Raw genomic sequence first — 121,896 nt, forward strand, 5'->3', positions numbered from 1 at the left:
GACCTCAGACACTTAACACTTACTAGCTGTGTGACCCTGGGCAAGTCATTTAACCCCAACTGCCTCCCCCCACCAAAAAAAAAAAGAGCTACATAATCTGACAAGCTGATGAATCTCTTTGGGCCTTAGTTTCCTCATTTCTAAAATGGGGGGATTGAAATAGATGGCTTTTAAGGTACCTTCCAGTCAGAGATCCAGAGCTGAAGGTATTGGTGTGAGATAATTAAAAAGCACATAAGACGGGGGCAGCTAGGTGGCACAGTGGATAGAGCACCGGCTCTGGATTCAGGAGGACCTGAGTTCAAATCCGACCTCAGACACTTAACACTTACTAGCTGTGTGACCCTGGGCAAGTCACTTAACCCCAATTGCCTCACCCAAAACAAACAAACAAACAAAAAAAAAAAAACCAAAACAAAAAAAAGCACATAGTACCAGGAAAAGTAGTTCTGCATTTTTAAACCAAGGGCATTGAATTAGTGTCTGAAGTCCCTGTATAGCTATGGTCCCATAAATAGGCCAGCATTGACACGAATTATAAAGAATTAACAAGGTGAGAAGAAAACAAAAAATTCGATTTAGCCGAATAAAAGCAATGTTAATTGCAATGTTTACATGAACTATTTACTTTGTGTATATAGGTATACACATTATTGCTTAATGTCAGTTTGTTGTAATTTTATTGAGTTTTAAAAGTAAATTCCATACATGGTATGGTTGATTTTCATAGCTGATTATGTAACATAACCATCTACTCAAAATCCTTTTTAAAAATAGTAGAATTTTAAGGGGCAGCTAGGTGGCACAGTGGATAGAGCACCGGCCCTGGATTCAGGAGGACCTGAGTTCAAACCCAGCCTCAGACACTTGACACTTACTAACTGTGTGACCCTGGGCAAGTCACTTAACCCTAACTGCCTCACTAAAAAAAAAAAAAAGTAGAATTTTAGTTCTAGCTCTACCACTATTACCTTGGATAAGTCATATACCTTTTCAGGACCTCAGTTTCTTCATCAAGATCTGTATCTTCCAAAGCTATTAATTTCCACATCTCTAAAATGAGAGGATCATGGGACTTGGGACCAAAAAGACCATCTTTAGTTTAACCATCTCATTTTGCAAATGAGGAAACTGAGGGTTGGTCTAGATGATCTCTATAAAAATCTTCTATTTTCCTTGAGCTATGCCAAGAAGCCTGGCTATATTGTATGGGAAAGTGCTATTTCTTGTTCCAAAATCAAACATGCTTGACAAGCCTTAATTTCCTGAGAAGCCTCTTGCTACAACTAAAGATCCCTACCAACTCTAGGATTCTAAGAAATACAGAAGTAATCACAAAACAGAAACTCTTGGAGTCAGAGTCCACTGCCCAGTCATGTTGGGTAGGCAAACACTTAAAAACATGCAAGATCACTAAACCTTTCTGAAACCTGGAAAAAATGTGGTAAGGATTAGGTAGTAGGTGGCCTCTAGTCTGTCACTGCAGAGATTAGAGAATTGTTTGTGGATTGTTGGATTGGGACAAATGAGAAAGGTGCTGTCTCCCCCCCTACCCCTACCCCCGCCTTCACCAATTCTATCAAATCTGATAGGGGGCAGCTAGGTGGCGCAGTGGATAGAGCACCGGCCCTGGATTCAGGAGTACCTGAGTTCAAATCCGGCTTCAGACACTTAATACTTACTAGCTGTGTGACCCTGGGCAAGTCACTTAACCCCAATTGCCTCACTAAAAAAAAAAAAAAAAAAATCTGATAGGCCCCTGTGAGTATGCCCCAGCTGGTGCAGTCTATGTGGAGATCCTAGGTGAGCTGGCACGAGGGAAGCCAGACAGATTCTTCTCCCTCCCCCATTCAGTCAAATCAACCCAGGAGAATATTTCTCTCCCTTTCCAAAGCTCCAAATAACATGTTATAGGGTAATAAGTTAGAACTAGAGGTTTAGAGGAAATACAAAAGATCCACGGTCACACAGGTCCTAGAGATACAGACAGCAGAGTTGGCATTTGAACTCAAGGTCAGTAGAGGCTTTTCATTCCCTCTCCCCCCTGTAATGACGATGTGAGAAGCCCAGGGAATGCCCCTATAGTGTGGCCTCCACCCTTCTTTGCTGATAGATTCTTCCTCACAAGGGAAACCTTTTTACAGATGAATGTCCCCAAGAATGTTAACTGCTCACTTATGGGATTTTTAGTGACCAGCTCTGGCCAAAAACGCTGGGTTCCAAATCTCCCCTTCTCTTTGAACCAGGGAAGAGAAATGCTATCATCCTAGGCTTTTATGTAGTGGAAAAAGCCTGAGTCCCCTACCAGACATTCATTCCTTTACTCAGGAGTTCCTTACCTGAACCATAGCCTGGCCTCTGAGTAAGAAACAGAATTGTTCAGATCAAGTTCAAAATGGTCTTGCTGTTGACTTCGCCCGTTCTCTCAATGGTTATATAGTCTCTTGGGGTCTGAATTCCTTTCTTCATTCTGCTCCCCTTTTATACCTACCGCCTAGTATTGTGGGGTCTGGTTTCTGTACTGTTACTAACAGGGTTTTTAACCTGACGCCATGGTAGCATGTGTCTGGGTTTCAAATTCTGTATGGTCCAATTAATCCTTTAGGGAGTTAAGGGAAAGTTCCCTACCTAGGTTTCCACTGCCTATTATCTTTCACATTAATTTCCACCTGCCTGTATTGATTGATTATACTGCCTAACAATGACTACACTGTCCACTCCCTCCTCAATTTCAAACTTGCCCCACTGGACACCAGCTATATGACTGCTTCCTACTCTCTGGAATTCCTGGTCTCTGCTTCAAACCCACTTATTGGACACCTACTATCAACACGGAAATCAATGCTTTCCTACTTCACTGACTCAATGGCAGTGCCCCAGGCCTATACTGAACACTAACCTTCAATAACCCCACCAGCTTGTTCTGACCGGTCACCTGAAATCCTAATTACTCCTTGTTCTCCCCTCTTACTTCTCTACAAATGCAGATATTGATAGCCAGAGCCACACCTTAGTTGAAGTCTCAGCATTAGCAATGTTTTCCTGAGTCATCTTCACTTCAGGAAAGAACTGGGCATATTTTTTTTTCTTAAAACTAGAATGTCTTTCATACAATCCTAACGTTAGGCAGGATAGCTAATAAGTTTGATGTCAGAATCAGGATCCAAAAAATGTTGTGATAAGCTGGAATGATGGACTGAAGGATGAAACTTGAGACTGAAATCCAATTGCACAACTATACCATAAGAAAGGCAGCTTTCACATACTGTTTAACTCAGGCCATGTTATTGGGTTAGTAAATTTTATATGAATATTCTTTAATTCACACTGTTCTCTAACCTGGACTGGCCGTGCTCTGAGTTGGTGAGAGTTAAGCTATCTGGTAATTTGCTATCTGGTTTCCAAATGGCCTAAAAGAGTTAAGTGCACCAAAGTACTGTGGTCTATTGATTTTAACAGGATGGCTTCATATGAATCATTTCAAGCTGCTCTTCTATGTTCACTGAGGGAATTAAAACAATGGATTTAAATTAATGCAAGTGAAATTTCAGTTTAACATCATAATACCAAGAGTGTTCACTGTTGTTGCTTACAAAGTTTATAACAATAATATTTTTTAAAGAAACAGTCAAGGGTAAAACACGCTTTTGCTACTAAGGAAGTTGCAGGTCTTAGTTACAAAAGTTATCCAAGAAGAGGTCAGTGATTTAAAAAATGGTTGAGGCATTCACCCACCTGAAGGTAAGACCTATGTGTCACTTCCCATCACTCACACACTGAAGTTATTTGGATTAGGGTTCCCAGGAATTAACTTCATCACTGGAAGAGCTCTCAAAGACGTTGAACTAGCTCCTGTAAGACCACAAATTTAGGACAACTGGCTACTCTAAAAGCCATCTGAGTGATTCACAACAGGCAGCCCTAAACTCAGTATTACTGTGCAGGGTTTTTCTGTTATTTGCTAATACCGGGCACATATACTGGTCTATCTTCTCTCTCAACTTGACATTTTCCCTACCCTGTGCTTTGGATCTATAAATCTTGCATCATAAATGCCCCTTTCTTTCTGCTTTCCAAGTGATGATACAGTCAAGTATCAAAAGCAGAAATATATTAATAAAGATACTGGCAAACATGGGCAAAAGAAAAAAAATAAGAGGCCCTTCAGCAAAACAGCCATTATCTGTAAGAGTTGGATTAGATTTGGGTTCCTTTTAGATCTAAATTTATTGTTATTCAACTAAAACATTACTTTTTAGAATGCTCTTCCCTGGAAAACTGACATCTCAGTTGGTTACATGAAATATAAAACAATTTTCAGTGGAGTGGATAAAAGTTTGTTATTGATTTTTACTCAAGTACTGCTTTCCTACCACCTTTTAAGACCTTCTTGGGTGTGAAATCAACTCCTATTTACACCAAATACTGTTCCTCTCATTGCCTTGTTTACACTGTTTTTATTTCATTTTGTGCTGCTGAATAAACAGAAGAACCAGAACACTGATTTTTGCAGGTGCAGGTGCAGGCACCTCCCTAGGGCAGGTGTTCTAAACCTGGATAGGTGAATGTGAGCACTATAGATGGCCTGGGTTAACCAGTTAAGCCCAGAGTTCAGAATTTTTGCAAATATCTCCACATCTTTTGTGTCTTACACAGAAAGGAAATATCAATGAAAGAAAAAACGTGAGGAATGTTCACAGGAGAAAGTGCTAAGTGACAACTTACTGAACAATGCAGGTGTTTAATGGTGATGGTGGTGGTGGTGGTGAGAGCTCTTTTCATTTTATTATTATTTTCTTTTTTTAAAAACAATTAAGTGGTGTAGCCTTTACACTCCACAAGAAAAAAAAAAGGCAAGAAGTGCTTAAGAAAGATTCCCCCCAACAACCTGAACATAGCAATTCAATGTAACAGAAAAATCAAGACAAGGTTTGATTTCAAAATTTCAATAAAAATGCAAAAGGTGTAATGCAACAGCTGTTCCAACTTCCAAATCTAAATAGGCACTGTTTAAAAAAAGGGAAAAAGAAACAAACATTTCCATTTTCTCCAGAACACACACCCCAGCAATAAATGATCTGAAATATAACCAACTAGTAGTCAATCAGTGGAACAGAAGCTTCTAACCCGAATTATATGGCCCCTCCAACTCCTGCCTTACTTTGCAATTTGGGATGGCAGGTGGGAGGGCAGGACAGAAGGGTAGAGGAAGAAATCAAAACAAGACTCCCAAAGCTGCTGCTATTTGGACTAGAAAAGAAGAATTTTACAAATGTTCAAGAAAGCCCAAGGCAAGTTAACACAATTTGTTCACTCTAACGTCTACTGAAAATAAAACATTGAGACCTGCATTTTACTACATAAAACTGCACTTGTGAACAGAATAACCTTTCAGAATTGTATTAGGATTCACCAGAAATTATGGATGCAATTTAAAACTTCATCCAGGAAAAGACGTTCAGTTCAGATTGAGTTATAGTCAAACTTTTAGATACTGTACATCTAGCCTAATTGGATTGGTGTCTGGAACGACTGAGTTGCCTTGGACAGCTGTAAACTAAACAATAGTATGTAACTCCATAGGAAGCTTAAGGATTGAAGAAATGTACAGCCTGTTAAATCTCCCCCGCTTCACGCTCTTCAGAGCTCCTCCTGTCTTCTGAACGGCCATTAGCACTCTCATAGGAACGTTTCTTATCTTTTCTCTCTCTGTCTCGAGGTGACCGCTCTCTGGAACTCCTATCTTTGTCACGTGATGCTAGGTCTTGGTCTCTTAATGACCTCTCTTTATCTCCAGAAGACCTTTCTTTTGAGGATCTGAAAAACATTATTTGAAAACCCAAAATTGACATGATAAAATAGAGGCAATCCAGGATCACAAACGAAAGAATAAAGATTTGTACAAAGCAATTAGTATGAGAATGAACATAGAGGGAAAATAGTAAAAACAGTTTATCAGAACAGAATTCTGCTGCAGATAATGTAACACAGGATGATATAAGGATGACCCAGAAAAACAAATCTACAAATATAAATAAGGTTTGAGTTAAACATCAAATTTAGGTTGAACAATCCAACACCATATTAGTTTCACAATGCCATATAATTTTACCAACTAAGAAACAAAAGGAAATTTTAATTCTAGTTTTTGTACCAAACCTGTTGTATGGTATGCAGATACATGCCTGAGGGAAAGCTTGAGCATGCTATAGCTAAAAACTCCACCAAAGAATGTCACTAAATTAAAATAAACAATAAGTTGGGTCAATTCCAAAGAAGCAGATTGTTGACCTAGAAAATAAGGTACCAGGTCCAGTGAGACAGCCTTTGGAGATAGAAAAGAAGCTGGTTACTTGAGAGAGAGAGAGAGAGAGAGAGAGAGAGAGAGAGAGAGAGAGAGAGAGAGTGAGAGTGTGTGTGTGTGTGTGTGTGTGTGTGTGTGTGTGTGTGTGTAAATAGTAAGAAGAAAACTATTTTATTCTCTCGGACTTAGCTAGATGAATAATAATCCTAACAAGAACACAGATAAGATATACATGTTTTCAGAATCTGAGTTCAAAGGCACCTGAAAGGCCACCTATCTTCCTCAAATGATGTATGAATCGGGGCAACTAGGTGGCACAGTGGATAAAGCACCACCAGCCCTGGATTCAGGAAGACCTGAATTCAAATCTGACCTAAATTCTCACTATTCCTCAACATGAGCCCTATATACAAAACAAATGGTTGCCATATATACAAAACAAAATCACAGCTCAATGTATCATAGTATCCAAGAACTTGAAATAGCTCTAAGAAGGGGCAGCTAGGTGGCACAGTAGACAGAGCACTGGCCCTGGAGTCAGGAGTACCTGAGTTCAAATCTGGCCTCAGACACTTAACACTTATTGGCTGTGTGACCCTGGGGAAGTCGCTTAACCCCAATTGCCTCACTTAAAAAAAAAAAAGAAAGAAAGAAAGAAAGAAAGAAAAGAAAAGAAAAAAGAAATAGCTCTAAGAGATGTCAGAAGTTTGACAAATAGAGTGACCAGTCATGACTTCAGGAGACTTCAATGCTACTGTACGCCTCTACCTCTCAGCAGAATGGAGGTCAGGAGAGAGCCAGCCAGATAGGTCCTATGTGCTGATTCATGTTATCTGAGTATGGGTTAATTAGGACAGAGAAAGGTTGGGAGAGAGGTGAGACAGTCGTGGATGACAGTGATTTTTTTAAAGCATCAATTTAACCCCACCCCGGAAAAAAAAAACCCATGAAAAATCTTTATTTAATCAGGCAAATCTACCTGTAGAAATGCTATGCCCATTTTTATTTGCTTTTCCTCATGAAATTTCACCCACCCCCAAGAAAACCTTCTCTGTACTTATTTATGGCAATCTTAGGAGATCTTCCTCAAGTACTTTGCAGTGATTTCTTTCTCTTAAAGGGGAGAAAGAGACCGACAGACTTAAATCTTGTGTGGTTCTCATAATTATACATTTCACATGTTAGTCTTATTCCCTTAAATATATGTTAATTCTTTGAAGAGAATTACATTTGAATTATATTACATTTCCTATTTCTTATATATCTGTAATACCTATACGTTCAACAATTATGGGATTGACTGTACCTGTGAGCAAATAAAACAAATGGGTAGATTATGTGTAGTTCTAAGAAATGAAGTAGATTGAACCTTTTTTTGTATCATAGACCCTTTTGGTAATCTACTTAAGCCCATGGATCTCTTTTCAAAATATTTTTAAATGCATGGAAGAAAATAAAACACGTAGGATTATAAAGGAAACCAATTATATCAAAATAGAGTTATCACAATCCTTTAAAGAACAAGTTCACAGACGCCATGCTAAAAGCTTCTCCCTTAAAGCATTTTCCCTGCTCTTCAGAGTTTTCTTGCATTCCTAAGGTCCTAATTCTATCCTGTCAAGTCTATCCCTAAAAATTCAACAAGTTCCTGTCACACATTTCTTCAGTACTTCAAGAACCTGTTATTTTATCAATCTAGAAGATGACCATCTTGCTACAAGTGAAAGATTTACCAACTTCCAGTCAAACAGGCAAACCTCTCCTTAGAAAACTAATGTACAAGGAATGCATCACTAGGCCCATATTCAAAGCAGCCTCTCTTCAGTTTAGTAGGATTGCAAGAGCTTGTGCTCTACTAGCATAACCTTCAAGAATTCAAAGGTCAACTCAATGTCACCATGAAGCACCTAGAGAATTTTGGTTGAGGTTGTTTTTAAACTTTACTGTTCTTAAAAGAAGGGGAAGGGAGGGAGGAGATTCAGTTTATATCATCACAATATACTTTTGACTAAAACCAAGAACTTACACCATTTAAAAATTCTTTCTTTTTATTATAAACTGGGAGGGGTGTTTTCTTTTTTCTCTCAAATTACAAAAAATTTTGTATTCTTTTTAGCTGTCCAGCCCAATGACTAAGTAACTGTTATGAGATGAAGCAAAGTTGGAGAGAATATGGCTACCAGGCAGATGACTTTTTTTAGTTTTGTTCAAAAGATTTTTTTTTTTACCCTCATATCAACTGCTTGGTTTCTATGACCTTTTGAAGGTATAATCACTAAATCCGTATTTTTTGTTCAAATTCTTGAACTATTCCTGCTCATATATTCTGTTGTCTTCATGGCATCTTAAATAGACTGATATACTGAAATTCAAGATCCTTTTATCATCAACCGTACCACCATGCTCGATTCCCAGGCTCAAAAGTTTCAACTTCTGCTCTCCCCCCATCCTACCCTCTGCCCCCCCTTCACTCTCAATAGCTAATCCATACTTACTCCTTTCCTCTGTAGAGCTACAGCCTAATCTAGGTCCTCGTCCAAAACAGCAGCTTCCTCATTACTAACACTCCAATCCGTCCTAGTTATAGCTTTAAAAAACCCTTCTAATGTTCTGCTGTATTCAAGAATATGCGCACGCACGCACGCACACACACAGACCAAATGATGTGTGGTACGTTTGCATGTATGTATGCAATGATGAATAGATGACGGATGCCGAGTCCTTAATAGCTTCTATTAGACCAATTTCAAAATCCTCAGTCTGGCCCACAACCATTTCCCCTTGTTTTATCATTTTCAAACCTTAGCACACAAACTGAATAAGCCGCTCCAATGAGGACTCACTCAGCTCACCCCCTGTTCCTTTCTGCTAATTCCTTTCTCTCATCACTTTCAAACATGGTCTCAAAAATCATTTCCTACAAGGATGAATTTTCCTGATGAACTCAAACCATCTAATCACTCTCTTGTTATGTTGGGTAAAGCACATGCACAGTGCAAGGGCCATTAACAATTTGCACCTACTGATATGGCATGATATATTCCTCCTGTGGTGCTATCCTCCTGGAGTACAAGGATTATCTTTTCTCTTCTGCATCCCTTGCAATGTTTTATACACAGTAAGATCATACCAACAATGGAAAGGTTATTACTCTAAAAAGAATTTGCAGCTATATATTCACTTACAAGTAACATTTCATCCAGAAAATAACAGCAAATAATTGCCTTCTGTTTATATCAGGTGTGATTTTAATCCAAATGATTTGTTTTATGATTTAAAGAAAAAAGCATGTGGCTGTATTAGAAATGTATTCTGAAATCTCCACTACTGACTAAACTAAACTAATAAAGCTCTTGCTCACACCAAGTGTAGGGCAGTGCAGTGAGCCGGTGTTTCGGGGTCAGACTAATACCTTCTTTTGGACCGCTCTCGGCTCCGGTCTCTGGAGCTATGCCGGCTTCTCTGGTGGCTGCGGCTTCGGCTTCGGCTGCTGGAGCGTGACCTGTGACGATGGCGTTTCTCACGGGACTTGGATCTAGTTCTTCTCTTTCGTTCTCGTGAAGTAGAACGAGATCGATGTCTACGATGCTCTCGGGACCTGGATCTGTAAATAAACAGAGATTTGGAGTATTGTTATAAAACCTTGTTATTGTTTCAGTAAACATATTCGTGGTTATAGACTAATAACATCAGGTGGAATCCAAGTTTAATTTTCTATTTTTTTTCTTTAAGGACTATGACTTTTAAACTTTTCCCTCTGTATTGTTGAGCACGTGCTAAGAGAACTGGCAGAAGAAATTGGGTTAAGTAAGTAGGAGATAGGGGAAGTTAGGTGGCGCAGTGGATAGAGCACTGACCCTGGAGTCAGGAGGACCTGAGTTCAAATCTGCCCTCAGACACTTGACACTTACTAGCTGTGTAACCCTGGGCAAGTCACTTAACCCCAACTGCCTCACCGCCCCCCAAAAGTAAGTAGTAGACAGAAGAATACTAGGGAACAGAGTGAATATAGGACTTGGAGTTGATAAAACCTTAATTCATATCCTGCCTCAGACACTTACTATTCGTATGACTCCCCCTGGGCAAGTCACTTAAGCTCTCTTAGTCTCAGTTTCCTCATCTGTAAAATGGGAATAATAACACACTTCACAGAGTTATAGTGAGGATTAAATGAAATTAATATATGTAAAGTGCTTGGCAAACCTTAAAGTATGATATAATATTTTATCTATATCTATCATTATCATTATTAATCTAAAAGGCAGAGATAAAGTAAAACAGATTCACAGAATCTCATAATTAGAATGACATTGGGGGAAGCTAGGTATAGCAGTGGATAAAGCACTGGCTCTGCATTCAAGAGGACCTGAGTTCAAATCCAGTCTCAGACACTTGACACTTACTAGCTGTGTGACCCTGGGCAAGTCACTTAACCCTCACTGCACCGCCCAAAAAAATGACATCAATGACCATCTAATCCAATCCATACCTAAAAAATCTTTTCCATCGCATACCAAACTCAGTCACCCAGCTTTTCCCTGAAGACCTCCAGTGAGGGAGAACTCAATCTATGTTAAGGCAGCCCCTTCCACTCTAAATAGTCTTTCCTTATATCAAGTCTAAACTTGGTTCTTTGCAACTTCTGTCCACTACTTCCAAGTCTGCCCTCTGGAGCCAATTAAAACAAGCCTAACTCTTCTTCCATGTGACAGCCCACTTGAAGACAGTTATAATATGTGGCTGCCAAATTCCCACCCCCATCCTTCTAGGCTTCTTTTTATAGGCTAAGCATCCCTCCTTCCTTCAACTCTCAGTGACATAAGCTCAAGGTCTTCTACCACTCTGGCTGCCCTTATATGAACACTCTCCAGCTTTATTTATCTACGTGTTCCTCAAAATATGGCACCCAGAACTATATACAACACTTCAGATATTGTCAGACCATGGAAGAGTACAGCAGGTCTATCACCTTCCTAGTTTTAGACACTATTCCTTTTTGTTAATGCAGCCTAAGAGTGCCATGGCACTCTAATGGCTCATATTAAACTTGCAGTCCACTAAAATCTCCAGATTTCTTTCAGACAATTTTCTAGCCACACATCTTCTGAGAAGCTAAGCTCTCTGAGAAGAGGAATTGCTTCAGTCTTTACATTTTTATCCCTAGTGCCTAGTATAGCAAATGGAACACAGCAAGTGCTTAATACTTATTGACTGTGGGACCCCAACTTTCTGAAGACAAGGGAGGGACTTAATATTTATCCCTATTAAATTTCATCTTACTAAGTTCAGTCAAACATTCTTGACTGTCAGGATCCTTTTGAATCCTATCAACCAATGTTTTATATGTCTTAGCTTTGTGTCACTTACAAATTTTATATGTCTCTAAGTCATTTGACAATATGTTAAACAGAACGAGGACAAGCATGGAGCTCTCTAAAATTAATCATTTACATTCTAATAGATATAGACAATTCAATGTAAAATCCAAAAGAATTTCAACTATGAATTTCAAAAGAGAAATTATTTGTACATTATTAATCTATCCTTGAAGTGTCAAAAATGCTCTAAGAATAGAAAACTGATAAAAGTAAAGATCCATCTCTTAGAGAAGTTAAATGATGCATAACAATCATCATATAAAGGCCAAAAGAACACAGAAACTACCTTATCTGACAAATACTTTTATCTCCTTGCAAATGAAGAGATATGAAAGACAAAGATGATACAAGATCATGTGCAATATTTTATAGATAGATGGAAAATTATAAAAAATTACCAGGACATCTAGGTGGCACAGTGGATAAAGCACTGGCCCTGGATTCAGGAGGACTTGAGTACAAATCCAGCCTCAGACACTTGACACTTACTAGCTGTGTGACTCTGGGCAAGTCACTTAACCCCCACTGCCCCGCAAAAAACAAAAACTAAAACAAAAAATTATCACCTCACAAAAGAGTGAAAAATAGGCAAGAGAAATGAAGTGCAAGTTAAGTCAGGTCCACTTTCCAGCATTTATAGATGAAAGTGAAAAAAAGAGATATGCAAATACATACATGTATTAGACATACAGAATTTTAAAGGTTAACAGGAAATTGAACTTTTTTCCCTCCTATTCTGAATTTAACAAACATCAAATAAATGCATTACTAGTAAACTGGAAAAAAAAGATTATAATATGAATCTGTGAATATTGTGAATAGGAAGAATGAATTTGAAGCTATAAAAAAAGGGGGAAGGGGGCAGCTAGGCAGCACAGTGGAAAAAACACTGGCCCTGGATTCAGGAGGACCTGAGTTCAAATCCAGCCTCAGACACTTGACACTAGCTGTGTGACCCTGGGCAAGTCACTTAACCCTAACTGCCTCACCCCCCCCCAAACGGGGGGGGGGGGGATTCTAAAGAAATAGAAAATAGCTGGTCTTGATATGAGGCTTTAAGATTTACAAAGCATTTCAACACCACCTGATTTGATCCTTACAACTTTGTAAGATTAAGTATTACTGTCATCTCTATTTTGCAGTGAAGGTTTAGAGCAGTTAGGTGGCCTGCCTGTAGACATACAAGTCACAGGTGCACCTTATAATTCTGGGTCTTGTCAGACTCCAAGTCCAGCACTCTTTCTACTATATCACAGATGGTATTAGGACCCCCCAAAAGTGACAGTATCAATTAATTCTTGATAAAAAATATAGGAAAGGAACAGGCAGGCTGTATTTATTGTAATTTTTTAAAAAAAAGACATGGTAAGCAAACACAGCTTTAAAAAGGTTCTTTCCATATCCCATACATGTTAAAATAATCCAGAATATCTTGACTGATGCAATCACAAATATCACTTTGTCTGATAATCTTATAACCACCATATTAAGTATAGTATAAAATAGAAACAGATTTGTCAACTGTTCACCACCATCATAAAAGATGTTCTGCACAAAGTCCAACTGAAAAAGATCAAATGAGATCTTTGCCCTTAATAAAAGCTCATTTCCTTCCTTCCCTGAAAAAGGCTGTCCTTACATAAAGAGGTCCTTTAAGTGCTCCTATTTGCAGAAAACACTGTTCTGATTACACTCAATCTTAGAATAACTAAAGAGACTCTCAATAAAATCCACAGCTACTCTAAAGAGACTGGTATGACAATTCACACAAGAAAAACCTAATCAGAATGCCTAGATTATGGCATGGAATTATATGGAAAATCTCCTGAATTAGTCCATTACTACATCTCTTGGTAGGCACACCAGAGAAATAAAGAACAAATGGGTACTTAACAAATGCTTATTGATTGACTGAAGATGACTTGGGTTATGGGTCTGGGAAAGACCATAGGGAAACAGGTAGGGGTAGGGGCTTTAACTTTCTTGCCTATCAGCTATGGAATGAAACAAAAGTACCTACAGGAACGAAATGATGATTCCCCGCTGAGAGTTAACAACAGTACTGTAGGGGCAGCTAGGTGGCGCAGTGGATAGTACACTGGCCCTGGATTCAGGAGGACCTGAGTTCAAATCCGGCCTCAGACACTTAGCACTTACTAGCTGTGTGACCCTGGGCAAGCCATTTAACTTCGATTGCCTCACCAAAAAAAAACAAAAACAAAAAACAGTAATGTATTCAATAAAACCACAAAATTTTGGAGTTGGAAAAGATCTTATAAGTTCCTAGTACAGCAGGTACTTAACAAATGCTTGCTGAATTGAACTGAATTAAGTGGAAGAGGGCAGCCTGTATCACATCTGAGAAAATGCCCAGTTCCTTTGATGAACCCAAACTGCTCCATATCACAAAAAACCCCACATTTTGCCAACATCAACGGTTTCCTGTTGTATGATCCAGAAGGCAAAGGAAAAGTATGTGGTAGTTGTGAACAGGATGCAAAATATAAGCAATGAGGTGTAATGATTGGAATGACACCACCTGCTGGAGGAAAGCTCTGCCATGAGGAGAAGGCGTCTGAGGGCAAGGCCATGCACCTTTTCTTTGGCGTCAGGAAGAGACGTGAGGGTGTGGGAGGAAGAGGGGGCAAGGCTGGTGTTCTTGCTCTCTTTCCTCAGGACACTGGTAGAGAGTGGAGCTAGAATGGAGCTAGAAATGCACTCTCCTTTTAATAGATAGAGGAATCTAGGCCTTTCTCTTTCTCTTCACCAAATTCTTATTCTCCTTAATAAATGCTTATAAGTCTAAACTCTTGGGGCAGCTAGATGGCGCGGTGGATAGAGCACCGGCCCTGGAGTCAGAAGTGCCTGAGTTCAAATCCGGCCTCAGACACTTAACACATTAGCTGTGTGACCCCGGGCAAGTCACTTAACCCCAATTGCCTCACTTAAAAAAAAAAAAAAGTCTAAACTCTTGCTAAAGCTTATCTTTTATTGATGACCGGGGCAGCTAGGTAGCGCAGTAGATAAAGCACCAGCCCTGGATTCAGGAGTACCTGAGTTCAAATCTGACCTCAGACACTTGACACTTACTAGCTGTGTGACCCTGGGCAAGTCACTTAACCCCTATTGCCCCCCCCACACACATACACAAAAATTATTGGCGACCACTCATTAGATATTTTAGAATTTTATCCCCTTACAGAGGAACTACAAAAGAGGAAATAGAGTAAATGATGCTATCTAGAAACTGTATGACAGAAAGAGAAGATAAGCTGGTCACATGGTAAGAGTAAAGGATGACAGGGAGATGGCTAGAGTGTTCCACTGTGAGGAATCCAAGGTTAGGAGAAAGTGAGGCAGACCTCCTGCACTGCTGGCTCAAAGGATGGACCTGTTGTGAATTTTCTGGACATGGGTATACAGGCATGGATGGGCTTCTATCTGCATCATAGGAGGGAACTTGCAAATCAATGATTCTCACATGTCCACAGTAGTAGGTTCTCTGACAATGAACTGTGGATCCCCACCAACCCAGAATAATTTATATAGAAGAAAATAGTATAACACATGCTGCACTTAAACAGACTTCAACATCATTAGCAATGATGACTGAGTACAAGAAGTGGTGAAAAACCACCAAGGATGTGCACGACTACAAAATCAAGGAGATTTGGGTTTTGTCATGTAGCAGGAATAAAAGGTAACAGCTTCCATTTACTCTACCAGTAGGGGATGAGGTAGCAGATGGTGCTAAATTCAAAGCTTTTGGACCTCCTATGAACATTGTCTTAACACTGTTGATATTCTGATGGAGGAAGTGAATTGTAAGAATGTTGACATTTATGTTACATGAATAAAACCAAATAACATAAAGAATTCGAAAGTAAATGGAATGAGGGTTCAAAGGCTCTCACTGTGGACACAAATAAGGGAGCTGACAGAACTAGTTCTATTATGTATTCAAACACAATGAACAACATTTCATGGGACACTTGGCTTTCTCACACTTCAGTGCTCATAAGGAACATAAACAAAATGTCAACCATGAATCTGAACTGCGGAAAATGAATCACAGATTCACAAACTCTCAGAGTTGGAAGAGAATCTAATCCAACCTGAACCTGAACCCCTCTACAACATACCCAACAAGTAGACACCCAGCCTCTATATGAAGACTTCCAATGAGGAGAGAAACCCATTACCTCCGGAGGCAGCCTGAAAGTAGAAAGAATACCATTTTTGGACAGCTCTAATTGTTAAGCAATTTTTAAAAAATAAAGTTTAAATCTCCCTCTTTCCAACTTCCCACCTGTTTCTGAATCTGTCTTCTTGGAACAAACAGAATAAATCTAATCCCACCTCCACACAAGAATCCTTTACATACTCTTATACAGCCGTCAGACACCTTTGGGTTTTCTCTTCATTGAGCTAAACAACTCTAAGTCTTTCAATTCTCACATGACATAAATTTGACATGCTTCACCAACCTGGCTATCCTAATTCATATGTCATTCAGCTTATCCACGGGATGCTCAGAAGTGAACACAACACTAAGGCAAAGTGCAAAGGGTTTTAGTCTTTCTTATGCCTAGAAAATATGCCTCTCATAAAGCAGGCAAGGACTGCATTAATCTTATAGGCTGCTACATCATATCATTAACCTATATTACGCTTTAAGTCGCTAAAAACCACTAGATCTATTTCAAACAAATAATGTCTAATATCATGCCTCATATCATTCTGTAATTATGAAGCTGTTATCTTGAATTCAAGTATAAAACTTTACATTTATTTCAAATGAATTTCATCTTCTTAGATTCAGTTCAATGCTCTAGCCCATCAAGATCAGTTTGGATTCTAATACTGTCAATCACTGCTTTAGTTATCATTCACAGCTAGGGGTCATCTGTAAATTTGACAAGTATGACCAAGTCATTGATAAAAATGTTAACACATCTCTGAAACATTCCATTGAAAACTTCTAGCCAAGATGATATTATACTACTCTGAGTCTAACCATATAACCAGTTCTGAATTCATCTAATTATATAATTGTCTAGCCACCATCTCTACATCTTTTCTGCAAGAATAGTATGAGACATTTTATCATATGATTTGTTAAACATCTAGGTAAGTTCTTATAATAATAATGATAAGAACTAGCATTTATGAGCACCTTAAAGTCTGCAAAGCCCTTTACAAATATTAAATAATTTGATTCTCACAACAACGGTAATAAGACAGATGCTATTATTATTCGCATTTTACAGATGGGGAAACTGAGTCCGAGAGGTTCAGTAACTTGTTCAGGTTGTGTTTGAAACAGGATTTGAACTCAGGTCTTCCTGATTCCAAGTTCAGCTCTCTATCCACTATTATCACCTACAGGCTTAGCATTCTCCTCTTTAACCAATTAAGTAATAATGCTCATCAAAAAATAAAATATTATTAGTCTAATATAAATTAGGTAAATGACTTTTTCTAGATGTGCATTAACCATCTGTTTAAAAAAAGTGATCTGTTCCAAAAATTTTCCTAGAAACTTAAGACAGGCTCACTGACTTATTAACATACAGACTCTATTCGCTTCCTCTTTATTTGAAAATTGTACATTTTGCACTTTTCCAGTCCTGTGGTGTCTCTCCTTTCCTTCATGATTTTTCAAATATCACTGACAATAGCTCAAAAATCTCAACCACCAAGTTCTTAAGTACTCATCTGGACCAGGTACCCTGATTTCACCAAAGACACTATGTGAGCCTTTACCATATTCTTATTTATCTTGAACATCAACCCAAGGCTAGCCACTATTGTTATGTCATTTCTACTGTAAAGACATCCATTCTCCTTGGCAGAAAAAAGAGAAGCAAAATCAGAACCAAGCAGCTACTCTATCCACTTCCTCCTGTTAAATCACCACCACCTCTCTGATGACAAAGATGAACAAGTTGCATACTGGGGAGCCCAGTGAAAAATGAACTGCAAAATGTGTCTTAGTAGCAAGAGATTTGTACCTGAGAGAGAAAGAAGCCTTACATCTAGGCTACAAAAGTGTTTTTCAGTAAAAGAGCTAGAGAACAAGGACACTTTTCCTCTCTCATCAAAAAGGGAAGAAAATTAGAAGGGTCGAGGAAGTACACTACCAGCCATGCCCAAAGAACTGGTTGTTTTACCCAGACATCTTTCTCACAGGGAAAATTTCTACAGGGAAGGGAGAAGAAGAGTCATTTGGCTGCTGACAGCAAAGTAAAAAAGGAAGCATCAAAAAACAAAGAATAAGGGCAGCTAGGTGGCGCAGTAGATAAAGCACCAGCCTTGGATTCAGGATGACCTAAGTTCAAATCTGGCCTCAGACCCTTGACACTTACTAGCTGTGTGACCCTGGGCAAGTCACTTGACCTTCATTGCCCCGCTAAAAAAATTAAAAAAAAAAAAAAAAGAAGAAGAAGAAGAGATTGAGTTAGGAAGCAGTAGATATGAAGAGCACCAAATAACATCATAAATAACAGGAAATTTGATATAAATTAAAGAACATCAATTACACATCAGAGAAATACATGACCAAAAAAGCAGGTGGGCCAAAGGGCACATACCTGTGATATTATGATAGATGCAGCATAAAGGATTAGAATACAGAGACGGGGCAGCTAGGTGGCGCAGTGGATAGAGCACCGGCCCTGGATTCAGGAGGACTTGAGTTCAAATCTGGCCTCAGACACTTAACAATTACTAGCTGTGTGACCCTGGGCAAGTCACTTAACCCCAATTGCCTCATCAAAGAAAGAAAGAAAGGAAGGAAGGAAGGAAGGAAGGAAGGAAGGAAGGAAGGAAGGAAGGAAGGAAGGAAGGAAGGAAGGAAGGAAGGAAGGAAGGAAGGAAGGAAGGAAGGAAGGAAGGAAGGAAGGAAGGAAGGAAGGAAGGAAGGAAGGAAGGAAGGAAGGAAGGAAGGAAGGAAGGAAGGAAGGAAGGAAGGAAGGAAGGAAGGAAGGAAGGAAGGAAGGAAGGAAGGAAGGAAGGAAGGAAGGAAGGAAGGAAGGAAGGAAGGAAGGAAGGAAGGAAGGAAGGAAGGAAGGAAGGAAGGAAGGAAGGAAGGAAGGAAGGAAGGAAGGAAGGAAGGAAGGAAGGAAGGAAGGAAGGAAGGAAGGAAGGAAGGAAGGAAGGAAGGAAGGAAGGAAGGAAGGAAGGAAGGAAGGAAGGAAGGAAGGAAGGAAGGAAGGAAGGAAAGAAAGAAAGAAAGAAAGAAAGAAAGAAAGAAAGAAAGAAAGAAAGAAAGAAAGAAAGAAAGAAAGAAAGAAAGAAAGAAAGAAAGAAAGAAAGAAAGAAAGAAAGAAAGAAAGAAAAAAGAACACACAGAGAGACCAAGAGGATCTTTAGCACATAGGTGGTCTTCATGTGTAGGACTAATGATAAGTCAAGGCCCAGAAAAATTCAAGATTCAAGTACATATTACACAAATGGTACAAGTGTACATAATTTCAACATTGAAATTGAAAAAGCAGCAGAGAATATGAATCAAGGTAAGGATTTTCTCCTTTGAATAAAAAGCTCTGTAACATTACAGTACTGTCAGGCAAATCAATTAAACAAGTATTTACAGAGTACCTTCTTTGTGATAGATATAATGGAAGATATAAAGATTTAAGAGAAAATACAACACAAATAACCAAAGAATAATTAGGTGTAACATGATGTAATGACTAACTATAAACAAAAGGTAGCAGGGGAAATATCAATGCAATTTCAGTGGTATGTGAGAAAATTTTCACTCTCCCCATTTTCTTCTGAGAGGTTTTAGAAATGTTGGAAGAAATAACAAAACACATATGTGTGGCATTATTTTCTTTAAAACTTGAAAGCAATAGAAACCATCTAATTATAGCAAAATGAGCAAGATATTAAGTTTTCTAGACTCAAGTTTTCTATTGTCAGAGAATGCATTTATTTATTTTTTTTTTTTAGTGAGGCAATTGCAGTTAAGTGACTTGCCCAGGGACACCCTCCCGATTCCAGGGCCAGTGCTCTATCCACTGCGCCACCTAGCTGCCCCAAATGCATTTATTTTTAAGAAAGAATCTGATGAGGGGCAACTAGGTGGCACAGTGGATAGAGCACCGGCCCTGGATTCAGGAGGACCCGAGTTCAAATCCGGCCTCAGACACTTAACACATACTAGCTGTGTGACCCTGGGCAAGTCACTTAACCCCAATTGCCTCACCAAAAACAAAAACAAAAAAAACAAAGAAAAAATTTTTTAAAAAAGAAAGAAAGAATCTGATAGGAAAAACCAACCTCAAATGCAAATTTTGCCACATGGAAATCTGACTCTTCTCAGGTACCTGAGCTAGGTAACCAAGGATCAAGCTAGGATCAATTTTTGCATCAGATGATGCATTTTAATTGTTTAAAAGTTCAAGATTTTTAAAAAGAGAAAAAGTTTACTTGTTTAAGTTAAACTTCTCTACTCCTTTACATCTTAGGCTATTTCCTAATTTGGTAAAGTTTCAAGAAGACCAATTTTTCCAATTACTGTACAAGATAGAGGAATCCAAAGCAGGCAAGGATCAAGGGTAAGACGTTAAGTCATTCAATGGCCTTACCATCATGATTCAAAAAGAATTAATTTCAATTCAATGAGCATTTATTAAATGGCTACTACATGAAAGGAATAAGGTTTGCAGAATCCTAGGCTGGGAACCAAATATTTTTTTAAATTGTTTATTGGGGCAGTTAGATGGCGCAGTAGATAAAGCACTGGACCTGGATTCAGGAGGACCTGAGTTCAAATCCGGCCTCAGACACTTGACACTTACTAGCTGTGTGACCCTGGGCAAGTCACTTAACCCTCATTGCCCAGCCCCCCCCCAAGAAAAATTGTTTATTTTAAAATATTTGCAGTATTATTTTTCAAAATCAATCAAGTCCTAAGTGTATAGCAGTAGCAAATATATTTCTGCAATGACCTAAGATTTTTAGCAATTCCTAAATTATTTTCATCTTTCTTCTGTACTGATAATTCAATACAGTCTCAAAAATTACAAAGAATGTCTGACAAAAGTGCACTATTTTATTCAAACTTAGTGAGTCATCAAGCAAATGACTTTAAAATCTTCATGGAGTTCTACAGTAGAACTCAAGATACCCATATCAAATATTCTTTAAACTTCTAGATTTTAAGATACTCAACTTGTCTCTTGAAGAGCCTAAATTTTTAATTAGGTTCTCAAAAACTCATTAATCTAACTGAATGAACAAATGAATGAATGAAGCATTTGTAAAGTACTTACTATGAACAAAGTAACTAAGCTCTAGCTCTGGAGCCAGTTACTAAGGGGTGGAGATACAAACAGAAAAATAAGACAATCCCAGCTTCCAGGAGCTCACATTCTAATGGGGGAAACCACACTTACAGAAAAGCTTCAGCTGTGTTCAATAGAAATGTTCCATGGTATTTAGGGTACAGTAGCAAAGCAGATAATCTGCTTTAATGTTATTTCTGCTGATGGAAATAACATGCCTTATGCCTCATCTCATCAGTTTCAGCACTTGACAATGCAAGGAACTTTGATGGCAATATTTTTATTTTTCCACCTGCACTGAATTTTCACTGTTGCTATCTTATTTTTCTTCTGGTCTTCACAAGAATTTTATGGTTGTTTAGAGCTGTAAGAATGCTTCACAACAGAGAAGGGACGGGGGCGGCTAGGTGGCGCAGTAGATAAAGCACCAGCCCTGGATTCAGGAGTTCCTGAGTTCAAATCTGGCCTCGGACACGTGACACTTACTAGCTGTGTGACCTTGGACAAGTTACTTAACCCCCATTGCCCCGCAAAAAACAACAACAACAACAACAGAGAAGGGACCTTGAAGAATGGATAAAACTGAAATATGAAGGAGAAAGGGAATTCTAGATGAGGAACTCTATAGGAATGAATGTTATATATTAAGTAGGACATGTTTCCTGTCATTTTCTAAGACAAAATGAATAGACCCAGAAAACAGATTTGAAAAGGGTCTCTCTTTTAAGAACGATATAAAAACACACCAAAACAACTAGAGCTTTTATACTGGACTAATGAAAAAAAGGTCATATTGTGAAATACTAATATAAGTGCAACTATTACTTCTATGACTCCAACTGTTACTGGTTAGTTAGCAGTGATATGGTGCTTTACAACTTGCTAAATGTTTTTATAAATATTTCATTTAACCCTCACAACAATCCTGGAGGGAAGTGCTGTTACTATCATACTCAGTTTACAGATGAGGAAATGGAGGCTAACAGACTTGCCTAGAGATCACAGCTAATAAGTGTCTGAGAGTAGATTTAAACTCAGGTCTTCTTTACTCCAGAGCCAGCTCTCTATCCACTAGATTAAGACATTTGAAAATTTTAAATCTATGAATCTGTGCATAGTTTTATACACAGACTACATGTTAAATTTAACTTTCACAGTGTATTCACCTTTTCTATTTTGTAGACGTTGGAAAAGGGGGTGGTTTCGATCTGAAAACAATGAAGCGAGATAGAAAAGAATAGCACACATATGTCTTAGCAGTTCTCATTTATTCAAATCTTGTTAAGTGCAATGACAGACTTGGAAAACAACACCCCTGAAAGACTTCCTTTAATAACAAGCCTTCCAAAAATTCTTAGCTCCTTCTTTTTCTCTCCTTTACTTTCTTACCCATTCAGAACAAATGCAATTTACTTATTCCAAGATAAATCCTCACTTCAGAAATAGCATTTCCAAACCTACCATAAGACAGACAGCTCTACCATGTCCAAAGCTATCACTCTCCCCATTTTATAGCACATTTTGACTCTGTTCCCTTTCATACAAGGCTCCAATTCCAAAGTCTGATCGCTGCTTTGGCCAAGAGAATATTTTGCTGCCACTGTCACTCACACTTCCACCATTCCTGAGATATTCTCTGCTAGTCTTAAACATTAATACTTAGAATACCTACTTCTACAGCCCCTAAGAAATACATGTTATAGAACAATTCCTTTCCACCCAATACACTGACTGCAAAGCTGTTTTTTGTGCACATAGCCAAGGTACAAAGGATAGTTAATATGGAATACTGAAGAATGATGCATGTATCCATGAAGCAGCAAATAATGGTGAACTATCAAAGCAAAGGGAGAGCTAAAGGGCAAAGGGAGAAGAAAAAAAATCAAATGAAGTGATTCTCCCAACTCTCCTATTTAAGTGTTTCTTCATCTGAAAATGAGCAAGCTGAAGTAGATGATCTGTACGTTTTCTTCTGATTCTAACTGTATAATCCTCTCTCTATTCCTCCTAAACTAAAAATCTCTTATCTATCGATAATCTAGCAAGATATTTACAATCTGAGAAGCTATATGGAGAAATAATGCGCTGTTAAACAGAGATTTTATATGCCCCTGTCCCCATTAAATTCAATTCAAGCATTAAAGTGAATACTATGTGTAGGGCCAGGTGCAAAGGATACAAAGGTGAAAAGAATTCTAGAGTTTACCCTTGAAGGGCTTATAATTTAGATAAAGCAATAAGAAATGTATACAAGTGACAAAATGGTTAAGATTACAGGGATCAAATGAGATGGCAAGAGTGATTCCAAGATGCAGGAATCACTCTTACCTGAGATTTTTTAAAAAACGATAGATGAGTTGGGTTTTGAAGGAAGACAAGGGTTTTAACAAGCAGAGATAACTACACAGATTTTATATAGTGCTTTAAATATATAGGAATCATGTAAAATAATACTGGGAAGGTGGCCAGTGTTATTGTAAAGATTTAGTAAAGGCATTATATTTCAGGATAAAGACTTTATATTTTATTTGGTAAGCAAGAGAAAGCCAATTGGAGTTGGGGGGCACGGGGGTTGAGTAGGAAAGGAACAAAACGCCTGATGACACAATAGTAAGACCACAGATAAAGTCAGAAAGAATAAACATTTTGGAGCATTTAGAGCTGTTCTGTGACTTCCTCCAACTGTACAAATTGGACAGAGGTTGCAGAGAAGCTAAATGGCAGTGATTATTAGTATTGGAATTAGTATAGTATGTCAAAGAGGCAAGAGATTCAAGAACAGACGAGCGATAACGAAATAGCTATCTAAGACTGTAAAAAGCCGGAAGTGAAGTCAAGACAAGGTTTTGAACTGCCAAACAGGGAGGGATTATGGAATTAGAGGTCTGTGATGACAGCAAAGAAGATTCAAAAGAGAGGGAGGGGCATGATAAAAGTGGAAGGGTGGGAGGCTAGGGTCAAAAGAAGAAAATCTCAGGGTTAATACTTTTGGAAATTGAATTCCTAAAAGATAATGAGGCTAAGTTAATAACACCTTAAAACTATCTTAAATGGGTGAGAAACTCAAGAGAAAAAGGTGTTAGAAGGTATAGTAATGTGAATAATCTCTTATGATAAAGATAAAGGGCAGAAATTACCAAAACCCAAGGGCCAACATTACCAAATAAGGTGGGAGAGTGTTTTAAAAATCAGTAGATGGGAAGGTAATAGATTATCAATGACTGGGTGAATTCAAAAGGCATTTGATTTCCTGAGTGAAGATGGCAGACCGAGATCTTAGAAGTTACAGTTGAGATTGAGATGTTGACTATTCATCCTAATTCTGTGTTTAAGCATGGTCTATAAAAATTACTTTTTAAAAAAACGAGAAATCACAATTAATCCTAACCAGCTATATAGTACACCTACCTTTTAGGATTCTTGCTATGCGATCGGGACCTGGAGGAAGAAGAAATAAGGTGTTTTTAGGCTAAAGATCATAATGACATTTATAATGATTTTAACAATTAATTTTTTCCCTTTCTAGATAGAAAAGTGACTCTAAGGACACATTTTGATGACAATCCAGCAGCCTCCCATCTGGGAACCTACTCAACAACTCAATATTAACTCCTCTCTTAGATTGAAATGGGAAACAATGGGACACAAAAATAAACACTTCCCTCCTCCCCTCTCCACATTCTCTCCATGAATATTTCTCAGACTAAAAGAAACCCCAGCCTTCTGACCTTTAACTTTTAGAAACACACAATGGAATTTCTATTACTAGCTCTATCACCCAGGGATATAAATATTCATCCTGAAGTGAAAGGCCATGAGAACCCCTAGAGATCTAACTATCTTAAGATTGACTCACTAAGGTATTCTTCCTTCAAACTCCACTGGTAGATAGGAATACAAGAGAGGAATCCAATCTATTTCCCATCTCTTCCTTTGAATTCTAGTGAATTTGAGTTAAATAATCTACTTTAACAGCATGCTTATAAAATGAGAGTCTCAAATTTAAGTCCAAAAAAGCCACACACAATTTTTTAAAAATTCTATCATATCAGGACAAATTTATTGGCCCTTATAAAAAGTATAGGGCTGGAAGCAGCCAGTGTCTGAAAAAAAGACAGAAGCTCACTTTGCTCATTATTTCTTCATCTCAAAAGAGTTTAAATTTTTAAGGAGCTAAATGACCAATTAATTATATACTTGCATAAAAGAGTGATTTACTAAGCACAACATATGCCAGTAAAATACCCTCTAGTGGACCTATAGAAACTATATTTCTTTTTTTTAAAGTGAAGCAATTGGGATTAAGTGACTTGCCCAGGGTCACACAGCTAGTAAGTGTTAAGTGTCTGAGGCCAGATTTGAACTCAGGTACTCCTGACTCCAGGGCCGGTGCTCTATCCACTGCCCCACCTAGCTGCCCCAAAACTATATTTCTTAATACATTCATAATCTAATTTTTTTTTTTAAAGATTGAGTATTACTATATTTTACCAATAATGGAAGTACAGGGACAACTCACAGGCCCAGTCTCTATCCTGACTGGCAACGAATGGGAACTTTGACCTGCTCCATTTCTGACCTGGGCTGCTTCCCTCCTCTTGAGGCAACCTGTGGCTTCCAATTCCCACATTAACATTTCCCATATTAAAGTTGAGCTTAGCGTACAGTAGAACTCCCAAGCTCAAAAGATATACCAGACTCAGACTCCCAAGTAGTTGGCATTAGGCATTCAGTACCACATACAACGAACTCACACACCTTACAGAAACAGAACAGTCGATCTTAATAATAACCATATTAAAATATTTAGCCTTTCATGCAGGTTCTATACCTTCTCAACTTCTCCCTTTCTTCTCTCTCTCTTTCTTCTCTGCGCTTCAGGCGTTCCTGATTTCTTTTCTCTTGCTTCTCAGCTACAACTCTCTAGAAAAATAAATACTGATTTAAGCAATAATTGCAAACCAATTTTAATATGATGCATTTTTTCCAAGATAAATTTTCTTTCTTTTTGTTTTTATTTCACCACTTCTTATTATAGCCCTTCTTCCACCACCTCCCAGAACTATCTCTTATAAGAATCAAAGCTAAGATTCAGCAACACTAACCAATGTATTGAAAAGGTTTTACATCATATATAGTACAAGAATTTATTCTTAACTTGTTCCACTGACTTGTGTATTTTATCTTTCATTTCCAATGTGAGGAAAATCCTGCAAAAACAAATTCTAATACTATCTAAACAATTTACATTAAAATATTTGGTTCTAAAGAATATTATTTTACATTTTTTGGATGTGACCAATGTGAGAATTTATAATGCTTGACTGGGAATGTTACAAGAGTTTTGTTTCTTTCATTTTTCTCTTTGTTTTTTGGAAGAGGTAGAAGGAGATGGAAGGGAGAAAAAATAAATGCTTGATGAATGAAACAAAAGAATATTATTTTAAATAAATTACATTACAATAGCTAAAATTTATATATTATTTTAAAGCTTGCAAAATGCTTTACAAATGTCATCGAATTTTATCCTCACAGTAACCCTGGGTGGTGATGCTATAATTCCTATTTAACGGATAGAGGAAATGAGGCTGACAAAAGCTAAGGGATTTGGGGGGCAGCTAGGTGGTGCAGTGGATAAAGCACCGGCCCTGGATTCAGGAGTACCCAAGTTCAGATCTGGCCTCAGACACTTGATACTTACTAGCCGTGTGACCCTGGGCCAGACACTTAACCCTCATTGCCCAGCAAAAAAAACACAAAACAAAACAAAACAAAAACAAACAAAAGTTAAGGGATTTGCCTGGGGTTATATAGCTAGTTAGTATCTGAGGTAGGATTTGAACTCAGTTCCTAACTCCAACTCTATTCACTATACCACCTAACTACCTCTCTCTATATCATCTACTGAAAATTAGAAATCTTTTTCACACAATCAGAATTACAGGAGTCATCAGAGGCCACCCATTCTAAGCTCCCATTCAATGGAGGAGTGCCTTCTATAATTCAAGTGCTCACTATGTATATGGCCAATGTTAGGCACTGGGCATACAAGGATAGATCTAACACAGACCCCACTCTCAAGGAGTTTACAATCTAACAGTAAGGAAAATACATCAAAGCAATTAACTACAAAACCAAGTAGAATTGTGGTTCAAGGACAGTGCTATGAGGATCATCAACCTTATCAAAATGAAAACTTCCTTCTAAAAAAACTAGTTTTCCTGACTTTCTTCAAGTCCCAGTTAAAACCCTACATTATAAACAAAGTCTTTACTGATTTAATTCTAGTGCCTTTCCTCTGTTGATAATCTTTAATTTATCCTGTATATAATTTGTTTGCACCAAGGTTTTTTCATTTGGTCTTCCATATTAAATTGTGAACTCCTTAAAAGCAGAGACTGTCTTCTGCCTTTCTTTGTATCCCCAGCTTAACACAGCTCCTAGTACATAGTGGGCACTTAATAGATGTTTACTGACTGACATTCTATTAATTCAGAGACATTAGAAGAATAAAGAAAAACTGGACATAAAGGTCGTTATAGCCAAAGTACCTTTAACTCTTCAAGTTTCTCTCTTATTTCAATAAATCCCAGGTGTAGTTTCCCCCCAAAATGATCAGCTAGTCGCCTGTCATTGTCATGAAGACCCAAATAAGCAGAGCATACTTCACAGACTCGAAGTTTCTGTTGTTGGAAGCTGGAGGCTGGCATGGAATTCCGGTAGACTTCCTGAATGATGGAATAAAATGAGCAGTTATGTAAATATCAACAGGAAAAAAGAAATTAATAAATTAAATGTAACATTTTTCCAGATACCTTAGGAATTAACCATGTCACCCCCATTATTGTCCATCAAAATTACTTTCACAAAAAACACAAAAATTATTTTAGTCCTGAAAGCATGTTGCCTCTTTACAATATGTACCTTCTTAATTTTGAGGAATCTAAAAATATCTCATATCTTTTTCCACTTCCATGAAATAGTATTGTTAATAGGGACAAGGGAATAATAGTACTTTATATTTATATTCAAGAGAAATGAAGATAATAAAGTTTAATGGACTTGCTTAATGAAAATCTGGGTAATGTTAAGTTTTCATGGTGGTTTGGGGGTGGGGGAGTCAAAGTATTACCTTTGGAACTTGTATTTATGCACAAAAATGAGAAGAGCAAAAATCTTTAATATCTCCTCTAGCTTTGGGAGTTCAATCAAAAACTTTAGGTGCAGCTTAGAAAATCAGTTGCCAACAATACCTTAGAGAATATGCATAGTTTTGGGGGGAGGGGACATGACCTCTAAAGTCTATTCCTAATCTAAGATTCTATGATTATAATTAGATTGGGGTTCCTAACATGGGATCTGTGACCTAGTTGTTTTTTTAAAAATAACATTTCCCCCCTCAATTACATGTAAAAATCAATTTTTAACATTTGAAAAAAAGGTTCTGAGTTCCAAATTTTATCCTTCCTTTTTTCCCCTCCCCTGAAACAGGTAAGAAATCTGATATAGGTTACATATGTGTAATCATGTAAAACATATTTCCATATTAGTCAAACTAAAGAGAGGAAGAAAGCAAGAAAGGGGAAGGGGAAGGGGAAAGGGAAGGAAGAAAACAAGCTTCAACCTGTATTCAGACACCATCAGTTCTTTCTCTGGAGGTGGATAACATTTTTCATCATCAGTCCTTTGGGATTGTCTTGGATCATTGTACTGCTGAGAATAGCTAAGTCATTCATACTTATTCATTATCCGACACTGCTGTTACCGTGTACAAAGTTTTCCTGGTTATTATTCACTTCACTCTGCATGTGGATTAGTGTTTTTTTTTTAATTTTCCTAACTATATGCTAATAAAGTTTATTTCCCTTGAAATCCTATGTATTTTACTTTATGCATTTAAAAACATTATTCTGATAAGGGGTCTAGGGACTTCACTGGACTGCCAAAGGGTCTGTGACACAAAAATGAAGTAATCCTAGACTGGATGACCTCTAAGGTCCCTTTTAAGCTCCAAAAACTAAATTAGCATTCTACTTACAGACAGTGTATGTCAGAAGTTCTCAATATATCAGCAATATTATAAAGACAAGTAACTTAGCCTTAGGAACAACAACACAATGACCAAACGATTCCAGAGGACTCAAAGATGAAATATGCAACTCATGTCATACTAACTCACAGAGAGCTGAGAGACTCAGAGTACAGACCAAGATATTAATATTTTTGGGCAGGGGAGCAGGAGGCAGGGGGAGAACATGGCCAATGTAGGCATTCATTTTACTTGAATATACATGTAACAGTGGTTTTTTTTTTTCCTGCTTTCTCAATGTGGGGGTAGAGAATGGAAGGAAGAGAAAGAAAATGTGAATATGAAAACAAAATGTAATTTTTTAAAATTTCAAGGTCATTATGATCAATCATTATACTATGCTTTGTGCTGTGCTATAAATATTACGGGGCACTGTGACAAAACTTTCAGTGACATAGACATACCACAGATCACGATTTAAATCACTTCACTTAATTTTTCTTATCATTTGACCGATAGTTTTAAGCTCCTTTTGGTCTGTGACTTTTTACTCCCACCGCATTGCCTAGTGTTTGGCACAAAGTAGCTGCTGAATAAATGCTTGTTGACTGACTGACAAAAGGAGAGTTCATATTGCTTAAGCACATGTCTCTTAGGCAAGTACAATTGGGCAACCTTTGTATAAAACATTATTTAACAAAGATTCAAACAGCCTTCTCTTACACTGCTTCCTCACCTTCAAAAAGAAAGATGTTTTAACCTTTCTGATCATTGTCCTTTGACTCCTGAGCAATAGTCATAACTTTATGATTTCAAAATCATAAGCCTTGTGGGCTCCAGCTCATTTTCTCACTGGAATTAATTTCCTGCCTTACTAAGTAGGGAGTGTTACTGTTACATTTCATATGTCCCATTAACACTATCCTCTTTCAAAGGAAATGATTGCCATCTTGTGTGATTTTAGGCCATTAACGACACTAAAGTATGACTGTGTTTTCACCATGTTCCCAACAATCTGCATAGTTGCAACAGGGAAACGAAATAAGACTGTCATGTTCCCAGTGCTATCCTTCTTTCTGGTTTGGGATTATAGTCACTCACAGAAATAAATCATGCACAAAAACCTAGTTAACAAATAACAGCCTTGAGTGTCAAAGAGCCTAACTACCGGGTGTAACATTGTTGCCAGAAAAATATGCTTAACAATTCCAATGGGAGAAGCCAGCAAAGTAGTTCTCTTTTGGAGAAGTCCTAGGAAGAAGAGCAAGGACTCCTTAAATTAAATGGTACTTAGAGTAGCTAAGATGAGTAGGGAACAATCAGGGACAGCGACAGGGACAGGAATGAAGGTAACTTAATAGATGGTTTGGGGGAGATGTAGGGATGAAAACTGTAGATAAGTATTCTTTGTTGCTAACAACTAAACAGAATAGTTGGTATAACAGCTTAAAGACATATTGTATCCCTAAAGTTCCTTTGTAAATTAGTTATCTGAAATTCTGAATTGATCTCTCCCCATAGAAATAACTGTTTATTGAAATAAATTCGTGCAATAATTCCTGACATATAACTCCCTTACACATGAACAGGAGCAACTAACAAGAACTTTCTTCTATTTTCTCATCACAGCCCAGATCCCACTAGCCAACAACAATGGGCACAGTATAAGGGAACAGGGAAATCCTTGCCATTAGGTTGAATGAAAAAGGAGTTACAGTAATGATAGTTTGACTATATTAACATTTTTACCTAAATTCAGCATTTTATACACTGCTACTACAACAAAATGCATCAAGTTTTATTTATGTATTTAAAAGGCATTTAACCTACTTTATAAGTCAGGGATTATTCAGCCATTTCTCAGTCACTGTGGAGCTATATTTTGTATCCAGGTTTTTAATATCAATGGTATTCTGAATATTTTTGTCCATGTGGGTCCCACTTGGGAATATAATCCCCGTAGTGAAATACCAGAGACAAAGGGTATAAACAATGCAGTAGTTTCTTATCTAATTCCAAACTGTGTTCCAAAATGGTTCACAACTCTACTACCAGTGAGGCAATGTAACTATCTTCCCATGACCCTTGAAACATGAAACTATTCCCTTAACATCTTATTTTTTTCTTTTTCTTTTTCTTTTTGGTGGAGCAATACGGGTTAAGTGACTTGCCCTGGGTCACACAGCTAGTGTCAGGTGTCTGATGTCGGATTTGAACTCAGGTCCTCCCGAATCCAGGGCTGGTACTTTATCACTATGCCACCTAGCTGCTCCCAACATCTTTACTAATTTAATAAATGTAATGCAATACATCAGACTTGTTTAAAGTACCATCTCCATCATTACTTGTGATTTTGAACAGTTTTTCAAAAAGGTGTCAACTATTTCTTTTAAACATACTTCATGTCTTTTGACATTTAGGTAAAAGTTCTTACTCTTATAAAGCTATGTCAATTCCCATTAGATTTTGGATGTCTGTCTTTTTATCAAGGATTTATATGCAAAGATTTTTTTCCTCACCCAATACATTTTCTTCTAATTTCAGCTAAAAAAATTGTGATATATCAATGTAATGGAATGTTACTGAGGCCATAAGAAGTGAAAGCAGATCCAAAAGAAGAAATACAATGACTTCAATAATGTAAATAACACATACTACCAGGTAATAAAACTTAAATCAAACACAACAATGTTGGTGCCAAAACTATCAAAATCTGAGGATACATTCTTCCTGTTAACAAAGAATAAACCACAAAAATATAGTGATAATGTATGGCATAAATGAACTTTGCAGGGGAGACAGGGCTGCTGTTTGTGTGGTTGGCAGGAAATATTTGTGGTATTTTTAAAAAGTATCAATATAAAACTAAGTTTTTGGTTTTTTTTTAATTGTAATCGGGGGCAGCTAGATAGAGCACCGGCCCTGGAGTCAGGAGTACCCGAGTTCAAATCCAGCCTCAGACACTTAACACTTACTAGCTGTGTGACCCTGGGCAAGTCACTTAACCCCAATTGCCTCACTTAAAAAAAAATTGTAATCATGGGGCAGCTAGGTGGTGGAGTGGATAAAGCACCAGTCCTGGATTCAGGAGGACTTGAGTTCATATCCAGCCTCAGACACTTGACAGTTAACTAGCTGTGTAAGCTTGGGCGAGTCACTTAACCCTCTCTGCACCGCCCCCCCCCCCAAAAGAGTTAAAGGAAGAATGTCTGAGTCAGTATTTATAGACAGATATAAAGCATTTAACAAGAAACATAAATACTTACATGAGTACTTCAAAAAAACCACCCCTTCATCATCGAACAATGTTTTAAGTTACCTCTGCCTCTCTTTTCTTTGCTCGGGCTTTCTCCACTTCATCCATTACTTTCTGAGACTCCTCCACATTTCCTTCAGCTCCCAGTTGTTCCACTTTGGCTAGTAATTTACCAATTTCCTCATTTAATTCATGGACACGTTCTGCCTAGTAAGAAACAGAAAAGATAATGAATAAAATTATGCATAAGTAAAGTTAAAAGTTACAAATTTCAAGCCTATTCTTTTAAAATCCTCAACATTATTCAAGCTGTCTAAACTTAAGGCATACTTTATTTTATGGTGCTTTGCAGAAATTGCATTTTTTACAAATTGAAAGTTTGTGGCAACCCTGGTCTAGCAAGTTTATTGGCATCATTTTTTTCAACAAATGTATTCACATTGTATCTGTGTCACATTTTGATAATTTTCACAATATTTCAAACGTTCCCATTATTATCATACCTGTTACAGTGATCTCACCAGTGATCTTTGATATTACTATTGTAATTGTTTTGGGGCAACATGAACCATGCCCATATGAAACAGTGAACTTAAATCAATAAATACTGTGTGTTCTGACTGCTCCACCAACCTAGCCATTCCCTATTCTCTCTACCTCTCCTAAGGCCTCTCTATTCCCTGAGACACAACACTTGCAATTAGGACAATTAATAACCCAATAATGACTGCTATGTGTTCAAGTAAAAAGAAGAGTCAATGTAGAAAACTTCTTTGTTGTCTTATTTTTAAGAGATTGCCAGTCACACACACACACACACACACACACACACACACACACACACACACACACACACACACACACACACTCCTCCCCCCTGCAACCTTCACCAACCACCACCACCCTTATCAGTCAGCAGCCAAAAACACTGAGGTAAGACCTTCCACCAGCCAAAAGATTATGACACTGAAGGTTCAGGTGAGTTTGTATTTTTCAGTAATAAAGGATTTTTTCATCAAAATATATACATTTTTAAAGACATAACACCATTGTGCACTTAATAGATTATAGTATGAACATAACTTTTATATGCACTGAGAAAGCAAATAATTTGTATAACTTCTTTTATTGTGATAGTCACTTTATTGTGGTACTCTGGAACCAAACCTGTCATATCTGTTCAAGATATGACTATATACTGGTGTTGTCAGACATGGCAAATATGTTGATCTTTTTTCCCCCTTAACTTTTCTTATGTGGTTCAAGGGAGGGCAGTGTGGTAAAAATTATTTGTGGTAAAGATTAATATCTCAGTTTTAGCTGAATCATTTGGGAGGTGCCACACCTGGTCCACCCCAAGGTTACATATGCTACTGAGGTCAGAAGGAGAACTCTACATAGGCAGCTTTTGAAGGACCTCCCCTTTTGGGGGGGCAGGCTGCTTCTGGAATGCTAGACGTCTTCCAGAACTCAGTCTTTTCTTCTTGGCCCTTGCACTGGTGGCGTGTTCTCTCTCTGTCCGGAGACTCCCCTTGCGGTGGCATATTAGCTGTTCTTGCGGCACGAGCAACTGTAGACTTTCAGGTTCAGTAAGCTAATTACAGAAAACCCTAAACTCCTTTGAACTAGCTTAATTGCAAATGGTCAGAGGATTAAATAGGTTAGGTTTAGAGTTAAGAGCATTTATCTGTATTTCTATCTTCCTATTTCCTTATCTTTGATTTTTATTAGTTTCGCCTTGGTTGTTTAATTAATTCCCAAGTAATAAAATATGATCCTTTTGTGAACTAAGACTTAAGGGCTCCTTTCTTATTGGCCTGGGAGAAATATCTAAAAAGGGCAGTTCAAAGCAGAGGGAGAACCTAAAAGGTCCCTCATATTTCCGGGACCCCAATATTAAGGCGAGTCACACAAATAACGCTCTATATATCAAATGTTGGCCCTCATAGCAGGCAGAGAGGAAGGTCGTGTGCTGTGATGAGGAAATTTTTTAAAAATCTATGAAAAGGCCAGTTAAATTTCACTATGGTAAATAATATAAATTTTAAAGATCTCTAAACGTATCACAAAGAAAATGGTATAGCTTAGAAAGAACAAAGTTAGCACAGTAATTTATAATAATAAGCCAGCAAACTATTTCAAGTTGGACCTTGAAGGGCTACATTTTAATAGGTTCATCATGGTAAAGGGTATCTGTAGAATTCTGCTTAGCAGGTTCAGATACTCAATTTTGACAATTCGTCCAGGGATAAAGTTTGGGGAAAAGAGTTACAAAAACCATGATAAAATTATGCTAATTTACAAACCATAAAGTTAATTTTTAAACTTATGATAGAGCATGTAACTTTTCAATGATCAAAATATTTGAATTTATGGGCAGCTAGGTGGCGCAGTGGATAAAGCACTGGCCCTGAATTCAGGAGGACCTGAGAGTTCAAATCTTTACTAGTTGTGTGACCCTGGGCAAGTCACTTAACCCTCATTGTCCCACCCCAAAAAATAATTAATTAAATTTGGGTTTACTATCCAGGGAAGCATCTTTTCAAAACCAAGGTATTTCAGCAAATACATTCATAAGATAGTTGCTTGACACTTGACACTTACTAGCTGTGTGACCTTGGGCAAGTCACTTAACCCTTACTGCCCAACCAAAAAAACAAAAAACAAACAAGAATTAATTGTGATTTGAGGTTTCTATGACCCCATCTTTTGCTAAAATTAGAAGCCCCAGTGTGTGCCCTGGCCAGCTAAGGCACCGATCCCTCTGCATCAGCACAGTGCTCCATCCACTTGCTGCGGCCACTGCCATGACACTGCAGCTCACATCATCACCACGCACCAACGCCTACATGGGCCTGGCCAAATTACCATGACTAGAAACCTGTGAGGGCAGTCAGGTAACCTTCAGTGTCTGAAAGATGGGGAGCCTGGCAGTTCTACAGCCGCCTGTTAATTCTGTCAATCAGGGCTGCCAGCCAATTAGCTTGGGGCTGTGTATGGACAGCCCGGTTTCCTGTTGGGAGGGGGGTTTTCTGGGAAGGAGAAGGGAAGAGAGATGGGATGCAGCTGTTTGCTCTTTTGGAAATGCTGAGTCCATGGCTGTGGTGTGATTGCAGGTAGTATAATTTTCCTTCTCCTATTCCATTTTTCTTTGTCCCTAGTTTTATTAACGTTACTTGTGTTTTAAATTTGTTCCCATCAATAAACCCTGTTTTGTTTTTTCTGAAAGAGGCTGTTAATCTCCTTTCTTACCCCCATATTACAGCGAGCTGCCCAATTAATTCCCTCATATTAAATTTGGCCCTTACAGTGGAAAGAATTCAGCATGCTATGCAGAATACTGGAATGCAGGACAAAAGATACTGGTACGAATGCTAGTCACTGTGGCACTTTTCTATTTTAAAGATACCCTTGTAAAAGCAACTGGGAACAAAACTTTGAAGCAGGTTGTCCTCCAAAAAGAAAACTGGATCTGATAGTGCCAGAAGAAAAAGTACAAAGCATAAAATTCATTAAGACATCTCAGTGGCTAGCTATTCCAGACCATACTGAAGAGCTAACCATGATTAAAGAACCTTCTCTTATCCCCTTTCCCCTACTACTTTCCTGCAAGGGAAGACAGATTTCTATATGCAATTGAGTGTGTATGCTATTCCATCTTTGAGCCAATTCTGAAGAGAGGAAGGTTCACTCATTCCCCTTCACATGCCCCCATCTGTCTCTCTACTATAAAAGGTTTTTCTTGTTTCTTTTACTTTAGATAATTTACCCCCATCCCATCTCTCCCTTTCCCTTTCTCCCAATACATTCTTTTCTCATGCTTTAATTTTAATTCAACTCACACCTGTGCCCTCTATCTATATATACTCCTTCCAACTGCCCTAATATTGAGAAAGTTCTTAGGAACTATCGTCTTCCTGTGTAGGAAAGTAAACAGATTATATCTTTATTATTTCCATGTCCTGTTTACCTTGTTATACTTCTCTTGAGTCTTGTATTTGAAAGTCAAATTTTCAGTTCAGCTCTAGTCTTTTCATCAAGAATGCCTAAAGTCCTCTCTTTCACTGAATGCCTAATTCCCCTCCTGAAGGATTATAGTCAGTTTTGCCAGGTAGGTGATTCCTGATTGTTATCCCATTTCCGTTGTGCTACCCCACCATACCATATTCCAAGCCCTCCAATCCTTTAATGTAGAAGCCACTAAATCTTGTGGTATCCTTGCCCTGGCTCTACAATAGCTGAATTGTTTCTTTCTGGCTGCTTGCAATATTTTTTTCCTTAACCTGGGAGCTCTAGAATTTGGCTATAATATTACATGAAGTTTTCATTTTGGGATGTCTTTTGGGAGGTGATAGGTAGATTCTTTCAATTTCTATTTTATACCTGGTTCTAGAATATATGGGCAGTTTTCCTTGATAATTTCTTGTAAGATGATGACTAGATTCTTTTTTTGATTATGGTTTTCAGGTAGTCCAATAATTTTTAAATGATCTCTCCAATTTTTTTCATTCTTTTGGTTTTGTTTTATTGTTCTTGTTTTATCAGTCATTAGCTTCCATTTGCTCAATTCTAATTTTTTTAAGGTAAACTATTGAATAATTTTTAAAATTCTTTTTTAATAATAAACATTTTTATTCAAAGTTTTAAGTTCCAAATCTTATCCTTCCTTTCCCCCCTCCCCTCTCTCCTTCCTGAGGCAGTAAGCAGATATAGGTTATACATGTACAATTATGTAAAACATTACCATGTTAGTCATTTTGTATAAGAAAACTTGAATATAAAAATGAAAGAAAGTGGAAAATAGCATGCTTCAGTCTGTGTTCAATCAATATCAGTTCTTTCTTTGAAGGTAGATAGTATGCTTCATCATTAATCCTTTGGGATTATCTTGAATCATTGTATTACTGAGAATAGTTAAGTCATTCACAATTCTTCATCAAACAGTATTGCTGTCACTGTGCACAATGTTGTCCTGGTTCTGCTCACCTCACTATACATCAGTTCATACAAGTCTTTCCAAGCCTTTCTGAAATGATCCTGCTTATCATTTCTTGCAGCAAAATAATATTCCATCATCATCATATACCATTCCCCAATTGATGGGCATTCCTTTTAATTTCCAATTTTTAGCTACCACAAAATGAGCTGCTATGAATATTTTTTGTACAAATAGGTCTTTTTCCCTTTTGGGGGGGGGGGAGCGGGGAGGGAGAATGTCTTTGGTATATAAACCTAGCAATGTCAATTCTAATTTTTAAGCTATTCTTCAGTGAGTTTTTCTACCTCCTTTTACATTTGGCCAATTCTACTTTTTAAGGAATTTTTTTTTCTTTAGTGAATTAGTGAATTTTTGTGCTTCTTTTTCGATTTGGCCAATTCTGTTTTTCAAGACATTCTTCTCCTCATTGGCTTTTTGTACCTCTTTTACCATCTATCCTAGTCTGTTTTTTAAAGTGTTATTTTCTTTAGTATTTTCTGTGTCTCCTTTTACCAAACTGTTCACTCTTTTCTTTTTTTTTTGCATCACTCTTTCCTTTTCCTCTACTTCTCTTACTCAATTTTCAAAATCCTTTTAGAGCCTTTCCATGGCCTGAGACTACTTCATATTTTTCTTGGAGGCTTTGGATGTAGATTTGACACTGTTATCTTCTGAGAGTATGTTTCAGTCTTCCTTGTCACCATAGTAGCTTTCTATGGTCATTTTTTTTTTTTTTTTGCTGTTGTTTGGTCATTTTCCCAGCTTATTTCTTGACTTTTAACTCATTGTTAAAGTAGAGCTCTATTTCCAGAGAGGAAGGTTCATTCTTTCAAGTTTAAGGGGTTTTGTGCACCTATTTTCTGAGATACTTCTAGGGATCTGTAAAGTTTCAGTTCTTTCCAGGTGTCATGACCTAAGGAGAGGGGTGTTTACTACTTCTGGCCTGTGCTTTGGTCTGTGAGTGACCACAATCATTCTTCTCTGGCCTGGAACTGTGCTCCACTGTGGCTACAAGCCCTGGTTATGCTAGCACTCCTCCTCGTCCTGGGATGCCACCCAGGGCTGAGACCCAGATCTGAGTATGGGCAAAGCAACAAAGTCCTACCTCGGTGCTACCCCAGGATTACCCCTGTAATCCCACTTTAACCAGATGGCTGAGAGTTCTGGAAGCAGCTCCTACCACTGCTGATTCAGTGGCTCCCAATGGCAACTCCTGATTTGCTAGGGCTCAGTCTATTGATGGTACAACCTGAGGTGGATTGCACTCCACTCATTCCCATGCCACAGACCTTTCCCTGCAGACCTTCTAAGATGTTTTTGGCTGAAAAATTATTTCACCCCACCTTTTCATTGGTTCTGCTGCTCCAGGAATTGTTTTACAGCATTATTTAAAGGTACTTGGAAGGGTTCTGTGGAGAGCTCAGGTGAGTCACTGTCTTTTCTCTGCTATCTTGGCTCTGCCTGCCATGATTAAAGAACCAACTTTTGACAGGCAGTTGAATGAGAAGCAGATATTCAAAATTTTGTCAGCTTTTAATCAATACTCCATCCAGAATTTGGGGGACCTAGGTGGTACAGCAGATAGAGCACTGGGCTTGGAATCAGGAAGCTCATCTTCATGAGTTCAAATCTAGACTCAGAGGGGCAGCTAGGTGGCGCAGTGGATAAAGCACCCGCCCTGGATTCAGGAGGACCTGAGTTCAAATCCGGCCTCAGACACTTGACACTTACTAGCTGTGTGACCCTGGGCAAGTCACTTAACCCCAATTGCTCACTAAAAAAAAACAAAAAAAAGATCTCTCCCTCCCTCCGTCTCTCTCCTAAATCCCATGAGTTTCTATTGGGATTATCCAGTCTTGGGAGATCTCTGGAGGGAAAAAACCTATTCCCATTACCAACAACTCAAGACTGGGATCATAACTATTCTTTTATGCATACCACCATGCTTCTAGTCACCAAGATTTAAATGCTATGGTCATTTCTGATTCTTCAATAAATACCTCACCTCTTCAATTGCCAAGCCTTATCAATTCTGCTTCCATAATATCTTTAATCTCTATAACTTATTCTCCACTCACATGGATACAACCCATATCACTTTTTGCCTGAACTACTTTATACCCTCTTCATTTTAAAAAACTATTCTTCAGATACAACATTCCATGTCCTATCTCCGAACACACACTGCCTCCTCACATCTGGTCTGTAAAATCCTACCTCTTTTCAAAGCTAAGTTCAAATGGCACCTCCAACCTTTGGACCTTTCCTGATTCCTCCAGCTGCTAGTACCCACCCCTAATGAATTTGTATTTTCCCTTTTACACTCTGTATCTACTAATATGAGTATATGTTATTTCTCCAAACAGAACGTAAGTTCTTTTATTAGATGTGCAACTGTAGTCAAGTCAGAAAACTGCCTCAGTTTTCCTATCTGAAATGGGGATAACAGCACCTATCTCACAAGACTATTGTGAAAATAAAATGGCATAATACATGCAAAGTACTTTTAGGACTTTTGTGTTCCGTGTAAATATCAAGCTATTTACTCTCTAAACTTCTACTTTAGGAAATCTCATCACATCAAGCCATCCTTTTCCCCAAAGTGATTGCCAATTCGGTTAGAATTTTCTTATCACCTGCAAAATGGGTAACTTTCTTTAAGGATTTTCATAGTTGTCTACTTGATATACAGATCAATACCCATACTCTAAGTCTCTGTCTAAGACATATTTAATTCAACAAATATCGACAAAGGACCTAAAAGGTACAAAGCATTGTTCTAGTTGCTGAGAAAACAATACCCCCCCAAAAAAAAGTCCCTTAACCTCAAGGCAGTTATTATAATTTAATAGGGAGGATGTGGATGAAATATGTATACAAATGAATATGATACCAGATAGAATGTAATACGGGTAAAGCACATGACAAAGTGATATAAGAAAATTTAAGTAGAGATTACTTTTGGATGAAGAAATCATATAAGGCTTCATTAAAAGATAGGCGGGGGGCAGCTAGGTGGCGCAGTGGATAGAGCACCGGCCCTGGAGTCAGGAGGACCTGAGTTCAAATCCGGCATCACACACTTAACACTTACTAGCTGTGTGACCCTGGGTCACTTAACCCCAATTGCCTCACTAAAAAAACAAAAACAAAAACAAAAAAAAAAAGATAGCTGGGCCTCAAAGGAAACGGCAGATATGTAAGGGGAATCAGAGGCATAGAGAATCATGTGCATACAAATATGGAGTTAAAAAGAATAGGGTAACAACAAAAGACAACCAAAGAGTAGCCTAGTAGAACTGGAGCTATACAATATGTGAAAAGAACATGTGGAAGTGAGCTGTGTAAAATGAAACTGGAAATGCAGCATGGAGCCAGACCATGCAGAGTCTTAAATTCTAGGCTAGGAATTTATATTTCATACTTTAAGTGATGTCAGGAAAAAATACAGTAACTTGGTTAGATGTAATCCTCCATTCTGAGAAAATTAATTAGGGTAAAGGATTAATTGGAAACAAGAATCTTCAGGAAGAACACAGGATTATGCCTTCATAGTTTATAGTGTAATACATAATACATCATAAAGATTTTATTCAGAGAAGCTCCTTAAGACTTGGTAAATAAAATTCTCACCACCAAAGTCTACTTGGCACTATCAAATGGTTCAACATCAGACACAAATAAGGGTTTTTTTTGGTGAGGCAATTGGGGTTAAGTGACTTGCCCAGGGTCACACAGCCAGTAAGTGTTAAGTGTCTGAGGCCAGATTTGAACTCAGGTACTCCTGACTCCAGGGCCGGTGCTCTATCCACTGCACCATCTAGCTGCCCCACAAATAAGGTTTTTATTAATGAAAGATGCATTAAGAAGATGCATTACTATCTGTTTTATTGTTTTATCCTAAGGAAGGAACAATGGACATTTCTATCTAAATTACAGCCAAAACTTTATATATTTGTTGCTTTCTCTTACGAGGATGTGATCTCCTTGAAATCAAAGACTATCTTTCCTTCAGAATTTGTATCCCTAACCCATAACACAGTGCTTTTTCATGTATTTATGCATTCAAAACATTCTTCCCAACCTAAAAAGACCTTTCCTTCCTAAAATAACATTAACATCTCCCTAAGAACTCTGAAATTTTTTTTTAAGTGAGGCAATTGGGGTTAAGTGACTTGCCCAGGGTCACACAGTTAGTAAGTGTTAAGTGTCTGAGGCTGGATTTGAACTCAGGTACTCCTGATTCCAGGGCCAGTGCTCTATCCACTGCACCACCTAGCTGCCCCTAGAACTCTGAATTTTTAACTCATGTTCAGCACATCTCATGAAACTGGCCAACCAGGCCCTTCACTCACAGACACCCTCTATCTCCTAATGGTTATTTCATTGGATTTGAACATACAGTTATAATGAAAGACAAAAAAACTAAATTTGTCTGCTACGAATTTAAAACTTTTGAAATTCTTACTTTAGCTGCCACTTCGGCACTAATCTCTTCCTGAGTTTCTGCTAATCTTTTCTTGGCCACTTCTGTTCTCCGGTCACAGTCTGCAATGAATGACTGCAGATGATCCATTGCCTAAGACATAAATGAATATGCAATTATTCCAAGCAAGAACAAATATTCTCGAGAAAGAACACTTCAATCACACTTTACACAAACACCCCTCCACCAAAAAAATCATAGTTTAAAACAAACAATTCAAAAAAACAAGTATTAATTAAGAAGCCAAATTATCTAAGCACATGCAAAGTATTACAATAATCACTAAAAAAGATAATATTTTTTAACAGAATGGCATCAGATATATTATCACTAAATTCTATACTGGAAATAATAAAAGTAATTTAAAAACATAAAAGATACTCTATTTTACATTTGATAACTGGATTTCCTACTTACAATGTGCCTAAAATGCAATTAATCTGAAATACGAGCATTTAATCTGAAGCATATTTTTTTTTATTTTTTTTTTTATTTTTATTTTTTTTTAGTGAGGCAGTTGGGGTTGAGTGACTTGCCCAGGGTCACACAGCTAGTAAGTGTTAAGTGTCTGAAGCCGGATTTGAACTCAGGTACTCCTGACTCCAGGGCCGGTGCTCTATCCACTGCGCCACCTAGCTGCCCCCTGAAGCATATTTTTTAAAATAATATTTGAGGTTTCCAAACTAGTTATTTACTTAAAAAAAAAAAACTACTGAAAACAGCAGAAGAAAGATTAAAAAATTATAGCATAAATAAAATCATTTGAAGGGTTTTTTCTTGAAGTTAGAAAGGATGAGTCATTTGAAATTGTTTTAATTATACTACAGTATAAACTTATTATAACACTGTTTTTTATAATACTGATTCAGGAAGTATATCAAGTATACCACCAAGAAGACAGACTAAGAGAATGATTCCTTAGTATAAAGATTAAGTTAATCGGGTCATGTTTAAGTAGTGGTATCTCAGGATACTAAGGTCCAATTAACTACTATAATGCAAAACACAAGAACAAGTATCTCCAATTTAGAAAATGGTTGTTACTATTAATTTCTAAATTATCAGAAGTAGATAGGGGACTAAATATGGGAATGAGGGGAGAAGAGGTCAGGTAGCAAGGATTTGTGTTATGGGAAGGATAAAGAAGAAAAGGAAATTCTAAGTGGTAAGACAAATAGAAAGGAAATTTTATAAATATCTATTTAGGTAGCCATTTAACATACAAGGTACTTAAATAAAATAAATTGGGAGACCAAATTTGAAATCTTTGGGCTAAATTTTAAAAGTTATGATATACCCCCTTCTTTTTAATTTTTTTTCTACCTAGCATCAAAAATGTATAAAATTTCTATAAATCAGATTTTCAAACTAAGAAAATTCTTGAGGGGGCAGCTAGGTGGCACAATGATAAAGCACTGGCCTTGGATTCAGGAGGACCTGAGTTCAAATCCGACCTCAGATATTTGACATTTACTAGCTGTGTGACCCTGGGCAAGTCACTTAACACTCATTGCCCTGCCCCCCCCCAAACAAACAAACAAAAACAACAAGGAGAAGAGAAAAAAAAAGAAAGAAAATTCTTGGACCTCCAGAAAAGAAAAAAATAAAGTAAATCTCCTTACCCTGAAACCAAATAAAAACTTACCACCACAGTGATGATAAGCATGATAAAACTCATACAAACTGATGCATTTGTCTTTTTCTAACTCCACAAACAGGAAAATTATAATATAGTAGATCATGTTTTCCAATTTGCTACATAAAAGCTTTGAATAATTATTATAAATTCCAGTGTTAATCCTTAGAAATTCCATCTTCAAAATCTCATAATTGGAAGATTATTTGTCACTTCCATTAGTTTTCATAATAATAGAAATATGCATATCTGCATATATACACACACACACACACAAATATTAAAGCGGAATTTAGGTTAACTGGAATCATTAGTTATTGTAACGATTGGAATGACGCCACCTGCTGGATACTTACTGTAGAAGAGTTCTGCCCATGAAGGGAAGGTCTTTGAGGGCAAGACCAGGAGTCAGGAAGTGACGCGGGCTAGTGGGAGGAAAAAGAGCCAGACTGAGCGCCAGTCTCTTCCTTCCTCCTCCCACTAGCCCGGTCACTTCCTGACTCCTGGAATTTTAGCCCTTAACATTATGTTTATGCTTTAATCTTTAGCTGCTGATAATTTAACATTTAAACTAAAGGTCCTTCAGTCATTAACATCTGTTTAGTAAGAGATAATCCACATGAATTTCTTTTTTTTTTTTTGGCGGGGTAATGGGGGTTAAGTGACTTGCCCAGGGTCACACAGCTAGTAAGTGTCAAGTGTCTGAGGTTGGATTTGAATTCAGGTCCTCCTGAATCCAGGGCAGGTGCTTTATCCATTGTGCCACCTAGCTACCCCCTACATGAATTTCACAAGAATGTATAAATCACACTAAAATGTCCTTGAAATAGCTATGGGTGGGGCAGCTAGATGGCACAGTGGTAAAGCACCGGGCATGGATTCAGGAGGAACTGAGTTCAAATCCAACCTCAGACACTTGACACTTACTAGCTGTGTGACCCTGGGCAAGTCACTTAACCCCCATTGCCCCACCAAAAAAAAAAAAAAAAAAAAAGCTATGGGTTACAGTCCTGAGAAAGGTAAAAGGATTTACTTTAAGTCAGGGTTTCTTAATCTGGGATTGATGGATAGATTTTGGGGAATGGTGGGGCAGGGGAACAGGGGGAAGAATACATGAACTTAGATGGGAAAAAACTAACTTTATTATTATTATTTTTTTTTTTGGTTTGTGGGGCAATGAGGGTTAAGTGACTTGCCCAGGGTCACACAGCTAGTGTTAAGTGTCTGAGGCTGGATTTGAACTCAGGTCCTCCTGAATCCAAGGCCAGTTCTTTATCCACTGCGCCACCTAGCTGCCCCCTAACTTTATTTTAATATAATTAATTTCCGGAGTAATCCTATATATTCAATTTCACGAATTTAAAAAACATTTTGGGGGCAGCTAGGTGGCGCAGTGGATAAAGCACCTGCCCTGGATTCAGGAGGACCTGAGTTCAAATCCGACCTCAGACACTTGACACTTACTAGCTGTGTGACCTTGAGCCAGTCACTTAAACCTCATTGCCATGCCCAAAACAAAACAAAACAAAAAAAACCAAAAACATAAAAAACATTTTGAGAAGGGATCCATATACTTCACCAGACTATCAAAGGTGTCCATGAAACAAAAAAGGTTAAAACAAACACTTTCTTTAATCTAACAAATTATTACAGAAGTAATTCTAAATAACGTGATACCAGTTATTGACCTAAATACAAACATTGGCCCAAATGCAAAATATATAAATCCACTGTAAAAGAAAAGCACCAATAAGAAAAAGCAAATTACGTACATCAAGCTCAAAGAAAAAGTCTTGTTCTTTGGATGCGATTTCATAATCCGCTCTTAAAGCCAGGTCATGGACCTTCAGACATTCTCCAAGATCCATCCTCTGAAAAAAAAAATATTAAATAAGTAATGGTAAAAGCTACAAAAATAAAATGTATTTTAATCCCTATCAAGCACAATCCCTGCACAAATGTATCCATTCAACATTATTTTGTCATACTGAAATACTTTAAAAGCCTTCTTAAAACTGACTTTATATTATGAAAGCCTAAAGTGGAAGTCTACTGCTTTAGAAAAAGCAAAATTACAGCAAATGTTATCACAGTATGCCAAACAATTCTGAAAGCCCCAAGAACCTGCTTCAGAATATCATGCCAAGCTATTTCCACTAATATTTATAAGCATATGTATTTCCTAATAACAATATGTAGGAAGGTAGTAGTAGTAATAATAAATGAGAAGATTGATAGAAATTTTGGTTGCTTGGTTATGGTTTCCTGTTTAGACATCAAACTTGCACAGATTTTTAAAAATTAGGCAATATGTATAGAAATAAATGGTGAAAAGAAACACAACCATGGGATAATTGAACTTAAATTTTGGTGGCACCAAAAATGAGTAGTCTGCATAAACACTTGACATTAACTTCTATAGAATATTCTATTTCCTAATCCTAACTAAATAAACACTGACTGTTAATTAAACACCTTCTTTCTACTTCAATAATTACCTTTCCATCCTTCTTTCTTTCCCCCAATTCCAATAAGAAATTTAAAAGTATAAACCCTAACATTTTAAAAGAATAGCTTTTCAAAGAGTTCCTCTGCATTTGTGAGAACAACTAAGTTTATGCTTGTTTCTATGTGATAAATAGTATTAGTCCATGCATGTGTAGGAATTTATCATTTGATTAATCTGATAAAAGAACTAAATTCCTTGAATAAGTATCTCTTTCAGCTTCTGGGCACTTCTATGAAAAGCTGCCACAGAGGGAAAAATAATAGTACCACGGAAGGATTTCAGGATTTTGTCTGCCTTAAGGGTCTTTGAAACATGCAAAAGAACTTAGGAGGAAATTGGAATAAATACTTCTCTTAATTATAATGGGAAGTTTAAATTATTTATTAAACAAACTGAAAAGGTTACGATAGTGGAAAGAATGTACAATCAGAAGACCTGGGTTCCAGTGATTTCCTCTTTTTTTTGTGAGGCAATTGGAGTTAAGTGACTTGCCCAGAGTCACACAGCTAGTAAGTACTAAGTGTCTGAGGCTAGATTTGAACTCAGGTCCTCCTGAATCCAGTACTGGTGCTCTATCCACTGCACCACCTAGCTGCCCCAGTTCCAATGATTTCTCTTCCACTTAGGGAGTGTGTAACTTTGTTCAAGTCTCTTAATGTCCTTAAACTTCAGTTACCTCATCTGTAAAATAAGAAGGCTAGACTAGGAAATGTCTACTAAAGTCCCTCAGAGGTCTAAATCCATGATTTTATTTGTTTGCTTACATATAAATTTTAAAATTTATAAAAAAACAAAAAACAAAAAAAACATAAAGCAGATTAGGGAACACCTGGAGCAAATATAACAAATGAAGATGAAACTAAGGCCAGGTAATTTAGGATGAATACAAAATGGTAGCAGCATCTTTTAAGAACTGTTAGGAATGCTGAAGTTGAAGAAAAACTAAAGTTGTGGATCAATGTTCAAAAGATAAACAGGATATTAGTGTCTTACACTGTGGCCTGTGGCTCTTCAAGGCGCTGATCCCTGGTCGTCTGAGACTGGTGGAAGACGACTACTACTACTACTACTACTACTACTACTACTACTACTACTACTACTACTACTACTACTACTACTACTACTACTACTACTACTACTAGTATCTTGCTTTGCTGGGAACACGCAGGAGGAATGATAAACAAGGAGAGGCCCACACCTGCTATACACACAGAGCAGATTAAACAACTCAATTCTTATTTTGCTTCTATTTTTATTTCTATCAAGAAGCATGAGATCTCTGGTGGGAAAAGAACAGAAAACTTGTTAAAGAGAAGTGAAACTTGAAATAAATAAGGGTATGATAACTGCACATCTAGTTTCTCTAATTCAAATCACTAAGACTAGATGTACTAAAACCCCAGAGTACTAAAAAAAAAAAAAAAACTCATTGAGGGAATCTAAAGAACTGGAACTAACCCTTGAAATAATTTGATTCAAATTTTAAGAAAACTAAGAATAGGGGGCAGCTAGGTGGCGCAGTGGATAGAGCACCGCCCTGGATTCAGGAGGACCTGAGTTCAAATCCAGCCTCAGACCCGTGACACTTACTAGCTATGTGACCCTGGGCAAGTCACTTAACCCCAAATGCCTTACCAAAAAAAAAAGAAGAAGAAGAAGAAGGAGAAAATGACGAAGAATAAACTAATTATAACTAATCACTCAAAAGGGTTCAACTTCAATAATATAAGTTAAAAACAACTTTGAAGTATTATTTTGCAATCAAACTGCAAAAAATTATTAAGACTGATAAAACTCAAGGCTGGCAGGATTTTAAAGAAACAGGTATTGTAATACAAAGCTGGTAGAATTGCAAATTGGTGATATCTTTTTGGAGGACAACTTAGCAGAGTTACAAAAAATAATCATATCCCTTGTACCTTCAATAAATCCAATATTTACCATCATCAAAAAGGGGAAAAAAACTCTTCAAAGATATTAACAGCAGTGTTATTTCAGGAAAAACTGGAACATAAATGTTCAACAATTGGTTTATCAGTGTAACCGAAGCAGCAAAATAGATAAGACGAAAAAAACTATGGATACGTGTGAAATAATATGAAGTGGAGAACCACCAGAAGAATATCACCAACAACTATATGTAAGGAAAATTTAAACACAAGTATATAAGTGAAGACAAAACCAGAAAAATGGAAGGGGATGATATAAGGGAAATAACTAATAAATTGTTTTCAACATTTAATGTGTTGAAATGAATATTATGAAATGTAAATAGTTGCAAGCATGTTAAATTGGTTATATAGAGGTTTAAAGTTAAGCTAATAATAACAATATTGAATTAAAAACAGTAAAACCTATGCTATACCACTTGTTTTTGCCACCTCTGGTATAAATATTTTCTACACAGTAAATATTCAATATAAAAACAAAACCTGAAAATTATTTGAAAAGCTGTATATAACTGCTGAATGGGCCAGGCTCTTATATTACAATTACAAATAACTTGGGAGCAATTCTAACAAAAAGTTACTTTTCCTTTTAGATGGCAGCAAAAGAAAGCAAATTCAAAATATAACAAGTAGTTTACTGTATATTTAATTCCTTCTACTAGTTTTTTTCTTGCTTAAAAAATTGACTTTTCAATTCATACATATTTCTAGTTCTAGGTCTAAAAAACTGTTACATAAGAATTAAAATACCTTAAAACAAATAACCATAAAATTTTTTTAACTTATTCTTTGTAATTATTAAAGTCAACTCTAAAGTTCTTCTTCCCTTCATTCTGTTAATTCAAATATTTTACTACCTTCCACACCAGACTTTCCTCACTAATTGTACTTAGTTCTTATCACTCCTTTAAAATATTTTACACTTAAAGATATTGCTTCCGGTTGTTTTTATCATTTTAATGCATGAATGTAGCACCCCCAAATGGACTCTTTGAGGGAAACTTTTATTTATTTATTTAGAGCCTCCTGCACAGCACCTAGTAGAGTTTTCTGCACAAAGTAGGTGTACAACAAATGCTTCTTGAGTTAATGAATTTAGGCTAATAGCACAGAAATACAAGCAATGATTATCCCAGACCACAGATAATCCATATACTATGCAAATGATAAGTCACAATAAGCAAATAAGATTACTACAAAAAAATAACAACAAACATTTATTAACCACTTACAGTGTGTAGAGAACTGTGCTAGGCCCTGGAGAGATAAAGTTTAGATAAGAAAGTTTAGATAAAACAGGAATTACAGTAAATCAGTTGACAAGTACTACATCACTATATTAGTCCCTCTTCACATTTATGAGGATAAGGGAATAAATTGCTAAGAACAGAAGAGTAAAAAGCAAAGGAAATTAATCAGTGTGACAGGATAAACAGGATACATCCTTCAGAAATAGCAATAATAAAGCAAAACATAAGAACTGCCAAATTTTATAGGAATATAGATTGATATGCAATCATATTAAGTGCCAACTACTGAGAACAGTTTTGTGGTTTTAGGCTATGCAGGATCCATGATGAAGTACAAGAGACAGCCCTGCACTGCAGGTGTTTACCCTTTCACTGAGGTCATGAGTAACATAATACAAATAAAGGATCTGATGTCAGTTCTGATTCTAGCTCTACCAATCAGTAGCTGTATAATTCACACTTCTATAGCTGGTTTACAAAATGCTTTACATATATTATTTCATTTGATCCTCACATAGTTTTTTATAAGGCAAGTACTATAGAACTATTACTCCCATTTTACAGACAAGGAAATAGGCTGTGATAGTCACACAGCTAGTAGCATATGTGAGTTCTTTTCCTGATTCCAAAGTCAGCATTCTCTTCATGCAAGTAATTGTAACCTCTGAACTTCAACTTTCTTAGCTATAGGATGGGGGAAATAGCAATATTTTTTGCTTACTATGATGAGTCTTCTTAATTAAGAATTAATTAATTAAAGAGCTTTGGATTTGAAAGGGACCACAGAGGTCATCTAGCAATATCTGACAAGAGCTCCTTCTACAACATACTAAATAAGTTGGTCTTCTGAGTAAGAGGGAATGTCTTGGGTTAGCCCATTCTGCTTCTAGATAACTCTGTTAAGGTGTTTTTCCTTTCAGGAAGCTTAAGTCACCCATCCTCCCAAGTTTTGCCCTCTAGTACCACCCACCCACATGATAACCTTTCAAATACTTGAAGACAATTACACTCCCCACCTCTCTGTGCTCGCCCCCCACCCCATCCCCTCCTAGCTTCCTCCAGCCTAAATATTCCCAGTTCCTTCAACAGCTTGTTTCCCTCAGTCTAGCAGCAATCACCACGCTGGGTGGCCGCCTCTAGCCACTGCCCAGCTTACCAGTTTCCTTTCTAAAGTATGGTTCCTTGAACTGGATACAATACTCTTCAATCCGACACTCTAACCCTGAATACTACACCTCTTTTAAATCAGCTAAGCCTGCATTTGCTTTCTTAACTGATGAATCACACTTTTGACTAGAGATAAAATTATTTCAACAATATTCTGAAAATAGCAAAGAACTATATTAAGTAATCAACAATAAAACAGTAACCAGGGGCAGCTAGGTGGCACAGTGGATAGAGCACCGGCCCTGGAGTCAGGAGTACCTGAGTTCAAATCCGACCTCAGACACTTAATACTTACTAGCTGTGTGACCCTGGGCAAGTCACTTAACCCCAATTGCCTCACTAAAAAAAAAAAAAAAAAACCAGTAACCAAAGGCAATGCATGATGAAATGCAAAACTGGGGGGCACCATCTTTAAATGTTTACATAAAAACCACTGGAGAAAATAGTATGGGCTGGAGTTATCTCAGAAGGCTTTATAGAAGAGATGAGACTTGAATCAATCTTGAAGGATGTCAACAATCTGGACAGGTAGAGGTAAAGGGAAAAGGTTATCTCAAGTAGAAAGAAGAACAGGAATAAAAGTCTAGTGGGAAAGTTGAACATGGCATATTGCGAAGATAAGTGAGGAGCCTAACTAAATCAAAGGTCTCCTATTCTGCAAATATTTTATGAAGAGTAAATAAAAGAGTACTAGCTTTGTAGAAAGATCCTGGAAAACAGGCATGTAAGAATAGACTATAAAGCACACCAAAACTTTTTTGAACACAGGAATGACATGATGGTAATAATTTTATATGGTTAATATAGCAATATCATACAAAATAAAAGGGGAGTGGGGTCGGGTGGAAGGGTACACAAAAGCAGGTAAACCAATCACGATTCTATTGCAATAATGCTGGAAGTAATAGCAAGGAACTGGGCTGGGATGGTGATAGTAGGAACAGCAAGAATAACATGAAAGTTGAGTTATAAGGCAGTATGATAACATGAAAGTTGATAAAGCAACAGGACACAATGGAAAGAGCACTGGCTCTTGAATCAAAAAACCTGGGTACAAATCCCATACCTAACATATACCACCTATGTGATATTGGATAAGTCACTTAACCTGTCTGGATCTCAAGTTTTGTAAAATGTAAAGGGCTGGACTGGATGGCCTGAGGGTCCTTTTATCTCCAGATCTATGATACTATGAACCTGTTGAAAGGGAATAACAGATTAGAGCTAATTATTAAATCATAAATTTAAAACTAAAAGGGATCTCTAGTCCAAACCCCTCATTTTACTTATGAGGAAACTGAGGCCCAGAGTAGTTAAGTGACTTTCCCAAGGTCATTCATACATTTAGCTGGCAAAATAACATATCAATGTTGGCCTGGCTGTGGGAAGACAGATATTATACAATTAACTGACCAGCTGATTTGATGGTTTTCCAAGGCAAAATGGAATAATACAATAGAAGTCACAAGAACATTAAGATTTCTGATCCAATGATACTATTATCAGGTTTAAAATGTATGGAGGCTATTGACAAGAAAAAGCCTATCTGTACAAAAACATTTGTAGCAGCATTATCTGTAAGAGCAAAACACTGGAAATAAACTGTGTCAAGCAACTGGGGAATGATTAAACTTTAACATATTAATGTAATATTACTGTAATACAAATATGAAATTACTATAAAGAAAATGAAATATGGAAAGATGAAATGACACCAAAAAAAAGGAGAGCAGAGGAAAACAATATGAATTACAATTATATAAATGAAGCCAACTACAAAAAAGATTAAATACAATGGGCAACACTGGTGCTATTTTGTAAAATTTCAAAAGTACACAGCCTTCTTTTTTTGATTTATTTTTTTTTTAGTGAGGCAATTGGGGTTAAGTGACTTGCCCAGGGTCACACAGCTAGTAAGTGTTAAGTGTCTGAGGCTGGATTTGAACTCAGGTACTCCTGACTCTAGGGCCGGTGCTCTATCCGCTGCGCCACCTAGCTGCCCTACAGCCTTAATAAACAAGAATATTACTGCATATACAATTATTCATAATAATTTGCTTCTGTATCTGTTTTGAGGGATTTACTTTGAGGGTAGAAGGTTATTCAAACTTTAAAAAAAAAATAATAGTATTCTTATTGTTGTATTTCATCTATTTCAGTGCCTAAACACATCAACAGAAATCAAAATGAAACATATAAATAACGAAACAACAAAATTCATCCTGTTTCCTCAAAGTATGCACATGTATACAAAATTAATTAAGCCCATTAATGAATGGATCTGATCTCTAATGACAACTATAAGCACTGACCTAGACCAAGACTGCAGACCACATTGTTTCTGGATTATTCAAAATCCTTTGCGGGGCAGCTAGATGGCGGAATGGATAGAGCACCTGCCCTGGAGTCAGGAGTACCTGAGTTCAAATCCGGCCCCAGACACTTAACACTTACTAGCTGTGTGACCCTGGGCAAGTCACTTAACCCCAATTGCCTCACTTAAAAAAAAAAAAAGGGAAAAAAAAATCCTTTGCAAGGAGAATTAACTAAACCTGAAATTGTTGACAGAAATAAAATCAGCTATTTTTAGTCCAGACTAAATCACATGGAAAATATTCAGTGATAGATGACCATTTCAGAAAGGCATAATCATACATAATCAGTTATTACATACAGGTTCACAGATAACCTAAAAATTACATATGGCAAAACCAATCTATTCAAAATATTATTTTCCTTTTTTAGTAAATTTATTGTCACAAAAGCAGTCATAATTTTTAAAAAGCAGTTTAAGGGAATTTATTAGTAATGTTTGCTTGTGTAGCTGCCTAGGTGAAGCAAGAATTATGGTTCATTACTAATTCAATCCCTAAAATTATATTCAAGAATTATAATTTAATTTATTTATTCAGTTTTTACAGTAAACTTAAAATCATTTGAATGGATAACTTACTAAGTCAGTGCATGGCTAATTTTCAAGTGTGAGTGGTTATGGCAAGTCTTTAGTTACCAATCATGTTCCTAGGCCACCTCTCAGAAATGGAGGTTCAAATTATTATACATTAATTTTTATATTAGGTTTAAGAGAAATTTAATCTAAGATAAATCTGCTGCCTTGGGAAAAAAATCACAATCTATTTAATAAAAAAATAAAATAAAGAATAAAAAAAACAGTCTATTTAAAAGTCAAATTCAGTAAAAAGTTGTCTTATCTAGCACTTAAAAGTAAACACCTGGGGGGCAGCTAGATGGCGCAGTGGATAAAACACCTGCCCTGGATTCAGGAGTTCCTGAGTTCAAATCCAGCCTCAGACACTTGACACTTACTAGCTGTGTGACCTTGGGCAAGTCACTTAACCCCCATTGCCCCGCCAAAAAAAAAAAAGTAAGCACCTCCTTTTGCCAAAAGACAATAACCTTCGATCTAATAACTAAGATCAGTGCCAAAACAACTTGAAAGAAGTACTGATATGCTCTGAAAATCTAATGCTAAATGTTGTCATTTCTATATATTTAATTGCTATCAGTTTTAACAGGCACATAAAAGAGAGCACTTTATTAATCACTAGCTCTCTAGGCTGTAAAAATTTAGCAGCTCTGCTATTATTACAAATTACTTATACTTAAAACTCAAATCTTATTTTTGAATTTCATAAAAGCTTTGTTTTTCCAAGTAATCTTTTTCTGAATGGCTGAGAATATTTTCAAATATTGGGATGTCATGTTGGAACATAAAGAGGCATTTTTTTTTCTGTTGAGAGTCTTCTCATCTCATTTACCACTTCTCTTGCTCTCCCTTCTGCATTTTTATCATACATGGAACAGGCAACCTGCGACTTATATAATTCAAATTTGGTTGACAACATCCAAAGCATCCTAAATTGGATATATGTCTTCATGGGGGAATTGTGGCAGAAGATAATCAATGTGCTGACTGTGGCCCAATTCTTTCCAGACTGCTTGCTTGATCTGATGCTTTTTGATCATGACCTTCGCAGCAGAATGGTACAATGGGAAAAAAAAACCCCAATCCTTTAGCTCCAGTCATCTCCTTCATTGACTGTGTGACCCTGGATGAGTTACCTAGCCTTCTGGGGCAGCCACCCCATCATCAGCAGAACAAAGGGCCAGAGAACAGTCTCTAAGGCCTTTCCAGCTCTAAATGTAGCATCTTGAGAGTACCAGGCTGTTTTTGTGGTTTGGAGAAACTTGACATCCTTGAGCCAATATCCTGAAGGTACTTCAGCTGATTATGAAGCTGTAGTAGCTCAAGCAACCAGAAGGTGAGGGATATGTGGATTTTTCCTTTTTATGGTTGTAGAAAGCCTTTAATACTGTACTTCTTGGCCTAATGGGCCTTTAGTTTGGTTTCTGGGGTGGGAGGGAGGCAGGGAATCCCTTTTAATTTCGATGTCCCTTTTCCTTATACTTTGTCCTATACAGACATCTTTATCATCTTCATCTTCTTTTTTTGCAGGCCAATGAGGGTTAAGTGACTTGCCCAGGGACACACAGCTAGTCAGTATCAAGTGTTTGAGACCAGATTGGAACTCAGGTCCTCCTGAATCCAGGGCAGGTGCTTTATACACTGCCAACTAGCTGCCCCTTCTTTATCTTCTAAATTCAGGTGAGAACAAGATAAGGTAAGGAGCAGACTAGGTCTTAGGAGAGAGAACAATGAAGCTATTAAAAGGAAAACTATCTGGAAAATTTAAATTGGTTTAGTTAAAACAAACTTTTAGAACAGTCAACACCTTCTAATTTCCACCACAAAGCAGATAAACCTTTACTCTGGATCATTAGTGCAACTGTTCACTTTCTTCAAAGAGAGAAACCTAAGAATATTTTATCAAGAAAAAGAGCTAGAATTTAAAAAGGGGGGGGCCTGAACTAAATGGTCTCTAAGTATAAATGGGTGTATAACTAAAATGGACAGTTCAAAAACACATATTTTAGGAGCTTAAAAATCTCAAGTTTCATACTCTTAATATCCTAACAAAATCTGTACAATATGAGGTCCTCTATTAACTATCATTTTATGTATGTATATATTTTTTACCCACACTGATCATATCTGTAACAGTTTTCTTCATGTATCCACAAGCAAGTTGTGAGCCAAAGTCTTGGCAGAATAGGGGGAGACCCCACAGGTTTGTGCTTTGGTTGTATCTGAAAGGGAATGTGATCTAATCTGGTTGTTTGGAGACGAAGGAGAAAACAATCATTTTATAACTGGGCAAGAAAGCTAGAAAACCTAAAAGTGCCTCCAAAACAGGACTTTAAACTGTGCCTTAAATATAATTAGTATAAAGTATTGTGAACTCTCTGGGCATGAGTCACACTCAATTTAAATATAAAAATAAAAGGCAAAGTCAAATAAAAATGAGATTTTTCAAAATATTATTCATCAGCATATATTTATTAGCACAAGTAAATATTAATTCTATAAGATTATGTGAAGTTTAAGAGTAGAAGAGTAAACTCTACTATGCTGAATTCCACAGGACAAGATAATAATTTGCTTAAAACAGAATTTAAGTAATATACTGCTAACATTTACACTGTAAATCTATATGAGTTTGAGATGCGATGAAATTTAACTTTTCTAATGTGAATAAGCAAGTGGAAAAAGAAGTACTTTGTACTTGATAAGGAAAATGAGAAGTATCACATACTTCACTATACTTTCCACCTTAAATTCAGGATCCTTTTGTGTTGTTTTATTCAGTGCTTTGGGAATTTAAATGGTTTGTTCTGTTAAGGATGATTTGTTTGTTGTGTTAGAGCCATTTTGTAGTGAGAGAGAAGCCAACCAAAGGCCCACAAGACCAAGAAATAAAGTGTTAAAGGTTGTCTACAACCATAAAAAGTAAAAATCCAAATATTCCTCACCTTCTGGTTACTCAGACTACAGTCTACACAAAGTGCTATTATAAGAAATATGAGGGAAAAGAAATAATGTTCAACTGTGAATAAGGAGGAACTAAGGAAATATGCCATATGAAAGGTGGCACCTATTCTGAACCTGGAAAGAAGGCTTTCAACACCTGATACAGGGGAGATTCTTAGGCAAAAGAAAACAGCCTTCAAGAATATATGAAAGCCGGGGCAGCTAGGTGGCACAGTGGATAAAGCACTGGCCCTGGAGTCAGGAGGACCTGAGTTCAAATCCAGCCTCAGACACTTACTAGCTGTGTGACCCTGGGCAAGTCACTTAACCCCAATTGCCTCACCAAAAAGAAAATAAGAAAAAGAAGAATACATGAAAGCAGAATAAGATTGGAAAACAGAAAGTAGGTCAATTTGACCAGAACCTACAGTATATGAAAAGTAACAACGAAATAAAGCTGTAAATCTAAGTTGGAGTAGACTGTGCAGGGCTTTAAATCTCAAGCAAAGATGTTTGTATGCAGGGGGAAGCTACTGAAGGTTTCTGATCAGGGGAGTAACATCCTATAACATATGCATTATGAGACTATTTTGGAAGAATAGATTAAAGAGGGAAAACAGTGGGGGCAAGAAGTTCAGTTAGAGGAATCATCATAATCCTGACATCATTTGGCAGCACAAATGGACAGAAAGACAGAGATGTGACAGAGTAGTTCCTATGTAGCTCCTTTTTTTGTGTGGCAAAGAATTGAAAATTGAGGTCATGCCCACCAACTGGGGAATGGCTGAACAAGTTGTGGCTTATGACTGTGATGGTATACTATTGTGATATAAGAAATGACTACAAGTATGGTTTCAGAAAAACCTGGGAAGACTTACATGAACTGATGTAATGGTAATATTGTAATGATGACCAAATGTGAAAGACTTAGCTGCTCAGAGCAATACAATAATCCCTAACAATTAGTTCCAAAAGACTCATGATGAAAAATGCTACCTACAGCTGGGGCAGCTAGGTGGCGCAGTGGATAGAGCACTGGCCCTGTAGTTAGGAGTACCTGAGTTCAAATCCGGCCTCAGGCACTTGACACTTACTAGCTGTGTGACCCTGGGCAAGTCACTTAACCCCAATTGCCTCACTTTAAAAAAAAAATGCTACCTACCTTCAGAGAAAGAGCTGATGAAATCTGAGTGTAAAGTGAAGCATACTTTTTTTTACTTCTATATATGTTCCTTGATTTTATTGCAATATGGCCAACATAGACATAAAAGTAAATAAATAAATGTTTGGAAAGAGTGGCTCCTATGCTGAATTAGAAGAGGTGGCAGGTTACAGGTATGCAACCAGACATATTCAAACACAGCCAATGTTTCATTTTTATTTCACTGTACTGATTTGTTATAAGAAATAGAGCCAAGGAGAGAAAGAATTAAGAAGTGATACTGATATTTTTGAAAGAACATCTGCTACATGACAGGAAGACAACAGAACTGTAAAAACATTAGTTACAGTTCAGTTCTCCCAACATTCAAGATGAACAGCTCACACCACTCTCCTTTTGTTACAGATGATAAAACTCCACAAATCCTGATCAGCAAAAACATTTGTCAAAGTACCCACAGCATAGTTACTATGTTTGGGGCATCCCTGACACAAGTGCTGAATGAGGGTTCTGAAGATAATACTTCTTAGTCATGTCATTGTAGGCAAATCATCTAACTGCTTAAAAGGTATCATGATGCCTTCCCCTCCTATCTACAGATTATTGTGAGGATTAATAATTTATGTTAAAGCCATCTGTAAATTGCTAAATAAATATTAGGTTAAAACCATCATATTAATCTAGAGATTCTTCCATGAATAAGGTGAACATTCTCCTTATTTGGTCTATAGTAACTAGGCAAAAAACTCTAAGATAACCTCTTAAGTAAGTTCAATATGAACCTTTTTTTGGCATAATCTTATTTAATATTATTTTTCTATTTAAAAAGTCAAATTCATTTATAGCAGCTTTTTGTATTTTCTGAACATTACTAGTACAAATATTTAAAGCTCATGATTTTTATTGATGTCAAAAAGGGATCATTCTATGTGAAAAATTTGGTAACCATCATCCCAAATGGCATTTAATGATTTCCCCCCCACAAAACCAGTCCTTTTTGACATTTTCAATCCCACCACTGAATTTCCCCAGGGTTAAAACTTTGGAGTGATTTTTGTCCCATTTTTGGAATCAATATATAATAGATTGTCTGAGATGTAACTTGTAATTTTTCTTAAAAATACACTTAATTACTAAGCTGAGAACACTTGATTCTACTTATTTTGTCATTGACTAGATCTGTTACCTTGGAGTTTGAGTTTTAAATCTCTCTGGGTCAAAAGATCTGAACATTTGTATAACATTTATACGATATTTCCACACTGATTTCTAAAACCACCGTGCCAATTCACATTAATCAATTATTTGTAAACCTGTCTTTCCACTGCCAGGTCAATGGTCAACTTTAGGATCTCTCACCACCTAATTGTATGACCATGAGCAATCCACCAAACCTCTTTGGGTGTCATTTTCTTCATTTGTAAAAATGAGGATGTTGGACTAGATGATCTCTCAAATCTCTTCCACCTTAATCACTACAACTTGTAATAAACATGGGCTGAATACTGTAACGATTGGAATGACGCCACCTGCTAGAGACTTACTATAGAAAAGCTCCGCCATAAGGAGAAGACCTCTGAGGGCAAGCCATGCCATCAAGGTCCTTAGCGTGAGGAAGTGATGTTTGCTTGTGGGTACTGTCTATCAAGGCTACCAGCCAATCAACTTGAGGAGCCTCCCATTTCTGGGAGGAGGACACAAAGTAGGAAGTGGACACTGGCGGAGGGGTTCTCTCTTTTTTGGTTCCTGACCTTGCCATGGTGGGTCGGATGATAGGGTCTCTTAGAAATAGTTAGATTTTTACCTTTCTCTCTGATCCTAATGCTCTTTAATAAATACTTAAATACTCTTGCTAAAGCTAATAATTTATTGGTGACCACTCATTAGATTTTATTTGTTTGGTTTGGGGTTTTTTTGGGCGGGGGGGGGGGGGGTTGTAGGCAATGGGGGTTAAGTGACTTGCCCAGGGTCACACAGCTAGTAAGTGTCAAGTGTCTGAGGCCGGATTTGAACTCAGGTACTCCTGAATCCAGGGCCGGCGCTTTAACCACTGCGCCATCTAGCTGCCCCCACTCATTAGATGTTAGATAGTATAGCTAGAATTTTAGCCCCCTTACAATACTTAATCTCATAAACCCTAATCATCATGAAATGTTCATAGGGAAAGTAAACTAGAACTTGAGTCAGGAGACCTGTGTTTTTCTCTCAGATCCACCACTCACTAACTCCAAGATCTTGAATAAATATCTATAAGCCTCAATTTTATAAATTGCTGAATAGGGATAATGTCTCCCTTGATCATCCTACAAGGTAATGGTGAGGATTAAATGAGAACATGTATGTAAAAATGCTTTGTAAACTGTAAAGTATTATGGAAAGTGAGGTAATTTATTATGGCATTACTATGTCTCGGTACAATCAACCAAGTCTTAATTATACAAAATATTGTGTAAGAATTGGCATGGATCTCTACAAAATCAAGAATTAAAAACAAGAAAGTAATTTAGCCATTTTTCATTAAAATTTAAATTGTTTATGTTTATACAACTGTAAATGAAAAGGCTTTGTAAAAGATTCTGAAGAAAGAAGAAAATATTTATTAAAGTTCTAAATGTAAAATGGTGAACTGATTATGTATCTTACAAAAAATACTGATAGGACTTCAAACTGCACAGTATTATTTTTAAAACACATTATAATGTAAGAAATATAAGCTTTCTTTTTAAAAAATATAATTGTTTGTCCTCCATCACAGGAAAATTAGAAGTCTGTCCTAGAGGACATTGTTTTTCCATGACTTTCCTTTAATCTTTTTAAAGTGGGAGCTGACCACTGGGACAGCTTAAAGCCTAGATTGAACAAAAAAGATAATAAATCTCTTCTTCATGGTTACTTAAAAAAATTTCAAACTTATGTGAGCTAAAAGTCATGCAGAGTTCAACATCCTACACCATCGAATATAGTATGTTGATGCTGTCTTTTTGCATAATGTCAAGAAAAGGATAGCAAGTCTGAGTAGTCATCTCAACAACTGCCATAACATCTAAATGTCAGAAGTTCCCTACCTCTTTTAAAAGGTGTATTTTTTATTTTTATTTGGGGGGCGGAGCGGGGGACAACACACAGGGCAATGAGGGTTAAGTGACTTGCCCAGGGTCACACAGCTAGTAAGTGTCACATGTCTGGGGCCAGATTTGAACTCAGGTCCTCCTGAATCCAGAGCCAGTGCTTTATCCACTGCACCACCTAGCTGCTCCCCCACACCTTTTTTAAAAGGGTTCAAATATCATTTGGTCTACCACAAATAATTAAAATAGTAGGCACTTAATAAAGATTTATTGAACAATTAATTGGAACCATCCAAAATCACACAAGTGTTATAAGGCACTAAGCAAAAGTAAATTATTGGGAATCATCCATATTAATTTCAATTAAAGAAACAGAAGCTACATAAATTTAGGTGTACGTTCATCTGTTTTCCTCACTGTGCCATTGTGATTTAACCACCCAACTGTGTTATTTTTAAATTAAACATATACTTTTGATTATAAAATTCTAACAAAATTAGAATGCTAAGGAAACCACTTTAAAGTGACATTTACATTTCTGAATTAAAATGCAATGCCTATATAACATTTTAATAATTATCTGTCTCCCAAATAAATTTCTTTGAATGGGAGAGAAAAATAACTATAAATTATAAATTTGAATGTAGTAGAAATCTATTTCAATAGGGTTCATATCACAAATTTAGAAACATCATGTATCATAGTTATATACACTTATCTATGTAAAGTAAAAGAGTGACAGAAAGACAGTCTATAACAAGTATTAATCCTGCTCTTCTCTAACATCATTATAAAAAGGTTATAAACAGACACATTGTGCCTATTACTATATCTGAAGATTCAATTTCCATAAAGTGGTCTGTTTTTATTATCATTAAATAATCAAGCTCTATTAGAGTAAAGAAATACATACAGTTCCAGAGAGAACGTCATGAGGGCAGCAGTTGAGAAGGTGACTCTTGCATACTCTGTCATCACTGAATTTGATTCGCTGTCTGGTAGTGTCTCCTGTAATATAGGAAAGCGACAACTAGGGTTAAACAACTAGAAAACATTTATTTTCTGATAACCCTACTTTTGCTAGCCTTTTATGTATATCTATACATATAAATAGGTAAAGACTAACCCTTCATAAGTTGATTTACATAATGTCCTGTGCCAAAAATTATTTTAAGTATGCAAATTATAATGGACAACATGCAGTTCCAATATAAATTAATGAATATATAATTCAGAAAGTCAAAGTTTGAAAAGCAATGCATTATAATCAATAGGGTACATGTCACAGAATCAGAATTTAGAGCTGGAAGGGACCTTAGAGATCTCATTTTGCAGATGAGGTAACTGAGGCCCAAAAAAAGGTTAAATGACTTGCCCAAGGTCACACAGTGAGTGGCAAAGCCACTAGAGTAGCTTTTATTTACTGGTGTTAAAGGTCTTCTCAACACTAAACACTGATTTTTAAAATCTTTTACATTAAATTGCAAAACATAAAAAAGAATCTTGCAAACATTGCATACACACTGCGAATCCCCACTGAACCCCAGTCGCCATTTCTTCCACTATTTTGTTCCAGTTGCAGTGTCTCCCTTTTGCTGCTGGGGGGAGGGGGGGTTAGAGAGGGTAGAATAATGTGTTTAAGAGTGTACAAACCTGGAAGAAGTACTTACACACCAGTCAAACAAAGGTACATCGCCTAAATTCAACATCATTTTAAAAGCCTCCAAAGGCCCCATACCAATGAGTTTATGTACTCCTGTGCTTTACAATGCCAAGCTGGAAACATTTAAATTCATTCTGTCTTCTTGTTGACAAGCTGCACTTCCTACAGCAGCAGAAGCATCACCTGCTTACCAAATATGGATGTCCAATTATAAATTTAATAATCCATCTAAGAATCAGGTGGGCAACTTTAGTTTTAATAATATAAAGTGCAGATGTTACAGTCATCGATTCAAACAAACTTATCTCCTTGAAAAAAGAAAAAAAAACCATAATGGAATTTTCAGTACTACATTCCATTTTTGGAAATGAGGTCATTCCTAAGGCAGTTTTCTCTGAAAATACAGTGATAAGCCCTGAGAAAATTATTTAAACCTTAAATTTTAATAATCTGGATAAGTATCACTGATAAGTGAAAACCTACTGGTGAATTACTGAAGCAAGAGCAACTGTTGGTGCCAAACCATCCAAACTCAGTTTGCCATTCTTCCCTTCCCCTAAAGCTTTTAAAGTATTTTAAAGAAGGTGGATAAATTTTATGATCATTAACATAAATACCTATCCACTTCACATAAAGCCCGGACCATTCTAATAATGTTCATCTACAAAATGATTCAATGATCCCAATTATTGTAATTTCACATCTAAATAAGAAAATAAGATTCTTTAATTCATTGCCTTGACCCCCATTATATAATCTAAGTTTGAAGGTAACAACTGTTTATTTGAAGGCAACTAAACATTTGTCATTTAAGATGGGCTAGATTTTGTTCAAATTGTTTTAAACTTCATTAACCAAATTTTCAACAAAATATTTATTTGCAAACAGTTTACATCAATATCAAGACCAGTAATTCACAGGCTAAAGTGATGGCTTCAGAGCAGTTCAACAATAGGTTTTCTAGAGGCTAGTCTCTGGTTTTAATAGTTATTTTAATACCCACAATTTGGATTTATCCCTTTAGTGTTCACGCCTGCTACTACAATAATGGTTATTTTGGGGGGGTCCTTTTTTTTTTCTCCTTTTAAACACAACTGGTTTGTTCCACATTCATTAACACATCTGAAAAGTTAGTGATAACTCACGGCTCGGCGATTGCGGGGCCTTTCTGACACTCCCTTGCAGATTGAAGTAGGCAGGCATAGATACATTGAACCTTTATAAATAAAACAAGGGGCCAGATTGTTCAGTTTGTATAGAATAAATAGACTCTGCCAGCAATTTCAACACAGCATCTAGAAGTACATGTTGACTGTAAAGATTGTCGTATATGAAAACAAAAGTGAACAAAATCAAGTTTTTAAAAGATATTGTGGTTTAACCCCCTAAAGCCCCAGATAAGAACACTGCTAACCAAAGAGAGGAGTCCCATGTTTGAAGCCCAGAACGTCTTGCTCTTTAGGCAAACTTGGATGAAAAATCACATGTATGATTACTTCACCAGACCCTCCATGATATAAAGCCTATAAGCTTAAGTTGGAATGGCACTACAATTCACAATGGAAAGCCACATCTGTCATCGGGCATTTTACAGCTGAGCAAAGAAACAAATTAGTATTCCGAATCTACACTCAAAGTTAAGATGAAGTATTGATGCTTTCGGAAGAAAACAATGCTTCTATTACAGATTATCTTCAAGATTATTTTAGATTGTAAAAAAGCAAATTTCTTTCAGTGCTTTTTGTTAAACCTAAGGCTTGTAGGGGTATTTACAGGCCAGAGTTCATGAATCAGGATTCCTGCTAAAAAGAAAAACACTTAAATATGCTGATGCTTGTAGTATCAACATTAACTTTTATTTACTTGTAGGTATAGCTTTGGGCTTAAAAATCTATAAAATTCCAATTATGAATTTAAGCTATCATATCCAAATGAGTATTTTTTTTAAATCTACTGCCATAAAAATAATAAAAAATATTTTAAAGGTTACTTCTTGTCTAGCACTACACATATATGAGCATCCCATAAATCCTAATTGCTAGGATAACTGGAGCTAACACACTGAATTTTAGATATTAACCTCTATTCTCTAAAAATACAAACAAATTTATAAAGCAACAAAATAAAACTAGTAGTAGTATGAGATAAGACAAAGTGTATTAAGACTAGCAATGTACATTTTAAGGTTTCTTAAGAAATTTTAAATTTTACTTATTACAAAACTAAATTTAGCTATACTACCATGAAATGCAGAATTTGAGAATTTATTTATTATGGGTTTATGCACTGAAAGTAGAGTTCTGCTCAAACCAACAAGGTGCTTTAAAAAGAATAAAAAATGTTTGTAGTAGATTCAGTTTCAATCAAGCTATCTGGCCCAAACCATGTTTTCCAAAGAGCTAAATAAAATAGCCCCCATTTTTTTTTTAAAAAAAAACAGGGAAGAAAAATACTACATTTAGATTACAGATAAACATTTGTGCCCCCAAGGCAATGTTTGAAAATTGTGCCTTTACTCTTACCCTTCTGGAGGGAAGCTTTGAGCCTAAACTCAAACATGTCACTTGTTATAACAACATAAGTACCACAGAGTCAAATTTACCAGCATTAAAAATGTATTTATTTTTTAAAAATAATTATGCTTCCCTTTTGGCACAACTATTCTACCTAAACTCACCTCTACAAGCATATGCCTAGTCAGATGCCTTCTCCCACTTTACTTTTCATTTAGGCTATGTTCCTACCTAGGGGTCTGCAGTTTCCTGAATTGGTACTCCATCCCCCCTCCTCCTTGTCATTTACTGGCCCCAGGCCAGGAATGAACTCTCTTCTCTCCTAGAATCCTTAGCTTCCTTCAAAGCCCAGTTCAGGTGCTACACCTACTATGGGAACCTTTCCCACCCTCTCCCTCCTCAATATCTTCGCTTATCTGGGGGGTGCATGCTTAATTCTTCAAATAGAAAAAAAAAATTTTCTTTGAGGGCAGGAATTTTTTTCTTTTTTTTTTATATCCCCAGAACTTAGCATTACTGCCTTACATAGAGGATGTTTAATAAATAAGCTGTGGGGCAGCTAGGTGGTGCAGTGGATAGATCACCGGCCCTGGATTCAAGAGGTCCTGAGTTCAATTCTGGCCTCAGACACTTAACACTTACTAGCTGTGTGACCTTGAGCAAGTCACCTAACCCCAATTGCCTCACCAAAAAGAAAAGGTGTTGTTGATCCTGGTTCCATTGCCACCAACAGGAAACAACAACAGCAACCTAACTTGGAAGTCAGAGGTAATGGGAATAGCGTTTCCTTTGATAAAAGGACTGTTTTTGGACAAAGGTCCATAAGCTAAGTAAAAAAAATTATTTTTAATGCTAATGTTGTGTTCAAATTGTCGTTAAGAAAGCCAACTATGTATGTGCTAGGGTCTAGGGCACACAAAGAACATATATGGTACAGAACAGACTCCATCTACAAGTTTACAGCCTAGCTGGGAAAGCAAGACAAATAAATAAATAAGAATGCAAGGAAGCATAGAGTAAATTCTAACAGAAAGGTACAGGCTACAAGATTTATGAGAAATGACAGATCACCAAAGATCAGACAGTTCAGGAAAGGCTGATTCATGCTTTGAAAAAAAGGATTAAAGGCAAGAAGAAAAGGAAGGCAGGAATGTCAATATATGCAGGGAATAAGTAGATTAGTTAGTTTGAAGCAGAGAGCTCACTTAGAAGAGTTGTGGGAGACAAGGTAGGAGAAACAGTGCTCATAGTGGAAGGCAATTAAAAATTCAAAGAAAAAAGGTATATTTATTATACAGGGCACATCTACACACTATTTTACATCATATATAAACAAATATCTGTTTTGATCTAAAATTTTCCAGCAGTTTAATGGTGTGTAGATCCTGCCTAAAATGAAGATATTAGAAAATTTCAGGGAAAAAAATAAATCAAATTATTTCAGAAAAACAAAAACAAAACCAAAAACCTATAGTCCGTACTCCAGGAAAACAACTCTCCCACCTTGTCACCATGAGAGAACTATGGCTCTTGGAAACAGCACAAAGTTTAGCATGATGTCACTCCAGTACTTGTCAACTCTTGAAGCAATCCAACAGAACTTGTGTTGGTATTCATGTAACAATACCACTTGGAGGAGGTAATTCTATATATAGGCAGAACTCCAATGAAAAGTAAAGTTCAATCCTAACTAGATCCTGAATTTAGGCTCATAGGTTCAGAAATTTAAATCTGCAAGAAAAGACCTTTGATATACAATTCAACCTCTTCATTTTACAGGGGGGAAACGTTATGTGATTCTATTTATAGACACAGGGGTAAATGCATAACATAACCAGAATTTGAACTCCGGGTACTCTGGTTGGAAATTTAGCACAAGGGGCAGCTAGGCGACACAACGGATAAAGCACCAGCCCCGGATTCAGGAGGGTCTGAGTTCAAATCCGTCCTTAGACACTTGACACTAGCTGTGTGACCCTGGGCAAGTCACTTAACCCCAATTGCTTCACCCAAAAAAAAAAAATTCAGCACAGTTCCATGTAATATTCAGGTTTCTCCAATACAGGATAGCCACATTACAAGCTTTTCTGGGACTGGGGACCCATCCTTTCTTTTCCCTTTCCTCTTCCCAGGGTCTGCTTTACCTAGGGGTTAGGGAATTAGGCCAAAGTAGGATTTACTGACTGAATCTGTATTATCACCTATCCTGAGGTCTGCATTTTAAAAAACACCTTTGCCATACCACCTGAAATTCTTCTAACTAGAGATTAACAAGGAAAGATAACCCAGCTCCAGCTACCCTAAAACATGAGCTCTTATTTTTGTCTATATAGCCTACATAGGAATATGGAGAGCAGACTAGAACCATACAGCTCAACTAGTCTAACCTACTAATTTAGCAAACTGAGAGAGACAGGTGAATACATACATCCTCCCTTTACCTCCTAGATGTCTGACCCCATTGCCTTTCTCTATCCCAACTGTTAAACTTGAGCTGGCTCTGTGGTAATAAGAACAGAAACCTGAGCAGAGAGAGCTCTAGAACAGGATACAATGCACTCACACAGCTTAGTGGAAAATACTGTTCTTCCCTTTTGTTCCCAACCCACTCCTCAGTGATAACAGTGAAGGAAAAACAGGGAGATGAGTTCTGCTTCTTTATTTTAAATGTTTGTCTCAACTACCTCTCTGATTTCCACATATACCAATTTAGAGTCAAAGGCTTAATTGCTTCAATACATTTTCCATCGGGGCAGCTAGGTGGCCCTGGAGTCAGGAGTACCTGAGTTCAAATCTGTCCTCAGATTAGCTGTGTGACCCTGGGCAAGTCACTTAACCCTAATTGCCTCACAAAAAAAAAAAAATACATTTTCCATCACCTAAAGGCTATAAAACTTTTAGGGATGATTCTGGCACAGTCCTGGCCTAGAAGTCACAGAATGGAATAGGCAAGGTCCTTTCTGGGCAGGCATCTCAAAGAGACAGGCAGCATTAAATTCACTCCTCTTGTTAAAAAATGACAGGAATCTGGCTTAGAAAGCAGGAAAAAGTGAGCTTATCTAACCACTTTCATATACAAAAAACAACTGTGGAGAACTTCCCCCTTACTAGTCATCCTTTCAACAAGCAACTGGCTATGACCTAAGAGGTCCCCATTAAAATCTCTGATCAGTTTCCACAGCTGTAATTGAGTAACTAGACTGGAAAAGACTTTGAAAGACATGTAGTACAACCTTTTGTTTTTAGGCAGAACTACAACCAACCAGAGATGATTTATTAGAAGTATAACAGCTACATTAACCATCTGCCCTCCCCTGATTTCTATACTCCACATTCCTAACTATTCTTCAATCCTTCTCCAACTCTAGCCTACCTAAAACAAAATTCAAATGATTTATTTACATATCCTACTTTTTCCCCACCCACCCTAATTTCTTCAAAACCCTGTCATTTTTTTTTTTTTAATTTTAGACTGGTGATTTCACTGGTGCGGGAATTCTCTAGCAAAAGCACAAAAATGTTCTGCAACTTATATTCCAGAGAGCTGCTTGGGGCATTAGAAGACTTGCTCAAGTTCATATAAGCCAGTTGGTGTCAAAGGCTGACCTGCCACTATTGACCTGAATACTCAAAAGTTACAACTCAGAATTAACCCCACCCAACTCCAAATCACTCCACTGCTACAAATGTCTGTTTGTCCTTGTTCATAGTGGCTTATTCTTAACTTCTAATTAGGAAGTGATTATTTACTTTCAAAAGAAGCCTATTATGGAATATTTTTTTTCAAAGTGCTGCTTCTGCTGTGTGAACTGCAAAAACATTAGCTTCAAATATTATTTATCAGTTTTTTACCAGACTATTTCATTTAGTCTCGTTTTTAGGAACACATTACAGAAAGTGATATGTGTTTTTATGTATATATGTTTGTTACCTATGAAGGAAGAATGTGTATGTGTATATACCCACATATTAGAACTAGTTAAAAATAGCAGGTAAAGAATCATAAATCATAGAGGATTGGTTCACTTTTTGAAAGATTCAAAGGATCATAAATTAAGATTAGAAGGGCTCTAGGAGAGTATCTAAACCAATTCCCTCATTTCAAAGACGAAGAAACTGAGTCACTGCCCAGTAGTGCAAATGATTTGCCCCTCCCAGCCAAAAAGGTAGTTAACAGAGGCAGGATTTGAACTCAGGTTTTCTCACTCCAAATCCAGAACTCATAGCAGGTCAACTGTTTTTCCTTCAAACAGGAGTACAAAATATCAGACAGTTAATGTTATCCTTTCACATTCAGTATATTCAGAGTCATAGAAACTGTATTTCTATTTGGAGTCTAAACATTTAGCACAGTATCTGTCACATAAACAGGTTGGTTAATACTTCTTGATTAATAAATCATAAACATATACTATCACCTTATGCTATTTCTATCACAACTGTAGTAACTAACAACTCCAGTGATCACAAGGAAAAGGTCCTTGGAACTCTTATTGGAATGAAATTCAAAATGAAAAAAGTTTAGCAAGTAAAATAACCCCAAGTTACCTTGTCCTTTTCAATATATCCATTAAAGGGAGGAGGAGCCAATAGCAGAGCCACAGGGATAGCAAAATTAATAAAGCTGTTACCTTATAATGGTTCAATACATCCTACATCCATTAACCCTACACAAACAAAAGTCCATGGGCACTGGTAGGGGAGGATGCCAGTAGAAGACGTCTGGGGACTACAGATAAGTCCTTTTGTGGTACTAAAAATTGCAAGTACTATTTTGAAAGATATAATTTCTTTTATGATGTACTTTCTCCAGGAAAGGCAGGCTGGTTCTTACAAATTTTTAGCCTTGAATAATTCTGGTGTTTATTTGCACAGAATTATAGGTTCCAAAATAATAGAAGTGTCCTTCCTTTATGAAATCTTAATCCATCCTTCAAGGTTTACTTCCAATGCCACTCTTTCTCCTTGAAGGTTTTGCCAATGATTGGAACTAGTATTGATCTCTACCTCTTAGAACACTTTAGAACCTTCCCTTTCACTTATATATTCTATTTTCAATTATACTGTGTCAAGAGACATGTCATTCCTACCAGAAATTAAATTCCTTTGTCACTGATCACTGCTATCTCAACTCCCAAGATAAGTACTCTGAACTTGGTAGATGACTAAAACTTTTGTTGAACAGAGGTAGACTAGATTTCAGAGATAATCTAGTCAACTATAAAATAAACACAAACCTCAAATTAAGCAACATGGTGTAATAAAAAGATAATTGGATTTACAGTTGGAAGAGTTGGGTTGGAATCCTGGTTCTACCACCTACTCCTTGAGATGACAAAGGGAATGATTTGAACTAGGTACAGGTAATTTCTATGGTCCCTTCCAGATCTAAATCATGTTATCCTTTAAAAAAAACCCTACATAGGGAGCGGCTAGGTGGTGCAGTGGATAAAGCACTGGCCCTGGATTCAGCAGTACCAAATCCAAGTTCAAATCCAGCCTCAGACACTTGATACTTACTAGCTGTGTGACCGTGGGCAAGTCACTTAACCCCCATTGCCCCGCAAAAAAACCAAACAAACAAACAAACAACAACAACAAAAAAAACCCTGTATACAAGCAGAAATGAAAAGAGATGGGCAAAACTGGAGACAGAGTGATTGTTGACAAGAAAACAGCACTTTCATTGATTAGTGATGACTATGAAGGCCAGCATTTACAGGTCAAAGTCAAGACAGAAAAAACAGTAAAGGGAGACAAGAAGAAAAATAACAATGAAAAATGAGAAGAGTAGCAGCACAGTGCCTGGCACAGAGTATGGGCTAAATACTTTTTGACTGAGAAGAGAGGGGAAAGGATATTAGAAAACACTTTAAAATAGAACAGTAGACCATCCTAATCTTTGAGGCAACAAGGTGGTGCAGGGGCAGCTAGGTGGCGTAGTGGATAGAGCACCGGCCCTGGATTCAGGAGGACCTGAGTTCAAATCTGGCCTCAGACACTTAACACTTACTAGCTGTGTGACTCTGGGCAAGTCACTTAACCCCAATTGCCTCACCAAAAAAAAAAAAAAAAGGAATGTAAAAAACAAGGTGGTGCAGTGGGCTGAGTGTCAGACTTGGAGTGAGGAAGACCTGAGATGATCAAATTCTACCTCAGACATTTACTGGCTGTGTGACCCTGGGCAAGTCATCTGACCCGTCTATTTCCTCTTCTGTAATGTGGAGATAATAATACCTTCCAGGATAATTATGAGGATCAAATTAGATAATATGTACAAAGTGCTCTGCAAACTTTAAGATGATATATATATATGTATAGATATATATAGAGATATATATATAGGGGGCAGTTAGGTGGCGCAGTGGATAAAGCACTGGCCCTGGACTCAGGAGTACCTGAGTTCAAATCCAGCCTCAGACACTTGACACTAGCTGGGTGACCCTTGGCAAGTCACTTAACCCCCACTGCTCCGCAAAAAAAATATTTTATATATTATAAATATATATATTTATATTTTTTATATATGTATTTATATATATATATAAATAAAATGCTAATTCCTATTATTTATTACTAAAGCACTGTTTATACCACAGTCAAAATAGTTTTGGGGTTGTTGTGGGGGTTTTATATATTATGCTTCTTTCTCCAATTAAGACTAAGCAGCATGGGAACAAGACCCATGTCTTATCCTTTCCCTGTACACTTCCCTCACCTCCACTCCCCTCCCCCACTACTATAGTAGGAAACACATGTTAAATAATAGGGGAAAACTGTCCTCCAGGTCAATAACCACAGAAGGCATCACTGAGGCTAGAGGAACATCTAAAACAGCGCAGACCAGCATGGTACAATGGAAAAGGCACTGGCTTTTCTTACTGAACAATTCACTTCAGCTCCCTAGATTTCAATTTCCTCATCTCCAAGATTAGGCAGATGGATCAGATGATTATTTAAGGTCTCTTCCAGTTCCAAATCCATTATTTTACGACTGGAGAAATGTCTAGGACATACTCGATGCAAGGGCAATAGATTCCAACTGCCTTTGAAGGCAAGGGCATCATTGTATTTAGATAGGACCATGGTGAAAAGGCATACATGCACCAAATTGTTTATAACATTAGCTTGTGGGGGCATTAACAGTAAGAAGGCAGAAAGATTAAAAAAAACACATAATAATCCATAATGTCGAGTTTTCAAGTTTCAGGCATGTTTCCTTGGGACAAACAATCTGTGCCATATTATGCCACAGCCAAAGTTTAACTTCTACCTTTCAGGTCCCCCTCACTATTCATGTACAATTCTTTCTCTAAGTACTCTTTGAGTCAAAGCTCTTAATTGTAACAATTGGAATGACGCCACCTGCTGGAGACTCACTGTAGAAAAGCTCCACCATGAGGAGAAGGCCTCTGAGGGCAAGCCATGCCATCAAGGTCCTTAGCGTGAGGAAGTGATGTTTGCTTGTGGGTACTGTCTATCAAGGCTACCAGCCAATCAACTTGAGGAGCCTCCCATTTCTGGGAGGAGGACACGAAGTAGGAAGCGGACACTGGCGGAGGGGTTCTCTCTTTTTTGGTTCCTGACCTTGCCATGGTGGGTCGGATGATAGGGTCTCTTAGAAATAGTTAGATTTTTACCTTTCTCTCTGATCCTAATGTTCTTTAATAAATACTTAAACACTTAAATACTCTTGCTAAAGCTTATAATTTATTGGTGACCACTCATTAGATTTTAGATAGTATAGCTAGAATTTTACCCTTTACATAATACTTAGGGACCTTCTCACAACCATAACCATTGACTTTTAGGGGTTTAGATTCTTCCAAAGCTAAAAGCTGTACAGAATCTACCCATCGCCAACTCACAAGAATGAGCCAAGAAGAACACCATGGATAGAAGACAATGAAGGACAAAATACACATGGTGCTCTTATGAAATTTGGTCTTCTTAAGAAATCTTAAAGCTATACACACATATCAATTATTCAGTTAGGCTTAAAGGCTGCCATATATGCTACATTAAAGGGTTTGTAAATTTCTTCAGTTGCAGAAATACATATCCTCCATGATTAAGGATGGTATTCTTATATAGTCCAGTGCTACAGCTGAATAGAAAAGCTATCAAACAAAGTCAAGCAGAATTAGTGATTCTACAACACGGCTTCCTAACTCCAGTAAAAGGTATATGATTGGGGCAGCTAGGTAGCACAGCGGAAAGAGCACCAGCCCTAGAGTCAGGAGGACCTGAGTTCAAATCCAGCCTCAGATGCTTAACACTTACTAGCTGTGTGACCCTGGGAAGGTCACTTAACTCCAATTGCCTCACCAAAAAAAAAGGGTTATGATTGAAGCACAAGAAAGTTGTGCAAACTTGAAAATTAAATAATATTTCATTCATACTAAGACATTAAAGTACAGCAAATGAAATCATTTCCAGATTTGAGGGAGAGGGGGTTAGGGGGCAGTTAAGCACCACTCAACACTACTCATAACTGAAATCAACATTCAGTATCAGTTGTTTCTAGCAAAAATATACAGTGACTATTATAGTGGCTTTGGCTCAATGCTAAATGAGAAGTAAAATTATTTTTTGAGCAAAATCAGTTAAATAAGTCATCTGTACTTTCCGACAAATGGTTTTAGTTTAGTTTTTTTTTTTTTTTTTGCTTTCAGTCAATCTATTTTGGTTGCTTTTAAGATTGTTTTTATTTCTTCCACATTAGACATGTTATTCATTATTTCTTCCCAATCTTATTAAGCATCTTAATTCTAACTTCATTTTTTCCTGTAATCTTTTTTGTTTGTTTGTTTGTTTTTTTGGTGAGGCAACTGGGGTTAAGTGACTTGCCCAGGGTCACACAGCTGGTAAGTGTTAAGTGTGTGAGGTCGGATTTGAACTCAGGTACTCCTGAATCCAGGGCCGATGCTTTATCCACTGAGCCACCTAGCTGCCCTTCCTGGAATCTTTTATCTCTCATCTCCATGGATTTCCCCTGGCTATTCCTCAGGCCTAGAATGAAGTTCCTCTACCTCATAGAGTCCCTCATTCATGAAATAGTTCAATTCCCCATTAGATAAATGAACAAAGGGGCAGCTAGGTGGCGCAGTGGATGGAGCACCGGTCCTGGAGTCAGGAGGACCTGAGTTTAAATCCAGCCTCAGATACTTAACACTTACTAGCTGTGTGACCCTGGGCAAGTCACTTAACCCCAAATGCCTCACTAAAAACAAAGATAAATGAACAAAGCATATGAGCAAATAGTTCTCACATGAAAAAAAAATAATACTGCAAGTCATTAATAAAAACAGAAACAAAAATTTAAACAACTCTTAAGGCTTCACTTCGTGTACATCAGAATGACAAAGAAACTAAAAGAGAAAAATTTTTGCAGGAGTTTGGGATGGCTGGCAAACTACTAAACTGCTAACTGAGCTGGGAATCATTCAATCATTTTGGAAAACGATTTGGAAGTATACCCCAGACACTAAAAACTACATACCCTGTGACTTGCCAAAATACTATACATAGGTATCCCCAATGAGGTCATGGACAGAGGGAAAGGACATATATGTACAAAAATATTTATAGAAGCAATTTTTGTTGTTGCAAAGAACTAGAAACAAAATAGATGCTTATTAATTGGAGAACAGCCAAATAAATTGTGGTATATAAATGTAATGGTTTTGTACCACAAGAAATAATGAATATAGATTCAAGAAACATGGAAAGACTAGACAAACTGATATGAATGAAAAAAAGAGAACTAAGAAAATAATTTATACAATAATGTGAAGGGAAACACTGAAAGACTAAAGCAGTAACCAATCATGACTATAAAAGACTGATGCTGAAACATAACTCCCATTTCTTGGCAGAGATGAGGGACTAGGATCTGACATGAATTCTTAGAGATGGCCAACATGTTGATTTCTTTTGCCTGACTATGCATATTTTTTTGGGTGGGGCAATGAGGGTTAAGTGACTTTCCCAGGGTCACACAGCTAATAAGTGTCAAGTGTCTGAGGTAGGAGCTGAACTCAGGACCTCCTAAATCCAGGACAGGTGTTTTATCCACACTTCACCATGTAGCTGCCCCCAACTATGCATATTTCTTCTTGCAAAGGAGGGCTGAGGTGGTGAGTTGAGTTGAGACATTTTTTTAAATGCCCAGAAGAAAAAATACAGAAGGGAACACAGAGTAATATTGTTATGACTTCATTAGGCTTTACACACACATACACACACACACACATACATATACATATATAAACTGCATAACTTTTCTTATAATCCTCTTTCCAATCCTATGCATTTTGAAATGTTTGTTGGTTAAGTTTATAACAACAAAAAGATGAAGTTCAAGCACCACCTTCTACAGAAGGCATTTCCTGATACCCCTAACTGCTGGTGTCTCCTTTAACTATTTCAACTACTTTGTATTTATTCCGCATAAATTTAAGTATGTACATGTTGTTTCCCCCAATATAAAGTCCTTGACAATAAGTATTATTTCTTTTTGAGGGTTTCTATCTCCAGCAAACAGCACTATGTCAGGACACAGCAAGGACTTCATAAATGTTTCATTTCTTCTAGTTCCTATTTTTTTGGTCTTGTGATCTTCTTGCTAGTACCAATTCTTACTCATTATTTTCTTTTTTTTGCAGGGCAATGAGGATTAAGTGACTTGCCCAGGGTCACACAGCTAGTAAGTATCAAGTGTCTACGGACAGTTTTGAACTCAGGTCCTCCTGAATCCAGGGCCGGTGCTTTATCCACTGTGCCACCTAGCTGCCCTCTTACTCATTTTAAAAAATATTCAACCATTTGAGAAAGTATTTGGGTATGTGTTATATGATTTCTTATTCCATCTCTTTAAGTGTATTCAATGATTCAACTGCTACACAAAATTTGTTTTAGTTTACTGTAATTGGCACTCTGCTTTGCCCACGGTTATTTTCCTGTGTGGCTTTTAGCCATATTTATTCTCTTTGGTAGTTACATTTTTTTTTTTTGGAAAGGGAGTGAGCCAGTGTGTTAAGGAGCTTGGCTTTCTTCTATCTCCTCATTCCCAGATACTCTCAAAAAGCCTAGGCCAGTCTGGTCAAGTTATAGTCTTTCCAAGTGAAACATAAAAACAGCAAATTAAGCTCTGTCACTTTTGTACCTTTTATAGAAAACTCATTTTTTGGTCCAATTATTACACTGATGATAAAAATAGTTTGCTATGTATAAAACTTAACCCTACTAGGTATTGTTATATCAAGTATCCCTAAAGTATTACCCATTAAAAAACTAAGGGGCAGCTAGGTGGTGCAGTGGATAGAGCACTGGCCCTGAATTCAGGAGGACCCGAGTTCAAATCCAGCCTCAGACACTTAACACTTACTAGCTGTGACCCTGGGCAAATCACTTAACCCCAATTGCCTCACAAAAAAAAAAACAACCTGCCAGTTATCTCAATTGATAATCCATGTTTCCTTTCCCATTTTTGTAGCTTACCATTCAACAAAAAGGACATGTTTTAACTTGAATTTGCAAGCAACACTGTTGCATTTGACCTAAATTTTATTGCCTTTTAGCATTCTCTTTACTTACACCATTGTAGTCACTGTACATGTTTTTTCCCCCATTTTTGCAAGTTCATATAATTCTTCCTGTGTTTCTCTGAATTCCTCATATTTGTCTTCCTTAGAGAACAATAATACTCCATTTGTCCCCAGGTTTAAGTAGACTAAAAATAGAATGACTTAATCTTGCCTCTGCTACTGTTGTAGGTTCCTCGGCAACAGTCATCAACTTTGTCCCCACTCCAGCCAGGTACTTCTAACTACTCAGCCTGAGTTGACCACGGTGGGATTTGTTCCTGTCTCTACAGGAACTAAATAAAATTCCTGAAAACTTAAGCATTTTCTGCTCTAAATCTCTAATGATTAGAGAGATGCAAATTAAAACAACTCTGAGGTACCACCTGACACCTATCAGATTGGCTAAAATGACAAAAAAAGGAAGATAATAAATGTTGGAGAGGCTGTGGGAAAATTGGAACACTAATGCATTGTTGGTGGAGCTGTGAACTGATCCAACCATTCTGGAGAGCAATTTGGAATTATGCCCAAAGGGCCATAAAGCTGTGCATACCCTTTGACCCAGCAATTCCACTTTTAGGTCTTTTGCCCAAAGAAATCATGGAAGGGGGAAAGGGACCCACATGTACAAAAATATTTATAGCTGCTCTTTACGTGGTAGCAAGGAATTGGAAGTTGAGGGGGTGCCCATCAATTGGGGAATGGCTGGACAAGTTGTGGTATATGAATACAAAGGAATACTATTGTGCTATAAGAAATGATGAGCAGGAAGAGTTCAGAGAAACCTGGAGGGTCTTACGTGAGAGGAGCAGAACCAGAAGAACATTGTACACAGTATCATCAACATTGAGTGTTGACCTACTGTGATGGACTATATTCTTCTCACCAATGCAATGGTACAGAAGAGTTCCAGGGAACTCATGATAGAAGAGGATCTCCAAATCCAAGAAAAAAAAAAGAAAGAAAGAACTGTGGAGTATAGATGCTGATTGAACCATATTATTTCTTTTGTTTTGGGTGCTGGGTTTTTTTTCTATTTTGAGGTTTTGCATCACTGCTCTGATTTTTTCTCTTGTAACAGGATTAATGCAGAAATAGGATTAATGTTATTATGTGTATATATATGTGTGTGTATATATCTATATCTATATCTATATGTATAGAGATATATAGACATAACCTATATCAGATTACCTGCTGTCTAGGGGAGGGGGGAGGGGGGGAGGGAGGGAGAAAAATCTGAAATTGTAAAGCTTGTATAAACAAAAGTTGAGAACTATCTTTACATGTAGCGGAAAAAATAAAATACCTTATACATTAAAAAAAAAAAACTTAAGCATTTTCTCAGGTTCAGTATAACACTCTAAGGCCCACTTCTTGTTCCCCCAATTCCTGAAACCAGTAGTGGCTTCAGTCAACTTATTTTTTTCTTGTTCTGTTCATGTCTGTTGACATGCCAATTGTGAATCTTCTACTAAGTTTCTAAGCTCTTCTGTCCACTTAATCCTTCAATAGTATTGACCCATGGGCTATTTTGACATGAAAGGTTGTATGTACCCTAACCCAGACTAACATCCCATTCCTCCTAACCTGCCTATCCCTCCATAAAGCAATGGCTCTCCCAGTCCCAATTACCCATCTACCCAGCCCATGTTTACTGTCTGCTACCATCTATGTCACAGAGCATCATAATTCTTATAAAACTTTTACCGATTAGAATATTTTTTGGGGGGGAAGGGGCAATGAGGGTTAAATGACTTGCTCAGGGTCACACAGCTAGCAAGTCTCAAGTGTCTGAGGCATGATTTGAACTCAGGTCCTCCTGAATTCAGGGCCGGTGCTTTATCCACTGCGCCACCTAGCTGCCCCTATTTTTATTTTATTTTTATTAGAATAATTTTCAATTCTCCGGGAGGTAAAAAAAATTCACTGCACATTTTTTCACTGTTTATACTATGCAAGCCAATAAAGTAACAAAGAAATGTCTTCTAATGGGCTTAATAGTCTTTTGGTATCACCTATAAAAGAACATTTCAGAACCAAGGGCTTACCTGAAGCTAGCAAAGCTATTCTATCTTTAGACAACCAACCAGGAAGTAGCTACTATCAGGTTATTTTATGTTAACATTTCTTTCTGTCTGTTGATTAATTCAACTTATGGATGTCATTCAGAATATGAAATATTACTACAATTTTATGAGAATGTTGATCCATCTCACAGGTTATATAGGGGATTTTCAAATTGAACATCAGATACACAATTTAAAATATGATATATGCCTGGAATCCTAAAAGCAAGACATTAAGAAAGTTTAGAAAAAAGTTATGGTCTAGTGCCATGGAAATGTCTTCTAATTTTTAAAAACGTGTATATCTGTTAGTGAAGCATCCCTTAAAGAAACTAGGACAAATCCCTAAAGTGGTAAAAAACAATCCTTCACACTCCACAAACAATCCAAGTAGAACATAAGAAGGGGTTGAAAATGATAAAGAGGATAACAGGTAATTGTGTTTGTGATAAAAACAAAACAAACAACAAAAAAAAACCTACCAACAGATCATGTTTTGACTCCTACCAAGTTAGAGACACTAATAACGAAAACAAAGATGATTTTTTGGGGGGTGGCTTTTGTCTAAAATGTGTAAGTGAATTTGCAAAATGGCAGCCATGTTATACAAAGATGGATATTATCAAACCCAAACCACATATTTTTGAAAATTATGCAAATAACTAAAAACAAGGTCATATTATCAACATTTTTCCATGAAGGTAAGCCACCTACATTTCTATATGTATCTATAGAACACATCAATAAATGATACTCCTGAATAATAAAATGTTTGTATTACAAAGATAGGAAAGTATATAAAACATTTTGGAAAGATTCCCCTTAAAAAGGAGGAGAATGTTTAAATAAAAATAAACTTTTGGGAATTAGATGTTAACTTTCAGTTATCTGAAGGTTTCAGCTGTTTACAAAGGTTACAAAAAGAATTCAGATTCAGAACCTTCAGTGAAGTCCACTAAGAACAATCTTGTCTCCTCCCAACAAGATTTACTTAATTTTATAAGTTTACTTTGAGACAGGTACAGACTTCTTGGCAACCCTCTGGAGGACATTTCAGTACAAACACCTAGAGATTGTTATTCATTCATCCTTCCTAGACCTCTAGGGATTAAGAACCAAGGACACTTCAATTTCTTCTCTTTGGCACTGGTGCTTTGACAAATGAAACCTCAGGGGCAGCTAGGTGGCGCAGTGGATAGAGCACCGGCCCTGGATTCAGGAGGATCTGAGTTCAAATCCGGCCTCAGCCACTTTACACACTTACTAGCTATGTGACCCTGGGCAAGTCACTTAACCCCAATTGCCTTACCAAAAAAAAAAAAAAAAAAAGACAAGTGAAACCTCTCTAGGCTTGCCTATCTAGAAATTGTTTGTGTAATAGCTGAAAGGTGCTTCAAGCTCTCATATCTATTATTTCTTTTAATACAACACTGTTAAGTGTTCTTGTCATTCAGTCATGACCTAATCTTTGTGACCCCATTTGGGGTTTTCTTAGCAAAGATATTTTTGCCATTTCCTTCTCCAGCTCATTTTACAGATGAGGAAACTGAGGCAAAAAGGGTTAAGTGACTTGCCTAGGGCCATACATCTAATAAGTGTCTGAGGCCACATTTAAACTCAAGTCTTCCTGACTCCAGGCCCAGCACTCTATCTACTGTGGCACCTAGTCAGCCCTCCTTTTGAAGTAGGGAATCTGTATTTTTCAAATGAGGAAACCATGACTCAGAGCAGACCTGCCAAAGGTTACAAAGCTAGTAAGTGGCAGAGCCAAAACAAACTCTAGTCTTCTAAGTTTTTCTTTCCCTTATACCATATTGCCTATTATATAGATGCAGATACTGGAACCCTCTAAAGACACTCAATTGTTATATAGACAATTGTATGGTATTTGGATTTTTTAATCTTCAGAGATATGTTCTTAAAGAATTCTTTTTTCTTTTCTTTTTTTTTGGTGAGACAATTGGGGTTAAGTGACTTGCCCAGGGTCACACAGCTAGTAAGTGTTAAGTGTCTGAGGCCGGATTTGAACTCAGGTCCTCCTGAATCCAGGGCCAGTGCCTTATTCACTGCACTACTGAGCTGCCCCAAATTTTTTTTAAGAATTCTTTTTTTTTTTCGGTAGAGATATTTTCATATCCTGCCTTCCTGTTACAACCTACAGACTTTCCACCATCAAATGGGAATACAAGTATTTTAAACATGAAAGCAAGCAAAAGGTAATTAGAAAGCAAATCTACTGGGGCAAAAATCATAATTAACCTTTTATTTGGTTTTGTAATACTATAGACAATTCTCTTCCATTAGTACAGGTATACTTGCACAAAATGACAAAATCTTAAATTAGGGACTTGCAAGAGTCATGTTTTGTACTGGGGGAAAAAACACAATGATACATGGTACCTATCTTCCAAAGAATTCTGAATACACATGCTACATGCATCATTCAATATTCAGTGCAAGAAAAAGGAAGTATATTATTTTTCCCATCTTAGATTTTTTAAACTAGAGGCAGAAAGGTTAAACTTATCCAAGGTCACAATTAGGGGTCAAGCCTGAACTAGAAAATCAGGTCTTCTCAGCCCAATGCTCTTTTCACTAGCCCATGATGCCTTATCCAAAAAAAAAAAAAAAAAACCTAACAAAAACCACCAAATACAGTTGGACCCCCAGTTACACTGGTGCATATAAACCTACTTTATATAGTGACCAATGTTTCAACTCACGCGGTACCCTGCTTTTCGTTTATGCAGTATGCCAGGCATGGTAACCTAGGAACCAAGATGATTTTCAGTGGTACACAGGCAGTTGCCACCACCAGGGCCCTAGGCAAAATTGCAAAGAAGGCAGTTTGTCTTTGGCCCTCTTATTCGTTAGTAAGAAATCCCTTTATTCTTTCTCCCTTCCTTTCCCCTCCCCCAGATAACCAATGTGTTCCAGCTGCCCACAAAAACTAGACCTGCCCTCTGCGAAACTCCAAAGTATCTCCACTTTCTTCCTCCCAAATCAAAATCCTTTCTTCCAGGAGAGCTCAAATAGTTTTTCTGGAATCTGATTGACCATAGTTGATTTCAGAGTAAAGTGTGATGGACCAATATGCTTATACACACCCAAGAATATGTGTGGGTGTGTAACTTTAAGGAGCTAGTTAACTAATCTCGAAAATTAAATTGGTAGATCCTGTGGGAAGGAAACCAGGTATACTTTACAACGTCCATAACCCAATCTGGGCTCCTACCATCCAGACTTTATTAGGAGATTGAATTACCAAGCTAGAACGATATGGTAGAGTACTCCTGCTTCTTGGGTCCCATTCTTCCAAAATAGAAATTGCTTCATAGATAGTTTCTATGTATAAAGGGAGCAGACCTCACTTTAAGTGTCCTCCTATTCTGCAGCCCTTTCCCTCTTGGTACTTTTGTGTCTCTCTCCTCCCCACCTCCTAGGGACCCAGTAATGATCCCTGTAAGTTGCATTTGTTTCCCCCACTACCAATTAAATTCATAAACTTAATGCTTCCTGATACATGGTTTCAAGTTACATGGTGTTTTTCAGGAACTGTATCTGGTATAACTTCAGGTTGACTGCTATAAAAGAACAATCCCAATTTCTTTAAGACAAATTATGAAACTATCAAAACACACAAATTTCCATAGTTGTTTTCACTGAAAACTTGCATAAACAAAAGAAAAACACTTCGAAGGAAAATAAAACATTTTACTTTTCTGAAAGCTCTGTTCCTGTTTATGACCTGGACTCATAATAGATTTTTTAAAAAGATACAAAGTAAAAATCTACCAATATGGAGCAAAAATAATAAAAGTAAAGCAAAAAATGAAACACACAAATTGGAGTAGGGTTAGAGGCAGTTATATTTCTGCAGAACAAGCCATAGCCATATTAAAACAGTTCTAAGTTAGACTTGGGGATTTTTTGTTGTTTTTTTCTGTTTAACATCTCAATATATGCCTGCTTGTAAAACTGAGGCAGTGACCTTGAGCCTCCTCATCTCCGAGATGGAATGTACAGTAAGGAAACCCTAACCAAATAAGGGATCCAAACATGCCCAAAGCAAATGGTTAATAAATGTTTAATAAATTGAATTAAGATTTGCTGCGCTCAAGTGAGCTTTAAAACTTCATTTATTTCTAAGACTACTTAATGACTTCTATTTGCCTTAAAATAAGAATGTTCAAAAGTAAGATACTTCCTAGTCTCTCAACAGAAAATCTACAGCTACCAAACAGTAATCCTATTATTTCCATAAACTATCCAACAAAGTAATTACTACCTAGCAACTCAAGTATTTTGCATTTTCACATATGAAAACTTGACAATTAAAAAAAAAAACTTAGTATGTAACACAAATAAAACTCACTTCCTTCTCCAATTCCCTCTTTCCATAACACACTCCAAAAATTTGGTTAAATTCTTTGTTACATAAGGCCTACAAGTCCTCTAATGCCTTTCTTTAAATACAATTTGCAAAGTTACAAATTTTGAAAGAGAAAAAATAACGAATACTGAGCTTGTAAAATTGGGCGGTGTTTTTAAAACATTAATAAAATAAATAAAAGAAAAAACTATCCTATAAAACTAAATATTATGGGAAATTGCTTTTATCTAACCCAAGATATTTTGCTGTCGAGAATGAGAAAATACAGCATTACTTAATTTCAAATCAAATAATTACCCAATGGAAGTTTGTGTTTTGGTATTGAGAAAATGAAAATGAAGCAGGGTAAAAGACTGTACAGGATACCTTCCTTTCACTTGGCTTTGATTAAAGAAATTGAATACGAATTCAGCATACATTATTGATAAATGATCACATTCGAATAAACTACCGTATATCACCTTTTCGGTTATCAATTCACTTTATAAATGTTTCAGCATTTAACTGGGCTTTGTACAAATGTTTTTCTAACTAAAAATCGCCTCCCCCTCCTACCGAGTTCTGTCATTTTGGCACCAAGTTTTCAAATTGCTTCAATTTGGGGCACGTGCAAAGCATGTTAACAGTAACTGAATAAAGTTGTGCAGCTACTTTAGTCACTAAGTGGTCCGTCAACAAAATGGAGGTCCCTTTGAAAAATTGACCTCGACCATCTGTCACAAAATGGGACCAAACCCACCCACTTCACGAAACCATGGTTTGGGTCAGATTTTCTCCAAAAATTGATACTGTCCGTGTCGGGGAAATAAATGCCTAGCCAGGACTCTGATTTGGGATTTCACCCTACACCTAAGAGTCGCTTTCCTTGAGACTCGGGAGGAATGGAAGGAAGCGGAGAAGAAATCCTAAGTTCCCCGTTGGGGAACTGATTCTTCACCGCAGGAGCCAGAATCTGTGCGAAAGGAGGCAGCTAGTAGGCTCCGTAGCGCTCTGGGGGACCTCGACGGAAAAGCGAAGGTCTTTGCCGGAGAGCCGCAGCTCCGTTTCTCTTCTAGCGTAAATCAACAAAAATGCCCGACCTCTCGTCATTCTACCTGCTGGGCCCGACCCCGCCTCATCTCATAGGTAGCAGTTCCCGCCAATCGTCGGAATCACCGCCCTCAGGCCCGCCCACCGGCCCCAGATTGGTGGAGAAGAGAGAGCTGGGGACCTCGTGCTACCAATCTCCGGCTCCCCTTCCGCCGTCAAGCACACTAGGCAGCTCTGGGGCGAGAAGCAGCTCGCTCGCTCCGCTCCCCTCCCCCTTTCTCCACGCACTTCCCACCTCCGCCCCGGCCCCTTTTCCCCGTCCCCGGGGCTCTGGCTGTGACTTACCGTCCCGGGAAGTGCCCATCAGCTGGTCCAGCATAGCACGCATCTGGGCCTGCGCCGACATGGCGGCGGCGGCAGCAGCGGCGGCGTAGTGAGCGAGCGATCGGGCGGGGTGAGGAAAGAATTGGGGCGCAAGCCGGACCTCTCAGGGCTAAGGGGCGGGGGAAGGGGGAGGGTAGGGAGAAGAGGTGATGTCGCCGCCGCAGCAGCCGCTTCCTCCGGACGTGCGGTGAGGGGGCGGGGGACCGGGGTAAAGGAAAAGAGTCCGGGCGGCGGCTTCTCCTCACTTCGAAGGACTGGAGAAGTCAGCGACCCCCTCTCCCGACCCTCGTTCTGTCACACTCAGTCCGGCTCCCGCAAAAGAAACGGTACGGGCCAAACGGGAAGGCGCCTCCGCCGCCGCCACCCTACAAAAGCCGTCAACCCTCCCCCCCTCTAAGAGCTGACGCCGCCGCTCGCCGCCACAGTCGCCGCCTACATGAACGCGCACGCTCCTCGCGCTCACTCGTTTCCCGCGGGGACTCCACCAACTGGCGTTCAACCGCGGTACCTCCGCCCGCCTCTGCCGGGGAGGCGTTCCACCCTAACGGCTCTTGGGCGCGTGCTCGTGCACGTCCCCTCCCGAACTCTCGCGAGGTTTCTAGTTTTCGATGACTTGTGCAGGAACTGCCCCCAGGGCCCCTATCTTATCCTGCTCAGTAGGACTTCGTGGCTGGCTGGCCGTGAGCTCTCGCTGACGCTGCCAGGCAGCCCTTTTCTTAACAAAGTAAATGTCTCCCGGGCCTTAGCCCGAGTGGACAGTAAGTAAAGAAAAGCCCGACGGCTTGGATTGGGTTTAGTTGGTGCTTCTGGGTAATGCAGTTGGACTGCCCGTTGCTCCTCCCGGGTGAATAAATGCTCCCTCGTACTCGCGGGGACGGGGATGTTGAGGGGCTGCCCCGGTCCCCTTCTTGATCCCTCAGGTACGGAGGGCTTACGGGCCTTAGAGGGCGCTCATCCTCGCAAAGCTGAAAGCCATGGGCAGCGCCGGGGAGCGCAACCGTTTTAACCCTTTTAACCCTCCCGTAGTTGAGGTTTAGTGAGGCCTGGCCTAGGGCGGCGGAACCCGCGGGGTATGTCTGAAATTAGCCCATCTGTAAAAGAGGCGTGATGTGAGCTTCAGGTGAGAACGTAGGTAAAGGACTTGAAGGATTTCAGAGCCAGTCAGCTCAGTTTGTTATGTGACAGGCATTGTCCTGAGATGGGGGCCCAAAGAGAGGCCCTGCTTGCACTGAGCTTTCGTGGCTGTCACGTAACCAGTTAACATCCAGTTGGTGGGACGGGTTATAGGCTGACGCAGGTGTAGCAGGAGAGAGGGATAGAGTAGTAAGTGAAAACAGCTGGAAGAGAAAGGGATGGATGATGTCTAAAAATGGAAAACTTTGCCTGGCACTTTGTATTGATTGAAATATATAGGGTGAGCTAAAATAAAATCTTGTTAAAAGGAAACTACATAAGTGAATATGTATGTTCAACCATATACATTGAAAATAAATACAAAAACTTATATTGTTGATTATTTGACTTTCTTTTAAAATCAATTTTTTCTTTTCTTTTTTTCTTTATTATCACTGCTCTTTTCATCGTTGTCACTTTTGTTGTTCTCCATGCCAGACTTGGGAAGCGTGGCTAGTATTTGATCCAATACACTACACAATAGCTCCATTCTCTGCTCCCTTTGCCACTCTGACCCCGATTCTGGCTGCTCTCTTATTCGCTCTGACTTATTCTTGGCATTATCAGAGGTATTCTGTTGTTATTAATCAATCAAACACCTATGGCCCAGAACTGTGGAATAGAGAAAATCATGAAAGAGTTTATAAATTTAGGCAACGTTAACACACATGAAATCATAAAAACAAGTTCCTTGAGAAAAGGGATTTTTTTCCAATATGTCTTTATATTCCTAGTGCCTAGCATAGTGCTGTGCACATAGAGGAGAGACTTAACACATATTTGTCTCATTTAATCAAAACAGAACAATACCAATTTTTTCGAGGCAGCTAGGTGGTACAGTGGGTGGAGCTCTGGACCTCCAGTCAGGAAGACCTTGAGTTCAAGTGCAGCCTCTGATGCTAGCAATTGGACTTATCTGCTTTGGTTCCTTCGGCTGTAAAATTATAATAATAATAGCACCTACTTCCCCAGGTTGTTATGAGGATCACATGAAATGTCTGTAAGGCACTTTGCTATATGAAGTATGGTTTGCTGGTGCATATACGTGTAATAAAAACTCAGATCATCTGGGGCAGCTAGGTACAGTGGATAGAGCACTGGCCCTGGAGTCAGGAGGACCTGAGTTCAAATTCAGGCCTCAGACACTTGACACTTACTAGCTGTGTGACCCTGGGCAAGTCACTTAACCCCACATTGCCTCACCAGAAAAAAAAAACTCAGATCATCATTGGTGGCTGATGTAATAGAAAAATATTTAATGGGAGAGATGGTCCTTGAGCCAAAAGTATAAATTGCATTAGGAGAGGGCAGAGAACTCCAGAAGACAATACCTTAAAATGAAGAAAGTATATATCACCTGTGGATTGAGTACATTGTTGTACACCCTCCTGACTAGACAGGTCTCTTGATAGTAGGAAAAAGTGAAGGTGGGAAGGCTGACCCTGGACAGGCTGCAGAAAGGGACAACTGAAGCCTTTTGAAAAGTGCTATGGTAAAAGGGAATGAGTGGGTGACGGCTAGGTGGCACAGTGGATAAAGCACTGGCCATGGATTTGGGAGTACCTGAGTTCAAATCCAGCCTCAGACACTTAACACTTACTAGCTGTGTGACCCTGGGCAAGTCACTTAACCCCAATTGCCTCACCAGAAAGAATGAGTGTAGTCCTGAGACTGGGAAAGGAGAGATGTGAAAGAAAACATGAAAGTAAGGGGTAGGAAAAACCTCTCATAAATTTTGAAAGTCAAGTAGGCTTCAGCTTGAATTATTACTTTTTCTGAATGATTTGGCACAACTATAATATATTTGATAAGTTATTTTGTTCCCTTTTCCTGTTGGGGCATACTTTATAAATGCCACAAGTAGGCATGTGGACATAGCCCACCAACAGGAGATTTCTTGATTTCTCTGAGTGTTTTGGATACTGTAAATTTGGTCCAGAGCATACTGGTTGGCAAAGTCCAAAACACTGCTGTGGTATTATGGTATGAAAGGTGCTGTATGTCAGTGGGCAGGTGGGAAGCATGCTGGAATGTAGGTGTCAAGTATAGAGAATTATGTGGAACAATGTAGTACTATGGTGCTAGAGAACAGCTGAGATAACCCCTAGTGTAGAGTTTTATGTACATCTTTAACTAGCAATCCTATTTTTTCTATTAAGGTTTACAGAGGACAGACTTTTGTTCTGTAGTGCTTGATGACAGTAATTAGAAGTGAAAGACAAGCAAGGGCTAAAACTGGTTGGAGATACAGGTAGCAGGAACCTGAGGAACAGTAATCAGTGATCTATAACCTAGATTTTTAAACTGTGGGTTTTGACCCCATATGAGGTCACATAACTGAATGTGGGTGTTGAAAAAAACTTGGGAACAATAAAAGGCTATGTATACCTATTTTATATGCCTATATCCCTGGGGTTGCATAAAAATTTCTCAGGCAAAAAGGGACTGGGAGTGGAAAGAGTTTAAAAAGCCCTTATAGTATATTGCATAATCCAGGGAGCTTTAAAAAAAAAAAACACCTTAGAGACCAAGGAAATCTGGAGGCTCTGTGCTTCCAGCTGGCCTTTAAAGATAAAGATCAGTAAAGCTTTGAAGAAAAGCCTCTAAGCTAAGGGCAAGCATCTGCATAATTTCTGAAAAGGGGCTCATTCCCTTGATAATCTAGGTTGGTCATCAAAGTATATATAGTATATATAAATTTATATGTATTCCTGGCCAAAGCATTTGAGCTAAACAGATGGTATGGTACAGGGCAAACATCACAGGATTTGGAATCAGAAAATCTGGATTCAAATACTACCTGTTATTACCTGTTTGTCTCTGGGCAAATCTCCTTTTTTGGACTGCAGTTCACTCATCTGTAAAATGAAAGGGTTGGACTAGGTGATCTCTGGGGCCCATTCTGCCTTTAGATCTGTGATTCTGTATTATCCTTCTTAGAAGGAAGAATCCCAAGAAAGGTGGAAGAGTTTAAAAATTACCTCAGGGTTTCATGATTATTGACTTGAAGATAGCAGACACATATAGAAATAGAAAATAGGAGATCCTGGGCAGCTAGGTGGTGCAGTGGCTAAAGCACCAGCCCTGGATTCAGGAGGACCTGAGTTCAAATCCAGCCTCAGACACTTGACACTTACTAGCTGTGTGACCCTGGGCAAGTCACTTAACCCTCATTGCCTGACAAAAAAAAAAGAGAAAATAGGAGATCCTGCTTGCTGCATGAAATTATTGTTTTGAGCACCCAGGCTTCTGGAATGTTTCTGGCCATTAAAGGGATGTCTCATTCCAAGATTCAAGATGATAATACAATCAAGCAAGCATTTATTGTCACCTACTATGTGCCAGATGCTAGGAGTATAAGACAAAAATGAAGCTGTCCCCATCTTCAAGGAGTTGTCTTTTGGAGTATAGAATACATATATGCAAGCAGCTAGTGGCCCAGTGGATAGAGCACTGGCCTTGGATTCAAGAAGACCAGAGTTCAAATTTGCCCTCAGATACTTACTAGTTGCGACCTTGGGCAAGCCACTTCATCTCTCTCAGTTTTAAACTGTAAAGTGGGGATAATAGGACCTACTTTCCAGAGTCATAAGGACCAAAGGATATTTGATATATTTGTAAAGCACTTAGTATAGTGCCTGGCACATAGTAGGTGTTATATGCTAGCTAGTACTATCATTATTAAGCACATACAAAATAAAGACAAGGTAATTTTAGGAAGAGGGAGGTATTAGCATCTGGTGAGATCAGGAATGGCTTCATGTAAGAGGAATGTTTGAGCTGAACCTTAAAAGAGGCAAGGAGGTCATAAGAAAGGGAAATGAGAAGGGAGTCTATTTCAGGTGTGGGGGACAGCCCATGCAAAAACAGAGATGATGGGGGCAGCTAGGTGGTGCAGTGGATAAAGCACTGGCCCTGGATTCAGGAATACCTGAGTTCAAATCCGACCTCGGACACTTGACACTTACTAGCTGTGTGACCCTGGGCAAGTCACTTAACCCCCATTGCCCCGACAAAAAAACAACAAAACAAAGCAAAAACAGAGATGATGGCTTTAGGTAAAGAATAGCAACAAGAATCGCCATTTGGCTGGCCTAGGTATATTTACAGGAGAATCTGCAATAAGGCTGAAAAGTAAGTTGGAGCTTAACAGGCTTTAAATGCCAAAGGCTTTAAATCCCAGGGTCAATGGAGTTTATTGTACAGGAAAGTGACATACATGTCAGACACATCCTTTAGAATATCACTTTGGTGGGGCAGCTAGGTGGTGAAGTGGATAAGCACCGACCCTGGATTCAGGAGCACCTGAGTTCAAATCTGGCCTCAGACACTTGACACTAGCTGTGTGACCCTGGGCAAGTCACTTAACCCTCATTGCCCCACCAAAAAAAAAAAAAAAGGGAGAAATGTCACTTTGGCAGCTGTACAGAGGATGGATCAGAGAGGGAAGGGATTTGAGGCTATTGCCATAGTCCTAAGCAAAGGTAAGGAAGGTTCAACTTGGAAGAGAAGGGGATGGATGTGAGAAAAGTTCTGGATATAGAGTCAACAAGGTCACTTTTGAATTGCAAATCTCTGTGACTGGAAATATGATGTTATCTTTAGTAGAAATTGGGAAGTCCAGAAGACAGTGGGTTTTGTAGAAAAGCAACAATTTGTAAACCTATCTACACCCAGAAATGGCATAAGCAGGTACACAGGCCTTCCCCTCTAAGAACAGTACCTGGTACCTGGTAAATTAATTACTCAAGCTGGGAACCATGGAGTAAATGAGAACATTGTTTCGGTTTTGAAGATTATGTGAGAACTTTGGCTTCAATCCCTCTTTCCACTAACTCTGCTCCCACCCACATCTCTTCTGTTTTCCCTAATAACCCAAACCATCATAGCAGGTTTAAAATTTAGAGGAGTTAGGGAGTGCTAGATAGAGAACAGCCCTATCCTGCTGCTTCTTTTCTAAACCCAGGTGCCTTGGTGTGGAGTTTACATCCCCCAAACCTGATAAGTAAATTAAAATTAGTAGAAAATTTTAAGTAACTTGATATTTAGATGGGTGAACAAACCCCAACAATGTCTGCTGTAATATATTTATATACTACCTTATATTGTTACGGTTTTATTAGTGTACCTCCTTTTATCTCTCCAAGTTCAATAGTAAACTCCTTAAATTGAAGAATCATGTCATATATGCCATCATGGTTTTCATTGTACTGATAAGACTGCTTTATACTATCATGGTATTTTGATACAATATTTCTTTCCCTTTCTTATGATACTCATGGTTTATATCATACAGTTTAGCATTTGGTTAAAATAGCAGTGTGAGGTAGTAAAATAAATGCTTTACTAGGAGTTAGAATTAAATTCAATTAGAAGATAATAAGTCACTGAACATTTATTAAGCAAGCACTACAGGTACAAGACAATGCATGTAGTAGATAGGGAGGTAGAAAGCTTTCTTTGTCTTGGCTTTCCACTTGTTAACTGTAGGAAGTTGGGTAGTCCACAGTCTCTGTAATTCCATTTCTTCATTTGTCAAATGAGGATAATAACCCTATTGCCTGTCTCCAAGAATTGATTTAAAGATCAAATGAAATATTGTATATAAAAGAACTTTGAAAACTGTAAAATGTGAATGGTATTGTTATTCTAGAACTTAATTTTGTCTTGTATTCTAATTGCCTAGTTATCTAATTATTTTATATGTTGGTTTTTTCCTCTTTAAAAAGGTCAAAAACTCTGGGAAAGTAGAATTTTTACTTCTTGTACCCTCTCATTGCACCCAGTCTGTAGAGAGAACAAGAGAATCCCAGACCATTAGAATTGGAAGACACTTGAAAGGTCATCTAGTCTAGTTCAAAGTTGGTTTTTTTAACTGTGGGTTGAGACCCCATATGGGGTCATGTAACTGAATGTGGGTGTCATGAAAAATTTGGCATCAGTAAAAGGTTATGTATACCTGTTTTATATACCTATATGTCCAGAGTCTTGTAAAAATTTCTCAGGTGAAAAGGAGTAAGAAGCCCTGGTCTAGTCCAAACTGAAGCTGGAATCCCCTCTGTAACACTAAGTCATCAGTCTTTCCTAGTAATGAAAACTTCATTGCCTTATAGGGCAACCCATTCCATTTTTTAACAGTTCTAATTGTTGAAAAGTCTTTAAAATGAGTCAAAATCCGCCTTCCTCTTATTTCTACCCATTGATCCTTCTCCAGGTTTCTCGGACTAAACAAAATTAGTTGAATCCACCCTTTACTTTGCAGCATTTCAAATAAAGTATTTGACTATAGTTCTTATGCCCCTGCCCCTTACCTCTTCTTTCCTTCCAGCCACATATACCCAGTTTATTCAAATGATTTTTAAATGGTTTTAACTCTCCTTACCACCATCTCCTTTAATTCTCCAAATATAGTACCCAGATTGGACTCATTGCTAAAAGATCTGGTAGTTTGACTTTTATTTTATAACCATAAAATTAATTTGGCACTCCGGCCTTAATAGTGGAAGAAAAAGGGAAATGAAACTCAAAAGAGAATTGCAAATGAGAGTACACTTTGGGGGGGAGGGGAGTGCACTTTTCAAAAAGACTCCATTTTGATGAGCAGGAGTAGTTCAGAGAAACCTGGAGGGTCTTGCATGAGCTGATAATGAGTGAGATGAGCAGAACCAGAAGAACATTGTACACAGTATCATCAACATTGAGTTTTGATCTACTGTTATGGACTATATTCTTCTCACCAATGCAATGGTACAGAAGAGTTCCAGGGAACTCATGATGGAGGAGGATCTCCAAATCCAAGAAAAAAAAAAAAGAACTGTGGAGTATAGATGCTGAATGAACCATACTATTTCTTTTGTTTTTGGTGCTGTTGTTTTTTCTGTTTTGAGGTTTTTCATCATTGCTCTGATTTTTCTCTTATAACATGACTAATGCAGAAATAGGATTAATGTTATTATGTGTACATATATATATATATATAAAACCTATATCAGATTACCTGCTGTCTAGGGGAGGGGGGGAGGGAGGGGAGGGAGGGAGAAAAATCTGAAATTGGAAAGCCTGTATAAACAAAAGTTGAGAACTATCTTTACGTGTAATGGGAAAAAAATAAAAGACTTTATTAACTTAAAAAAAAGACTCCGTTTAGTGGTTTAAACAAACAAACAAAAATGTATGAGAGTTGTCAATAGCTGTCAGCATTGGTGATCTTGCTGGTTTTGTTATTGTTGTGGGGAAAATGGGGTACGGGTAGGATTAGGGATAGGGATTGGGCCCACAACATTATCCCAGGCACCAAAGAGGCACCACTTCATGCTTTCTTTCACTTGATCAAAGACCACTTTTATACCATCCCACCACAGAGTTAGCAGTATAGAAGAAAAGCCACTGAGCCATTTGTCTTGGGACAAGGAGAATGAGCCTGTGTACTTAAGGATGAAGATCAAATTTTTCCCCTAGGATGGACCTGCCACCAGTGTGATTACACCCCTACTGTGAAATCACTACTTCTAGCGTGTTAACCTAAGAAAGATTCTATGATTGCAAGAATCCTTGTAACAAAATACATTCTTGCCAGTGTTAAGAACATTTCAATTTCCTGCTGCTTTTGAAACTTTGTCAATAAAAAACTAAAAAGTGACAGAGCCCAGGGGCAAGGTCACAGAGTTGGGCCATGGTTAGAGATAGTTTGTTCTGAGAACTTCAGTGACTGTTGCCTCCATGTTCTGAACATTATACAAAAGTTTTAGTGCAACCAAAGATCAGCTGCTATCACACTGCTGCCTCTTTTTGAACATGCAGTCTCATAGGTATTTAGAACTTATAGGATTTATGGCTGGAAGGAACTTAAAAGATCACTGATCCAAACACTTTTATGACAGATAAAGAAACTGAGTCCCAGGGATAGGAAGTGACTTGCCCAAGGTCACAGATACTAGCAGAACTAGGATTTGAAAACACAGGTCCTTTGGCATCAAACCCAGGGCTCAGTTCACAAAATGAATACTTGCTTCTCTTCTAAACATTAAACTAGATGCTTTCCCTTTCTTACTCCCTCATTTTATGCTATGACTGATACAACTTCTGGCTCTGATTAGCTAGTTCCTCCTAGAACCTCAATTTTAAGGTCAGGTTACACCTACATCCATTCCTCTCCTTCAGTTTTTACATTTGAATGTAAGCTCTTTGATGGCAAGGAATGCTTGTAAACTTCCTCTTTGGTGCTGAATTAAATAAAAGTACTTCATTATAATGCAACTGACTTTCTGTCTCCTATACCCTACTTTCTTAAACTGTGGGTCTCCACATGTAACTGAATGTGGAGGTCATGAAAAATTTGGCAACAGTAAAAGGTTATGTATACCTATTTTATCTACCTATATACCCAGAGTCGTGTAAAAAATTTTTTAGGTGAAAAGGGGTTGCAAGTGTTATGCCCTGGGTACCTAACTTTAATGGCCTTGGGTACCCCAGAAGTTCTCTGGGGCACACCAAGGAATCTTCTCCTGGAGAAACTAAACCAGAGGACAGATAACGCATAGAGAGATAAGCTGAACCAAATCGGACTGAGCTAGCTTGAGATTCCTACCCTTCATTCTGGTCTCCCTTACCCTGGGGAGATAAATTTGGGTGTGGCTGCTGCCTTTGCGTTCTGAAGAGGCATCCGTAGCCAGCCCTCACCCAATTCCTCTAGTCACTACCAGTGGGGGGATGGTCCTCCACTCCTCACCCAATTCCCCCAGCTACCACCAGTGGGGGATGGTCCTCTCTCACTAAAGGAACTTTTCACGGGCAGATGGTCCACCCCCATCAGGCCTCTATAAAAGTACTTTCCAGTCTCCTGTTCGAGGAGATTTGGTACCTCTGAGCCATGTGCTTTATGCCAAATCTCCCCATGAAAAGTCCAAGGATTTCTTTCATGGTTTCCCTCCCCCCACCCTTCCCTTCCCTTGCTCCTAAATAAACTATCACCTTATTCTCACTACTTTTGTGTGCAAGAGAGTGTAATTCTTTAAAGAGGAATTCCTAAGAACCCCAACCCCATACCCCATTTTCCCACCATTACAGAACCTTTTCCCTGAGAAACTAAACCAAAGGAGAGACATATCTAACCAGTCTCCCCCACCCCTCGGGGAGATGGGATTGGGTGTGGCTGCTGCCTTTGTGCTATGCCTTCTCCCCATGAGAAGTCCAAGGATTTCTTTCTTGGTCTCCTTTCCCTAAGCACCCTAAATAAACTGTTATTTTATTCTAATTGGTTTTGTGTGCGAGAGGGTGTAATTCTTTTTTTTTAGTGAGGCAATTGAGGTTAAGTGACATGCCCAGGGTCACACAGCTAGTAAGTGTTAAGTGTCTGAGGCCAGATTTGAACTCAGATATTCCTGACTCCAGGGCCGGTGCTCTACCCACTGTGCCACCTAGCTAACCTAGGGTGTAATTCTTTAAAGAGGAATTCCTAAGAACCCCTATCTCAAACCCCTACCCTTATCCCAAACCCCCACTCTATTTCCCCCATAACACAAATTTAAGAAGCCCTGTCCTATATACAAATCCTTTCTCCACTTGAGCATTACTTCTCCCTTTATTATATCTTCTAATCGTTCACAACAGCTTCAAAAGAAAAGATTTCTCTCTCTCAACACTAACGCTATCATTTATATTCTGGAGCACACCCTTTACCATTTCTATGGCTTCATTCCCAAAATGATCACTTTCTTGAAGAACCCTAATATATTTTCTCTTTCCTGTTCTACAGACTTTTTTCCCATCTTTCAAACTCAGATCTCCCTATCTTAAACACACAAACACAACCTTTTGTTAGAGCCAGCTATCCTTTTCTTTGCTTTTCAGTTGCTAAACTCTGTTCTGCCCCCATTGCTTATCTAATTTCTTGCAGTCCAGCTTCTGCCACACTTATACAGAAACTGTATCCCTGTGAAGAGCTCAAAAACCTTTCTGATGCTAAGTCCAGTGGAATTTGCTCACTCCTCATTTTCCTTACTCTCTATTACCATTATTTCCTTTGATCCTCACAACACTGGGAAACAAGTGCTATTATTATCTTCATTTTACAGATGGGGAAACTGAGGCCACTAGTTGTGACGATCAGAGTCATACAACTAATGGTGTATGAGCCTGGATTTGAACTTGTCTTCCTGACTCTAGGGTCAGCATTCTGTTATAGTGCTATCATACCTCTGGGGTACATCAAAGAACCTTCTCCTTGAGAAACTAAACCAAAGGACAGATAACCCTAAAGAGATAAGTGGCACTGGATCTGAACTGAGCTAGCTCCAGGACCACCACCCTTAATTCCAGTCTCCCCCACCCCTGGGGAGATAAGATTAGGTGTGGCTGCTTCCTTTGTGGCATGAGGAGGACAGAGATGGTTTGAGAGAACCAGAGCCGCCCCTTACCCAACTTCCCCCAGCCACCACCCATGGGGGATGGTCCTCCCCTAATAAGGGAACTTTCCACAGTCAGATGATCACTGCCATCAGTCCTCTATAAAAGTATCTTCCTGTCTTCTGCTCAAGGAGATAGATATCTCAGAGCCACGCCTCTGTGCTATGCCTTCACCCCATGAGAAGAAGTCCAAAGACTTCTCTCTTGGTTTCCCTTCCCTAGCTCCTAAATAAACTATTATTTTATTCTAATTGGATTTGTGTGCAAGAGGGTATAATTCTTGGGGTTTTTTTTGGGGGGGGGTTGTTTTGTTTTGTTTTGGGTTTTTTACGGGGCAATGGGGGTTAAGTGACTTGCCCAGGGTCACGCAGCTAGTAAGTGTCAAGTGTCTGAGGCCTGATTTGAACTCAGGCACTCCTGAATCCACAACCTGCGTTTTATCCACTGCACAGTATTATTCTGCACTTTCTTATGAATCTATGACCATCAAATCAGTAGCAGAAAACATGGAGGCCAGCCACTCAACTTCTGTTCATACATAGTGGCAAATACTCTTCCAGATTACAAAGACTCAAAATAACAGCCAGAACTGCTGCTTTAGATCCCAAACTCAAAAACACAGAAATAGAAACCTCCTTTAAAGTGATACTTACAAGGCACAGCTAGGTGGTACACTGGCCCTGGATTCAGGAGGACCTGAGTTCAAATCTGGCCTCAGACACTTGACACTTACTAACTGTGTGACCCTGGGCAAGTCACTTAGCCCCAATTGCCTCACCCAAAAAAAAAAAAAGCGATACTTACATATCAAACCAAGTTTAATCTAGCCATTCCAGTCATAAGAAGGTACTGTATTATAGGCACTAACTTTTATACCTGATCAATGGAATTTAAATTTCTGATTTAAGCCACATTATCATAAAGGCCATCTAATACTGATTTATCAAATTAATGGGACAATACTAATATTACTGACCAAGGAGCAGCTAGATGGTGCAATGGATAGAGCACTGACCCTGGATTCAGGAGTACCTGAGTTCAAATCCAGCCTCAGACACTTAACACTTACTAGCTGTGTGACCCTGGGCAAGTCACTTAACCCCAATTGCCTTACTAAAAAATATGTATATATATATTACTGACCAAATACATTGACATTAAGAGATTCAGAATTGTAAAGATTCTTAGAGATTATCAAATCCATTCTTTGGTTTAATTTTAAAAAAATTCTCCAGTTGTACTATATTTTTCTCATAAAGAGATCTATAAATTTTAGCAAATAGTGTGGATATAGGTAAATATGTTACCAATTTCATACAGATATTTAAAAATACAACTCCCATATGACTATTCAAACAGTCCTTGAAAAAGAGTGTATGCTGAGAAAAGATAAGAAAATCTAGATTGGGGAGTGAGGCAATGAGGGTTAAATGACTTGTCCAGGGTCACACAGCTAGTAAGTCTCAAGTGTCTGAGGCCAGATTTGAACTCAGGTCCTCCTGAATCCAGGGCTGCTGCTTTATCCACTGTGCCATCTAGCTGCTCCCCCCACCCCCAATATTGTTTTGAAGCTGTGGGCTGACCTGATTCTAAGGTTCACAGAATTTAGAATTAAAAGGGATCTTAGAGATCAGTTAGTCTAACTTATTTGAGGATGGTAAAACTAAGGCCTAAAGTAAAGGTACAGGCTGATAGTCAAATATATTGTCAGTGGGAAAACAGCAAGTAAAACTTCAAGGCTAATACTCTTATCTATTGTATCATTCTGTGATCTAGGTATGGCCTTGTGGATATGATTTTAATACTCAGATGTTAAAATTTGATGATTTTTTTCTATGAGAAGATATATGTAATTTAGAACTACAGAGGTTTATAATTCTAAAAACAAAATGGTTTCATGGTGTTTTGTCCAATAATGATTGAATACAGATATTAGACTAATTTCCCCAACTGATTTTACTGTCTTTCAAATTTTTGGTTCCTCAAGAGCAAATAATTTTTAGGTACTTCAAAAAGAAATATAAGTATGACAATTCATTACAGTTTCAGAGGCACTGAATTGCAATTTAATATCATTTTAACAATCATATGTATCAATGCTACATTAAAATCAAGTAACAGTTACAAAGTTGGTAGGAATAGACTTGAAATTAATTTAAATGAATTTAAGAACAATCAAATTTGGGGGGGTAGGACTATGAGGGTTAAGTGACTTGCCCAGAATCACACAGCTAGTGTCAAGTGTCTGAGGTTGGATTTGAACTCAGGTCCTCCTGAATCCAGGGCCTGTGCTTTATTCACTGTGTCATATAGCTGCCCTGTATAACAATCAAATTTTGATATAGTTTTTAAAATCCAAGAAACCCCAAGGTTTTTCAGGAGCCTCAAAAGCTAAACAATTCCATTTACTGGAATACTACCATACGCATTTATTTATAATGTAATGTGAAAATCTGTACTTTCGTGTCTCACACACATCATTCCTCAGGTTCTAAAACTCATAGGAAAATAGGAGCTTGCATTAGTTACTTTATACTCCATAAGTCCTAGAAATTAAAAAATTGAAATAGGAAGAGTTCAAGTTCTCCTGGCAAAGTGTTCAAGGTGAATAAAGTTATTTTATCTTTATTATTCTTATTATTCAAAAAAGTCCATCAATTATAAAAATGTTGTAGAGTAAAAATGTGGGGAAAGAACATACCATAACAAATATCATCAAAGTTCTCAAGGTACTAGTGTGCCAGAGTGGTTAAAGAACCAACATTGCAGTCAGGAAGAGTAGGCTTCAAATCCTATATCTAAAACATGCTAGTTTGGTGGGGGGTTTTTTTGTTTGTTTGTTTTTGCTGGGCAATGAGGGTTAAGTGACTTGCCCAGGGTCACACAGCTAGTAAGTGTCAAGTGTCTGAGGACGGATTTGAACTCAGGTCCTCCTGAATCCAGTGCCGGTGCCTCCGGTGTTTTTTTAATCATTAAATAATTTACCTTTCAGGGAACTAAAGTAGCCTATATCAAATTAAATCCTATTAACAAAGGTTCAAAATGAAAATTTTTCTATTCCAATGACATAAATTTTATTTTTACTAGAATAACAAGGGATAGAAATTTGCCTTATGATGAATAAATGGCATTAATTAACTTGACTTTTGTTCAAAATGAGTTTTCCCCCATACCATGATATAAAAATGATTTTCTCAATCCTGTAAATTATGTTGTAAGAATGGAAGAAAAAAATAAACCAATAGTAAAAAAATATTAAAATGAAAATTAAAAACAAACAAACAACCAATCCTTCACTTAATAGGGTAAATTTTCTCAAATATTCCAAAATGAATTCTAATAGAAGACAACTCCTCAGCTAGGCCACAAATGACAGAACAGTTGTGGTACACCCATTCCTAAAAACAATACTTATAAAGTCAATTCAGTACACTGTTCATTGGATGCTTTTTTTGTAGGCAAGGGATTTTGCTAGGATTTGCTGGGTGCTGTAGTAGGTAAGAAGAAAATCAGTAGAATATAGCAGCTCTCTGAGGTACCATCTTACACCTATCGGCTTGGCTAATATGACAAAAAAGGAAAATAATGTTGGAGAAGGTGTGAAAAAATTGGAACATTAATGCATTGTAGGTGGAGTTGTGAACCATTCTAGAGTGCAATTTGGAACTATGCCCAAAGTGCTGTGGAACTGTGCATACCCAGTAATACTGCTGCTAGGTCTTTATCCCAAAGAGATCATAAAAAGGGGAAAAGGACCCACATATACAAAATATTTATAGCAGCTCTCTGTGGTGGCAAAGCATTGGAAATCAAGGGAATGCCCATCAATTGGAGAACATCTGAACAAGTTGTGGTATACGAATGTAATAGAATACTATTGCGCTGTAAGAAATGATGAGCAGGAGTGAGCTCTCGAACTCATGACATGATCGCTCCAAAAAACATCCAAATAACACCATAGGAAAATGCCCGGAGCAGCAAAACTCACAGAAAAATGTGCTGAAATCATCTTCTAACCAAGAACAGCTTGGAAGGTCAGAAGGAGGGAGCTGCTGTGCTGACACAGGAGTGGGGCCCAACCCCACAGTCACCCTGACACAGATCCAGTCTCAGGAAGGCCTCACCAGAGAAGGAGACCCCCAGAGCCTCTGAATCAGCTGAAGCACCAGTGTCGTCTGGAACTAAGCTCACAGTCTGGTGAGTGGGCTGAGCCCTGGGTAAGGGGGAGACTACAGGGGTCTATGCTGGTGCTGAGGCAGAACTTGGATTTTTCACCCCTGCTGAGAACCAGGAGGTAGGCCTGAGTAGCAGTGGCCCAGGTTGGGGAGGGGCACAGGCTCATGGGAGCTAACAACCACAACACACAAAGCTGGTTGATTAGTAAGTTGGTCTGGGGTCATCTACAGACCAGGAAACAGGCCAAGCAAGTGAAGAACCTGATTCTCCTTAAATCATACCACCTGGGACTTCTTAAGCTTGGGATACTGCAGCCTGGAAACAGTGCCCCACTTTAAGGAGATAAAAGTCAAGTAAAAGAAAAGCAAGATGAACAGACAGAGAAAGGTGAGGACCACAGAAAGTTTCTTCAGTAACAAGGAAGACCAAGGTGCACCCTCAGAGGAAGATGTCAACATCAGGGCCCCTATATCTAAAGCTTCCAAGAAAAATATGAATTGGTCTCAGTCCATAGAGGTGCTCAAAAAGGATTTTGAAGATAAAGTTAGAGAGGTAGAGGAAAAAATGGAAAGAGAAATGAGGGGGATGCAGGAAAGACATGAGAAAAAAGTCAACAGCTTGAAAAGTCAAATTGGCCAAATGGAAAAGGAGGTACAAAAGCTCTCTGATGAAAATAATTACCTAAGAATGAGGATTGAACAAATGGAAGCCAGTGACTTTATGAGAAACCACGACATAATAAAGCAAATCCAAATGAATAAAAAAATAGAGGGCAATGTGAAATATCTTCTTGGAAAAACTGCTGACCTGGAAAATAGGTCCAGGAGAGATAATTTTAAAATTATTGGTCTACCTGAAAACCATGATCAAGGAAAGAGCTTAGACATCATCTTCCAAGATATTCTCAGGGAAAATTGCCCCGAAATTCTAGAAGAACCTAAAATAGAAATTGAAAGAATCCACCAATCACCTCAAGAAAGAGATCCCAAAAGGAAAACTCCTAGGAATATTATAGCCAAATTCCAGAGCTCTCAGGTCAAGTAGAAAATATTGCAAGCTGCCAAAAAGAAAGAATTCAAGTACTGTGGAGCCCCAGTCAGGATAGCACAAGATCTAGCAGCTTCTACATTGAAGGACTGGAGGGCATAGAATATGATATTCCAAAGGGCAAAGGAAATGGGATTACAACCAAGAATCACCTACCCAGCAAAACTCAGCAGAGGTAAAATCCTATATGAAAGAAACAGGAAAAGGCTTATGGAGTGGGGGAAGAGATGGGAGAGGAGCAGGGCAGTAAATGAATTTTACACTCATAAGAAAAGGCTGAAAGACCTTAAACTCATTGGAGCTGCCTCAAGGAGGGACTAACACACACACCCAACTGGGTTGAATAATCTATTTAATCTGGGCAGTAAATGAGCCTAACACTCATCAGAATTGGCTCAAGGAGGGAATAATGTATACACTCAATTGGGTGAAGTAATCTCTCTAACCCTGCAGGAAAATAGGAGGGGAAGGGGATAAAGAGAGAGGGGCAAAAGAAGGAAGGGCAGAGTGGGGGAGGGGACAGACAGAAGCAAATCCTTTTTGAAGAGTGATAGGATGAAAGAAGATGGATAATAGAATAAATATCATGGGGAAGGGAGTAAGATAGAAGGGAAACAGTTAACAATAGTAATCATGAAAAAGAGAAAAGGGAAAAATTGTACAGAAAATATTTATAGCAACTCGGTGGAGGCTAAGAATTGAGAATCAAGGGAATGTCCATCAAATGAGGAATGATGGAAAAAGCTGTGCTATATGATTGTAGTGGAATGGTATTGTGCTACAGGAAATGACAAACAGGATGATCTCCGAAAAACCTGGAAAGACTAATGAACATCGATGTATAGTGAAGTGAGCAGAGCTGGGAGGACATTGTGCATAGTGACAGCAGTATTGTTCAATGAGCAATTGTGAATGATTTAACTACTCTCAGGAATGCAATGATCCAAGACAATCCCAAGGAACTAATGAGGAAGCTTACTATGTACCCCCATAGAAAGAACCGATAAAAAGAACACTTGTTGATTGTACATATATAAGATGGTTGTGATCTTGTGGAGAGGGGAGGAAAGGGAGGGAGGGAGGGAGAAAAATTTGGAACTCTAAATCTTATGAAAATGAATGTTGAAAACTACCCTTACATGTAACTGGAAAAAATAAAATAAATGTTTGTTGCTAAAAAAACAAACAAACAAAAAAGAAAGAAAGAAAGAAATGATGAGCAGGCAGATTTCAGAAAAATCTGGAAAGACAAGTGGACTGATACTGAGTGAAGTCAGCAGAATCAAGTGAACATTGTACACAGTAACAGCAACAATTGTGTGATGATCAACTGTGATAGACTTAACTCTTCTCAGCAGTGCAATGATCCAAGACAGCTCCAAAGAAGTCATGATGGAAAATGTTCTTCATATCCAGAAAAAAGAACTGTGGATTCTGAATGCAGATTGAACCATACTGTTTCTACTTTTGTTTTTGTTTTTACTTTTTTCAGGATTTTCCCTTTTGTTTTGATTCCTCTTTCACAACATGACTAATGCAGAAATATGTTTAATGTGATTGTACTTATATAACCTATATCAGATTGCTTGCTGTCTTGGGGAGGAGGAGGGAAGGGAGGGAGGGAGAAAAATTTGGGACTAAAAATCTTACGAAAACAAATGTTGAAAACTATCTTTACATGTAACTGGAAAATAATAAAATACTTTTATGATTTAAAAAACAACAACATATAGTTGCTGATGTCATTCAAACACTCTAGCTTTTCAAGTTCATAACTCTCAATTCCCATGAACACCTTCATTCTAGGGGCACTACCACATCCTCAAGTGCTCTACTAAGTTGCTCAAGGACTCTTAAATTCCTCTTATCTGACCATAACTTCCTATGATTCCATCTATCCCCACATATCATTCCTCCTAAATCTTAATTGTTGTCAATGTGACAGCCTGTTTTTCCACCCTTTAATACTCTGCCAGTAAATCCCTGCTCTGTCTTCACTTTTCTCACTTTACAATCTCAACCATACAATTAATTAGTTCAATATTGAGAGAACTGGTGACATTGGAGGTGGGAGGGAACAGACAAAGATGATGCTTAGGTTAAAATATATATGTGTGTTTGGTACAACGTCATTAATAGAGAAGTATGGAGAAAGCAGATTTGATGGGGGAAATTTTGAGTTCAGTTTTGAATATATATTAAGTATGAGGATGTGCTGAATTAAAAAATCCTTTTCAGTGTCCCAAATATAGCACAAATCTTAAGTTTTCATCTTATATTTGTTTTGTTTTTTGTTTGTTTTTTGCAGGGCAACGAGGGTTAAGTGACTTGCCAAGGGTCACACAGCTAGTGAGTGTCAAGCGTCTGAAGCCAGATTTGAACTCTGGTACTCCTGAATCCAGGGCCGGTGCTTTACCATTGCACCATCTAGCTGCCCCAGTTTTCATCTTATATTAAGCTGAGATTTAAGCAAAATGAGAAAACAACTTAAATCATTAAACCTTTCTTGTTAAAAATTAATTTTTAAGACTAAGCCAGTAGGACAAAACATAAGATTACTTCATTTCCACATCACAATTGTGATTTTTCTGTTTACTGTCATTCCCCAACTTATGCTTATTTATAGTTTCTTTTTTTCTTTTCTTTTTTTTTTTTTTGAGGGGCAATGAGGGTTAAGTGACTTGCCCAGAGTCACACAGCTAGTGAGTGTCAAGTGTCTGAGGCCGAATTTGAACTCAGGTCTTTCTGAATCCAGAGCCTGTGCTTTATCTATCCCCTGTGCCACCTAACTGCCCCCATTATTTGTAGTTTCATAGTAAGTATTCAGATTTAAGTTTCCAAGTTATTAGAATTTTATTTACAAAATCATACATCATTTTCAATTGATTTTCCTTTAACTTCATTATAAATCTCAGAATTCTATTATAAAATACTCTGAATTTAAAAGGTAGAAAGTCTGGTTCACTCTTTCAGTCTTCTCCTAAAATTTCAATTGTTAGTTGTCAAATTAACTTCAAACACCAATCACTATTTTAACAATAACTTACCCTGAATTCGCAGGAGTATGAACTAAATATCCAACTAAAGAATAACAAATATGGGCAGCTTTTAAATTTAGAGATGGGGTCATTTCTCCAAATGAATGCTTGGCAAATGAAACATCTATTTATCCTACTTTCTAGCATTTTTCTCAATATTTCAGAAGACTATTCAGTTGAAATATTCTATAGGGGCTAGATTTCATATAATAAAAGAATCTAATCTGTCTGGGCAATTAGCTTTACCCATAGAGGTTTTTTTTTTTTTCATAAAAGTATTTTATTGTTTTCCAGTTACATGGAGAGATAGTTTTCAACATTTGTTTGGTTTTGGGGGTTTTTTTTGGTGAGGTAATTGGGGTTAAGTGACTTGCCCAGGGTCACACAGCTAGCAAGTGTTAAGTGTCTGAGGCCAGATTTTAATTCAGGTTCTCCTGAATCCAGGGCTGGTGCTCTATCCACTGTGCCTCCTAGCTGCCCCAACATTTGTTTTCATAAGATTTCTAGTTTCAAATTTTTCTCCCTCCTTCTCCTCCCTCACCCCTCCCCAAGACAGCAAGCAATATGATATAGGTTATTTTTGTACAATCACATTAAACATATTTCTGCATTAATCGTGCTGTGTAAGAAGAGTCAGAGCAAAAAGGAAAAACCTCAAAAAAGAAAGACAAAAAAAAATAGAAATAGTATGGTTCAATCTGCATCTAAATTCCATAGTTCTTTTTTTTCCCCTGTATTTGGAAAGCATTTTCCATCATGAGTCCTTTGGAACTATCTTGGACCATTGTATTGCTGAGAAGAGTGAAGTCTATCACAGTTGATCAACACACAATGTTGTTGATACTGTGTACAATGTTCTCCTGGTTCTGCTCATCTCACTCAGCATCAGTTCATGTAAGCCCTTTCAAGTTTCTTTGAAATCTGCCTGCTCATCGTTTCTTACAGCACAATAGTATTCCATTATATTCATATACCACAACTTGTTCAGCCACCCCTCAATTGATGGACATCCCCTCAATTTCCAATTCCTTGCCACCACAAAAAGAGCAGCTGCAAATATTTTTGTATATGTGGGTCCTTTTTCCTTTTTTATGATCTCTTTGGGAAAAAGACCTAATAGTGGTATTGCTGGATCAAAGGGTATGCACAGCTTTATAGCCCTTTGTGCATAATTCCAAATTCCTCTCCAGAATGGTTGGATCAGTTCACAGTTCCACCAACAATGCATTAGTGTTCCAATTTTTCCACAGCTTCTCCAACATTTATTATTTTCCTTTTTTGTCATATTACCCAATCTGATAGGTGTCAAGTGGTACCTCAGAGTAGTTTTAATTTCCATTTCTCTAATCAGTAGTGATTTAGAGTATTTTTTCATATGGCAATAGATAGCTTTGACACCCATAGAGTTTTGTTTTTTGTTTTGCAGGGCAATGGGAGTTAAGTGACTTGCTCAGGGTCACACAGCTAGTAAAGTGTCACATGTCTGAGGTCAGATTTGAACTCAGTTCCTCCTGAATCCAGGATCCTTGCTTTATCCACTGCACCACCTAGCTGCCCCCACCCATAGAGTTTTGCAAAACATTTCTGGGTCCAATTTTTCTTTTGACCTTTAGGCACTAACATAATTATGCCTAAACTCTTCTTTTATAGTATCTATGTCTAGTTTTTCCCCTCTCCAGTTCTTTATAGCTTAGTTTCTAAAGAGACTGGAATGATTTTAGTATTCACAGGAAATACCATCATAGAGAAGTACTATACTCTTAGATTCTAAGCTTTATAATAAATATCCTTTCCTCACTATGAGAAAAGTATCTTTCCTAATACATGTAGAAATGTGGGAAAAGTGGGTAGGAATTAGGAGCAAATCTACATATCCTTTATGAAATAACAATAACCATTTTGTAAAATGTTTTTTTCATCTATTGACTGAATATATGCACTCCTGATACAAAGATGACAGAGATCTACATACTGCTTTCTTAAAACCCCATTCCTTCAGGTCATTGACCAAAAAAAAAAAAAAAAAAGGCTTCACCTTTACACAGGTGAAATAATTATATTTATAGCAGCACTTTTTTGTGGTAGAAAAAAAAATGGAAACAAAGTAGATGTCCATCAGCTAGGGAATGGCTAAACAAACTATGATACGTGAATGCAGTAATTTTACCATGCTCAAAGAAACAACAGATATGATAACTGAAGATTTATATGAACTGATACAGACTGAAATAAACATTGGGGCCATGAAAAAATAATAGAGAATGACTACAACAATGTAAATGGAAAGAACAATAAAACAATTAATTGAATGTTTCAAACAACTTTGGTCCTAAAGAAGAGATATTAGGAGTCATCCTTTTTAAAAAAAAATTCTTTATTATAAGGAACGGCTGTCTGGGAAGACTGAGGAAGAATGTAAAGACAACGTAAAAATGATAAATATCAATATAAAAACTTCAAATATTTTATTTTTTCACATAGGCTGCACTATATTATTTCAAGACCCTTAGATCATTCCAGTAGTTTATTTGCCCCCCTAAAATGACAAAAAGGGAGACTCATTTCTAAACTTACCATTCTTAGAGTCAAAGGTCACCAATGTTGCAGTTAGATAATTAAAAATGTTTGTTCATTTGAATTTCATGAAGCTGTGTCCCCACCTGTTGGGAACACCATGTGTCTACAATCTATTACTCTGCAAGTTAAAAAACTTTATTCCCATATGGTTGATGAAGCTGCTTAACTTACAAGCACTTGTATAAAGTCAAATGCTAGTTCCAAACATACTTGGCCTGAGAACCAGGACAAATTATGTGCACTCCCCTTTAATGGACAGTACACCCATTAGAGACAATTATATAGTAGAAGGTTGTTTGATGAACAAAGTGTTATAACAAAGAGTTCGATGTTCTTCATAGATAAACTGAAATGGGTTACATTATATTTAATGACATAAAAGCACACTGGACTGAATTGGAAGTCAGAAGATTTAAATTCAAATCCTAACTCCCCCATTTACTAGCTATGTAACTGAAAAAGTTACTTATCTAGATCTCAGGGTTTTTTTCTAATCTGTGAAATGAGGAATATAATACCTCATCTACTTCACAGAGTTGTTAGGAATAAGTGAAGTAATATATGTAAAAAAACTTGTAACCATGTATATTATATATACAAATATAAATTATGTTATTACTGTTATTGTTATAATGAATTGCCATTCTTTACTTTAGGGATGTTTCTGTCTAAAGAAATACATTGTTGACTATAATCAGCATACTGCTCCCCTGAATAGCACTTCAAACACAATGACCAATTCTTTCTCTTCAACTATCCCTTTTGTAGATTCCATGATAACTACTAATATTATGAAGACAGATTGTAATTAATTGGATTATAGATTATTGTATTTTGTTATATTATTGAATCATGTTTTTTTGAAGATAACTGAGGGAGGTATCTTATTCTCAGCAACACATTTAAAAATCATCTAATAGAGTAGATTACTTCCCAGAAAAAGATTTCATACTTTACACCTTTCAGATTGACTAATATGACAGAGAAAGAAAATTATAAATGTTGGCAAGGATGTGGGAAAATTGGGACAGTAATGCACTGTTGCTGGAGTTGTGAACTAATCCAACCATTCTAGAGAGCAATTTGGAACTATGGCCAAAGGGCAATCAAACTGTGTATACCATTTGATCCAGCAATACTACTACCAGGTCTGTATCCCAAAGACGTCATAAAAAAGGGAAAAGGACCTACATGTTTAAAAATATTTATAGCAACTCTTGTTGTGGTGGCAAAAATTCAAAATTATGGAGATGCTCATCAATTGGGAAACAGCTAAACAAGTTGTGGTATATGGATGTAATGTAATAGTATTGTGTTTTAAGAAATGATGAGCAGGTAGATTTCAGAAAAATCTTGAAAGATTTACATGAACTAATGCAAAGTGAAATTAGCAGAACCAGAAGAACATTGTACACAGTAAAAGCAACATTGTTTGATGATCAACAAAGAATGAAAGCTCTTCTCAGTGATCTAAGACAATTCCAAAGGACTCGTGATGGAAAATGCTTTCTTCCACACTCAGAGAAAGAACTGATAGAGTCTGAATGAAGACTAAAGCATACTATTTTCATTTTTTTGGTGGGTTTTTTCCTTTTGGTCTGTTTCTTTTTTTGCAACCAGACTAATATGGAAATATGTTTTATATACTTGCACATATATAACATATAACAACTTGCTTACCATATTAGGAAGGGTGGAGAGAGGGAAAAAATTTGGAACTCAACATTTTTTTAAATGAAGTTTAAAAATTGTCTTTATATGTAACTGGAAAAATAAAATACAATTTAAAATACATTTCAACACTAAAAAATAATCTCACATGGTTAATATTTAGACATTTCCATTTCAGGGAGGGACATTTTCTGATTTTGTCCCTCAAATCTATCCGGGGCTTATAGTACATTATGTTCTGACTATATCTATGAAGTTCCTCTTGTATCTTTCTGATTCCTTCACTTCTTGCTCTTTTTCATCTTCTACTCTATATCCAATCTGTCAACAAATTCTGGTTTGTTTTTTTCCCTTCTGCTCTTATAGCCACCATCCCAGCTCAAGCTCCTTTTACTCCCTTCACTCCCATATGGTTTCCTTGCCTCTTAGCTCTTCCTTCTCTTCACTGAATTATTGTTTGTCATTCCCTGCTCAAGAACCTACAGTGGCTCCTAATAGGGTCCTGGCTTCTAAATCCCAATATAATACAGCCTCTTAGTATACCCATCTACTTCTAGCTGTCATTACTTCCAATATGAATCCTTCAATCCATTCAAAACAGTGTCCTTGTGCCACGAAAGCACTGTTTTTATTGATGTTGTCCATTCTACCTGGTATGCCTTCTTCCTTCCACTTAGGCAACTTTTACCCATCCTTTAAGGCCCAATTTAAGTCCTAGCTTCTCCACAAGGATTTCGCCAAATATCTAACAGTGGATCAGCCTTCTTTTGCACTATTGTACACGTGGCCAGTGCATGTTTCCTCTCTGATTGAACTGTAGCTCATCAAGGCAAAGAACCATGTCATCCAGTGTTTTCCAGAGAGCTACAGCTCACCCTTTTAAGTGTCAAAAATAATTTCTGATAAATCTTTTTGTTTTTGGGGGTGGGGTGGGGCAATGGGGGTTAAGTGACTTGCCCAGGGTCACACAGCTAGTAAGTGTCAAGTGTCTGAGGCTGGCTTTGAACTCAGGTCCTCCTGACTCCAGGGCCGGTGCTCTATCCACTGTGCCACCTACCTGCCCCTGAATATGTACCTTTTAAAAGATTTGTCAGAGGGGCAGGTAGGTGGTGCAGTGGATAGAGCACCGGCCCTGGAGTCAGGAGGACCTGAGTTCAAAGCCAGCCTCAGACACTTGACACTTACTAGCTGTGTGACCCTGGGCAAGTCACTTAACCCCCATTGCCTCACTAAAAAAGAAAAAAGGTACATATTCCCCTTCCCCCCAAAAAGGTACATATTCCCCTACCTTCAATAGTATATTAAACATAAATTAGTCATTTCATAATTACTTAGGGTCAATACGAATGTTTTTGTACATGCTCTAATGGTGATGCCCATGGCTCCTCCCAAAGCATTATGTAAAGCTATCTGCATCTCTTCTAAAGGACCTCAGACTACTGAGCATTTATTTGCTTTTTTAATTTTTGTTTTCCCTTTCATCCCTTGCTTCAACAAACTTTTAAGTGACCACTATGTGCCAGGAACTGGGAATACAAAGACAAAAGTGAAAGTCCAGGCCCTCTAAGCTTTCATTCTAACCTTCCTAACAGCAAGTGTCTGTTTTTCAGACTGTGGAAACAACAATTTCTTTTCCTCACAATTAGGAAAAAAGGTTGGTCCCCACCATATCAGGGTGAATAAGACAACATAAAGACAAGCATTAGAAATAACCCATAAATTGAGGATGTAATTTAAATATAAATATATATGACATGTTGACTGGAGGGCTTTGTTTTGCTTGACATATACTTTGAATATTACAAGGATTTTCTTTCTCTTTTTTCCCCCAATGGAAGGTAGGAAGGAAAAAAATAAGATTTTTTAAAAATGGAAAAATTTAATTAAAAAAACCCATAAAATCACTGGGGTACAAGTCCTGGTAGCAGGGAACCATGTATTACAGAAAGTTACAGGAAAAGGAAGTTTCCCAATAGGGCCAACCTTAGGCAAAATTTTGAAACAGATGTTTGCTTTTGGCATCCTTCCACTTCTTTCTATACCTCTTACCCAGATACAGAGTGCCATTATACTGCTTTAGCAAGACATGTAAGAGATCCTAGGGAAAAAAATTACATCTAACACATTTGATTTTCAAAAATTTTCCATTAGATAATTGCATTTGAATAAACAAGTAAAAACTGAACTCTGTAAAAAAAAAAAGTATGCAGACAAAAGTGGAAAAAAATGTTGGAGTCACGGACACCATCTGTTCTTTTCAGTGTAATTTCAATAGTATAAGGTTAAGCTTTTGGCTCCTGGTTTCTTTTAGCACTCATTAATAAGCTGCAGCCTCTCTCAGAGAGTGGCAGTATATACGTGCAATGTTTTCACCCTGCTTTGGGTAAAAGCAACTGTTTTTAAAAAATGAATAAATTCCCCATTGGTCATCAAGGCATGTTATCATGTTCTCAAAGTATTTTATGCTCCCAAATTGCCTTCTTCCTCTTCCTGAAATAAAAACTCATGATATCATAATAAGTGGGTAATCTTCAATAAGTGTTACTTACCTAATTGAACTAATTCATACTAGTACATGACTGAAGAAATTTGCAACTAGTTGGTGCAGTGGTTAAAAGCACTGGACTTGGGGCAGCTAGGTGGTGCAGTGGATAAAACATTGGCCCTGGATTTAGGAGTACCTGAGTTCAAATCCAGCCTCAGACACTTGATACTTACTAGCTGTGTGACCCTGGGCAGGTCACTTGACCCTCATTGCCGCCCCCCCCCACCCCCAAAAGCACTAGACTTGGTGTCAGGAGGACCTGAGTTCAAATCTTAACAAGTAGCCTTTCAGGCCTCATTTTCATCATCTAAAATAGGGCTAATAGCATCTATCTTACAGAGCTGTTGTGAAGAGCAAATGAGATAATATATACAGTGCTTTGCAAAACTTAAAGCACTCTATAAATGCTCACTACTACTATTCTTTTTTTTTAATCTTTTTTTTTTTTAGTGAAGCAATTGGGGTTAAGTGACTTGCCTAAGGTCACACAGCTAGTAAGTGTTAAGTGGCTGAGGCTGGATTTGAACTCAGGTCCTCCTGACTCCAAGTTCAAATGCAGCCTCAGACACTTGACACTTACTAGCTGTGTGACCCTGGGCAAGTCACTTAACCCCAATTGCCTAACCAAAAAAAAAAAGAGAGTATGCTCGTTAATAGAGTAAAATTTGAGGCAATATGATAAAGCAAAGTGAACTTGATACAGAATGAGCTAAAACTTTGGAAAGGGGTGAGAGAAACAGCACATCATGAAGTAGTTAAGGTTGAAGACACATCAGAGAAGTGTCAATTTCCCTAAGATGCTCTTGGTTTTCAATCAGAACCCAGGTCCTTTAAAGGTTTCATCTATTTCCCTTATGACAGGCAGTGGAGAAGTTCCTAAATTCAGAGCAGGGAAGAACAACGGTGAAGCCTTCATGAACGTGGGTCAAAAAGCACAGAGTTATCCAACCATTCTGGAGAGCAATTTGGAATTATGCCCAAAGGGCCATAAAGCTGTGCATACCCTTTGACCCAGCAATCCCACTTTTAGGTCTTTTTTCCCAAAGAAATCATGGAAAGGGGAAAGGGACCCACATGTACAAAAATATTTATAGCTGCTCTTTACGTGGTAGCAAGGAATTGGAAGTTGAGGGGGTGCCCATCAATTGGGGAATGGCTGGACAAGTTGTGGTATATGAATACAATGGAATACTATTGTGCTGTAAGAAATGATGAGCAGGAGGAGTTCAGAGAAACCTGGAGGGTCTTGCGTGAGCTGATGATGAGTGAGATGAGCAGAACCAGAACATTGTACACAGTATCATCAACATTGAGTTTTGATCTACTGTGATGGACTATATTCTTCTCACCAATGCAATGGTACAGAAGAGTTCCAGGGAGCTCATGATAGAAGAGGATCTCCAAATCCAGGAAAAAAAAAAAAAAAAGAACTGTGGAGTATAGATGCTGAATGAACCATACTATTTCTTTTGTTTTTGGTGCTGTTGTTTTTTTTTCTATTTTGAGGTTTTTCATCATTGCTCTGATTTTTTCTCTTATAACAGGACTAATGCAGAAATAGGATTAACGTTATTATGTGTATATATATGTGTGTGTATAGATATATATATGTATATAGATATATAGATATAACCTATATCAGATTACCTGCTGTCTAGGGGAGGGGGGAGGGAGGGAGAAAAATCTGAAATTGTAAAGCTTGTATAAACAAAAGTTGAGAACTATCTTTACATGTAACGGAAAAAATAAAATACCTTATATGTAAAAAAAAAAAAAGCACAGAGTTAAAGGGGATCTTAGATCTTATCTTGTCCATTTCTCTCATTTTACAAATGAGAAATCTGGAACTCAGAGGAGTGAGTGACTTATCCAATATACAGGGAGTTATTAGAAGGGCTTAATAATAAAAATTTTAAGAAAGGGCTTAATAAAATCACTGAATTTGGAGTCAAAAGAGCCTGTATTCTAATCCCAGATCTATGCTTATTGCTCCTTATATGAACTTGGATTAATTACATAACACCTGTACAATGAAAGAGGCTGGATTAACTGGCCTCTGTGGGCTTTTCCAGCTCAGAATCCCATAATTCTAGGAATCCCAGTTGTTTTGACTTAAATTTCAGTGGTCTTTATTAAAGTAACTTAGTGGCTCTGAAATTGGAGAATATTCATATATAGAATCAGCTTAACTTTCTCAAACCATCTACCCACTAGCTATTTTTCACTTGCACAAGCCATTGATGTACAGTAAGCAAAAGCAGGACATAAACTCCTAAGTATGTACCTTATTGGAAATGATGGTGATGAGAGAATCCAGTGCTAGGGTTCCTCTTATGTTCACACATTGATAGTAATACAGGCTTCTGAAAATTAATCTTTCTATTACCACAAGTGCAGCTAGTTCTTAATTGTGATTATATTAAAGTGCAGGGTTACATGGTGAGGAAAAACAAATACTACTCAAGCTATAAAGAAATTCATAAATACTGATAAGTTCTTTGTATATACTTTTCCCAGGTACTGGGAAAAGCAAGGCTAGAAAACTTACTCATTTGTCAATCCGGGAAGGGAGAAAGATGACAAAGAAAATGAAAAGAGAGACAAAAGTTAGATGTAAGAGTCTGCTTTTGTAAATCAGTGGGCTCTTCAAACTATCCCTTCCTTCTTTCTGGGTTTGATCTGAGAAAGAAAGTCTCCTGATTTGAAGACAATCTCCTGTGTAGAGGTACTGTAAAATAACACACACTTCTAATAGTGCATCCTACATGTTTCTCTTTCATTTAGTGGTACTGAAGCTGAAGTGAACTTAAATACCTTAGAATGGAGGTGGGGAAAGGTATTTGGCAATGGGTATAATTCTAAACTAATGATATCTGCTGGACCCACGCCTGAACTTCAAGCTACAAGCTATGTAACAGTACAGAAATTTGTACCAGACTTCTCAATGAGTGCTTTGCAGAGGATGCTAGGGCCAGGCAATGTTGAATTTATAAAGTAAGGACATAAATGATGATTTTCACTGCTTTAGGCATCCTTCAAAAGACTAATTAAAAAAACCTATATTCTCCATTTTAATGAAAGGAAATATCTTCAATCCTCCCTTTTAGTACTTCTAATACACGTCAAATACCAGGCCAAAAAAACCCCCAAAATCAAAATAAGAGATTAAAAAATATTTTCTCCTATGTTTTTCCCCCTAACTTTTGCATCTGAATGAACATTCTATGTCTGTCTTTGTGACTGCAATCTTAAGCTTTGGGAAGGCAAAGATTATACCTTATAATAATTTTGTTTCTAAATCAAGGGTTCTTAACATTTTTTTGTATCATGGAGGACTGGTGAAAACCCATGGACTCCTAAGGATATTTTTAAATGTATTAAGATACAAGATTATAAGGGAAATAAATTAAAATGCAGACATTAAAATATTTTTTTAAAAACCAAGTTCAAGGACCCCAAATTAAGAACCTCTGTTCTAGGGGCAGCTGGGTGGCACAGTGGATAAAGCACCAGCCATGGATTTAGGAAGACCATATGCTTGAAACTTACTAGCTATGTGACCCTGGGCAAGCCACTTAACCCCAATTCACACACAACACACAACACACAACACACAACACACACACACACACACACACACACACACACACACACACACACACACCCTCTGTTCCAAATGAGGATTTAGAATGTACTACTCCCAAATCATCAAAAATCTACTACATATGATTACTTTAGCAGGGTACACTGCTTGGAAAACTACTTGATAAAGGTGCACAGTTCCCTATACTGAGTATATTAAATATGAAAAGCCTATGCTCTTTATACTGTGTACTCAAAAATGACAACTTTATATATGTACAATGTCTAATGTCAAATATTATATTCTTTCTAGTGTCAAAAATTCTGGAATATTCTGGGTTTATCTTTTCCTTCTGATTGGCAGTTGTCCTAGTCCTGCTCAAGCCAAGGCAATGGACTGATCTCTGCATGGTCCAGTTAGCCTACACCCTTAACACTAGACAGCAGTTTCAAAAACTAGAAAAGGCGAGGTTTGTGTAATGAGATGATGATAAATCTGTGCACATTTTTATCCCTGTTACTGCTAAGACAATTCAAAGTAGGTCAAGAAAGATGGAGTTAGGACAAGAGCAGGACATTCACTGATAGTGAAATAGTGATTCCAATGATCTGAGAATCATTCAGAAAATAAAACTCCATAGAATTAATCTTTAATCTTTGTGAACACTTATTTTTAAATTTAATCAATATGAGTTGATAAACTGAGATAATTGTGAAGTTCTTGTATGAAAGCAGCATCCAGTGAACATTTCCATTCTCAAGACTCCCAGCCCTTTCCTCCAGGCTGTTGGGGCAACTTGAGACCCACCACGCCAGCAGCCTCTTCCACCGAACGCTCACCCTTGCCATGGTATTCCTGGTGAAGGGCCACGTGGTTCCGAGTACTTTGAAGGAGGCAAAGGTAGGTAGCAGCTTGGAAGTGTAGCTCATGTTGAGCTCTGCAGAGCTTCTCACTGGTGACCTAAAAAAGGTAGCACGGTCAGTCATCAGAAAACTCCATAGAGAAGAATACAATTCAACTTAATGTAAATAGACTTATTATTCAGGATCAAAGACAAACTGTGGGGTGGATGGAAACATTTAAAACATACAAATTACACGGGGCAGCTAGATGGCGCAGTGGATAGAGCACCAGCCCTGGATTCAGGAGTACCTGAGTTCAAGTCTGGCCTCAGACACTTAACACTTACTAGCCGTGTGACCCTGGGCAAGTCACTTAACCCCAATTGGCTCACTAAAAAACTAAACAACAACAACAAAAAACCATACAAATTACAAAGGGGAACTACGACCAATTTTCAACATTATACAGATGAAATGTATCTATGACATTATATATTTCACTGTGTGAAGTAGTTTTTGTAATATGTTGACAATACATATCCATGTTTCTAAAAGTATTGGGAAGATATGCTTAAATTCATCATGATGACTTTTGACATGCATATGAAAAAACATCTCTTTTTTTTTTTGGTGAGGCAATTGGGGTTAAGTGACTTGCCAAGTGTCAAGTGTCTGAGGCTGGATTTGAACTCAGATCCTCCTGATTCCAGGGTCGTTACTCTATCCACTGTGCCACCTAGCTGCCCCTAAATGTTGTGGGTTTTTTTTTTGGGGGGGGTATTTTTCTTTTTTGAAAAGACATCTCTGCACCATCTAATATAGAATGGTATGAGATGGATACTCAATGTTGAAGATTATGTTTGCCATACTATTATGCTTACTTCCAACTGAAAAATTTCATTCACACTAGAAATCAAAGCAAATTTTTGGCACCAGTTTCATAGAATTTTAGGTTTGAAGGCATCTCAGAAAATCATTTAATCTGAGTCTGTTATTTTACAAATGTAGAAACTAAAGCCTCGGTTTGTTAAATAACTTGTCCAAGGTCAAAAATGTAGTTTTGGGGCAAAATGAAATTCTCTTGATTCCACATCCAAAGCTGCTGCCTCCTAAAGGCTACCAAGCAAAGGCAGTACCAAACAAACCCTTCCCCACTTTAAAGAAATGACTGTTTCCATAGATTTTATTGTTAAAGAGGACATAGAAGCCCATATTCCATATCAGTGTTTAACAAGGAATTTGTTTTAACTTGCAAACAAACATTGAAGGCTATTTCTCTAAAGACATAATGGGGAAAAGTACTCAGAAAAAGTATACAATTTGCATAGGCCCCTCAGGTTCCTAGATTCTGATCCTCTCAGATTCCATTGATACACCAATAGGATTTTTTTTTAAGTTTTTTTTTTTAAATTTATTTTTAAGTGAGGCAATTGGGGTTAAGTGACTTGCCCAAGGTCACACAGCTAGTAAGTGTTAAGTGTCTGAGGCTGGATTTGAACTCAGGTACTCCTGAATTCAGGGCCAGTGCTCTATCCACTTCGCCACCTAGCTGCCCCACACCTATAAGATTTTGACTTTGAGTTCTCCAGAAATTAGGAACCACACCTCCCTTTGAAAACGTGCCAGTGGAACCACCTGCCCTTCTTTGGGAAGGGGAGGGGAGTTTGGATGAAGAATATCCAACATACCGTCAGACACAGTAAAAACACTTGTTAGTTTTGCCGAATTGCTTTTTTCCCTCTTTTTTCTTCTTATAAGGAATGGCTCATGAAGTAGGAGAAGGGATGGATATGCAAATAAAGTAATGTAAAAGCAAAAGCTATGAATAAAAATGATGAGAAAATTCACCAGCAGAGATGATCAGGTTTATGTCTTCATTCGATTTCATGTAAGGCATCACACCATCCCATCTGATTGATGCCCTCCGACTGAAGCATCAGGACAGGAGGTTGATTAGGGGAAGAAAAGGAAAGAGGACTGCTGTTCCCTTCATCTCTCTCAGTTAAGGAGCCCTGACAATTGTTTTTTGGATACGGCAGTAAAAGATATATCACTAAAGACCTTTCCTTTCTAAATGAGCCAACTCATGTCAAGCACTTTGCAAGCTTTAAAGTGCTACACACATGCTACCTGTTATTACCAGTCACTGTTTGAAATTTTCTTTGGAATTGAGAATCAGGAAACAGAATCTGGAATTTGAGGTCAGAAGATCCTAGCTAGGGATCCTCTTGGGCAGTCTGGTGAAGGCTATGGACCCCTTCTCAAAAAATGTTTTGTTTTTTTTTTTGGTGAGGCAATTGGGGTTAAGTGACTTGCCCAGGGTCACACAGCTAGTAAGTGTGTAAAGTGTCTGAGGCCGGATTTGAACTCAGGTCCTCCTGAATCCAGGGCCGGTGCTCTATTCACTGTGCCACCTAGCTGCCCCTCAGAAAATGTTTTTAAATGAATAAAATAAAATACACAGGATTACAAAGGAAACCAATTAAATTGAAACAGTTGTCAAAATATTTTTAAAAACAGACCCCATGCTAGACTGAGCTTTCAGCACTATAACCACACCAAATGTGCTAGAATAGGTTCAGGAACAAGGCTCAACATGGTCAACAAGAACCTAACGGAAAAAAAAAGACCCTGCATAAAAACTGGAGGAAAGACAAGAATTCCTAATCAGTTCTAAGAGAAGGTGCAGAAAGAATGGGAATAGAAGAAGCATCTTAACTACCTGTTAATATTTTGTTCTACTTCAATCCAGTTCAGTCCAGTAAACAGTTTAAGCACCTCTCTGTGCCAAGAAACTTCTCAACGCCGAGGATATAAAGACAAAATTAAAAAACGGTCCCTAACCTCAAGGAGTTTATAATCAACCAGTGAGATAGTCCAAAGCTTCCTTCAGTGATTGAAGATCATCATTTATCTCTACCTGCTTATGTCTGTTGTGTGCTCATTTAAGCTCATGACAGGGGGTCCACACAACATAACGGGGTCTTCCTGGAGATCTTGAGATGCTGTAAAGGATGCCAAAGGAACCTGTAAGTTTGTCCATGGATTGATTATTCCCCTCTTTGAATGAGCTGTAGGTTTTCGATGCTTAAGAGCTGCAAATTCTTTCTTCATAATTCCCAGTTCCCCAGCCACCATAGAAAAGCTCCTGGAATTTTTTTTTTTAAGTGAGGCAATTGGGGTTAAGTGACTTTCCCAGGGTCACACAGCTAGTAAGTGTCAAGTGTCTGAGGCCGGATTTGAACTCAGGTACTCCTGAATCCAGGGCCGATGCTTTATCCACTGTGCCACCTAGCTGCCCCTGGAATCTTTATTAAGAATTCGAGATACCCCAGTAATAGTTTTCAACCACAGCTGTTTCCAAAAACGTCAACAAATGTTGACAGCACAAAAGACCAGCCCATTGGGTGCCTCGAGTTCCCCATCTGAAAAACTAGCGTACTAGCACCTATCCCTAGCTTCACCACGTGTTTGGGCTGTGTGTTCTGGAACGGTGGCCCCCCGACACTGGACTGTGACCACCCAATTACTGTGACCCTTAGTCCCCACACCTGTCGGTGACCTAATAATGACCTCTGGATGGAAGGTTCATTCTCGCCATCCCACGTCTCTCTCAGGGGGGATACCGTAAGCCCCTGGTTTGAAAGACTTCTCCCAGGCGCTCCAGCAAGTCCTGCGGGGACTTCCCCACTGCGGGCCTCAGTTTGTTCATCCGTAACATGACATCTTATGGCAGAGGTCACGACCCCACAGGGCTCAAAAGAGGTGCGACAACGCGGGGACTGGCCCGGGAGGGCGAGTCTCCAGGCTCCGGTGAAGGAATCCCGAGTTGGATCCCAGGCTCTCGCAGGCGGCTCCCCGAATCCGCCTCTCTCTCCCTATCCCCATAGCCCGCAGGCAGACCCCGCCCCCCATCCGGGCCGAGGCCGCGGGGGTCCGTACCCGGTGTGCCCGGAAGGCCTCCACGAGATACCGATAGGCTGCCGTGTCCTTGTAGGGCCGGCCTGTGGCCGCGCTCAAGTACCGCAGTTCCTGCAGGAGGGCCCGCAGCGTGCGGGCCGGCGGGCCTAGGGCCACCATCTTGCTGCAAGCGCCGAGATCGGGGAGCGGCCTCGGGCTGAGGACGGCGGCCGACGAGGAGCAGCGGCTGCGCCCTCCGCTGGCGACGAGCCTGAAAAGGCTTCTTCGCCCCACCAGCCGCGGCCAAGACGCGACTCCCCCTAAGGCCCCCCCACCTTCTGCACTCCAGGCCACGCAATCGAGCGCAGAAAGGAGAAGCAAACGAAAGCCGAGTGTCCGAGGGCCTGCTGCGTCTTTTTGACCTCCGCCGCGATCGTGGTAGGGCAGCACCTCCGCGATAAGGCACATTCTTGGTTTACCCCCGGCCCCTACTCTCCTACGTCCCGGACCCTAATCCGGGAAGAAGATAAGAGGGCGGAGCCTGCATTTTACCATCGATTAAGCAAAACCTCGGGGCACTTTAACGTAGATCCAGAGACAGCGTCTGGAATTTGCTTAATCCGCTAGATGCTAAGAATGAAAGCCTTTGCCCTACAGAAGCTTAGATTCTAGCAGAGGAGAAAACTGGCACACTTACATAGGTATATGGGAGAGATGTACAAAGGAAAGAGACGGGAGTGGGGGGCGTGGGCAAGGGCAAGGACGAGGCGAGGTGGCGATTGAAGTGAGCTTTGAAGCTAGCTAGGGATCCCAAAACCCCGAGGTAAAGAGGGAGGAGGGCACGGCAAGCAGGACGGACGGCCTGGGCGTGCAAGGGCACGCACGCAGGAAGCGGATTGACCCTTGTGTGACGAACCGCAAGAAGGCCGACTTGAAAGTGTGCATGAGGGAACTAACGCTAAGAGTGAAAAGGTCGAAGCGACCCCAAAAGACAATTTGTACAAGGCCAGGGAGTTCTACGAGAACGTACCCCTTCGAGGTAGGAAGATGGTACGCGCTAAATTGAGAACCTGTGATGCTGAGTTCGAATCTATAGTTTGTTTTTCCTGCAAGAAAACAAGTCATTTTAAAAATTTAATATTTGTAAGGAACAAAATTGATCACCCCAGATGGGACTCGAACCCACAATCCCTGGCTTAGGAGGCCAATGCCTTATCCATTAGGCCACTGGGGCTTCTGGTAAAGACGTTCTTCAATGATATACTCATTGGTTTTTTTTCATTGGCGCGTCATCACTAACGTCATCGGAAGAAAGCTTTGCTTTCAACCTATCCTGTATAACTATTCTAACAATTGACATACCCTAGAGACAGAAACTGACCGGAGGCTCCCGTGGAATTCTGGGAGTTGTAGTTCAAAGAACAAAAAAGACGACCCAAGAGCCATTTGCACTTCCCATTCTTGACATGCATACATGCATGGCGGGGACAGGTTACAAATCCGACACATTCTAGTCTACATTAAAAAAGGTTCTTTAAGCTGCTTTGCCTTCGGGTCGTGCAGCCCAAGCCGGCTCCCCCAAAGCTGAGGCGTCTCACTATTTGGCTCCAGGATTCGGTCCCCCTCTCCCCCTTCTCTCCCTCCCCGCCCCGGTGGCGCATGCGGAGGTCTCGCATGGCACGTGCACAGGGCCCGGGCCTCCCGCAGATCCGGGAGGAGCCGCGCTCCTGGGCCACGCTACAGGCCCAAGCCGCCCTGAGTTCCCCGCTAACGGCCCGGCGGTGCAGCCCGCGGCCGCGTACCTCCGAATCTTCCCTTTGCTCTCATCCTGTCCCCGCGTCCGCTCCTTACCCCAGTCCAGCTAGCTCAGGGCCTCCGCCACCAGCCCGCACTGCCCGCACTCTCCTACCGCACCGCGTGACGTGGTGCTAAGAGAGCTCCTCGGCCCCCGTCAGCCTGAGAGCGGCGGGTTCGAATCCCGGGGCTTCCACTGATTGGCGATAACCTTGAGCAGTGAGAGTAATAAAAACGTGCAGCTCATTATTTTCGCATTTGACATTGGTTGCTACTCAGGCGGGGATGGGTGTGGGGAGGGGGCGGGAAAGCTATTCTCATCACCACCGTTTTACAAATGGGTCACCGAGGCTAGGCAGTTAAGTCACTTGCCTAGGGTCATAGAGCCCGTTAGGATCTCACTTGACCCTCACAGCCCCCATTTTACCGATGGGCAGACTGAAGCTGAGAGGTTAAATCCCTTTGCCCGGGGCCGTGGAGCCAGTGACAGTCTGAGATTAGATGAAAACATTGGCTTCCCGATTCCAAGATCCTTGTTCTGTCAGGCACACTTTACCCTGGGTTTCCTCACCTATATAATAACTAAGCACTGGGTTGAAAGAGGTGATTTCCCCAAGATCTCTTCCGGTTCTTGCATGGGGGTGAAATATCACTCCATGCTGGTGCTCCTGCTTCCAGGTTGTTGGGTTTTTTTGTTTGTTTTTTTTTGGGGGGGTGTACTTGAGGGGGTAGCCATTTTCCAGTGCACCCTGCCGGCTTTGAAACTTCTCCAAAAAATGTGTGTTCACTTCCATAAAAGTCAAAAGCCCTCGAAACCTTTTTTTTTTTTTTAAACCTACAAATACTCAATCTGGGCAAAATCTGACCGCTGAATCCTATGGGAAATATTTAGATTTCTCCATGAAGAGGGTCTACAGGAGTAACTGAAATGAGCACAATAAGAGCGTGTTTCTTTGTGAACTAGCTCCTGTTTAATTGTTGAAATTCCTTTGACCAACACCTGCCTCTGGTAAAATTGGAATAAACTTTGTTTGCACCCCCTTCTCATCTAATCAATCAGTATACATTAAGCCAGGTACAGTTCGAGGTGCTGGGGAATCAAATACAAAACTGACAGTTATATTCCGCTTAGATATTTCCACTATATAT

General features: G+C 38.3%; 1 protein-coding gene and 1 non-coding gene across 4 annotated transcripts; both read right to left on the reverse strand.

Annotated features, from left to right (window-relative positions):
- Positions 1 to 4,750: 4,750 nt before the first annotated feature.
- Positions 4,751 to 119,454, reverse strand: LOC122727640 (putative RNA-binding protein Luc7-like 2). Of its 3 annotated transcripts, none has more exons than XM_043965309.1 (11): positions 118,996 to 119,454; positions 115,051 to 115,171; positions 61,272 to 61,366; positions 45,136 to 45,234; positions 41,710 to 41,820; positions 32,327 to 32,470; positions 27,530 to 27,706; positions 25,810 to 25,901; positions 24,387 to 24,416; positions 9,717 to 9,908; positions 4,751 to 5,817 (listed from the first exon to the last, which is right to left on the reverse strand). In XM_043965309.1, exons 1-11 carry the CDS (start codon positions 119,419 to 119,421, stop codon positions 5,616 to 5,618), a joined length of 1,689 nt encoding a protein of 562 aa, XP_043821244.1. In that variant the 5' UTR covers positions 119,422 to 119,454; the 3' UTR covers positions 4,751 to 5,615. The 3 variants fall into 3 exon arrangements, with proteins under 3 accessions (XP_043821244.1, XP_043821243.1, XP_043821242.1); XM_043965308.1 differs by lacking the exons at positions 115,051 to 115,171; positions 118,996 to 119,454 and adding exons at positions 63,167 to 63,237; positions 83,959 to 84,256; XM_043965307.1 differs by lacking the exons at positions 115,051 to 115,171; positions 118,996 to 119,454 and adding an exon at positions 83,959 to 84,407.
- Positions 119,455 to 120,114: 660 nt separating this feature from the next.
- On the reverse strand, positions 120,115 to 120,187 carry TRNAR-CCU. Its single transcript has one exon. It is a non-coding gene; the product is annotated as a tRNA-Arg (tRNA).
- Positions 120,188 to 121,896: the final 1,709 nt, after the last annotated feature.

Source organism: Dromiciops gliroides, chromosome 5 (assembly GCF_019393635.1).
Source record: "Dromiciops gliroides isolate mDroGli1 chromosome 5, mDroGli1.pri, whole genome shotgun sequence".
In the NCBI taxonomy this organism is placed as follows: domain Eukaryota; kingdom Metazoa; phylum Chordata; class Mammalia; order Microbiotheria; family Microbiotheriidae; genus Dromiciops; species Dromiciops gliroides.

What these genes read in the sequence shown, in the direction of transcription:
- LOC122727640 (XM_043965309.1), bottom strand. Translation starts at nt 119,421, where the DNA reads ATGTGCCTTATCGCGGAGGTGCTGCCCTACCACGATCGCGGCGGAGGT. An exon ending in AGGCCTTCCGGGCACACCGG is followed by an intron (nt 115,172 to 118,995) that starts GTACGGACCCCC and finishes TACCTTTTTTAG; the next exon opens with GTCACCAGTGAGAAGCTCTG. An exon ending in ACTTTTTCTTTGAGCTTGAT is followed by an intron (nt 41,821 to 45,135) that starts GTACGTAATTTG and finishes TTTATGTCTTAG; the next exon opens with GCAATGGATCATCTGCAGTC.